This window comes from Trichosurus vulpecula, chromosome 3 (genome assembly GCF_011100635.1).
Source record: "Trichosurus vulpecula isolate mTriVul1 chromosome 3, mTriVul1.pri, whole genome shotgun sequence".
NCBI lineage: Eukaryota > Metazoa > Chordata > Mammalia > Diprotodontia > Phalangeridae > Trichosurus > Trichosurus vulpecula.
The window spans coordinates 206151197-206270681 of NC_050575.1; the positions used below are offsets into that span (position 1 = coordinate 206151197).

The 119485-nt window shown below is 41.8% G+C and overlaps 2 protein-coding genes and 1 pseudogene across 4 annotated transcripts; 1 reads left to right on the plus strand and 2 right to left on the minus strand.

The window, feature by feature from the left end:
- Positions 1–7570: 7570 nt before the first annotated feature.
- On the plus strand, positions 7571–47375 carry LMAN2L (lectin, mannose binding 2 like). 3 transcript variants are annotated; one of them, XM_036750534.1, is made up of 9 exons: positions 7589–7803; positions 12309–12427; positions 19689–19806; positions 21504–21586; positions 33475–33507; positions 34659–34820; positions 34942–35056; positions 43309–43428; positions 43846–47375. In XM_036750534.1, the coding sequence occupies exons 1-9, from the start codon at positions 7599–7601 to the stop codon at positions 43986–43988; spliced, it is 1098 nt and encodes a 365-aa protein (XP_036606429.1). In that variant the 5' UTR covers positions 7589–7598; the 3' UTR covers positions 43989–47375. The 3 variants fall into 3 exon arrangements, with proteins under 3 accessions (XP_036606428.1, XP_036606429.1, XP_036606430.1); XM_036750533.1 differs by lacking the exon at positions 33475–33507 and having other exon boundaries at positions 7571–7803; XM_036750535.1 differs by lacking the exons at positions 7589–7803; positions 12309–12427; positions 21504–21586; positions 33475–33507 and having other exon boundaries at positions 19735–19806.
- On the minus strand, positions 24782–25711 carry LOC118843119 (annotated as a pseudogene).
- Positions 46776–110994, minus strand: FER1L5 (fer-1 like family member 5). The gene is made up of 53 exons (XM_036750532.1): positions 110910–110994; positions 103728–103783; positions 101956–102047; positions 101506–101614; positions 99426–99480; positions 98069–98178; positions 94213–94341; positions 93042–93107; positions 91006–91056; positions 89466–89496; positions 88541–88656; positions 88209–88332; positions 87763–87857; positions 85971–86039; positions 84173–84216; positions 83627–83709; positions 83428–83522; positions 82898–83026; positions 80979–81156; positions 75730–75854; positions 74317–74417; positions 70618–70801; positions 69408–69563; positions 66248–66406; positions 64524–64687; positions 63681–63795; positions 63392–63494; positions 61360–61502; positions 60643–60816; positions 60096–60252; positions 59875–59952; positions 59318–59499; positions 58893–59054; positions 58411–58515; positions 56791–56937; positions 56455–56617; positions 55852–55874; positions 55039–55083; positions 54524–54625; positions 53367–53486; positions 52434–52595; positions 52024–52115; positions 51241–51411; positions 50823–50968; positions 50434–50573; positions 50018–50106; positions 49583–49678; positions 49156–49297; positions 48108–48207; positions 47831–48024; positions 47535–47644; positions 47085–47232; positions 46776–46922 (listed from the first exon to the last, which is right to left on the minus strand). Exons 1-53 carry the CDS (start codon positions 110992–110994, stop codon positions 46776–46778), a joined length of 6162 nt encoding a protein of 2053 aa, XP_036606427.1.
- Positions 110995–119485: the final 8491 nt, after the last annotated feature.

A 119485-nucleotide genomic window follows, 5' to 3' on the forward strand; every position in this document is an offset into this window, starting at 1 on the left:
TTAGATCATTTTACAGATGAGGAAACTGAGGCAAACAGAGTTAAGTGACTTGCCTAGGGTCACACAGCTACTAAGTATCTGAGGCCAAATTTGAACTCTCTATTCACTGAACTAATTGCCTCCCTACTGATTTGCAGTGTTTCCCTGTTTCCAAGGTGTAAATGCTTATACTGAAAATTGAACCATTACACAGCCAGGATGAGCTGACTCCAGTATACTACTGAGTCCAACTCTAGTTTTCCCTTAGGCTTAAGCAGAATGAACAGTTCTGTCTTTTTCTTAGAGAACTTTTTTTAGAAGGATTCTGATGTTTTGGGGCAGACTGGCTTCAAAACATTTATTCAACAATATACTTCTTAAATTTCTATATAGATGGTGTTTCTATATCATCTTTTCATCTTTTTGGCAGTCAGAATGATTCCGGAAGCTTGCTCACAAAGGGAGAACAGAATCTGTGAGACATCATGGGAAGTCAAACTGCCCCAATATTCTTTAATAGAAAGCAAGGACTAGGAAGTAAAACTGCGCAAAGCATACTCTTAAAATGAAAAAGAAGTCATGTGAGAACAGGGGAAATCACAAGATCTGTGCAGAGGCATACAGGTCTGGGGTCCAATTCTCCATTTACCCTTGAATTTCAGAACATTCCAGTGAGACCAAGCAGGGTATGGAGATCAGCAGTCATTGCAATAGTACTGAGACCTAGGGATTAGCATTGTTAGCTATCATGGCCTTAGATTCAATCTGCTAATAACCAGAACCAGAAAAGGAAGAGGAGCCAAGACAATAACCAGCATTCCCCTGAATTGGAGGCACCCAGATACCAGGCTAATCACAGATCAGTGCAGTGGGAGGCCAGGGTGGTTGGGAGTGGCAGTTATTGAAATTTTCTTAGGCTGAAATAGGAGGGAAGGCTCCTCTTTATGTGTTTTCTTCCTCCACTGGGATGTAAGGTCATTCAAGGCAAAGACTACTTTGCATGACTGTAAAGTATCCATACTGCTTAACACACTGGCTTATACATAGTAAAAATTTGTGTTCTCTCTCTCTCTCTCCCTTTCTCTCTCTTTTTCTCCCTCTCTCTCTCTTTCTGCCTGTGTCTTTGTTTTGCTCCCTGTCTCTCTTTCTGCCTCTCTGTCTGTCTCTCTCTTTTTTTCTTTCTCTCTCTCTGTCTCTATCTCCTCTTTCTTTCTCTGTCTCCTCTTTCTCTCTCCTTTCCCCCCACCTCGTTTTCTCTCTGTCTCTCTCAGCTGGTGGCAGAGTGGAAATGGTACCTGGCCTCAGTTACTTATTAGCTGTATGACCCTGCCAAATCATTTAACCTCTGTTTGCCTCAATTTCCTCAACTGTAAAATGGGGATAATAACATCATGTACCTTGCAGGGTTTTTGTGAAGATCAAATGAGATAATATTTGTAAAAAGGGCTTAGCACAGTGCCTGACACGTATTAAGTACTATATAAATAGTCATTTCTTTATCTTTCCTCTCTATCATCTATCTTATACCATGTTTCCACTGCTTTATCTTGTTTATAGCTCTTGACCCTGTGATAGCATTTTTATGATAACCTTTTCCTTTAATCTTTTCCATGACCTATGAGGTATGGGCAACAGTGAGTTAGAGCTGGTTTGAACTGACTCCGGAAAGCCAATTGTTAAATTTTTGGTGTAAGCATTTGCAGTTTGGAAATTGGCAAACTCTACAAATCAGGGATTGATTTGTTGTTTTATTGATTGTCTAGACTTAAGAAAATGATGGAGAAAATGCTAATAATGCAGATTAAACTTAAAAGTATATCCTGGGCACATTTCTTCACCCCACCCCCAGCCAATAATTAAACATTTACCAGCATACTCCTGAGTATAGATAGTTCTATCCTGTCTTATTGGCATTTCATAGATCTTGGTGGGCGAACAAGAGTATTTTAGGGACATGGTAGGAGGTAGATTACCCCATGTAAGAGTGAACACACTTTCCCCATTTTTGAGTTTATATGTTAAGCAAACAAAATAAAATTCTGTAGTCAAAGAAGGTTATATGGATGAGAAGGGATTATTGCCTGAGAAGAAGAGATTCCAGAGGCAGGGTTGTTGTGTTTGTCCTTCGTTCTCAGAGGACCACGACATCAGGAAAATGGACTTGTAGTTGACTTTGATTTGAGTGAGAGAGGGCTGTGCAAGGTCACCAACCTCACTTTCTCCTCCAGAGCCATCTGGGTCTGGTGGCCTGATATTCACCAGGATGACTGGAGGTGGTCCAGGATGCATTAGGAGACCTGGCCCTATCAGGCTAAGGTCTTTTCAGGTTCTCACTTTGATTGAGGTAACACCCATTAAGTGAATAGGCCTCTTTAAGAAGTTAATCTAGGGATGGCCCCTTTAATCAAAAACTCAAGAAAAAAAAAATCAAACTGGGACGGGAAGACCTGAGGGTTCCTGCCCAAAAGAGAAACAGTTACTATTTAGTATTTACATTCACTTTGTGTTAGGAGGGCAGGGACCCATTGTCCAATCTGTGAGCTCTAGAGTGAGTTGGGTTTAAGGCTTGGTTTTTGAGAAAGAAATCTAGCCAGTAAACCCAAAGTTAAGAATGGCCTTCCTTTGGGCAGAGCCATGAGGGGAGAGGGAGAGAGAAGGAAGAGGGGTGAGGGAGAGAGAAGGAAGAGGGGTGAGGGAGATGCTACTCACAGGTTGTATTTGTCCTTCCTTCTTGAAGAGGACCATGATATCAGGGAAATGATGACATGACTTGCAGTTGAGCAGTAGTACCCAAAATATGGTCTAAGTACCCCACTGAGGCCCCTGAGACCATTTCAGGGGGATCTATGAGGTCAAAACCATTTTTATAATAATAATGAGACATTCCAACTTCTAATACAGTAAATATTGATAGATATAACTCACATAAGTTCTTTGGGGGACCCTAAGAGTATATGTGGGTGATATTGAGAACAAAAAGTTTGAGAATTGCTCTCTTAAAGACTACAGATTTCTTTTAAATATTGCCTGCAATATTGCCTGTTATTCCTTAACTCAATAATGAAGTTAGCCAGAAGCACCCTGAGAAAGCAGAATAGGTTGTTGTAAGTGTTGGATATGTCTAGGGTTTGGTTAGAAACGAATTGAGGTGGCTATTGGTTCAAGGAGAGTTCCCCCTAGTGGACTACTCAGGTTACACTCCCTCACTGGATAATTACTACAGTGACACACTGCCTTTCTATAGTCTTAAGGAAGGTTTTTGGTTGCCTCAGCTGTAAACGGAGACAGGTGGACTAGATGATTTCAAAGAAGCCTGCTAATTCTAATATTCTGGGATTCTATGGTTACCCTTTGGCTCATCCCTGTGAAACCTCTGGTCTTCTAGAAATAAATGCTTGTCAAATTTACAGGACAGGATGCCCTCCAAAGCAAAAAGATATTAGAAGCTAGGAGGCACAGTAGATAGAATGCCAGGCCTGGGGTGAGGAAGATTCATCTTCCTGAGTTCAAACCTGGCCTCAGACACTTACTAGATGCGTGACCCTGGGCAAGTCACTTAACCATGTTAAACTGTCTCCTCATCTATAAGATGAGCTGAGGAAGGAAATTGCAAACCACTACAGTATCTTTGCCAAGAAATCCCCATATGGGGTCACAAAGAGTTGGACATGACTGAACAACAACATAGTACTTGTGGTGATGAAAGGAGGAAGATGCATGAGTTCATCAATCAAGATATGTTGAGAGAAAACCGAATTCAGAGTCAGAAAGAACCTCGGTAGCATTTTTTATTAAGCCATACCTGATGAAGAATACCCATAACAGCATATTTGGCAAGTGATCATTTAGCCTTTGCTTGAAAAACATGTAATGAGAGGGAACTCAATACTTCCAGAGACACTACATTCCATTTTGGGATTTTTGTTTGTTGTTTAGTCATTTTTCAGTGCCCAGGATCACACAGTAAATATCTGGGACCAAATTTAAACTCAGGGAGAGGAGTCTCTCTTCTCCAGACCTGGCATTTTATCCACTGTGCCACTTAGCTGCCCCCATTTTGGGATAGACTTAATTTTAAAAAAAGTTTTTTCCTGTCATTTAGCCTAAATTTTCCTCATTTCAACTTTTATTCATTATTTTTGGTTCCCTCCTTCTGGGCCAAATAGAGCAAGTTTGATCTCCTGAGGTCCAAGAGGGAGTGGGTGATTTGAGACTAGAGCTCTGGAGAGAGGTTAGCATTGGATATACAGATCTGGGAATCACTTGCATATGGATGACTATTGAACTCATAGGAGCTGTTGTGACCAATTAGCAAGGTCCTGATTGCCTGTCTTTGGATGCTCTCTACCTTTCTTAATATCTTTCCTAAACTCTGATGTCCAGAGTTGAATATAGTTGCTGACATAATCTGAACCAAGCAGAGTCCAGTGGGATCGTCACCATCCTTGTCTTGGGATCCCATAACTCTCTTAATATTTCCTAAGATTGCATTAGCTTTGACCGCCATACTATACCATTGACTCAGTGAGCTTATGGTTTACTAAAACCTCCAGATCTTGTTCAGACACACTGTTGTCTAACCATGACCCCCCTAAACCCATCTTGTACTTTGGAAGTCAATTTTTTAAACCTACTTATAACTCTTACATTTTATCCCTATTAAATTTTCTTTATTTCAATTTGACCCACTGTTTGATAAGATCTTTTTTGGATCCTTCTTGATATCCAGTGTGTTAGTTGTTACCCTAAGGTTTTTACCATCTGTAAATTTGATAAGTATGCCATTTTTTCTTTATCCAAGTAATTAATAATGATGTTTGACAGCAAATGTCCATCACTGATTGCCCTCCATGGGATACTCCTTCCAAACTATTACTGTACTATTCACTACTCTCTGAATCCAGCCATTCATCCAGTTCTGAATCTGTCAAACTGGACTTCTGTCAAATCTACAACACGCCATCTTTTCCCTTGGAATAGCATGAGATACTTCAATAAACATTTCAATAAAATCTAGGTCAACTATGTTTATAGCATTCTCCTGATCTAGTAACTTAGTCAAAAAAGAGAGTGAGATTAGTCTGTGTATCAGTAAGGCAAGATTCATGACCCGGAGGATGATCATGAACGTGCCTGTATGGCTCAGAATTGCAAAGTATGAAAAACTCTCTAGATGGAAGGCTGAGGAAGTATAACATTTATTTAGACACTAGAGGATCAAATCCCAAGACTAATAACTACAATTCAATATAGCAGTAATTATATTCCAAAACCAGTAAGCCCACCTCAATGTAACAACAAGGAAATTATAACACAGTATTATAGCAAGGAAGCAAGTCATCTGGTAACTTTCCTCCCTGCTGCGGCCTCCCTGTAAACACTCAAGAATCCTAACTGTCTCCCCTCAGTTCTCTGGTCTCTGAAGCTCTCTGGTTTCCACTCCACTCTTGGCTCCGAACTCTTTTTGCAGCAGCTCTGTCATCTTGGAGTTCTTACTTCTCCTCCTTGCGCTGGATTTTGAATTCTCGTTTCTGATTTCTGAATTCTCAGTTCTCAATGACTATCTTCTGCGTGTATATACTTTTTTTAGGGCCCCAGAGCTTCATACTCAATCAGCAAAAGGGTGTGGGCCTGAGGTTTAGTGCCTAGTAAGTAAAGGCCTGCCTACAAACAAACCTCTAATCAAGCTTCCCTTAATTTGCTCCACCTGAGTTCTATTGAATGGGTAGGAAAGGTCTTTAATCACTGACTGGCATCACAAAGATGTGGGCCTGCCTCTAATTAAGCCTCCCATTGCTGGCCCTACCAGAGGACTATTGAAATGCCGGGAAAAGATCTTTAATCATTGATTGGCATCACAGTCTGGCATGACCTTAGCCAAAATACTGAGAATTAATCATTTAGTCAATTAATAATTATTTATTAAGTGTCTACTCAATGGTAGGCATTGTACTAGGCACTAAGGATACAAAGACATAATCAAAACAGTCCTCTGTTTTGGAGGAGTACATTGTCTATTAGGGGAAGCAACAGCTATACATTTAAGTATGTAAATATATATGTATACATACACATATACAAATACACACACACACACACAGAGTAAATTCAAAGTAATTTGGAGGAAGAGGCATCAGCAGCTGAGAGAGATCAGGAAGGGCCTCATGTAGGAGGGGCAGTTAAGCTGAACTTTGAAGAAAGTTAGGAAAGCTAGGGATTCTAAGCAGTGAATACAAGAAAGGAATGCATTCTAGACATGGAAAATAACCTATGCAAAGAATGAAGACAAGAAATTGAATGTCATATGTAAGTGACAAAAAATAAGTCCATTTGACTGGAGCTTAGAGTACATGAACCAGTGTTATGTATAATAAGGTTGGAAAGATAGGTTGGGGCCATGTGGTGAAGGGCTTTTAATACCAAATAGAAGAATATGTATTTTATGCTATAGGCCACAGGAAGCTGCTGGTGCTTGAACAGAAAAGTGACAGTGACACGGTCAGCCCTGTAACATCACTTTGGCTCTTGGAGAGAGGCAGAAAGGACAATCAGGAGTCTGTTGAGATGGTCCAATCAAGACATAGTGAAGGTCTGAACTAGGGTGCAAAAGAGGTCTTATCTGTTCTGGGTGAAATCGTACTGGCTCTTTATAAACACTGCTTTCTTTTCTAGATGTTCACAAAAACATTTCTTTAATAATACAGTCTACAACTTTGTCAGGAATTGACATTAAATTCACTTAGTTTATAGTTTGAAGTGGAAGGAATTTTCTTAGCAGGAGTTCCCTGCAAGAATGAAATCACAGGCCTATTTATACACACAGGAACATACTTTATATGGTAGTGAACAGTATTAAAGTTAGTTTAAAAAAAATGGCTCATGATAAGCCAGTTTCTTGGCAGCTAGGTGGTGAAGTGGATAGAGTGCCAGGCATGGAGTCAGGAAGATGAGTCTTCCTGAGTTGAAATCTGGCCTCAGACACTTACTAACTGTTTGACCCTGGGCAAGTCACTTAACCTTGTTTGCCTCAGTTTCCTCACCTGTAAAATGAGCTGGAGAAGGAAATGGCAAAACACTCCAGTATCTTGGCCAAGAAAATCCCAAATGGGGTCTCAAAGAGTTGGACAAGACTGAAAAAGGGATAAACAGCAGAAAGCCAATCTCTTGTTCTAAATTTCCAGTTACAGGGCAAGGAAAGATTCTTTCTCACTCCAGCTCCCTCTCATCCCTCGCAAATGGGTTAAAAGAGGTTCTGAAGCATACTTTATATGGCCCTTCACATGGGCCTTTGAGATTTGATGGGGGGAGGTAGAGGGAGGGAAATAAACACTGCTATCTCTTTAACTGCAATGAATGACTATGGGTTTCAAATAAAAGACTTCATTCCCCAGAATACTTTGCGGGCCCAAGAAAATGCAAATTTAGCGCACTGTTAATACTACCACGCCCCTCCCTTGGGTTGGCCGGGCAACTGATGCCCAAGGTACCCAATCAGCGAGATGCTCACCTGTGCTGGCGGGGACACATTGACAACCAATAGCATGCGGGGCGGATGACCCTTCGGGCCAATGGACCGGGAGAGAGGGCGGGTGTTGGGCTAGGCGGTGGTGGCGAGGAAGATGGCGGTAGTTCCCGGAGTCTCGGGCTGGCGGTGGCGGTGGAGGTGGCTATGGCAGGGGCTGTGGGCTCGGCCTGCCCCGCCGGGCTTCAGCACTTTGCTCCTCCTCCTCCTGCTGGGATCCGGGCCGGGGCTGGGGCCGGCCGAGGCGGACCAGACCGATGAGTACCTGAAGCGGGAGCACTCGCTGTCCAAGCCGTACCAGGGTGAGGGACCCGGGGCCGCGCCGGGGGAGGCTCGGGCGGCGGGACGGGCCCGGAGGAAGAGGTCACTGAGCAAAGGTCCCTGGCCAGAGATCAGGGGAGCTCGGTGCAGGGGGTGGGCGGTTCTTCCCCGGTCCTAGCCAGGAGTGACCGCCCCGCAGCTGAGCAGAGGCGGCCGGGTCAGTTCAGCCTGGCCCAGGTTTCTCGAATGCCTACCATGGGTCAGGGGCCCTGGGTTCTGCGGGGGTCCGGAGCCAGAGCTGACAGGCAGAACCAGCTGCAGAGGCAAATAGAAGATGTCCAGGGAGTTATCTGCGACCTGGCATCCCCGGATGTGGAGTTGGAAGACTTCGATTCCAATCCCAGCTCTGCCACTTAAAACTCCCTTGGTGACCTTGGCCAAGGCACCGAACCCCTCGAGGCCTCATTTTTCCTCTTTAGGAGAAGGAGGCCGTTATACCAGATGACCTCTGGGGTCCACTTTAGCCCCAGACCTGTGAGCCCAAGGACTTGATTCATTTTTCAATGAGTGAATAAATAGGTTAGTTAGAAACTTTTCCCATTCAAAGGATCTGAGTGAGCAGTTCTTTCAAAGACGTCGGAGCTATAAACAACTATCTGAAAAAACATGCTCCAAATTGCCAGTAGAGAAATGCAAATTAAAATAACTCAGGTTCTACCTCGTACCCATTAAATCAATAAAGATGGCAGAAAAGGGAAAATGACTAATATTGGAGGAGCTGTGGGAAAACAGGTACATTAGTGCACTGTTGTTGGAGCAGTGGGTTGGTGTTGTCATTCTTGGAAAGCAATTTGGAACTGTGAGCAAAGTGTCACTAAATTATGCCCACCCTTTGACTAGGCTATACCTTTGTTAGGCCTATACTCCAAAGAGATCAAAGAAACAAAAAAAGGACCCATGCATACATAAGTATTTATAGCAACTCTTTTTGTAGTGGCATTGGGTTAGAAATTAAGGATACCCATCAATTGGAGAAAGGTTGAACAAATTATGGTATGGGATATAGTGGAATACTACTGTGCTGTAAGAAATGTTGAAAATGTATGGATTCAGAGAAATCTGGAAGGATGTATATGAAAGGATGAAGAGTGAAGTGAGAAGAACCAGAACAATATATACAATAACAATAATATTGTAGAGCCAAAAAGCATTGAAAGACTTAAGATCTCTGATTCATACAGTGACCAACGATGATTCTAAATCCATGTTGCCTCCTAACAGAGCAGTGATGAATTCAAGTACATTTTGGACATGGAAAATGTGGGAATTTTTTTTTTTCCTGACTGCATATTTATAACAAGGGTTTTGCATTTATTTTTATTTTTCCATTTAAAGGGTGGTGTGGGAAAGAGAGGAAAAAAAAACTTGGTTGATCAAAAAATAAAGTGAATACCTCCTCCCCCTACTTTCCCAGAGCATTTTGTCTGCCTCATTCCTTTGCTATCTTTGGTCATACTCATGTGTAGGGAGATAATGTGATTCTAGTGAAAAGAATAATCAAGTGTTAGAAGATATGGGTTTGGATCTTGGTTCTGCCTAGGTAACCTTTTCAATTATATAGCCTTTGTAGGCCTCAGTTTTCTCAATGGTAAATTGAGTGATTGGGCTAGGTGACCTTAAATTTCCTTTTAGCTCTTTATCAGTGGTCTCTTATCTTTTTCACTCTTCAGATTATAAAAAATGCTTCATGGGTAAGAACTATCTTTTTTCATTTTTGTATGCCCAGTATCTGGCAAAATTTTTTGCCCATAGGAAACAGTTAATAAATATTTTGTTTATTTTAACTTTATCTTTGTCTTATTCAATGACTATAGACTGTTCAGACCTTTAGCAGCTGGCTTTAACAGAAGAGTGTTGTATTTAGAGTAAGAGTATCTAAGTTCTTGTTTTTGACTTTTACTCTGTACCACCTTACTATTAATTCACTTTACCTCTAAAGTGAAAGGGTTGCTTTAGATCAGGGCTTTTTGAAATCTTTTTTTTTTTTTTTTTGGTATCTTGGACTTAGGACCATGTCTGGTGTGGCCTTATAGACCACTTCTCAGAATAATTTTTAAAAAAATTCATAATTGAAGGAAATGATACTATATTTAAAGGTTAGTGAAAAATATGTATATATGTATGGGTGTATATCTATATAACTGTAGATGTAGATATACACATACGTACACATACACACATATATAATTTTCTCATCCAAGTCACAGACCTTGGAATCTGGGTTAAGGACCCCTTCTAAGCTCCCTTATGGCTCTAATCTGTGATTCTATGTGATCATAATATTTATAAAGGGAACACTGTTGGTGACAAGGGAGGCCAGATGAGAATGTGTATATGGCTAAAAGAAGAAACCTGTCACTAACCACAAATGGCTAGAAAACATAGTGTAATAGAGAGAACTTGGACAAGTCACAGTTTCTCTGGACCTCAATTTCCTTATTTGTAAAACAAAGGGGTTGGATTAGATAGCTCCTGAGGTTCCTTCCAGTTCCAGAGCTATGATTCTATTATCACTACCTAAAAAACAAAAAAGTCCTTGATTATTATTAGGGGAGGGAGAGTTTCATTCATGTAGGAAACATTTTTTTACTTATGTACTAAGTGTAAGCCACACAGAGAGATATAAAAATGTGTGAAACTCAATCTCTAGCTTTAAAGAGTTTATAAATTAGGAGTTGGGGGTAAGGAGACTTAGATACATAAATCCTCATTGGAGGTCTTCAAGCAAAGACTAGATGACTACTTGTTAGATGTTTTGTGGTAGGATTCTTTTTTCAGGTGTGGATTGGACTAGATGGTCACAAGGATCCAACTCTGAAATTGTGCCAATTCATTTATTTTTCAAGCATTTTTTAAGCACGTTGTTTCTTGGCATAGCAGATAGAGATCTGGCCTCACAGTCATGAGGGCCAGGGTCCAAGTCTCACCTAAAAGTCTGTAAGTCTGGGCAAATCATTTAAGCTCTCAGTGCAACTTAGGCAAATCCCTAAACCTTAGTTGTAGCACAGTTGCCTACCTTTGTAGGGGGTAGGCATTTTCCCACCAGAAAATCCCCAAACCAATGAAAATCACAGGTTTAGTCCTATCACAGCAGTATCAGTGGATCCTGAAGTTTGGTCCATGGGCCCTTGGAGGTCCCTAGGGCCCTTTCAAAGGGTACAAAAGCTCAAAAGTATTTTCACAATAATACTAAGTTATTTATATAACCCATATAGCTGTAGATGTAGATATACATAATATATATGTGTGAATATATCATATATATGTTTGTGTGTATATATATATATATGTATGCACACACATATAAAATATAAACAAAAGCTCATTGGGGTTCTCAATAATTTTCAAAAGGGTAAAAGGAGTCCTGAGACCAAAAAGTTTGAGAACTGCTGTGTTAGGTGTTTTCTAAACAAAGATAAAAATGAAAAGCCATCCCTCAAGGAGGCTACGTTGTACTCAATGGATACAATATTTAGACATGTAAGTAAAGACAAAATAATCAGAAGAGGGTCTCTCCCAGACTCGATGGGAGCTGGAATGCCAAGTTTGGGAAACAGCAAGTAGTTCAGATTGACTAGAGCGTAGAGAGTGTGAAAGGGAATAATCATTTTCACACACACACACTCACTCTTTGTGCTACCCTTGGTAGCCTGACCTTCTGAGTCTGATCAGCCACAGTTGGACACGCTGTACCTTGACCCAAACATAGTGATGTCATTTTTGGTCCTTTAGAAGGACCAAAGGTCTGGAAGGAAGGACAACAACCAACCAAATGTATATACCTCTGTGTGTGTGTATGTATGTATTGTGTGTATACACAGCTGACAACTTGGAAAATATATGATCTGGTTCTAGAAGGACTGAGGCATAAGTTGTCTGCCTTCATTTACTATTGCATATCAATGTAATCGTATTAATGATAACTAACATTTATATGGTGCTTTAAGGTTAACCAAGCTTGTGACTTAGATCTCTTTTGATCTTCTTAATCCTGAGAGGTAGGTGCTATTATTATCCCCATTTTTCAGATGAGGTCTAGAGAGCTTCAGTGACTTGCCCAGGGTCACACAGCTATTGCGTCTGAGGCAGAATTTTCAATTTAGGTCTTCCGGACTCCAAAGTCCAACATCTCTATCCACTTTTCCACCTAGCTTCTTGGTTAGTGGGCACTTTTTTTTCGTCTTATGATACCCTAGTTTTTTCATATATAAAATAGGAAGAATGATCCTGACCTCTGATCAGTGAATGATGGGTAGATGGACGAATAAATGAATAAACTAATATCTCTAAAGTTCTTTGAAATCCACATCTGGAAAAGGCACCATGGTGCTGCACAGGAGAAAAGTTTTAAAATGTATCAGTGAGATGCAGAGGTAAGGTAGTGAGAAAATAACAGCTGCTTAAGACAGGAGGAGGCATGCAGTTGATGCAATAGAAAACAAAGCATTGTTGGTTTATGAGAATTCTTCTACTTTCCTCCCTATAGGTGTGGGTACTAGCAGTTCTTCACTGTGGACCCTGATGGGGAATGCCATGGTGATGACCCAGTATATCCGCCTTACCCCAGATATGCAGAGCAAACAGGGAGCCCTGTGGAACCGGGTGGTAAGAATCTTTCTCCCTACTCTGTTGGTGATCAGGTAGGCTATTCAGGAAGCTTGGAAGGTCATACTGGCTCAGCTCTATAGTCCATCCAGCCCAGTCTTTTATTTCTCACAATAGTTACAAATGGCCTTTTCTGAGAGAGGACGAGAGTTGATTTGTGTGACATACTACTTGTGTGGCTAGAGGAATGCTGTAAATATCCTTCGTTTTTCCCAAATAGTCCAGTATGGATACATCATTGGTGACATTATTTAAATCCTTCTCATTTACATTTTGAACTTGTAAAACCTGTTAGAGTAACAGGTTCGACATACTTATTACTTATTTGCTAAAGTAGTACACGGCCAAAAAAAGTAGTACATGGCTTCAATTTGTGTTCAAATTACTGTCTTTGGGTTTTTAGGGGTCTCCCTTCATTATACTGACTGAAAAGTATAATCTTGTTGTTTTTACTCTGGAACTTTTCTCATTTCATTTTGTCTTCCTTCAGAGGTGCATGCCATATTCCTTGTGTGGACCTGATTTCATGCAAGTGTAAGATGAGGCTATTTGTTTCTAATATCCTTTCAACTCCTTTAGGCCTGTTTTGCTTCTCTGCATCATTCTTAGTATCTCTTTAGACTTTCTCTTGGGCCCCTGTGAACCTGAGCTTGCTTTTTCATGTCTGTGTTATAAACACTAAGGATGATCCTCTGAGCCTGCTGATGATCCTCAGCAAAGTAGAACTGTCGCAACATCTCATTAATTTTATTTGGACCAATCTTGTGGAAAGTGACAGAGGAGTGAGAGAGCTCATTTATTCAAGAATTGTTCCATTAATTTAAATTTTGGTAATGTTGACTCTTTTTTTTTTTTCCATTCTCATTCTTAGATATAGCCAGTGACAATGTGATAAGTTTGGGAGTCAGGAGACCTGGGTTCTAGTTCCGGTTTTGTCACTGAATCACTGTGTGATCTTAGGCAAGTTACTTCTCTATGCTGCAATTTTCTCATCTGTCAGATTGAGTTAATGATACCTGTTTTAGTGTCACAGGGCTTGTTGTTAGGATAAAAAATATAATAGATGTCAAAGACTATGGAAAAATTATATTTGCTGTAGTAATATTAGGCATTGGTATTCATATGATCATCTGCTGGGGGTTTTATGGCTTGCCAAATGGCAAAATTTCAGTAGTCCTTTGACATGCTCTTAAAAATTCATCGATATACTTTGTTCTGGCACAATGTGTTCCCAACACATATCCAGACAACCACCCAGCAAAGTATATTCCCTCAAAATAGTTTATTAATTGTTAACAGACAGGATGTAGGTCATTATTTTTTTTTAAAGTTTTTATTGGTATTTTTGTCACATCCTTTAACTTTGACCATATGGCACTAATATTGTTCAGTTTGATGGACAGTCTGCCTGTTCTGATGATACAGTACATCAAAAATCGTTAACAAATGGTAACTCTCTATGGTTTTTGTTGCTGTTCACTTTGTTTTGATTTACCATGTATATTCTTTTGGCTCTACTTTCATCCTTCTTCACATACATTCTCCTATGTTTCTCTGAATTCTTCATCTTAATCCTTAAATTAATTTTAAGAAGGCTGGATGTTAGGATAGTAAAGTGGAAAAGGCATTGGATCAGTAATCAGGAGCGCTGGCTTCTAGTCCTGGTTCTTCCTCTAGGCAGGTGTGTGCCTCTGGGCAAGCCACTCTAAATACAAGGACCTCAACGTCCGTACCTATAAACTGTTAAAAAAAAAAAAAGCAAAACAAAAGACAAAACTTCAGCCCCCAAAAATCGACAACATGATTTGGGATATAGTCCTGGATAGCGATTTATATGAAAAAGACTTAGGGGTTTTCAGTTGACTGCAAGCCTGATATAATCAATATTATGATGTGACTACCCAAAAAAAATGCGATTTTAGATCACATTTCTAAAAATTACATGTCTAGAAGACCACATCAGGTATATTGTAATATTCTGTGTTGGGTACCACATTTTAGGAAGGATGTTGACAAATTGCAGCATGTCCAAAGGAAGGTGAACAAGGCGATGAGGGGACTCAAAACTATGCTGTATAAAGATTAGTTGAAGGTATTTACAGATGCTTTCTGCTTTGCTCCTGAGGAGAAAGAGACATAAGACCAGTGGGTAGAAGTTATAGAAGGTTGATGATAAGCAGGGTGGAGGCCTTCTATAAGAGATGGGATTCTGCAGGTACCAGACTTCCTTAGCCTGGGTTCAGACATCCTTTTTTTACAGTTTGACCCTTGACTGTATCTACTGCCATGTACTCTCTATTATACAAATCTGAAATGAAGATGAAAACTGATTTAGTATAAGAGGACAAACTGTGTTTTCAAATCTTCTGGGGTGAACCTGGTTGGTCTGTCTTAGCTGTTTCCCTCTAAAGTAAATTATTTTCATTCAGAACCTGGGTACTTAGGTCAAACTTCTCTTTGAATTTTTTCATGGAACATCAAGACAATCTGTGAGCCTTGGTGGGCTCTGAGAGAAAATAATTTTATCCCTACTTTAAGTGAACCTTACTTTTATTTATTTATTATAATACAATAATGATAAATATTTATTTAGTATAATATATTTTATTTATTTATTATGAGCACTTTTATTCTGCTGCCTACAGATAACTTTTGTGTTATGGTATACAATTAGGAATCAGAAGACTTTGATTAAACATTCATTTCCTTAATATCTGTAATCATATTTATATGTTATAGCTTCTTCACAGCCACATTTTTTTCTCCTAAATTTTTCAGCTCCTTATCTCCATTTATCCAGCAGAGACTTTTCCTGTAATAGCTGTTCAGTAGTATTCTCTTCTGATGCTCCTTGGGTAGGAGAAGTGGGGAGGGGATGTGTAATAGGCAGAGACATGCCTTTTGATGTCTACATTTACTTTTAGGAACTTTGATTTACTCCTCAGCTTGGCAAAGGACCAAGAGCTGGTTGGAGCTGTTTGTACCATCTGGTGATTATTCCTGAAACCATTTCATGAGAAAAGGTGTTCCCTGACTTGGCTTTTTTTGTTCTTTTATGATAAATGAATCTTTAGGTTTCCCAACTAAAGGTTGACAAAGGAAGATGTGGGTTCTTTAGAGCTTTTCAGTGGAGAGATTAAGGGAATCACTTTGGACTGAAAATGAATATTAAGAGGATCTCAGGGGGGTGGAGCCAAGATGGCAGCTGAAAAGCAGGGACTAGCGTGAGCTCCCCGCCAAGTCCCTCCAAAAACCTATAAAAAAATGGCTCTGAACCAATTCTAGAACTGCAGAACCCACCCACAAAACAGCAGAGGGAAGCAGGGCTCCAGCCCAGGACAGCCTGGATGGTCTGTGGGTGAGGTCTATCCTGCATGGAACTGGGAGCAGAGTGAAGAGAAGCGGAGCAGAGCCCAGCATGAGCGGTATGGACCAACCACACCAGGAGCTGGGAGAAGCGTGCCCTAGCACCCTGAATCAGTGAGCTGCAGCAGTTACCAGACTTCTCAACCCACAAACACCAAAGACAACAGAGAAGGTTAGTGGGAAAAGCTGCGGGAGTGGAAGGAGTTTGAGGTTCGGCTATCCCCCACCCCCACGCCCACCCCGGGCGGTGGAGGTTGGGCAGCTACAGAAGTACAGCTGCAGTTGCTTCCGGCCCCAGGTGCACCTGGTGGGAGGAATTAAGTGGTGGATCAGAGCAGGAGTGCACAGCCTGCTGAAGATCCAAGCCCAGTCTGGGTTGGGGGTTCTTGGGGAAGGAGCAGTGCTGGTGTGGCAGAGCTGGCGCATCCCCCCCAAACGTGGAACATAGAACTCTTTAGTCTACAAGCAATCATACCCCGCTGAAAAACTCAAGGGTCAAGTTAGTTGGTTGGGAATATGGCCAGGCAGCGAAAACGCACCCAGATTCAGTCTCAGACTCTGGTATCCTTCTTTGGTGACAAAGAAGACCAAAACATACAGCCGGAAGAAGTCAACAAAGTCATAGAGCCTACAACAAAAGCCTCCAAGAAAAACATGAACTGGTCTCAGGCCATGGAAGAGCTCAGAAAGGATTTGGAAAAGCAGGTTAGAGAAGTAGAGGAAAAATTGGGAAGAGAAACGAGAAGGATGCAAGAAAACTATGAAAAACAAGTCAATGACTTGCTAAAGGAGAGCCAAAAAAATGCTGAAAAATACACTGAAGAAAACAACACCTTAAAAAATAGAGTAACTCAAATGGCAAAAGAGCTCCAAAAAGCCAATGAGGAGAAGAATGCCTTGAAAGGCAGAATTAACCAAATGGAAAAGGAGGTCCAAAAGACCCCTGAAGAAAATACTACCTTAAAAATGAGATTGGAGCAAGTGGAAGCTAGTGACTTGATGAGAAATCAAGATATTATAAAACAGAACCAAAGGAATGAAAAAATGGAAGACAACATAAAATATCTCATTGGAAAAACCACTGACCTGGAAAATAGATCCAGGAGAGATAATTTAAAAATTGTTGGACTCCCTGAAAGCCATGATCAAAAAAAGAGCCTAGATATCATCTTTCAAGAAATTTTCAAGGAGAACTGCCCTGATATTCTAGAGCCACAGGGCAAAATAGAAATTGAGAGAATCCACCGATCGCCTCCTCAAATAGATCCCAAAAAGAAATCTAGGAATATTGTTGCCAAATTCCAGAGCTCCCAGATCAAGGAGAAAATATTGCAAGCAGCCAGAAAGAAACAATTTGAGTATTGTGGAAACATAATCAGAATAACCCAAGATCTAGCAGCTTCTACATTAAGAGATCAAAGGGCTTGGAATACGATATTCCGGAGGTCAATGGAGCTAGGATTAAAACCAAGAATCACCTACCCAGCAAAACTGAGTATCATGCTCCAAGGCAAAATATGGATTTTCAATAAAATAGAGGACTTTCAAGCTTTCTCAGTGAAAAGACCAGAGCTGAATAGAAAATTTGACTTTCAAACACAAGAATCAAGAGAAGCATGAAAAGGTAATCAAGAAAAAGAAATTGCAAGGGACTTACTAAAGTTGAACTGTTTTGTTTACATTTCTACATGGAAAGATGATGTGTATGATTCATGAGACCTCAGTATTAGGATAGCTGAAGGGAATATTCATATATATATGTTTATGTATATATATGTATATGTGAGTGTGTACGTATGTATATATGTATGTGTATGTATATATATATATATATATATATATAGAGAGAGAGAGAGAGAGAGAGAGAGAGGGCACAGGGTGAGGTGAAAAGGAAGGGAAGATATCTAAAAGAAATAAAATCAAATTAAGGGATGAGAGAGGAATATATTGAGAGAGGGAGATAGGGAGAGATAGAATGGGGTAAATTATCTCACATAAAAGTGGCAAGAAAAAGCAGTTCTGTAGGAAGGGAAGAGAAGTCAGGTGAGGGGGAATGAGTGAATCTTGCTCTCATCAGATTTAACCTGAGGAGGGAATACCATACATACTCAATTGGGTAACTTACCCCACAGGAAAAAAGGAGGAAGAAGAAGATGAAAAAAAAGGGGGGGGATGATAGAAGGGACGGAAGATGGGGATGGAAGTAATCAAAAATACTTTCGAAAGGGGACAGGGTCAAGGGAGAAAATTCAATAAAGGGGGATAGGCTAGGAAGGAGCAAAATATAGTGAGTCTTTCACAACATGAGTATTGTGGAAGGGTTATACATAATGATACGCATGTGGCCTATGTTGAATTGCTTGACTTCTTAGGGAGGGTGAGTGGGAAGGGAAGAGGGGAGAGAATTTGGAACTCAAAGTTTTAAAAACAGATGTTCAAAAACAAAAAAAATTTTTCCATGCAACTAGAAAATAAGATACACAGGCAATGGGGCATAGAAATTTATCTTGCCCTACACGAAAGAAAGGGAAAAGGGGATGGGAGGGGAGTGGGGTGACAGAAGGGAGGGCTGACTGGGGAACAGGCAACTGGAATATACGCCATCTTGGAGTGGGAGGGAGGGTAGAAATGGGGAGAAAATTTGTAATCCAAACTCTTGTGAAAATTAATGCTGAAAACTAAATATATTAAATAAAAAAAATTTAAAAAAAAGAGGATCTCAGGTATGGAGCCAGAATAGATCTAAGAAGCCATTTAGTCCAAACCCTTCATATTATAGATGAGGAAACAGGGTAAGAGAGATTTTAGTGACTTGACCCATAGTCACACAAACCTTGGATTTGAACATAGGCTCTCTGACTCCAAATCTAATGTTCTTTCTACTGTGCCATGCTGCATACTTATCTCATACTTGTCTCGTCTTGATGGTTGAGGGTGGGGGTGGTGAAAGCTGGATTTTCCTTTGACAGATGAGGAAGTTCAAGCCCCACAAGGCTGGATGACCTACATAGGGTCACATGGCATGGTGCAGAGGAAAGTATATGCTGAGCTAAGAGTCAGGAGACTTAGGTTTGAATCCTACCCTTGGCTCTTAACTCTGAATAAGTTGACTCTGAGTTAGTTTGGGTTGTGTTTCTAGGACAGGTCTAAGCCAACTGGACCAATAATTTATGGTAGTCTTGATTCATCCTGTTGATTCAGTCTTGATTCAGAAGGTTTTGCTTGTAACTAGGCAATATGTCCAGAAATGCTTTCCTGGGACATAGTTGTATAGGATCTTAAGTTTCGAGATGGAAAGGACCTTAGAGATCATTTAGCTCAACTTTCCTATTTGAGAGATGAGGGAACTGAAGGTCAGTGGAGATAGGTGGCTTGTCCTAAGTCCCATAGCTAATAACCTAGCAAAGCAGGATTTGAACTTAGATCTTTTTGACACCTAATCTGTTGCTGTTTCTACCCACCATACTGTAGTCAAGCTCAGCACCCCATTGCTTTCCTGGCTCCCAACTCCAACTTCCTGTTACTGCTGCTATTTGGGAGACAGCCAAGTGGAAGACACTTGAGGTAGAGGTAGTGGATGACAAGTATTGTTCTTTTCCTAGAACTACTTTGGTCCTTGAGTGAAGGGAGCATATAACATTTCTGTTTTATAAAGAACTTGAGAGAGCTTGCCTCTAATCAGTTGATTCTCTTCTCATATTAATGTTATACATATATAGGAAACAGGATTTCACTTAAATTTAGCAAGTCTTAGATCTCAAGTCCTAGTTTCTTTAGTTTCTAGTTGTTATTGTGTTAACTATTCGTTCATTTTCCCTGTGTGTAGGTTGCTGTTGGGGAACTGAGGGCCTGGCAGCTCATCCTTCTCTTGACTCATCCTTTTTCTTTTTTGTAGCCTTGCTATTTGAGAGACTGGGAACTGCAGGTACATTTCAAAATCCATGGACAAGGAAAGAAAAATCTCAATGGGGATGGCTTTGCAATCTGGTATACAAAGGATCGGATGCAGTCAGGTATCAGTACCTTTGTCTAGAGTCTCTTTGTGTGGGGTGTGGAAAGATTTGAACCTTTGCAGAAGATACAGAAGGTAGCTTTCTTTGTAGAATGTGAATTACTTTGGCATCTGTGTTTATGGCTAACAAGCCTCAACTTTAGAATGGGTCTAAAATCCTGGCTAAACAAATAGGTTTGGCTTAATCTCCAAATGGCTTTTTGTTCATTATTAATAGCCTCTAGGTTTTATATTTTCTACCACTTGGCATGTTCACTGCTGAAAGCACAGACAGAGCCCAACCCTAACAGTCACATACCCTGAAGAATCTTAACAGAACTAAGTCATAGGGGAGAATTAAAGATTTCTGCTTATGGAACTAGAGTCACTGTTGCTGCTGTCTCCAAGGAGATGGATCATTCTCCTTCATTTTACAGTTATTTATTCAGAGATGCCTGGACTTGTTTGCTAGACCTGGAGATCATTACTGTTTTTCCTGGACTTATTTGCTTATATTCAAGGTCTTTGAGAATTTTTTCTTCCTGAAATCTCCCCACCAGCCCCACCCTTTCAATCTCCACCCTCCCTCCCCCCCTTATTTTCTTCATTACTCACTTCCTGACTCCTTCCCCTCTGATTGTGTTTTCCTTGGGGCTGGATCTAAAATTGTTTCAGCCTCCTCCCACATTGACACACTGAGCAACTCATGATGGTTCACCAGCATAGGTCTCTGCCCCAGCTGACTTTTGGATGATCAGAACTGGTCCCAGATGGATACTTGGATACTGTGCTTTTTCCCTCTTGGTTAGCGGAGTACCACACAGTTCCTCACACACACCATGTCCTGTCCCAGTAACCTCTCCTACTCTTTCTGTTCCTTAGTTATCTATCTGGAACCATCAGTTCAGAGCCTGCTTTCACTGGCACCAGCTGTTCAGAGCTTTGCAGCACTGATGCTTCCAGGTTGCAGCCCCTAGCAGGCTTTTGCTCCTGAAGGGCTGTGGCCAAGATGGCTATCAAGGCCTGAGCAAATTTCTGCAGTCTGGAGCTAGGGTCTCTATGGCACTGGAAAGAGGAAGGGAGGGGAAATAAGATGCAAGGGTAAGTTTCTATGTAAGTCTGGGTCATTTCCTTGGATCTGCTCGTAAGGCCTCACTACTAGTAGAATGAGAAGCAGGGGCAGAATACTGAGTAAGCTCAGAGTCAGTGAGAATCTATTCTTAGGTTTTTGGAGAGTATTTTTTTCCTCTTTTTTGAATCTGGGTGTCCTGGACCATGGAAACAGCTGAAATTGCTTTATCTTTGGTGCATAATTTCTGTTTTGAATTGTTTTGAGAGGTTGCGGAGATCAGAGAAAATGTCTAGTCTAAACTCTTATTGCTCAGGTAACCCCTCTTCAAGGAGATGGAAGGCTTAACTTGGTCTAACCTCTAAGAATTACAAAGCTTTGTCCCACAATTTAGAACTTGGGAATTCACCTCCATATCTTGGGGGAATAGTCTTCCCTGAGTGTTTCTGAAGCAGAAATCTGTGCAGTTGGGCATCCTTGGCAGTGAGGGAAGCTGCTGTGGGGCTAATGAGTTTGGGATGGCACTCTCTCTTGCTCCCTGGCTTTCCCCTCCAAATAAGGCATGAAATTCACTTGAACTTTTCCTACTCAAGAGTGTTGGAATGTTCAAAACTTTGTTTTGATTGATCTTTGTATTTTCATTCTTTTAGGGCCTGTCTTTGGGAGCAAGGACAACTTTGTAGGACTGGGAGTATTTGTAGACACCTATCCCAATGAGGAAAAGCAGCAAGAGGTAAGAACAAGTGGCAAAACATACATTAACAGTAGTGATTTCACAATTCCTATTCCCTAGGAAAGTTGATTGACAAAGGTTTTGAAAGGTGATTGAATAGAAAGTAATTTTACATTATTTGCCTAGCCTGTTGGACTTTAGAAATTTTTGTGTGTGTGTAAAGGGGAAAGAATAGTGGTTATAGAAGGGGACTTTTTTTCTGGTATTAATGATCGTTCACATTTCATATGTGACCTGTTTTTCATAGTCCTCATTAACTATTGTTCATATTTCTCTAGCTAATTATTGTGCTTCATACTTGTCTGTGTTTGTGATTGTGAGTGCATGCATGCACACATATATAAACTAACATGGATGATCTTTTTTCCTCTGCTGCTATCCTTATCTTCATACCCTCAAAGCTGAGGAGCAACTACTATCTTCCATATGAAAGCTTACATAGGAAAATGGTCTCAGGGGCAGCTAGGTGGCGCAGTGAGTAGAGCACTGGCCCTGGAATCAGGAGGACCTGAGTTCAAATGCGGCCTCAAACACTTGACACATGTACTAGCTGTGTGACCTTGGGCAAGTCGGTTAACCCCAATTGCCCTGCCAAAAAAACAAAAAAAAAATGGTCTCAGAATCCCAGCAATTCTTTGCCTTAGAATATGATCGTGTGAGGAAACTGCTGTTCTTCAGGGTTCCTCAGATCTCTTTAAATAGGCAGCAGGAGTAGAATTGTTCATTTCTGCTCTGTGGGACTGACATTGGGGGCAAGAAAGATTATAGTGTAATTAGGTTTCTTTTACTCATAACATAAATAAGAAGATTGTGTGAGAAGGAAGACAGAGATGGGAATAAAGTAAAAGCTCATTGTAGAAGTTGGAAAGGGAGGCCTTAGTGGGTAAACTCATTCTGCTACATAGCAGTGGGACTATCTGATGTTTTTAAGTTGTAGCCTTTTTATGCTGCATTTCTGGGATCAGTGTGTCAAGTTATTTTATATGCCAAGGAGAGAGGGTTGTTAGTCTTGAAAAAGGATTCTAAGACGTAGGGGTTGAATTGAATTCAGTAAGTGTGATTTACTGATTATGTCCTGGGTGTTGGGGATACAAAGACAGAATGAAATAAGTCTGTGCTATAAGAAGCTTACATTCTACTGGGAGGAGATGACGTTTCATAAGTGTGTGTGTGTGTGTGTGTGTGTGTGTGTGTGTATGTATGTGTGTATGTGTACATACATGCAAATACACAATAATTTGAGAAGGGGAAGAACAGGAATAATTTGAGGAAAGGATTCCTTAGGAACTGTTCTGAGTTGAACCTTGAGGAAGAAGAGGATTCTAACAAGGTACAATGGGAAGGATGTGTGTTTTGGGCATGGGGGACAGCATGTACAAAGGTGCAGAGGTGGGAGGTGCAATTTGTAGCCCAGGGAGTAGTAAGAAGTAGGTCATTTTCACTAGAATGGGGTGTCCAGGGAGCAAGGTAAGTCTGAGGATGTTGCCCCAAGCCAAACTGCCATTTCTTTAAAGACAATGCTGAGTTCATGTGGAGTCACATCCCTATATATCTCATTCTTCTTAATGGTCAGTTATCAGGATTCTCCTTCTAATTAGTTGGTATTTCTGTAATTTTTTCATGGTCATCATCGATATTTTCAATATGAAACAGGCCAGGAGGCACAGTTGCTATTTCTTTTTTAGGCTTTTTTTTTTTTTTTGGCCTGAGAATTGTTTTGTAACTACTCTCGAGATCTTTTTCTCCATTTGGTTTTTACTTCTGTGGGGGCAGTTCTGTCCTTGAGATTTTGAGGCTGCTTTTTTTTAGACATATTGCTGATTTGGTAAAAGGTTCATAGTACTAGAGCTAGAAGGGACCTCAGATGTTATCTAGTCCAGCCCCCTTAGTTAACAGATGAAGGAACTTAGGGCCAGGGAGTTTAAGTGGCTTACCCAAGATCACACAAGTAATAATTACCAGAAAAGGTATTTTGAAGGCATACCCTTTGACTCTAGACCCTGCATTTTTTCCACTGTATGGTACTTCCCTATGTTGAATAGACAATTGCTATCTGAACTTAGATTTTATATTCATTTCTTAGGATACTGCTTATCAAACTGTTAAGGTAACTTGAATTGGTTATAAGGTATGAAGGCTTACCTCTCCCCCTCCAAAACAAAACAAAACAAAACAAAACCAAAAACAAACCCAGCAATCAAAAAAACCCTTTTGTGTTCTGTTCATGGCATGATGTACATACCTATAATCCACTGACACAAGCAAGAGATAGATGGGTACATATTGAACTTCTTGTGACCCTGACTTTGCCATACAGTAAAATGAGGCACAGAAGAGTGGTGGTAGGTGGGAAGTACCCCATCACTGACACAGCACAAGTCACTGACAGAGGTTCTTCTGTGAGAACACATGACTTCCCTTTCTTCCCTGTTTCTAGGAAATATGGTATAGTGGAGGCAGGAGAGATCTGGGTTTGAATTCTGCCTCAGACAATTATAATAGCTAACATTTTGTAGTGCTTACTATGTATTAGGCACTGTGCTAAGCACATTACAGCTAATATCTCAATTGATCCTCACAATAGGCCTGGAAGGTAGGTGGTATTATTATCCCCATTTTACAGATGAGGAAACTGAGGCAAATAGAGGTTAAATGACCTGCCCAAGATCACAGAGCTAAGAAATGTCTGAGGCTGTATTTGAAACTCAGGTCTTTCTGATTCCAGGCCTGGCACTCTATCCACTGCACTCTCTGGCTGCCTACCTGGGAGACCAGGGGCAGCTCTGAGGTCCCTTCCAGGACTAGATCTATGATTTTATGATTTTCACAAGTATGTCTGAGAGAAGCAGATTCCCACCTTCAAGATAAAATGGGGATAATACTAACTCCTCCCGGGGTTGTGAGGATCCAGTGAGATTATGTGTCTAAGTGATTTTGCAAACTTTAAAATGCTACTTTGTAAATATCAACTATTTCTGTTATGATTTTGGAGTTATAATGCAAAGAAGGTAATGATGATCAAAAACTCATATGAGAAAAATAGATGAGAGTTCAGTGCAGCACTACAGGGGTGCTTTGGGATGAGGATATGAATGGAATACGGGATCCCCAGTATAGGAATGTAGGTTAGGAATGTAGGCTCCCCAGTCATGGATCTCCTTTTGTTTGGCTGGGGATGAAGGATAGCTTTCCACTTTACTCCTTGGAGGCCATGTAGACCACGAGGTCTACCACACGCTTGCTATAACCATACTCATTGTTATATCAAGAAATGAGCTTGAAAGAATGGTTATTGAGGGCAATACCAGCACCAGTATCAAAGGTAGAAGAGTGGGTGTTGCTGTTAAAGTCACAGGATACAGTCTGGTCCTCTGTGTAGCCCAAGATGCCCTTCAAGGGTCCCTCTGATGCTTGTTTCACTACTTTTTTGATATCATCATATTTGGCAGGTTTTTCCAGGTGGCAGGTCAGATCCACAACAGATGCATTGGGAATAGGAACATGGAAGGCTATGCCTATGAGCTTCCCCTTCAGCTTAGGTATGACCTTGCCTACAGTCTTACAAGCACCAGTGGAAGCAGGGATGATGTTTTGGGTAGCACCATGCCCATCATGCCACAGTACCAGAGGGGCCATCTACTGTCTTCTGGGTAGCAGTAATGGCATGAACTGTAGTCATGAATCCTTCCACAATGCCAAAGTTGTCATGAATGACCTTGGCCATGGGGACCAAGCAGTTGGTAGTGCAGGAGGCATTACTGAGAATCTTAAGGGCATTACCATGTTTCTCATGGATCACTTCCATCACAAACATTGGGGCAGTAGCAGAAGGGGCAGAGATGATGACCCACTTGGCTCCACCCTTTAAGTGAATCCCAGGCTTTTCCATGGTGGTAAAGACTCCAGTGGACTCTGCAACACACTAGGCTCCAGCATCTCCCCATTCAATATTGTGGTATCCCGCTTCTAGAAGATGGTAACGGCTTTTCCATTGATTACCAGCTTCCCATTCTCAGCTTTGACAGTGCCCTTGAACTTGCCCTGGGTGGAATCATATTGAAGCATATAAACCATGTAGTTGAGGTCAGTGAAGGGGTCATTGATGGCCATGATGTCTGCTCCACCTGAGGTGAACGCATCCCTGGTCACCAGGTGCCCAATATGGCCAAATCTGTTGACTCTGACTTTCACTATCTAGTTTCAGGGATGCAACTGAAGCAGCAGAACCTGGCACTGAGCTTGGGAGGAAAGCCAAAAGCCAGAAGGGTATTATTTCTTAGCCACATAGGCCACATAGAAATTACCAGGGTCATAAAGAGCTGTGTAAATACTGATTACATACTTGTTCCAGTCTTCTTTATTTTTTAATCACAAAGCCCTCAGCTGATGGTCAGTAGTTTCTCACATGAAAATGGGAATTTACTTAAAGTTTCAGGGAATGCAAAAATATTGTTTCAGAGAGTGAATGTTGTAATTAGGATAAGAGACTTTGCTTGATGGAAAAGACAGAAGTATAGCTCTTATAGGATCTGACTTTATCTCTCTTCAAGAAACTGGGGATGGATGAAGTAATGAAAGAAAAGAAAGATAAATTTTTAAATGCTTACCATTTGCAACATTATGCTAAGCACTGAGCACCCAGGTAAAAAGGACAGGATAGCCTTTGGTCCCAAGGAATTTATACTCCAGCTGGGGGAGACAGTACATATAAAAGTCCACCTGCAGTGTAGATGGAAAGGTCTGGACTTTTTTTTTTAAATTTGATTTTGATTTGGAATTTAAACACCATATAAAATGGACATTTTTACACACGCAGAACAGAGTAAGAGGATTGTGCACAAAACTTATGTCCAGCTTTCTTTTTTTTTTAAGTATATAATAAGTTCAACCTGAAGCTCTCAAAGGTGTCTTGTCAGTGCTTCTTTCTGGTCTTTCTTCTATTTTCTTCTCTGCATTTTAAAAAATATTCCTTGATGATCCTCTTTTTTTTTTTTTTTTTTTGGCTACTATGTCCTTTTCCTCCTTAGTCTCAAAGAAGAGACTCCTTAACCTTCCCCCAATAGATGGACACCCTATGCTTTAGATTCCAGAGCTGCTATTCCAAATCTTATACATATATATCCTTTTATTCTTTCTTTAATTTCTGAGGCTATAGGCCTAGTAGTCATATTGCTGGGTCAAAAGGTATGTACAGATTCTAGTGATTTTTGTGTGTGTGCATATTTCTAAATTGGCTGATTTCCAGAATAGCTGGATTGAATCGTAGCTTGACTAAAAGTACCTGTTTTCTCACTGCCTCTTAGCATTTACCATTTTCCTTTATTGTCTTTTTTGTGGCACAGTGGATATAGTGTTAACCCTTATATTAGGAAGAGCTGAGTTCAAATCTAGCCTCAGTCATTTACTAGCTGTGTGACTTTGAGCAAGTCACTTAGCTGCTAACTGCCTCAGTTTCCTCATCTGTAAAATGGAGACAATAATGGGATCCAATTTCTAGGTTATTGTAAGGATAAAATGAAATACTATTTGTAAAGCACATTGCAAATTTTAAAGCACTATATAAAGTCTAGCTTTTATGTATTTATTTTAACCTACATGATGGATATCAGGTGAAACCTCAGAATTGCCTTAATACGTACCAATCACTGCTTATTAGTCATTTGCAGCATTTTTTCATATGGCTATTGATAGCTTAGATGTCTTCCTTTGAAGAAACACTTTTTCTTTTGAATGAAAGCGCCTGTTCATATTTGACAATTTATCTGTTGGGTAATGGCTATTCTTAAAATTACAATCATTTTCTTAAATATCTTAGATATAAGACCTTTATTAGAGAAATGTCTTCCAAATATTTCACCCCCAGTTAGTTACCTGTTTCCCTTTTAATTTTAGCTGCTTTTGCTTTCTTTGTATAAAAACTTTTTCTATAATCTAAATTACTCATTTTATCTTCTGTGATTCTCTCTTATCTCTTGTTTGGTCATGGACTCTTCCCATATCTATAAATCTGAAAGGTGGTTTTACTTCCTTGCTCCTCTTATATGTTTATGATTTCGCCCTTTACGTTTAAGTCATGTAGCCAGAATTTATGTATGGCTGGATCCTGGAATTTTATGATTTGAATGGAAATATCACAAATCTCGGCATTTTATGTTTTAGGAAATATTTCCACTCCTCAGTTTTTTTGATTTTGGGGATTATAACCTAAGCCCCGACATTGTATGATGTCTGTTGATTTATTGAGCATAATATTAGCTGATACTAGTATGCAAACTCATTCTGTATTTCTCTGAACATCAGTCCAAATGTATGGTAATTTTCAGCAATATAAGGAACCAACTTGCCTACAGTCTTTTTTTTTTTGCCCCCATGCCAACCCTGGCAGGTGTCAGACTTAACAGGTTGTACTATAGGTTGGTTGTAGGTTTGGAATCTATAAAAGACAGGCCATTCCAAGCCATGTGATGAGAAATTCATACAACTATTTACTCACTTCTGCCTACCCTGCTTCTGATCACTACATTCAAGATTAAGCCTGCTGAGATAATGTCCATTCATTCCCCTCATTCAGAAACTTATCTCCCCGCCCCCCACTGGACTATTGCAGTAGCCTCCTAATTGATCTCCTTGCCTCCAGTTTCTCCCTCTCTAATCCATCCTTCACACAACTTCTAAATTGATATTTCTAAAACATGGACTTGAGTATGTCACAAAAAAATCTTCAATAGCTTCCTATTCTAAAATAAAATATAAAACCTTCAGCCTGGTATTTAAAGCCCTATACAATATGGCTTCCACTACATTTATGATGTTATTTCATATTATTCCTCTTCAAGTATTTTCTTTTTAAGTTAAGTAGTATGCCTGTGAATGGTTTTATTAAGCTAATTTCTCTATAGATGACATTCCATCTCCTGCTTCTGAATTTTCACAAGTGGAATTTGTTCGGAATACCCATCTAGATTGTAGAAACTCCAGTTTCCTTACAAAGCACAGCCCAGGTGCATAAGCCCTGCTGCATAAGGCCTTTCTTTCTTTTTTTTTTTTTTAGTAATTTTTTTCCCAATTACATGTCAAGACAGTTTTTAGGATTTATTTTTTACAGGATTTTGAGTTCCAAATTTTTCTCCCTCCCTCCCCTCCTCTTTTCCTAAAATGGCAGGCAATTTGATATAGGTTATAAATGTGCAATTATGTAAAACATATTTCTATATTAGTCACATTTATGAAAGAAGAAACAAATCAAAGGGAAAAAAACATGAAAAAAAAATAAAGTAAGTGAAAAAAGTTTTCTTCGATCTGCATTCAGAGTCCATCACTTTTTTATCTGGATGTGGATAGTGTTTTCCATTGTGAGTCCTTTGTACTAGTCTTGGATCACTGTGTTGCTGAGAAGAGTTAAGTTGTTCATAGTTGATAACCATATGATCTTGCTGATACTGTATACAATGTTTTCCTAGTTCTGCTCATTTCACTTTATATCAGTTCATACAAGTCTTTCCAGGTTTTTCTGAAATCTGCCTGTTCATCATTTCTCATTGCACAGTAGTATTCCATTACATTCATATACCACAGCTTGTTCAGCCATTCCCCAATTGATGAGCATCCCTTAAATTTCTAATATTTTGTCAACATGACAAGGGCTGCTGGAAATATTTTTGCACATGTAGGTCCCTTTCCCCATAAAGCCTTTGTTGATCCTCAAGTAATTATCATTCCTTTCCTCTTGAAATTATTGTGTATCACCTTTTATAGACTTTATAGTTACCTACTTGTGTAAATCATATATTTTTCCTAATAGAATGTGTAAACTCTTTGAGAGACTGTTTGGTTTTTGTCTTTGTATCCCCTGAACTAGCACAATACCTTGCACATAGTAGGTACTTAATAAATAGTTGTGGAGTTGAATTGAGTCTTGCCAAACTTCATGGTCTTCTGTCTTCTGCAGTGTCAAACAGACAGATTGAAATCTAGCAATGCATACACATTAAGAAATTAAAAACATAAACCTCATAAAAACATGCCTCTAGAATGGGAGCAGACTTCTCTAGTGATACAGGCCCAGTGATTAAAGAGCATGGTATAGTGGAAAGAAATCTAGGTTTGGAGTCAGAAGACTTGACTTTGAATCCTGGCTTTATGATCTAATACTCCTTACTAGGTTGCTGGAAGGTACTACTGGGCCAGAGAGACAGGGTTATAGGCTTGCCCCCTGGTCCATGATCCCTACCTAGAATACTCTGTGTTTTGCAGGACCAGAGTGACCACAGCAGGCTTATCCCTAGTCCAGAGGTTCCAGCCTTCCTTCATTGGTGGAAGGCTTTGGGCCTTCTTGCCTGTATTCCTTCTCCAGTGATGGTCTGTGCCAACCTTGGCTAGAAAAAGGCACCATTATAATTGTAAAATTTGATTTCTCTATTACCATTCAGTCTGGTGGTTTTTTCTTAAATAAGTGTTTATTGATATCTTCTTTTCTTATATCATCATAGTTATCCCAAGTAGCCTCCTTTTCCCCCTCAGAGCCATCCCATGTAAGAAATAGTAATTTTCAGAAAGGGAAAAAAACCCAGCACAACTGATTGAAAACATCTGAAAATATGTGCAATATATAATGCCTGTCAACCTCCTACCTCCATGAAGGGTGTTTTTTCTTAATGATTGCTGAAGTATGTGGGTGAGAGAGATGAGCTGTATCGCTTTTCACTGTACCAGCTTCCTATTCTTTAGTTCTTACATATTTGAATCAATTTTCTATATATCTGAGATATCAAAACTTTAGCAGATATTTGTTGCAAAGATTTTTTTTCCCCCAGTTAACTGCTTCTCCTGTTTTCCCCACATTGACTTTATTTCCACAAAAGCTTTTTAATTTCAGGTAATCAAAGTTTCCCACTTTATCTTCTATGATCACCTTTATCCCTTGATTAGTTAAGGATTTCTCCCTTCCTTTCATTCTTCGCTACTTTTTTTTTTAAATGATGTGACCTTTTATATTTAGGTTATATATTTTGAGCATATAGTGGTATGGCAAAAATTGTTCAGTGTGAACCTAATTTTTGCCAAATTGCTTTTCAGTGTGTTGAATAGGGAGTACTTGCCCCAGTTATATCACTGTCCCTTGAGTTTACTCCTTTTAGCTTCATTTTTGGTACCTTAATTTTTTTCTAAATTAAAAAAATCTAAATTACAATAGTTTGGAATTAAAAAGTTTTGCTAAGCTTTAAAACCAGAATGCCTTTGTTAGCATCTTACAATCACCTACTCTGAGACATATCTATAAGAAAATTCCTTTATGAGTTTTTTCTTCTGTGCATACATCTCACATTCCATTTCTTTTTTTGAAACTTTATTTAGTATTTTATTTTTCCCCAGTTACAGGTAAAAACAATTTTTAACATTCATTTTTAAAACTTTGAGTTCCAAATTCTCTCCCTTCCTCCCTCCCCAACCTCCACCTTTCATTGAGAAGGCAAGCATTTTGTTATAGGTTATACATATGTAGTCATTACATTCCATTTCATAAGAATTCAGAGTCAAGGATTCCATCATAATGATTTTCTTTAGCAAATCTAATGCTTTTACTTTTTCAAAGTTATGGTCAAATGTAAATCATTCATTTTCAACCTTTACATTATAATAAAACTGAGAATGACTCTCATTTTCATGCTATTCGTGTCATATATCATAGGTACATTCGTTACCCGCTATTACCTAGGCTTGATAGGCTGTGTGGAATTCTTCTCTAAAAGATTCTTATTGTTGCATTATGAATAACCCACTGTTACCCATGTATAACAGTATTTGTAACCATAGAGCTAACTAGCTTTTACATGGATTATTTATATTACACCTATAAAAATGCACTGCCGATTTCAAGAAATGCTCTCAGCTTCTTCAGCATGCATGGGGTCTCATGGGGAAAAGCAGTGATGTTTCTATAGAAACTACCTAAATCAAAAAAGTCACCTTGCAAGCAAGGCTCCTAATAAGTCAAGCTTACTTGTTCTGGGAAACTTTAGACTGTCACCGTGTCCTAAATTAGGAATACTTTCAGTTCATACAGAAATTAAGTTCATATAAGAAATTAATAAGCATTTATTAAGTGCATATTCCATCTTGCTGTGCACTGAAATTCTTCTCTGACTTTTCCAATGACTAAAAATTTCTTTGTAGAAAAAGAAAAACTATCACAAGTGCCTGTATATGTGTCCATATTATATCTGTCTACTCACACACATATACACACACCCATTATTCTCAATCATATGTGCACAGACACATGAATATATACACATTTACCTATATGCATTCATGTGTGCCTATCAACAGACATGGTACTGTTGCATTTCAATTACATGATTCTCTTGATCCATTGACTCTTTATCATCAGTATCCCCTTTCAGACTTTTATCTTTTTTATCATTATCTCTGCTTAAAAGGCTCCTGCTTCCATAGGTATGATCTTATTGTTTTTATACTTCTGTATATGTACCAGTTGCTGTATCTCACTCTGAACTTTTTCTGAATGCCAATGTAGGGCACAGAGGTCCTTAAAGTTTGATTTAAGGAGTTTTTGGAGTGATGCGTCTCAGCAGGCTCTATGTATGTCAAAGTAGGCAGAAGAATCAGGTCTATAGATACTTATGTCATGTTTAAATAACCTGAGAAGATCTCTATTTTATAGTTTTTAAATACTCTACCACCCTTAATTGGGATTCCAATCTCCTTAGGCCTGATGTCTCTGCCCCTCAGATGGTCTTTTCAGGGCAAGTTGTCTGTCTGCACAGGTTAATTTACATATGTGGACCCTTACATACAGTTTGACTCTATATCTTATTAACAGACTTAAGATCAGGCTGGATGGAGCAACTAATCCAAACTGTATTATGTAGGGGTTCAGGTGTGTATTCCTTCTATCATACCTTTTGGCTGGTTTCAGTGAATTGAGTAGCGTTTGAAGTCTTAATACTAGCTACATGATTACAAGATTAAGATAAAGTAATGAGAATGTTAGAGTATACTGGACCCAACCATACAATCACAGAACCCACTTTCTAGAGCCAGAGATCAGCCTTGCCAGCAGTAAAGGTTAGTGGGATTTCCTGCCTATTGTCCTTGGACATGATAAGTAATGTTTGACTCGGAGCAATTGGAGACTCCCGGCTGGTATTGTACACTATGGGGGTGAGATAGTGATGAGATGCTCTAGCTTTAGGTAATCCAGTCCTGCCCTTGTCCAAATACTTCCAATTTTACTTCTAGTCTCATTGTTCCCACTGGAATAGGTCTGAGTTTTTAGTTCGGTATCTTCTGTATTGATAGTCACAAAATTGTGACAGTTTTTGTAAATTAAAGTTATGTAACTAATAGTTTTTTTAATCTGCTGTGCTGCCTTTATCAACTTGAACTTCATCCTTGTGCAAGTAGTGTAGGACAGAAAATCATAGGTATGTGCCCATTAGGAGTTCAATTGGGTAGCGCTTTGGGCTTAATTTCTTGATATCAGGGTTTTTTTTTAACTTTCATGAAATTTGTGTGTTCTAGACAAGGCCTGGAGTCCTACATTTGAAACAGTGGGGCAAAGAAAAGAATAAAGAACATTTCAGGGTCAGAAGAATTCAGCCTGGCTTTAGCCCCTTCCTTTAATGTAGAAGTCCTCCAATTTCAGTAAAGTCTTCAGACTTTCTGATCCTCTAAGATAGGAGAGAGAACTAGATTCTCTTGTACTCCCTGCATGTGTTGGTGAATCTCTTAGTCCTATGGCGGGGAGGTCTAAGGTTAGGGTACTCATCCTCTATAGCTTGGCCATGCTTCCTCAGTGGCCAGTTCTTTCTGACCCTGTCTCCTGTTGTGCCCTCTCTTTTGTAATAACTGCTGGACCCCTCCAGGCCCAGAAGAGGAGATATTCTCCAGGAGTCCAGGTACTCAATTCTTGACACACCATTCCCATCCCTCATTCCCATGTATGTCCCTTCAACATTGGTCTTGTATCGAATTTGTGTTAGTGTCCCAGGTACCACTAATTCTTGGCCTTGTTTTGAGGCACAAACCTGCATGTTGACTTTTGACATCAAGCTCCAGCTGGGATGCTTGCTTACCAGACAAAATGTAGCATGTTTTATGTTTCTGTAACCAACCATCTCATCATCCCTGCCTCTCTCCATCTCCAGACTTGCCTTGTTCTGGAGTGAGTATCCAACCATCTCTATTCAAAGAATTGCTAATGGAAATCGTTGTTGAATTAATTAGGTGTTAAGCTAATAGCATCTTCTCCACTTTTTTTGAGGTTAGGGAGTGTGGAATAGATGAGAACACACCTTATTTGTTAGGAACCTGGCAGTGTTTAACATTCTGTGGGGGAATCTTGTGGGTAGAAGAACAGAGGGTTTTCATTAATAGGATATTGTTAAACTGGGTAATAACTCAGCGACACTAGCACTAGTAGGACTATCTCTAAGTATGAACTTCTTTAGTATTCTCTAGTATTCAAGTTGGAAGGAATTATCTTAAATGAGAACAGTTTTCCATGAATAATTTATCAGTCAGCTGTCAGATATTTTTGAATACCTACCACTCTAGTAGATGTGATTGGAGATGCCGGGAGACATAAAGCACAATCCCTGCCCTTGAGGAGTGTAGAGTCAAATCAGGAAGACAAACCATACAAATAAAAAGACAAGACACAGCAGGTTAGCATTAAAAAGTACACAAAGCAATGTTGGCTGAAGTGGTTTTTCCAATGGAGGACTCTGGTAGAATTGAGGATTTGGAGCTTCTCTGTCATCAGTTCAAATCTGTCCCATTTTGGGGACAGGTTGAAGTTAGTGCCATGAAGTCGGGTGACCTTTCCCTCTCAGAGCAGGAGTTTGTACCTTGATTGGCTGCCTAAGCATGGGAATGGGGAAGTTGATTATGATGATACCCTCTCTTGTTTGCTTCGAGGTTGTATGGCTCCTGCTGCTTGTATCTCCATTTCCCATTACTCTGGGTGTTTACTTCACACATGTGCCTCTATGTATTCCTTAAGGATCTCTGCCAATGTGGTCTTCTCTTTCCCCCATTGTTTCTCCAGCGGGTGTTCCCATATGTCTCAGCCATGGTGAGCAATGGCTCCCTCAGCTATGACCATGAGCGGGATGGGAGGCCCACAGAATTGGGTGGCTGCACAGCCATGGTTCGAAATCTCAACCATGATACTTTCCTGGTGATTCGCTATGTCAAGAGGCGCCTGACGGTGAGTCCCCGTCCCTGACAGGTTGGCTTTGGAGAAAGTAAGTGTGGGCTATATCTCTTCTTTCTCTACGTTTTTTTTTTTTATGGCAGGGCCCTCAGTTCATCCCTTTGTCTTTTTCTAGATTATGTTGGATATTGATGGCAAACACGAATGGAGGGACTGCATTGATGTGCCTGGAGTCCGCCTACCTCGGGGCTACTTCTTTGGCACCTCTTCTGTCACTGGGGATCTCTCAGGTACATCACAGGCGTTCTTTTCTACCTAAATTTGGGTCATATATGCATACCTAGCCCTTGATGAGATTCTTTTTCTAAAAAATTTAATATTTTTTCCCCAGTTACATGTAAAAACAATTTTAACATTCTTTTTTCAGATTTTGAGTTCCAAATTCTCCCTCTCCCTTCCCTCCTCCCACATTGAGAAGGCAAGCAATTTGACATAGGTTATATATGTGTAGTCATGCAAAACACATTTCCCTTTAAGTCATGCTGTCAAAGAAAACACAGACCAAAAAAAAACCCACTAAGAAAAATAAAGTGAAGAAAAAATATCTTCAGTCTGCATTCAGATACTACCATTTCTGTCTCTGGAGATGGATACAACCTTTCTTTATAGAAAGGCCTTCAGAATTGTCTTGGATCATATTACTGAGAATAGCTAAGTTATTCACAGTACATCACTTGGTGAGATTTCTAAGAGGGTCCAAATTTGTGTATGATTTGGGAAGGCAAATACAGAAAGGTATCTTCCTCCTTCTTGCTTTCCTGTATCCAGAGGCCAGTTCAATTTTAGGTGACTCTGGTCCCTAAGGCCTGCAAGAGTGTTGTCCATTCTGGAGAGGCTAAGAAACTTGGCCTCGTTTGCATTATTCCTGGTAAAGGAATATTTGGTAGATCAGGTTGGTTGTGTAAAAGAGAATGGTCTTTCCATATTAAAATTTACCTCTCTGTCTATACTTTGAACCTATTCCTCCATAGTTCCTTTAGGCCTTCTCTCCTACAACTATCTCTTTAATATCTCCTTCCTCAAAGGTTTTCTTTCTTCTACCTTCAAATGTATTCAGGTCTCCTCAAAAAAAGACTTACTTGATCTTACTATCCATGCTAATTAATGTTCATTCTCTCCTTTCTCTCTTTCTTTGTACTGTTTGAATATGTCCACCCCTTCTATCTCTGCTTGCTGTCTATTCATTTTCATTGTGACTTCTGTAGTCTAGTCTGGATTTTGTTTCTGCCATTCTACTGACACTGCTGTCTTAAAGATGGATGATGACCTTTGTTCCAGTTTCAGTGCTTTTTTTCTCAGCCTATGCATCCTTCTTAACTACTCTACAGTGCTTCCAACTGTTGACCTGTTATTTTTCATAAAATTATCTTTCTCAGACTTTTATGTGTGTTCCTTTTTTGTAACTACATGAAGAATCTAATATTTGTATTCATTCAGTATAGACTTTTCCTAGAAATCTTCTCCTTTGGTTTATGTGGTATGAAACTTTCCTGGTTCTCCTGTTATTTCTGTGTTTTTCTCGTCCTCCTCCTCCTCCTCCTTCTCTTTCTCTTTCTTCTCCTTCTTCTCTTTTTCCTCCTCCTTCTTCATTTAGTCCATAGTTCCATGTTCTGTTTATTTTTTTATGTGCACATCTTCCTCTTCCTTCTTAGCTTCAAGAAGGTCCTGCTTTGATGCCTGTTATAGACATGAGAGTGATGCTGGGTTGTCAAAGGCTATGTCTGTGGAGCATAGGTTCTTTTTTTGTTTTTTAAAATTTTATTTTCAATTTCAGATTCTCTCCCTCTCCCACCCATTAAGAAGGAAAAAATATGATATTCATTATAAATATGAAGTCATTCAAAACATTTCCACATTAGCCATGTTTCCAGAAATAGAAATGAGGAAAAAAAATATCCTTCAATCTGCACTTAGATTGAATACATCGATTGAACCTCTCTCTGGAGGTGGACAGCATTTTTTATCATGAGTCCTTCAGAATTTTTGTGGATCATTATCTTGATCAGTAGTTAAGTCTTTCACAGTTGATCATCAATGCAATATTACTGTTACTGGAGCACATGTTTGGGAAAGTTCTGCCAACCCAGAAAGCCTTCAGGTATGATTTTGACAACAGACTGGGGGGGACTAGCCTGAGTAAATACAGTAAATACATTATATTGATCACGGCAGCCCATGGAACAAAGAAAAAATTTTAAATGGCCATCAGTCCTCTGTAGCTCTCATCCAGCAGTGATAACAATAGAGAAAAAAACAGAAGGGGACAGAGGATGGCAACAATAACATAATTTTTAAATGATCATATAAAAATTAACCATTCCTGCTTTAAATATGAAATCACTGGACAGTGATAAACAAATTGGTGTGTTACTGGAGGAACCAAACCATATTGTAATTGACATTTTCATTATAAGTGGAACCAGAAGACAAAAGGAATTCTCATCTAAATGGAAAGAAGGACAACAGATACTTTTTGAATACTAATGATAGCTAATGTTTATGTAGCATTTGCAATGTGCCAGGCACTGTGATAAGCACTTTACAATTATTCTCTCATTTGATCCCCACAACAACCCTGAGAGGTAGGTACTATTATTATCCCTGTTTTACGGATGAGGAAACTGAGGCAGGCAGAAGTTAAGTAACTTGCCCAAGGTCACACAGCTAATAAGTGTCTGAGGCTGAATTTGAACTTAGGTCTTCCTGACTCCAGGCCCCATCTCCTATCCACTGGGCCACCAGCTGCCTCTCTGAAGACACAAATAAAAAAGTTGGTTTCCTTGCATATTCTAAAGTGACAAGAAACATTTTTTCATGGAGACATTTGGTTATCTTGCCTTTCAATTCTATTGTTAAACATAAGCAAAAACGACCAATATGGAGATAACTAGTTTAACTTTTGATCCAAACAATGAAGAAGCAAAGAAGTTCTATGAGCTTGACAATATTCTTCAAAGTTCAACATACATTCTAATATTTGCTACCTTCATTGCAAGGTGGGTATAAGGGAGATTGTGAAAATTTTTTAAATGGTTCAGTGTTAAGAAATAAAAAAGCCTAGTCTAGCTAGTCAGAAACCCAGAGGAGCTAGTTTTTGTGAGTATTGAACAACATCCCCCCCCAAAGAAATTGCCTGTCTTAATATACAAGAAATCAGTGGTTACTAATGTGTCATTTCTAAATCATATCTCAGTGTACAGTCAGATGATCTACTAGTTGGAACAAAAGTCAAAGTTAATGCCAAATTGGAAGATACTGTGAAGGTGAGGAAAAAGACACTATATGTGTGATACAGTAGCTACAACCTGACCTATTCAAAATAGACTTGATGCTGAAAAAGAGGTTATCTTAATTATCATTTTCTACAGTATAGCTAACATAAAGCAATTACCATAAGAAGGATGCCCAAAAAGCCCAGAAATCACTTTTAACTAATAAACACATTTGGGGCAGCTAGGTGGCACAGTGAGTAGAGCATCAACCCTGGAATCAGGAGGACCTGAGTTCAAATCCAGCCTCAGACACTTGATACACATACTAGCTGTGTGACCTTGGGCAAATCACGTAACCCCAATTGCCCTGCTTTCCCCCCTCCGAAAAACAAACAAACAAACAAACTAATAAACACATTTGATCTCCTTGCCAAGTGGAGATGTGGCAGCCATAGTATCACTGGTTTAGTATTTAAACTCATAAAATGTTGTGTAATAGAGCAGAGGAAAATTGTAATATCATCACAAATCATTGAGATGAGCAAAGGAGAGAAAAGCAGATCTATAGAAAGCTTGGCATGTAGCCTATCTAAACCAAACCATGCCAGATGAAACTGGAAGGAAGACAAACAAATGAAAAATGGAACAGACCTGCTAGAATTTCTCTAACAAACTATTTTCTATCTTCAGTGATAATGGTTTCACCATATTTAGAGTCTACCACTTCAGTCCTCATATAATATGTGAAGAAATGGGAATGACACTAAAGAAGATAAAGATAGGAAGAACAGCTGGACCAGACCATGTAGAGTCAGAAAATAATCATTTTGGGTTGAGGCAATCCAGTTTTCAAAGTATCAGTTTTATAAGATACATGAAAGAAAATACTGAATGATTGGAAAAAATCACATATTGAAAAAATGATTTAGAAGATATCAATAACTCACAAACCAAATGCCTGATATCAGATTTACAGAACTGTTCATGAGAATGATCTACGTATGTATTGAGGGTGTCCTTGAAGAAAATATGAAAAGGCAACCAGAGGCTTTTGCAAACTGTTTTCTATAGTGGATCATGAGTTCACAGTTACACATTTGACTGAAAGGAATGGACGTCCCTCTGTAGATATTATTTGATAATTTTTCAAAAAGGCATCTTATTCTGTAAAGTAAAATGCAACCTTACAGACACTCCTCTAACAATGTGTGTCCCATGCATATAACATCATGCAAGCTTCTTTGATAGATGCAACCATTGAGACAACTTTGTTCTAACATCATCAAATAAAAAGGGACATGTACTTTTCTATTTTCTATTTTTTAAATTTAATATTTTTCTCCCAATTACCTATAAAACAATTTTTAACATTCATTTAAAAAAATTTTTAGTTCCAAATTTTCTGCCTCCTTCCCCTGCTCCCCCCTCCCCCCAATTGAGAAGGCAAGCAATTTGATATGTTGTGCATGTGCAGTCAGGACATGTATTTTTCAATGAGGTATTCACCATGATTGTAGAGCAGGGGCTCTTACAGTTTTTTTGCTATGGACCCCTTTTTTTTTTTTTTGGAGGAGGGAAGGCAGGGCAATTGGGGTTAAATGACTTGTCCAAGGTCTCACAGCTAGTAAGTATGTCAAGTGTCTGAGGCTGGATTTGAACTGAGGTCCTCCTGACTCCAGGGCCGGTGCTCTACTCACTGCGCCGCCTAGCTGCCCCCAGAAAGGTCTTTAAAGGCATAAAATAAAATGCATTAGAATTATAATGGAAGCCAATTATATTAAAATATAGTTATTAAAAAAATTTTTTTAAAGTAAAGTTCAAGTTCACAGACCCCCACTTAAGAACCCTTATTCTAGAGCAGTGGTTTCAAACTTAAATAGAAACAAATCTCTGTGGCTAGCATATTGACTTAGAAAACCACAAAGTAGCATTATCTATGTTGTACTGTATTTTTATTTATTTTGTTATATTTCTTAATAACATTTTAATCTAGTTCAACTGCACTGCCTCAGATTGACACCTCTCTTGTAGAGGATGTCTTTCACAGTGTCCCCACTCACATGTAAATTGTAGAAACCCCAATTTCCTTACAAAGCACAGCTCAGGTACTGCCTTCTGTATAAGGCCTTTCTTTTTCTTTTCTTTTTTTAGTAGTATTTTAAATCCCAGAAAACCATAGGGATTTCTTGCTGAGGTTCTTGGCCACTCAAAAGAGAATGACCTAACAATCCACATAGAAAAACTAAATGGATGGAAAATGCCTATTTTCTGGAATACGAGATATAATTGGATAGGTAGTCCATTGAGTTATTAGTATAAATATATCTTGGATAAGCACTGTAAATGGACAGTAAACACTTTTAGAATACCACACATTTTTAACACTTAGCTTTGATTTGTTCCTTGTTATGTTAGCTTCTTTTCCCCAACTTGATTATAAGCTCCTTGAGGATAGAATCTTAGAATTTTTGAGTTGGAAGGGACCTTAGCACCCAACCCATACATGAAAAGGAGTATCTCCTTTAACATACCTGACAAGTGGTCATGAAGCTTTTCCTTGATGATCTCTAATGAGAGAGATAACTACCTCCCAGGTAGTTCACTTTTGTATAGTTCTAATTGTTAGGAAGTTTTTCTTCATATTAAATCTATCTGCTTCTTTATCACTTCTATACATGGTTGCTCTCTGGGGCCAAGATGAACAAGTCTGATTTCTCTTCTCCACTTGGAGACAATTATCATGTCCTTCTTGAGTCTTCTCTTTTTTGACTAAACATCTTTCACCAGTTCTTTCACCAGATGCTCTTGACATGGACTCAAGGTCTTTCACTATTCTGATTGCCCTCCTCGGAATTCTCTCCTGCTTACTGGAATCCTTCTGGAGCATGGCAAAAGCCAGTAATCAGTTGAACGTTTGTCAAACACCTTTTGTTGCCTGGCATTGTGCTAGGCTGTGGAGGTTCAAAGATAAAAAGTAAAATAGTCCTTGCTCTTAAAGAGTTTATATTCTATTGAGGGAGAAAACGTGTATGTGTGTGTGTGTGTGTGTGTGCGCACGCACGTGTGCATGTATTCAGAATAAAAGTATTTAGAATAAAACCAACGTAGTGAGAGAGAGCAGGGGCAGCTAGTTAGAGCAGGAGGACCTGAGTTCAAATCTGTCCTCAGACACTAGTTGTGTGACCTTGGGCAAGTCACTTAACCCCAATTGCCCTGCCTTCCCCCCTCCAAAAAAAAAGAGAGAGCAATAGTAATTGGCAGGATGACTCTGACTCTTGAAGGAAGTGATGGATCCCATAAGGCAAAAGTGAGGAGGGAGAATATGCCAAGCCTGAGGCACAACTGATACAAAGGCAGGCGTTGGAATGCTTGGTGTGAGGAACAGGGAAGGCTAGTTTGACTGGACTATGGAGAACTAAAGTGGAAGAGTAATGCATTAGGAGGCTATAAAGATAAGTTAGGGCTAGGTTCTGAATGGTTTTAAAAGCCAGAGGAGTCTTATTCTACTTTAATGCTCAGTACATTATTGTTAAGTTTATGGCTAGCTGAGAGGCTTGGGTTGATGCTATCGAGTGCTGATTGTATTAGGCCTTAGTCCAGTCTCAGTCCAGTACTTTCTGGGCTGCTCCTCTGATAGTTTTTCAGACTATGTCTGCTGGCTACATTCATATGTTCTAGGAGTATTCTGGAACAGTAGACTCTCCTTGGATCTCTTATAGTTTAAACCTTTACTCATTGTTGGCATCTCATTGGCTATGGATGCTTAAACACAATAGTGTAGGAGGTCTAGTTTCTCAGTTCTGAAACCTTTAGTTTTGGCCCTAGGATGCTGTTAAGACACCTGTGTAGCTAGAGTTAATGTTGCAGCTTTACTCGTGGTTCTATTCTCTTGTAGTACATTGGTCTTTCAGCCTCCATACACTTTACTTGGCCCTGCTTGTATAGATTTACTACCAGATGCTGTTCCCAGTTGGTAGAAATATCAGAGTAGAAGTTTTCTGTTTATTTTATTTATCCTAGTGAGACTTGTCCTAAGTTTGACAGTGAGAGTGATCTTGTTGAATTGGTTTTTACCTTAATCCCTCAACACATCGCTACTTGGAGAAGCACCTCTCTCTTCCATTGATGCTTTATCATGCAGGGGGTTATTAGAAGCCACCAGAAAGGCTGAACTGTTGGCTTCTTACTCAGCTGTACCAGCTCTTGGTGTCAGAATTCTTTTAGGAGCATTTCCCTAGGTATTGTTTTTATTTTCAATTAATAAAATTTATTTTCTCTCCCTGCCCTTTTGGAAAAAAGAAAAAGAAAGCCATTGTAACAAATATACATAGTAACAGATTTTCATGTTGGTCATGTCTAAAACTGTGTGTTTCATCCTGCACCTTAAGTACAGCTCTATCATTGTTTCTCTGGAATTGTGGTTGGTTGTTGCATCATTGATCAGGGTTCTTAAGTCTCAAAGTTTGCCTTTGTGTTGTTGTTGTTGTTCTGTACACTTCTCTTCGCATCCGTTCATAGAATCTTGTTTCCCTTCTTACTTTTGCTGCAGTTTCCATTTTGTCTTCCTTGAGCCTTTCTGTGGCCTTGTTTATTCATGGATTATTTCCGTCCCCTAAAATTCAAAGAATAATTTCTTTTCCATCTAGGTCATATGGCCATTTGGAGGCTCTAGAGGTGTTGATACAGATATTATTTCTGCCAGACTGCTTTCTAGTTTTCCCAGTAGTTTTTGTCTAATAGTGAGTCCTTACCCAGTAGCTGGGGTCTTCAAGTTTATGGGACACTTGGTTGTGAGGTCTGTTTACTTCTTGTATGTTGTGGACCTAATCTGTTCCATTGATTGACCCCTCTAGTTTTTAACCAGTATCAAATAATTTTGATGATTAATGTGTTTAGTATTGTTTGACGTCTGGTAGCGTAGTTTTTTCATACTGTTTTGCAGTCTAGACTTTTAGCTCCAACAGGTCAAGGGGCTTTTATCCTCACTGATGCCTCTTCCAGCTATAGCAACAGTGGGAGTCCTCTCAGTTATTGATATGTCAGGAATTCCAGATTTTAATGGGATCCGTCCTACTACTATGGGGCCACAAGAAAGTTGCCTATAAGGGTCGTCTCACCAAAGGCAACATTACCTTTTAACCGTTATATTAAAGACTTAGCAGCAGGCCTCTTAAAGCATGACTTATTCTGGGAGTTAATTTTTTTGTGTGTGCCTTCTTTCTCTTATCTTCTTTGAAATGACCTGGATCCTCTTGTTCTTCCTTCACTAGATAACCATGATATCATCTCCCTGAAACTTTTTGAGCTGACGGTAGAGCGAACTCCAGAAGAGGAAAAGCTGCACCGAGATGTATTTCTGCCCTCAGTGGACAATATGAAGCTGCCTGAGGGTAAGGAAAGGAGGGAAATTGTCATGTTGTGGGAGAAGAGGGGTTAAAATACGTGGGGATCCGAAGATGGGAGAGCTCAAGTTCCTTCCCAACCCAGCAGCACCTGCAGGTTTTCAGCTTTTCTCCTTTCTGCATTTATTCCAAGGCTGGTTTCCTTCTAAGAAAACTGGAATACTTCATAAGTACTGTCTAGTTCATCTTTATGGTGCCACTCTAGGCAGTAAAGAGGGGCTGGGGTGGTTATTTTTGTTCCTAGGAGGGGAGATGGAGGTGCCTAGAAGAGGAGAACCTGGACCATGGATTCTCAGGACAAGCTCAGAGATGAGAGTAATAGCTCAGTGCCCTTACTGCTACTTGGCTGAGTTGTCCCCACTGTACTTTTTCTGACTGAGTTCTCTCTTGCTTGTGATTCCTCAGTGACACTCCCAATGGAGCCCTTAAGTGGCCTGGCCCTCTTCCTTATTGTCTTCTTCTCTCTGGTGGCTGCTGTGTTTGCTCTTGTCATCGGCATCATTGTCTACAACAAATGGCAGGACCAGAGTCGAAAGCGTTTCTACTGAGCTCTCGTGGCTGCCGCCACTGTGGCTACAACCCTTAGGCACTGGGTGAGAAGAAGCACTGGCCCCCAACATGCAGCCCAGAAGGAGGACTTCTCCCGTCTCAGACATCAGAGCCCTTGACTCTGTTTTGTAACTGGAGCTTCAAACCTAGGGACACTGCCTCTCATTCCCATAGGAATCTGTGGGAACATCTAACTCTGAGACAGGAACCCCATTCATAATGGGGACTGTGCTGCTGCGATGTGCCTTTCCTTGAGGTCCTACCAGCTGGGAGCCAAGAAGTGTGGGGAGTATGCACTCTTTGGGTTTTTTGGTGAAATCAAAATCACAGGTCAAAATTTTATAGCACAGGATACCTTGAAGGCCAAAGCAAAAGGGGAATTGTACTGCAGTTTCTACATCCCCAAAGCACTGAGATTTCTTCCTAGAAATCAGTAACTCCTTGGTACTTCCAGCCATTCATTCACTGATCTTTACTATGTCTCAGACTTTTTTGCAGTAAGATTTTCCTAGAAATAAATGACTCTTCCCTTGTCCCTCCCTGCTCCCCCCCCCCCCCCATGTCCCCTCTTTCCTTCCTCTGAAGTTCTTTTCCAGCTGGAAGCAGACTGCATTGCCCTATCTGTGTGGATGGCTGGAAGTCTGGAGCTGCAAGAAAGAACGGCTTTTCATTGACATTTCCCTAAGGATCAGGAGGTTGAGCATTTTGTTTCAGTGCAGCTTTACCTCAATCTTCCATCCCCTATTCTGTGATTATGGGTCTTTCTTGAGTTTACCTGTTGGTCTGTCAGTGAGCCTCCCAGCCATCTACCTGTAATACCTTGAGCATTTTTGCTGGGAAGTGGTCGTTGTGTAAATGATCTGCCTGGAATTCAAGATATTTTCCCCCTAAGAGTATAAAAGGGCCCAGCAGCTCCTATTAGTCTCTCCTGACACTTGCTCAAGGATTTGCCGGAGCTGCTAAGTTTCATGTTTTGGGTTTATGGCGATTGCTTGAATCTTGCCATCAGTGTCAGAAAGTATGAAGGCTTCCTCCCACAGCCCAGGCTAGGTTTCTCTTTATGGAAGATTATTTGGCCTCCTTATTGGGAGAAACAAAAGCTGCTCCTAGGAATGTTGAGCCCCCTCCATCTCTTCTTAGAGGAGGTTTAACTATTTTCAGGAGAAGTGTTCTCTGTAAACCTTTCTCTGCCATCTTGTCTGCTAGGGAGTCATCTGCCTCCTTGTCATTGACATGACCAATTTGGTTAGTAGCCCAAAGTCTAATCTAAAAAGGGACTGAAGGCTTCAAAGTGTTCTATATATGTCTATCACAAAGGAAATTCTCAAAATGACTAACAGGGGTAAAGGATGAGTTCATGCCTCAGTGCCTTTCCACTTGGGGGTGGGTCTTGGGAGAGGTTTGAGCCTGAGACTCTGAATGTGTCCCATATAGAAGTACTCTCAGGACAGGAAAGGGCCTGGAATTCATCTGCAAGTCCTGGCCCCTTTTTTGCTTGGAGTTGTTTTCTAGTAGCCCTGGTGGTAAATGAAGCCACCATCCTACAGCTTAGGAGCAGAAGCCTATTAATAAAACCTCAGGTGGGACTGAATCTGGAGTTTGGCTACATGTACTAGTCCTTTTCCAGCCTGAGAGTAGTTTGTTTATGCAGCTTTTTAAGCACTTTTGGTTTCAGCTCCCTCCTGCCCTGGTTTCTTCCAGGTTGGGCAGGCCTGCTATGAAGGGTTAGCCTTAGCTGGTTTGGAGGTTTCGCCTGTCAGTAACACATAGTATCTCTGTATGCCTGAACTGTCATCCTGTTGGGGTTACAGATGGTACTCTTGCAGTGGAAGTCTGTTTGCTCAAGGTACTGGTTCTCTCCTACAGCAGAAACCTTACCCTGCTCAAAGGTATGCCTACCCCATGGGGGTTAGAGTCCAAATTTTAGCCCAGAGTTTTAATTACACATAGCCTTTAAGAAGGTAGAGTTTAACTGGATGTCACTAGTTGGGAAACCAAGTGTCCAGTTTACCATTTTTTGTTACCTTTTAGCCTGATTGGAGATTAATGAGGGAGACACCCACGGCAAAGCATAGAAGTGGGTTGTTTTAAATTGGAACACTGTCTAAGGCAGAGAGATATTTGGCATAGGCCTTTGTATGTATATGTGTGCGCCAGGAATGGGCTTTCTGTAGGCTCAGCTCCTATTTTGGCTGGGGATTTAAGAAAGCAAAGTTCTTTGGGGTAAAAGTTTAATGGGGTAGCAATAGCAGCTCTAATGTACCTATTCTTAGTACTTAGGCCTTTTTTCTTTCCCACAAGCAGACTTGAACCCTTCAGACTCTGTCAAGAGTGAGAGTTACACACACAAAGAATGCCAGTTGCCACTCATCTTTTCTTGGCATTTGCTACTTTATCACTCCCCTTACCCTCGAACAACTTGAATTTATAATGAAACCCTCTGGCAGCAGACATTTTTATTTGGGTAGGAATTTCCTCTTTACTCTTCTCACAGCTCTGTCCTACCTAAGGGAATTTGTTTCTTGGCCAAAGTGGCCAATTATGGACCACTTGGGCTATTTACCCTCCATTTTTGAGTCTCTGCCCATAGATAGTGACATGGGGAAATTTTCGAATTTGATTTTCTTTTTAATAACCTAGAAACCTCAGGGCTTCACAATGATGAGAGCAATAAAGGTTTGATGATAGGAGGCATGTAGACAGTAAAGTCCCACAGGGGCGTAAATTGCCTTCATGGGACTGGGAGGTCAGAAAAAATGTCCAAGTAGTTGGTGGATTTTTTGTGGTTAACTTGTGTTTGTAGTCTGTGAGACTTGAGTAGAAGAGCCTCTGGGGGTGGTTGTTGGTGTCCTTCTGAGACTTTCCTTAAACTCTTCAGGTAGAGGTCCAGCTATCCGAAACTCAGGTTTGATCAACTTCATAGCTAAATAGCTCTGCAAAGAATGGGAGCAGAGTCAGATTAAAATGCCATGTAGACTCCTTCCCTCTGGAAGACAGTCACTAAGGGATTGTTCCTGTGGAGCCATTATAGATGGAAGACAAAGACCCTGTAATTTTGTTTCTCCCTCCCTGCCCCACTATTTCCCATCACTTACGGGAGTAGAATAGATGAAGATTAGCACCAAGAGCAACATGCTCATCATCACAAAGGTGAGTGTACATTTCCGGCGGTAGTGGTGCCAAAGGATGTAGCGCACACTGAGCCAAGGTGATAGGAACCACAGGAATGAGGTTTCTGGTCGTCTGTCTCCCCATTCAGGAAATACATAATAAGCCAGGGGTGGGGGTGAGGGAGAAAAGGGAAAAAGAAATTTCAGGTAGAAGAAACCTAGAGTAAAGAGGATTTTTTTAAAGTATAAAATAATTGTCTCTGTCCTTGGTGTTAACTGGCCCGTCTATTCTGTGTGATGAACAAAAAGCTCTCTCTTTCCCCACTAAGCCTGTCAGGACTCCCAGTAGTACTAGGTTCTTAGGCCATTAGTTTAAGATGAAGAGGAGAGGAAAGGTATTTGGGAGCTTTTGCCTTTTCTTTGTGTGATCCTTACACGGGTGCATGAAGTGTAGGGTATTGGTTGGGTTCAGAGCGGCCTTTACCAGCCGGTCTTTCTTCGGCCTCCTTCTTTGTCAGCACCTCCAGGGTCATCTTCACTTTGCCCTGGAAACAGTAGTGGTAGGGACTTAATGAGATCAGTTACCAGGAATCTGAGATCTCCTAAGACTCAGAGAGGGGGAAAGGAAAGAATTAGTCTCTTCTTGTTTGCAAACAAGATACTAAAAGTACAGCCCAATAGCCCTAATATCCCACCCAGTGTACTGAACAGAATATCTCTCTGCCTCCTACCGACAAACGCCATTTGCCATTATCCAGAACCTGACAAGGCCACCAGCCAGTGATAGTTTTCTGCCTGAAGAGGGAGACATGCTTGTGGAGGAACTTAAATGGCCACTTGGGCTTGTTTTCCATCATGCTGAGGGTGCATTCTTGGGACTTGCGGGCAGGGGTTGGCATTTCACACAGATCTAGCTCTAGAATTCCTGAGACCAGAGAGAAAGGCCATCAGAGAAAAAAAGTATCTTCTTTGCCCTTAGGGTTCCAAGGCCCTAACTCAGTCCCTTACCTAAAAAGTCATCAGAAAGGAACTTGTCGTTGTCCCAAACCTGGATTAGAAGTCGAGGTGGGATCTTCTCCACTGTGGGGTCCAAGCTCCAGATGAATTCCTACATGTAAATGAGAGTTGCTTCAGTCAGCAAGTATAGCATTTGCTATGTGCCAGGCACTGTGCAAGGTACTAGAAAGGCAAAAATGAAACACATTCTGTGCTTAAGGAACTTATATTCTTTTGGGGAAGACAACACAGACATACATATGTAAATAAGGAAAAGAGTGTGGTTAACAGTGTCAGATGTTGGAGAGAAGTCAAGAATAATAAGAGCTAAGAAAAAGTCATCAGACTTGGCAATTTACAAATCTAAGGTAACTTTGCAGAATGGTTTCAATGGAATAATGAAGTAAGAAGCCATATTTGCAAAGGAGGGTACTTTCATCTGACAATAAAAATAGTCAGAATATTTCTAGGAATTTGGCTTTGAAAGGGAAGAAGGATATAGGATAATAGCTTGAGGAGTTGGTAGGATTAAGTGAGGGTGTTTTGTTTTTTTTTTGAAGAGTGGAGGAGACCTGGGTGTGTTTGTAGGAAGCAGTGGTGGAGCCAGTAGATAGGGAAAATGAAGAAAGGTGAGCAAAGGAATGTTATCAGGGACAATGTGGGATGAGATGGGGAGGGATGGAATCAAGGTTACAATTCCTTGGCAAGGAGAAAAGCCATCTGTTCATCAGAGACTAGAGATAGTATAGTGAGCACATTGGGAAGAGGACGAGGATGTTAAGGGGGTTTGAGATGTGGAGTGGGAAAGAAGAAGGAACTCATGGCAGATGGTGCTTGTTCTCAGTCAAGAATGAGGTGAGGTCCTCTGCTGAGAGAGGGAGCAAGGGATGGTTTGGGCAGCTTGAAAAGAGAAGTTGCTTCTCAGCAACTTTCCTACATTCTGTACACGGACCTTGTCTTCAAGGAATGACTGGGGTTTGGGTGATGGAGATGTCCTGCCTGTCTGAATGCGTTGTCTGAACCCAGAAAGAGTTGCACTTTCTGCATCTTTATTCCTTACCTTCTTGCTTAGAACGCAGACCTCTTCTGTGGGCAGGTAGTTAAAAGTAAAGATGAACCTCCAATTGAAATTCCCAGACCCAGTAAGTGATCGATAGTGGATATCTGTCTTTTGCATGTCGTCCTCCATGTCATGCATCCATCTATAACCGAAATGCACCATCCTAGGTCCATATACACTCAACCCTTCCTCCTCTATGTACCCATTGGCCCCCTAAGTTGGTCCTGTGTAAAAAGGGTACCACTCAATGCTGGGTATGGATAAAAGGGCCAAGGTTTCATCTCTAGGATTGGAGGAACCTAGGTAGTATGGGAGAGACCAGGAAACTTCAGGAGAGAGGGGTCCAGCTTGGAGGGTCTAGGACATGTTTAGTCATGCTTAATTCTTGGTCCTCTTCCCATTTCCTCCCCACTCCTCATGCCCTCACCCTTTGATGTAGATATCACTCATCCTCTCTCCAGTTATAGTGACGTCTTGCAGGTCCACATTTCTTGTTTCCCAGATGATGCAGCGCAGTTCATACCTGTGATCACTGCATTCTGAGGCCAGGCTACTGAGCTGTGACCATGGGGAGGGGCTAGCTGTTTCTCTTAATGGCTCAAGATTAGAGCATGCAGAACCTATGATAGCCTGGCTTCAAGGTAGAATACTACTTTTTGAGTCTAGTGGTGTCAAGTCTAGTGGAGGATATCTCCACACATCACCAATAGTGGTGAGAAATTTTTGGGGTGGAGGGGTGACATTTAAATTCAGTGTCCAAAGGTGGGATCAGGGGCAGAGAAAATACCCCCAAATTGCTTGTGATATAGTATGTAATTGGCTATTCTGGCCAAGTGTGTGTAGAGGGAAAGGTAACTCTCACATTTTGGCCTCTCGAAGACTGATGTTGACTGCAGGTCCTGGAGGCCCAAGATGCAGGGGGAAGATGTCCACCCACAGCTGTACCTTCCCCTAGAACCAGAGATAGGATTGCTAGTTGGTATTCACCTTGTTCCTTTGGCCTGTCCGTGCCTTTTTAGAAGTCTTAGAGCCTTTGGAGTTGAGTTCCTAAAAAATGGTACTGTCAAGAAAGGCATCTCTGAAGTCCCATCTGATTATAGGTACATGAACACAAACACATTTGCTCATGTATGTGTGTACATGAATCAATGTTCTCCCCACACAGTAGAAATTTACTCAATAGAAGTGTCTGCCCTCCCCTGCTTGATGCCTGTATTTAATCCTTTCCTCTCCCATAAAATAGGCTGTGTACATTCAAGCTCCACCCTCAACACATACCTGGTCAATACCTGGCTGGGTGTTTGAGTACAGAGTTCGAGTCTCCACATGCTCAGGCACCTGTCCCTGAGCTTGCAAGAGGTACAGTGCCAGGCGCTCTTTTGGAGAACCTAAGTACTTAATAGGAGGAGTATGTTGTTCTGGGAAGTGTGGAACAAATAGATTACAATGATTAGGCTTGACACAGTCGGCCCTCCCTGTACAAGTCTAGAAACTATAGAAGTTATTCCCCCCAGGAAGGGGGGGCATTGGGAACCTTTCTTTGCCCTTGCAAGCTTAAGTTCCATTAATGATCCATTTTTCCAGGTTGTCTTTTTGGCTATCCCCATCTTGTGTGCTGGTGGCTTCAGGGGCTAGATAGGGTTGGGAATGAAAGTACTGTTCCTTACCAAAGTTATGTAGCTTGAAGATCCTCCCACTGAATGTGATACAATTCTCAGTACTGAAATCAGGTGGAGGCAGCCCCTTCCTGTGGGCATAGCGCTCCAGGAGATGACTTGGGGTTAGCTGGTCCCTCCACTGAAAGGGCCCTGACCTGGGGAGGTGAATGTTTTAGGGATCAGAAGTTAGAATAGGATTAGAACCTCACGGGGCTGTTTGGGAATGTGGTCCTGAAGGATTGGATGGTAACAGGTAGAGACATCCTAATAGGTCAGCCCAGCACAAGGTGCAGGGCTCCAGTGAATGGGACCCAGTAGAGATTGTGCCATGAAGTAACAGGAGTCACCCCCTGTGTCTCTGTTGTCTGGAGCTTGTCATTCCTCCCTTAACCTTCCCAGAATTCTGGGATCAAGCTCCCCCTCTCACAGGCAGTAGGACTTGGGAAGCCCACAACGAGCGCCAAAGCTGGACAAGAGCCGATTCTCCAGGTCGATGACTGTGGATCCAATCTTGTCATCAGGTAAAATTAAGTCAAAATCAAAAAGAGTGATTTCTAGGTCTTTCTCCAGAGGAATGGTGCAGTTCAGCTCAAACATCCTGGGGGTGGGGAGAGAGGGTGGAGAAGACTCAAGGTTATAGAATTCTAAGTCCCAGGATGGGAAAATATCTGTAGAAGTCATCTATTATGTATACCCTACTTCTAGAAAGGACTCCATCTCCACTATCCCAGCTAAACATGTGTCTGGGCTCCTAATAGAGTTTCCCCAGTATTCCTTGCCAGCATCTTGTCACTAACAGGATAGTCTGCACATCAGTCCTAAATCCCCCTCATCTTGCTGTCATCAGAGATGGAGAACATCCTTGATATAAAGGACATGACATCCCTTTAATCAGTGGCCATTGTACTTGTAGCCTATAAGGGCCCAAATAGTTTTTTTTTCATACTGACTTGGAGTGGCAGACTGTAATCTCTGAATCCTGGGAAAGGCTAGTTTTGGCAATAGGGAAGAGTAGAACTTGATTAGCCAATTTAGGGTTAGGGTTAGTGACAAATACTAAATTACTGCTGTGTGCAAGACATTGTAGGAGATAAAAAGACCAATCTGGGTTGGCCTTTGGTTGCAGGTTCCAGCCCTAAAAGGACTTAAAATGCCTCTCAGTATTATTAGAAGAGGATTGGATCATTTGGAGGAAGAGAGGAAAGCTTACATGCCAAAGATGGGATCCAGGGTGTTGGGCTTATAATGGTGCCGGCTACCTAGCACTGTCTTGCCCAGTTTCAGGATCACGTAAGGGTCACACTGGTGGTACAGAGGCAGAGGCATAAAAATGGAGTTGAGCTGATCAGCCCGGGTTAGGAGATCAAGGGGACACTGAAGAATAGGAGCTTATATCAGAAACAACCAGTGGGGAGGAGAGGAAAAGACTGGATTCAGCTCACCAGGAGTGGAGGACTGAAGGACCGTGGGGTCATTTGGAATCACGGGATCCCTAAAGGAAGGTGTGTAGGCTACAGGTAGACTGTAATGGGGGCTCCAATAGGAGAACTAGATCCCTGAGAGGATGGCAGTGAAGAAGGCAGAACCCCAGGAGACTCCGGGTGAGGTACTGGGTATTACCAAACCATTGTTGTCCTTAGGTTGCAGGTCGATGGCCCGTATTACATACACTCGGACAAGGCACTGCTGCGGGCCACTCTCTCTCTCAGGAAGATTCTGAAACTGGCGTGGAGGGCTGGGTTGTTTGGGATTCTCAGAAAGCGGATAGATCCGGAAAAGGCCCTGATGGGGGATAGGACATGGTGTGATAGCCTAGCAGATCCTCAGTGGAGAGATGCTGTCTGCTGTCTGAGCTTCATTGGCACCCAAAGAGCAGTGGTCTCTAGCCATATGGAAGATAACGAAGGGGCAGCTATGACAGAATGATTCTGGGAAGGTAATGGTAGATTGAGCCATGGCGATTAAGCAAGGACACATGGTGAGAGGTAATGGTTTGAGGGGACCAATGGAAGTTCTTGGATAATCACCAGTCTCAGATCCTATATATTCATTCCAGCTCCTATAGCCTTTTATTTTCTCTAGAAACTTGAATTTAGCATTGTAGGAAAGTGTGCAGGACTATAGTCATGGGATGGAACTGAGAATACAAGCGTCCTCATTGTAGGATTATAGATACAGAGCTGGAAGGGGACATCTAGCCCAACCATATTTTATAGAAGAATCTGAAGCCCAGAGAGGTCATGACAAGGTCACAGCTTAGGAGGCAAAGTTGGGATTTGAACCTGGGTCCTCTGACTCTATATCCAGTGCTCCGTACCCACTACCTGTCCAGATTAGGTCAGCCTGAATACCCATATGTCCCCATTCTTACCAACTACTCATCTATTCCTTCCCTCTGCCCACCCTGCTGTTTTCTTCAGAGAGGTTAAACTATCATCTTGTGGAGAAACGTAAATCACTTTCTGGGGTCAGGGAAACTATAAAATGGAGAAATAAAAGAATGGGGAAGGTTAAGTGAGGGTAGACACAAAATAGACTAATGTTCGACCTCACCTTGAATTCCCCCATGATGGGGCTATCTTCAGTCTTCTGCCCCTTGTAGAGGTTGAAAGTCTGGCAGAAGTCCTGCAGGCCTTGGAAGTCTGGTATAGCTTCCAGCTCACAGTCATATACCTGGTGTAGAGAGAGAGAGAGAGAGAGAGAGAGAGAGAGAGAGAGAGAGAGAGAGAGAGAGAGAGAGAGTGTGTGTGTGTGTGTGTTTGCGAGATTAAAGGTTGGAATAAGATTTAGAAGGCACAGTGGGAGGTGAGACACCCCTTCTAGGCAGGGGCCTGAACTCTATTCATTCTTCCTTCATTTCCCAAGGATGACATAGTTGCTAGTTCCCTCTGCTATCCCAGCTTGTCTTTAGCTATCAGCTTTCAGGGCTGTGTCTAGGAGATTCACATAAGCCCAGGGCAAATCACCCCATGTAGGACCCTCTCTAAACACTGAAGAATTCTCCTGTCCAATACTGACTTGGAAGGAGGCATGGGGAAACTGATCACTGATTCTAATTCTGTTTTAAAGCTTAGGGTCTTTTTACATGTTATGTGCCTGCCTCTGACCTCTTCTCCAATTGGATACCCTGAAGAAAGGTACAAAGCAGACTTGAGGGAAACTCCACCCCTCTGTTGGTTCTTTAGAGAAACTACTAGGACCTCTAAGATCCCTCCTAGCTCTGAATCTCCTTTGTGAGAGGAGCCAAAATTCCATGAGTAAGTATTGGTCCTAAAGTTAAATAACAAAGGAGGAGGGAATCATTTATAGGTAGATAGACAAGCTGTCAGAACTGACAGTGAGAGCTAACCCTAGTCTTGCACAATTATATCTTGTTCTGTTTATGATTCACTTGGAATCACCTGGTCTGTCTATCTGTCTTTCTATACACACACATATTTTGGAAAGCAAAAAGAATGTTGCATTGGGAAGTGATAGATTTTGGAGGCCCTGAATTTAAAACCTAATTCTACCACTTAAAGACCTGTGTGACCTTGGGGAAGTTCACACTCTCCCCACCCCATCCTTGGTTTCCTCATCTATAAAATGAGGGAATTAGACTCAGTGACCTCTAAGGTCCCTTCCAGCTCTAAATCTTTGATCCTAGGCTATGACCCATAATCACATGAAATAATGCTGGGACAAGACTCCCTACATGGAGTGAAGGTCACCTTTAGAGCATAGTAGTCTTTCTTGTGGTTCCACTTCTTAGGGCTCTCTCCTGATGCCCAGAACATCTTGCTCCACCAATCGACTTCATGCATATGCTCTTCCTACCAGAGCAAGGACATCTAAAGCTGGCATTGCTATCAGGGGCATCCAACACACCAACCTATGCCAGGATCAATCCTAGAAGCGCCCCCCCCCTTTTGGAAGGTTTTAATTATATTTTACATTTATTCGTTCTGAATAAATGAATGGAATACAGGAGAGTACAAGGACTCAGACAAACACCAGTCCTTTTATTGACTCCTAATTCGAATCTCCTGCCTGGCTCTTCATTGGCCAGATGCAACCCTGTGACTGCCTATGTCATGCCCTCCTCAAACAAGAGCTTCGCTCTCTTGATGAAGTAATTAGAACCGCTCAACACTTAGCTTCCTGGAATCAGCCTGTTCCCACCCTCGTGAGGTGGGTTCCCTGGTTAATTAGGAGTTCCTAAGGGCGGGGACTTCATCCATGTCACCTCACTGTGGCTAAACTTGGACCTTCTGTACTTGTAATCGAAGAACTGGAGAGAGAAAAAGGAAAGGAAAGGGGTGAGATAAAATGCCACCCCTTTGTAATAATTCACATTTATTTAGCCCTTTACATACATTCTTAGTTTCTCACCTATGAGGTGCTATTATCCCCATTTTATAGGTAAGGAAACAGGCCTGATCAGAGAGGTTAAATGACTTGCTCAGAGCTGGCCACCTACTAGGTATTTGAGGCAGAATTTGAATAAGTCTTCCTAACTCCCAACTTCAGTCCCCGGGACACCATACTATGCTGTCTCAAGAAATAGGGAAGGGACTGGTGGAGCAAAGGCTTGCCTCTCTGCACTTCTCCCTAAGGTTTTCCTCTCCTTCCTGCCTGGAAAGGCTTTGGCTTTTTAGCCATTGTGACCCCATGGGAATTGGGGGGTGGTAGTGACAATGAAGGCCCATTTTTCAATATTCATGAGGAAGGTGAAGCCTTGAAGGAGAATGGACTTATCTCAACTTGTCCAAAGGATTGTCTGGGATTAGGACCCGAGAGCTCTGATTTCTCATTAGACCATACCTCCCTCCCTCCCTCCCCATATGGAAGTAGTTAGATTAGGACCCAAGAGCTCTGATTTCTTATGAGACCATACCCCACCTCCCATATGAACGTGGGTAAACTTTATTGAATCTACACCACTCTACTTTTGGGAGGGAAAGTTTTGGGTGCCTGGGAAAAGAGGAACCAAGACCGCTTTCCTGATGGTTAGGGAGAAAGGTGAAATACTTAGTGGGGTAACGTGGCCTTCACTCACAGCTCTCTTCTTCTTGGGTATGGCTATGGAGCAGAAGTAGAATTGAGAATGTTGAGCTTGGGAATGAGAAGACTAACCAAATGGGGCCAACAAGATTGCTGTCTGCAAATAGAGGACTGTCAAATGGAAAAAGAGGATGGGACTTGTTCTGCTTGGCCCCAGAAGGCAGAAATAGAGCAGCGTAGGCTTGATGTCAGGATAAAAGCTTCCCAACGATTAGAACTGGTCAAAAGTAGGTTGGGCTGCTTGGGGAGATAGTGGGTTCCTCCTCACTAGAACTAGTTCTTTAAGCAAAGCTTGGGGGCCAGCTATCAGGTATGCTATAGAGAGAATCCTTTTCAGGTATGGAAGGATGTCTTCCAGCTCTGACATTCTTTGATTCTGGAGTGGGGATGACTTTATAATCCTAAGGATCCATTCTGGAATGGGAAGGAACTTTAAGGAGAGGTCAGGGCAGAGAAAAGGGCAGTGGGAAGAGGTAGAGGGGCATATATCCCAAAATAAGCCAATTTCTTTCAGAGAGGAGATTGAGGGATAGGGTAACAGGAGGGGGAATATGGGGTGGAGGGAAAGCAGATCAGAGAAAAGTAGAAAGTTTCATACCAGGAAGGCGTGGGGGTACATAGTCTTCAGCCCAGGGGTCACAGAAATATGGACGCAAGCAGTAGACAATGGCCTGGCCTACTACCATCTGGATGCCAAAGCTTTGCTGGTCTACCACCTTCAGCACCAGGGGTGGGGCATATGCTTCCTCCTGAGGCAGGAACTATGGACCCAGGCAGTAGATAAGGAGGATTGGTGCCCATTCCTAAGACTTTGATCATCCCTATGCTCATCTTCCTTCATGCCTCTGTCCTCAGTTCCATATCAGAGTTCTTCCCCTCTTCTCTCCCATTTCATAATAAGGACACCTTCCTTCCCCTCCCCTTACTTCCTTACCAGAGTGAGTAGGAGGGCAGCCTGGGGAAAGTTGGGGTTGGAGTGATAATCTTTGATCTGAGCTGTCTTCAGAGTTTCCCCACCACATTCCACCAGTAGCCAGGGAGAGTTTGCTTTTTGTATATTCCGTAGCCCCCAAGCCAGGATCTGCCAGGGGAAGAAGGGATAGGACAGAACTAAGAAAGGGGGTAGTGTTAGGAGACTAGAGTAAGGAAACAGATCCATGTTTTTATAGGAGGGTTGTCATGCTCTGGGAACTTTATATAACTTTATATAAACCAGAAGACGGAGCATAAATTGAGCTGGGGAAAAGTAGAGATTAAAACTTTACATCAAAGGGGTGTGTTTTAGTTCATGTGAGTGGGGAAGGGAAAGACAGACACAGATTAAGTCCTAAAACAAGGCTCGTGGAAATACTGCCAGAAGCGGCCCATTGAACACACACCTTATCTCCGCCTTCACAGCCTAGCTCAAGCCCTGCCACCTCCATGAAGCCTTCTGTGATGGCTCTACCTGCTCTGACCTAATAGCCCTAGTGTCTCTCCTATACATCTTCAAATCTGTTATCTCCATTTTTGTGTTATCATCTAACCATTTCACGGGCCTAAGTTCAGACTATTTCATGTGTTTAAATTTGGACTTTGCTCCTGGTTTGCAAGCTCCTTGGGGCAGAAGTATGTCATACACTTCACTCTTATCCTCCACAGTACCTAGCATAGAGCTGGGTACTGGTAGTGCTCAATAAATTCTTGATTAATAATTAGATTCTTCCACCTTCCTCCTCCTCAACCAGTAGGTGCTATTGTAAAATTCAGGTATACCAAAGTAACAATGCAAAAGGTCCTGGATTAGAAATGGTCCCTCTTCTAGGGGCCTTCCAGTCTATCAATCAGCAAACATTTATTAAGTGCCCACTGATGATAGACCACTTCCCCTGCTAACCCCCAAATACAACAGTTCCTGCCTTGGGGGAGCTTACATTCTGGAGGAGGAGATATTTTTATACAGAAATCTATTCAGAATAAATCTGTATTTTAAAAAGTAGGTGGTTGAGATTAGGAAAAGTTTTGTGTGTGGAAGGTGGTACTTAAGGTGAATCTTGAAGGAAGTGAGGGTTATGAAGTGGTGGTAAGAGAGTACATTCTAGGCATAGGTGGTGTCCAGTGCAAAGACCTAGAAACAGGAGGAACAGAAGGAAGGCTGGTTTGGTATGACCACAGATTTCAGGAAGATGAGTAATGTATAGTGATCCCACTGAAGACATTACTCTCTTCACTCTTGTCATGTGTCTAGGCACACAGGCTGGTGGGTTCTTGAAAGGTAGACCTTGTTGAACTTCTGACACTCAAGTGGAACCGAATGCCACCACATCCTGCAAGATAGCATTAGAATCTCCATTCCCTTCCCTTCTCCCCCATTTCAGCTCTTCTACTTCCTTTCAAACAGATGGAATCCAAGAAATGTGGAGACAAGGAATAAGGAAGGCCAAAAGGAGTGTTTGAAGAGAAGGAAAGTCCAAGCTCCCTCATCACTTCTGCCTGGGGTGAATCATGAGCCTTTTTCCTGGGTATCTACAGATATTTCAGGACCACCCATCCCCTACTCCCCCAGTCCTTTTACCTCAATAGCAGTTTTCTTCAAAGAGGGCTGGATGCTTTTGGGGAGGGTATAGTAGCCATTCTTCCAGGGAATACTCATGAGTAGAGATTTCTGGTTACTGACCATCTGAAAAGTGAAGGAGAGAGACCTGTAAGGCCTCTTTCCAGTTCTTTTGGTATGATTCTAGGATCCTGAGTGTAGGAAAACCATTAAGGACTCATTGGAGTTGAGACTAGTTTTCTCTCCAGCTCAAGGAGGGCCTATTTTGGTCCCTGGAAGCTCCTTTGAGGAGGCCCTACAGTTTCGAAGGCTGAGAACTTCACATGTGATTCTTTTCCATTCATGGGGTTGAGGAGACAACAAAAGTGACACCTAGTCCCCCCTTCTCACCCTCAGTGCCTCCAATACCCACCCAGTAGACTTGCCTTTTGTCTCCGCTATGGAAGGGATTGGGAAGTTGGAGGATGTGAGGCCCTTTACAACTGAATTGCCACTCTCAGTACCTCAGTCTCTAGGATAAGCTCAAAAGCAGCCAGAATCTCTCCTTCTTCCTCCCCTGGCTCTTTGCTGATGGAATGCCAGCTTAGCAGAGGTAGTGCTCGCTTTTGGAGATCTAGACAGACAACTGGTGAACACATGCTCCTCCCCCATAAGCTCCCCTTGCCCTGAAGTACAGGAAAATTGGACCATAAAAAGTTAACTGAGATGGGTAGGGATGACTCTTGGGATTCTATGGGTTAAGATATGTAACAAAGTAATGGGGAAGTCACAGGCCAACACTGAGGGCTCTGGTCTTTGGGATGGGGATCTGTGCAGCATGTGCCATCAGCACCACCTCACGTTGGGGCACAGGAATAGACCATGCCTGAGGCAAGAGTTGCAGGAAGAGTAATGGAGGCCCCCACTTAACTCATGGCTGCCCACATACATAGGAATTCAGCTGCCAGAGCTCTAGGCATACGAGGGGAGGGTTTTCTTCTAAATCTTGGGGTTTCTCATAGAGTAGAATGTGGTCAAAGACCAATGTCTGGTCCCACGTTGGGACCAGGGAAGTCTCTAGTGTCCGGGTGCTCTGGCCATAGTGCAGGAAGACCACCTGAATGGAAGAGTCTAGGCATAGGGGAGGAGGGATGGGAGGGAGAATAAAAAATAGAAAGAAGGGTGAGGGGTTCATCTAGTCCAGAGAGCACATGGTCATTTATCTAGTAGTTTGCCCTTCTGTCCATTTTTTAAGTGGTAATGTTGGGGAGTTAGGAAGCATCTGTAACCTCTATTAGTCCAATCCTCTGCCTTCCAGGAGCTCCGCTTGGTGGCCTTGGCCTCATAGAAAGTTTCCCTAACTGCTTTATGGAAGTGGTGGCTATTTCTTGGGCAAAGCCACCTCAGGGGCACAGCCCACAGTCAGATCTCCAGAGAATTCCACTGTCATAATAGCTCTGGGTTCATTAGAGAGGTGAGAGATCAATGGGAGAGGAAGGTGATTACCTGAGAAGGTTTGGATGTGATTAGACATCAGGTTTCTTGCTTGGTAGATGTAGCAGAAAAGCTGGTAGTACTGTGGTTCTGGAGGAGACACAGAGGAGCCACACATATATGTCCCCCTTTCCTAGACCTCCTTAACCCTCAACCACACATCTATTCCTCTATACTGTTTAGGAGCTAGACCTCTGGTGCCCTTGGGCATACCCCTCATCTAAGATGCTCACTGTAGATCATGCAGTAGATGAAAAGAGTGCTGAGTTGTTGAGGTGTCTCCATTAAAGCTTTTTTTGAAGTCATGAGATTCTTCTCTTTCTTTTTAACCTCTCCCTGTTGTTCTGTCTTCTGTTCCTTCTCCTTTAGTTTCTTCTCCGTCTCTATTTCCTGTCATCCAGGATGGCCTCTCACCAAAATATCTCAGGCTCTCCCTGGATCCCTACTTGCCCAGAGCCAGGTTCAAAACCAAGGCCCACTCTGGGGATCGTGGGAATGAAACACAATCTACTCTTCCCCAGGCTCAATCCAATGAAGTTGTGTTATGGAACAAGGGCCCTGCTTGAGAGTAGGGTAGGGTTTGGTGGTGGATCCCTGGACTCTTAGGAGCTGAGGTTGGCATTAGGTACCTTGGATCTTGGGCACCTTTGATGGTGGCCCGTTTCCCACCCTTAACCCCTTTGTACTTGGCAGGGTATGATTTGTGCTTTGCTTTGGGCTAGAACAACAGGAGAGAGGAAGAATGGAGTAAGGAGGAACATTGTTTCCATTATCTTTTACCAAGGATCTCTCCAGGAAGAAGATGGGAGAGATACTGACATCCTCAATGGGTACCATCTTACGGTGCCAGCAACGGCGGCGGAACATGCTGCCTGGCTGTGGATCTGGGTCAGATTTGGAGCCAAAAGAGCCATATTCCCAGCCTTCCTCTTCTCCAGATAGGACAGGTGACTGCTGTGAGCAGACACAGAAGAGACTCAGTGTGGAAGCTTTATGCAGGATGACTTGGTGGGCCTTAACACAGTAGTTCAGCGTTTTTCCTTTTCCATGATCCCTGGTGTTCCAACAAAGCCCAGAGGGCCTCATCTAGGAAAGATGGCCCAAAGCACAGAAAAGCTGCGGGGTTATAGGAATGTGGTTTGAGTGGTGATGAAAAGATATGAAGACAGAAGAGAAGAAAGGGCGTGAGGATACCAATACAATGAACAGAAGTGGTAGGTAAAATGTCTTACACAAAGTACTTTAAGGTTTGCAAAACGCTTTATATACATTACTTCAGATGATCTTTACAACAGTCCTGTGAAGAAGGTACCATTTTACAGATGAGGAAATGGGCTCAGAGAGATTCAGGGACTGGCTGAAGGTGACCGAGCTAGGAAGGGTTTGAAGCAGCATTTCAACCCAGACAGTTGGTGAAATGGAAGAATTTGGGGCGGGGGGTGGGATGAAGACCCTGTTGGCTCGATCTTTTTCCTCTGCCTACCAGGAGACTGCTACCTTCTGTTCATGTCTCTGCTCTCCAGGATTCTGGCATCTCTGTCTCACCCATCGGCGGCGGCGCCAGGAATGGTAGGTCTTCTCCACAGCAGTCCAAGCTTTGGGGATACCCGAGGGAGGAATCCCCACACCATACTCCCAGCCTGTAGGAAGCAGGACCTATCAGCCTTTTGACTGCCCAATTCTAGTAAGGCATAGAAAACATAAAGAAGGTTTAGGGGATGACAAGCAGTTTGGTTAAAGCACCAAGAAATAGGCCCTGGGAGGTGCAGCTGGAAAGAACCCAGTACTAGGAGTGAGGAGACGGGTTTAAGCCCCAGGTTTGCCACTAACAACCTATGTGATCTTAGAAAAGTAATTTCTCTTTCTTCTGGGCCTTTAGTTTACAAACCAAACACATGCAAAACTATAAGCATGTGTTGAGTGCCCACAATGTGCAAAGCAAGAGGAAGTATGGAATGGTGGATGGCTGGTATTAGAATGTGGAAGACCTTGGCTTCTGCCTATGAATATGTATAGTGGCTATTTGGCCAGACCCAAGTTACTAAAACTCTCTGCTTCTGGCAATTTTCCAACACCGTATGTAAAATGTCTAATTGGTAGGAATTTCCAAACTAGATGCTCCCTACGCTGATATAATCAAGGATTTGGAGTGTGTGTGTGTGTGTACCATGCATGTACATGTGGGAGGGCAGAAAGGCACTGGTTAGGTTCTGGGGATGCAAAGGCAAGATGAACATATGAAAATCAGTCCTTGCCCTCAAGGGGTTTATATTCTACTGGCGATGGAAGTTTTTGTACCTGAAAAATGGGAGAGCTGCAATAGATGAGCTCTAAATCTTCCTTCAGTTCTAACAGTCTATGAATCTATGAAAGGCTAATGGTGCTATGACTTTTTGCACTAGAGAAAAGGAGAAATAACTTAGTAACTGAAGTATTTGGAGGTATAGCAAGGAGAATACAAATTACTTTCATTCCCTCCTCATTTCTGCTTTTTGGGACTCCCAGCTGCCTTCAAAGATTAGTTTAGGTATTACACCCTAAAGGAGCCTTTCTGGATCTTTCCAGTGTTTTGGGCTCACCTCCCCCTGAAATTTCTTTGCATTTGCTTCTTTATGTATTCATTGTTCTCTCCCCATCCTCCACTTGCACACCTGAAGACAGAGACTCTCATTTTGTTGTCTTTTGTGTTTCTAGTGCCTAGCACAGTACCTGGCTCATGGAAGGCCTTTAATAAATATTTATTGAATCAAAACTGAGTGAAGCAAAGGAAATAAGTTTTAATTGTAGTAGGGGAGACTTGTTCTAAAGCTTGTTGGAACAGGAGAGAATGAAATAGAATAGACCAAGATAGAATAAAATAAAAAATAAGAGACTAGAATGGAATAATAGAGTAGAATAGAATATAGAATTTTTTTTTAAAAATTTATTTAGTACTTTATTTTCCCCCAGTTACATGTAAAAACAATTTTTAACATTCGTTTTTAAAACTTTGAGTTTCAAATTCTCTCCCTCCTTCCCCACTCCCACTCCTCATTGAGAAGGCAATTAGGTATAGGTTATATAGATATAGATATAGGTTATACATTGCATGTATAGTCATGCAAAACATTTCCATAATAGTCATGTTGTGAAAGAAAATGAAGATCAAAAAAAAAACTTCAAGAAAAATAAAGTAAAAAAAGTATGCTTCAGTCTATATGGAATATAGAATTTTAGCCCTGGAAAGGATCCTTACCCCTCCAGCCCACTCAGTTTATATCCCTAAGTCTCACAGATAGTTAGGGGCAAAGTTAGGATTTTAAACCAGGTCTCCTAACTCTCAGTCAACTAAATTCAAAGACTTTCTAGAAATATTTAAGAAAAATTCCAAACCCATGGCTCTTTCTACTGCACTACACTGTCTTCTAGACGGGGGTGGGATCGTGGAATGGATCATACTTTCTTCGTGGCTCACCATTTAAGTTTTAATAACAGTTTGGGAGCTGGGGCCCTTGAGTAGGCAGACATTCCCAAAGATAACAGGACCTGCCTTCATTATCCACTGCCCGGTTTAACTCCACATTCCAGTTTTCCTTGATGAACCAGCCTTCTGGGCACTTCATGTTTTCCCTAGCCTGCACAGGCTGTCCGAGCTGTAGAAGGGATGAATAGGGAAAGAGTGAACTGAGGGATTTAGGGGAGAGGCAATCCAAGATTCCACCCATCTCCAACACTCCTAGCTACCTTCCTCTAGTCCATCCACACTATAGTAATCCCTGATTTATATCTTCTGCATGTTGGTTATCGTATCTCTTTTTAAGGATACCACTCTTGCTCACCATGTCAGTGTTTGGGATGGCAGCTGGAGTCCAACTTCCCCAAATGTTCCGGGTCTGGTTTTCATACACTTCCTCCAGTATTTGGTTTTGGTTGATGTCTGTGTCTAGAAGGAATCTGGAGTGAAGAGGTTGACAAGATAGACCCCTGTATTCATGCCTGTCTCACCAGCCTGTTTGACCTCTCTCCTGTCGTCCTTTAGTCCCATACAGTGTCCTCACTGAATTTTCTCAGACATAGCAAAGGAGGAGTGACCCAGGGTGCTTTCTCCCCAAAGCCTCATGGTACTTCACCAGCCTATGCTGTGCAACATGTCCCTTGCCTAGCCCGGGGCTGCCACTTGGGGCCTGTTACCATTGGGCACTTCTCTGAGACTGACTTTTCCCTCCATTCCTTTGAAAACTGGGCAGAGGGATGGGCCTCCCTCTCCTGATGAGATTGTCCATAGTCACAATTTCCATGGCCCTCCCACTCCCCATTGGACTATCCTCTTTAGTGCCACCCTCATTCTACCCCTACTACTGGTTTTGCCCAGGTGAAAGAATTTCCAGTTACAGCTTTGTATCCTGACTAGACAAGGCCAGGTCTATCCCTAGCTTAATGGCAGGGTGGTTGTCTCATGGCCATCCTTTCCACCCCACTGCTAATTACATATTGGTATTTCTCTTCATCTTCCACTAGAGGTCTTCACCCATAGTGGGTGACAGAAGGCTCTGAATAAGAGGCTGGGCAGGATTGGGGGGCAGGATAAGGTCAGTAGTATATATCCATGGACATTGACTCAGCCCCTACCCACCCCATCTTCCTCCTATTGTCATCCCTGTCCTATCCTCTGCCAGATTCACCTTGTCTGGGGTTCCACAAACCAGCTTCCCTGCCAGCGCCATCCTTGGGGCACTTGGAAGTTCTCCTTGGGGAGAATCTGGTGTCCAGTGACATCAGAGAAGCTGGGATAGCTTTTCAATCCCTCTGGTCCCCACTTGCCCTGGTACATGGCTTGGTTCTCATACTGAGAGAATAAAGCACATACACAAATAAATATGAGATGAGATCACAGGATGATATCCTTAGAGCTGGAATGGATGGACCACAGAGGCCATCTAGTCCAACACCCTTCCCTGCCCCCCAGCCATTTCACACATGAGGAAACCAGGGCCCAGAAAGATAAAACACCTTGCTCAAAGGCAAACAGGCAACAAATAACAGAGCTATAGTGTTCAAATCCAGATCCTCTGATTTAAAATACAGTACCTTGGGGCAGCTAGGTGGCGCAGTGAGTAGAGCACCGGCCCTGGAGTCAGGAGGACCTGAGTTCAAATCCGGCCTCAGACACTTGCCACATGTACTAGCTGTGTGACCTTGGGCAAGCCACTTAACCCCAATTGCCCTGCCAAAAAGCAAAAAAAAATAAAATAAAATAAAATACAGTACCCTTACTGTTATGCCACACTAATACCATTATACTTTGCTTAACAACAACACCACTAGTAACTGGCATTGTCAGAACACTTTAAGGTTTATAAAGAGCTTTATATGTATTTGGGGGCTTTACCCACCCAATTTCCCTCCTGGCTGCAGAGTGAAGGCAGGCAGAAACCACAGCCTAGGTTAGGAGGGGCCCTAGATGAACCAAGAGTTTGAGACAGGGGACATATGCCAGATTGCAAGGTAACCAGGGTAGATGGTGGGACAGGGAAGGCAAAGAGTGTAAAAGGTCTTTTTCTCAAGGTTTATGGGGAAGAGAGAGATAGGCAAGCTCAAAGGGATGGTGAGGCCAAGGGAAGGATTCCTTTGAGTAGAGAGGAGTCCTGAGTATCAGGGGAGGTGACTCTATAAAGATATCATTTGAATCAAAGGGAATGAAGGATTTCATGAAAAGAGCGGGGAATGCTTTGTAGGTACAGCATGGGCAGGAGGCAAATGAGTGTGCTGGGCTGCTGAGGAGAGCAGAGGCTGGTAATGGTTGGAGTCAGAGAGGAGTGGGGTAAGGGCAGGGACCAGTTAGAATATACAGAGGCCTTGAAGTGTGCCATCAGGAGTCAACTGGGGAGGGTGACATTGGTATAGTAGATAGGGAGCCAGCCCTGGAGCTTCTAAGTCTCTAAGATTCTAAGTTGTAGAGCATTTCTGGAGAGATCCCTCTATATTTTCATGGGTCAAATCCATTCCCCTAAGAAAAAAAAATCTGTGTAGGAGGTAATTGGATAGGAGAGGCAGAAGAGAGGAAAGGTCTTCGCACCATACCTCTTCCATGTTTTGTCCCTTTGTCTGAGGGAGTTCCTTCCCTTGGCCTCAAGTACCTAGGGACCTCCTGCCTCATCCTATTCATGACTCCTCATTCTCTTAGGAAGGTACTTCCATCTAGGCTTTAGTTTCCTCATCTATAAAATGATCTCTAGGTTCCCCTCCAATTCAAAAATTCTGTGACTAAAAACCATTGCTTTCTTGAGCACCTCATTCTTCCAGGCTTCTCTCACATTCTTCTTTCTCCCTCTCCCCCCAACTTCTCCTCCTCCCCCTTTCCTAGCCCCATCACCCTATGGCTACTGCTCCCATCCAGGCTTCTTACTGTCTTTGAATAGAAGATGAAATCATGATAGCCGGTCTTTGCCAGGTTGCTGCTGTCCAAGACACTGCCTAGCCACATGCATACCCGGAGCTGGGCTGCCGTTATTCCCTTCTGCTTTTGGGCCTCCAGTAAGGTCTTGGATTCTTGTTCTTTGTAGTACTAAGCCGGAGATAAGATCCTTCTCATGAGAGGCAATGAAGCAAGGGTGTAACACCTAGAATGAGTCTAACTTTTTCCTCCCCTAAAGGCTTCTAAGCCTGGCCCACCCTTGTCCCAGGCCACTAGGACTTAGTGACGTTAACTTGAGGGCAGTTGAATGCAACAATGCCTTCGAAGTTCTCCCTAGAGTTTGGTCAATTGGCATAATTACTCTGCCCTGGACTTTGCACATGGTAGGGAACCAAGAGGCAGTGTGGAACCAGGCAAATGGGCAGTAAGGGAGGCAGCTGGTGGGGCAGAAGCAGGTGGTGATTCTGTCTGCCAGTGCTTGAAAAAACTCCAAACCCTGAGCAATGAATATACACAGAATCATCCTATAGCCAGCACTCCCCTTTACATTGGGGCTCATTGCCTAGAAACGGCCTTCTCTACAGGCACTGTTATCTTTTTGTGACTTCTTTCAACCCTAGGAAGTATGTGCCCCCTCCCCCCCCATCTTAATGTTCATTTTTACAAAAATAAATTTTTATTGACATCTTTTGTATTCCTTCTGTATCCCTTCTCCTTACCCTTCCCAGAAGGTGAGCCTATATAAGTTTGTTTTTAAAGAGGAAGAGAAAAAACCCCCCAGCAAAACCATCAATACATAATAGCTAGCATTTATGTAGCACTTTAAGATTTGTAGAGCAATTTGCAAGTATCATATTGTTTTATCCTTACAACATCCCTAGGAAGTAGGTGCTATTATTATTTCTGTTTTTACAGATGGGGAAACTGAGAAAGACAGTTTAAGAGACTTGACAAGAGCTAATACATGTCTGAGATTGGGTCTGAACCCAGGTCTTCCTGACTTTACGTCCAGAGCTCTGTCCACTCTGCCACCTAGCTGCCTCCTCCAAAAAAAAATACCTCTAAAAATATGGTGATAAGAGAATTGATGAACTCTTATTGAAGCATATGTTTTTCACTTTTTTTTCTGGCTTTTTTCCCCCCATTAACATGGCTAAGGTGGAAATATGTTTTCATGACTTCCTATGTATAATGAGTTTTGTATTTGTTGCCTTCTCCATGTGTGAGAGAACTGGTGGGGTGAGAGAGAGAATAAAATAAAAATTAAATTTTAGAAAAATTTTAAAAATTAAATAAAAATAAAAAATAAATTAAATAAAATTTTTAAAAATTAAATTGAAAATAAAAAATTTTTAAAGTGATATATAAAGTGTTTCAATAAAATAATTTTTTTTAAAAAAGTGACATATAGGTGTTTCAATGAGATAAAAATTAAAAACTCTGTGTGCGTGTGTGCGCGCATGTGTGTATGTATGTGTATGTGTGTGTGTATGGAGAGAGTTTCACATTAAATTTAAAAAATATATATAATATATATTATAATATATAATTATATAAATATATAATAATATATGATATATAATAATATATAAAATATACATACATGCATATATGGATGTGTGTACATATACACATACACACATATACATATATACAGACAGATATATATATAGTACTATATGGAGTGTTCCACATCCCACACCTTCACCTCCACAAAGGAAGGGGGGGATGTCTTCTCCTTTCTCCCCTTTGGGCCCAAGCTTGTTCTTTGTAATTTTGCAACATTATTAATATTTATTTCAGTCTGCTTTTGACTGCGTATAGAGGCAGTAGCATGTAAGGGATAGAGTGCTGCTGGACTTGGGAATTGGGAAGATGTGAGTTCAGATTCTCCCTTCTCATACCACCTACCTGGTACCATTGTTGTGAGCATCTTTGTGAGATCAGAAGACTGGCGTTGACCTAGAGCCGGGAGGGACCTCAGGACCATCTAGTCCAAACTTTTCATTTTATAGATGAGGAAACTGAGGTCCAGTGAGGTTACAGACTATCCACCATGGTCACTCAGATGGAGGCATTAGAGATTGGTTTTGAAACCAAGGTCCTCTGACTTCAGAGCCAGTTCACTCTGTCTACCAGAGCATGCTGCTTCCTCAAAGATAATGCATACAAAGTGCTTTGCAAACTTCATATGTGTGTGTGTGTGTGTGTGTGTGTGTGTATAAACTATAAATGTCAGTGCTTAGTAGGGTATGAGATAGCTTGGTGTGGGCAGAGTCCTGGATTTGGAGTTCAAATTCTACCTTTCCCACTTACTACCTGTGCAATCTTAGGCAAGTCATTTCCCCTTTCTGGGCCTCAGTTTCCTCATCTCTAAAATCAGAGAGTTGAACTTGATGACCTCCAAGGGCCTTCTTCTGATGCATATTAGCCATGTGACCCTGGATAAGTCACTTCTCTTTTTTAGGCCTCAGTTTCCCTAAGTGTAAAATGAGGGAGCAGGGCTTGATGACTCTAAGGGCCTTTCCAGCTCTAAATATTTAATCTTCGAATCCCTTGAAATTTATTGCATCATCTTGGACAAATCAATTAAACTCTACCCATCTCAAGCATCCCTAGAATTTATCTATTAAGAGAGTGACTTGTCTGATCTGTTGAAGGGTGTTCTCCATACAGAGGAAATCACAGATCCTTTGAGGGTATTCACCCATCTACTTAATAATCACAAGGAAAGGGGCTCACACAATGAGATTTGCTCTCCCCTCAACTCCCACACACCTCCAGGGGCCAGCTGGGCAGAGGGCTTCCAGCGGGGCTGTGAATCATAGTAATGAAGAGAAACAGTGGGTTGAGTGCTAGATCTGGAGTCAGGAAGACCTCAGTTCAAATCTGGCCTCAAATACTTCCTAGTTTCAAGACCCTGGGCGGTCACGTCACCTTAACTTTCTCACTTGTAAAATGGGGATAATAAACCTCCCAGGCTGTTGTTAGGATAAAATGAGATCATATTTGTAACGTGCTTTGCAAACCTTAAAGCATTATATAAATGCTAATTATTATTTATTATTATTATCATCATCCCATGGGCCCTACCATTCTCTATACTTCTTTACCCCAGGTCTCTGCGCAAAGAGGTCAAAGCCCTTCTCACCTGCATGAAGAGGGTCTGAGCCTTCCCACAGAACTTGCCACAGTAGAGGGCCCCAGCCTGGGAGAACAGGATGGTGTGGGCAGGTACCCGGGCATAAGCAACACGCTGCTCTTTGCACAGGAGCCAAATCACTACATCAGGGATGCTAGACTGAGGCTGATGTGGGAAAGTGATAAGGGGTGGGAGAGTAGAAATGGACAGAGAGGGATTGGGGAACACACGTAAGAGACTCAGAGGGTACTAGGCCTCTTACTCCCCATCGTTTTTACTTAGAGCCTTTTCCTCAGTGTGAGCTGACCTTTGTACCCCCATCACCTAGCACAGTTCCTGACATATAGTAAATACTACACTAGGCCTTTACCCCAAAAAAAATCTAAGAAAGGGGAAAGGGCTCTAAGTACATATACAAAAATATTTATAATGGCTCTTTTCAAGGTAGCCAAATATTGGAAACTAAGGGAGTGCCCTACTGGGCAATGGCTAAACAAAATTGAGGTAAATGAATGTAATGGGATATTATCGTGCAGGATGACATAATGAAATGGGCAATTTCAGAGGAAACTGGGAAGGATCTTTATAAGCTGAATCAGAGGATAGTGAGAACTAAGAGAATAACTCAATACCATGATAGCAACCTTAAAGAGAAAAACAACTTTGAAAGACTTCAGAACTATGATCCAATGCAGTGATGAACTACAAGTCTGCAAGAAGATGAAACACCTCAGTCACCTCCTAGTAGAGAGCTGATGAACTTGAAATATAGAGACAACCATACATTTTTGAACACGGCTAATATAGGAATCTGTTTTGCTGCACTGTGTTTTGAGGGGTTTTTCTTTTTAAAATTTGGTCAGTGTAGGGGGGAGTAAAGGGAGTAGCAGGTTAACATATTTTAAAAATGCTTTTTAATTGAAAAACAAAACCAATCAGTGGAAAGAGTATGAGTTCTGGAGTCAGAGGACCTGGCTTCAAATTTCAGTCCATCAGCTTACTCTCTGTGGACTTTGAGCACGTCATCTCCCTTCCCTGGATCTCAGTTTCCTCGTGTAAAATGTGAAATGGCTTGATGAATGAATGAATGTACCTCTTCTGAAAGACTCTTATATGAGACCCCATGAAAAAAGAAGGGGCCCACAGTGTTGAGGGGCCTAGCAGGTAACCTCTCCATCCCCCTCTAATGAATGAGAGAGGGCAACAGCAGATGCCCCACCTCTGGGAGCACAGTGTTGAGCCGATACAACCAGTTCTCAGCCTTGGGCAGCATTTCCTTGTGTTCATGCTCACTGTTCTTGGCCTCCTCTGCCAATTCCTGAAGGACTAGTTTTCGAAGTTTCCATAAATTCTGGTCCAAGATTGTGACAAAGGGTTGGTCTTTCACATCAGGCAAAGGCCACCTGGGGTAGGGACAGGAGTAGGAAGAAGCTAGTACTACCATCTATCACTTGACATCCACACCCATCCATTCTTTCTCTCTCTCCTCCATGCACCATGCCCTTTCTACAAAAGTTGGAAGTTTATCTAAAAGGTTATTTCTGGACCATAACATCTGACTTTCAAAACACTCTGAATCATAAATATATAGCTAGGAGGGACTTAAATTTTTTTTTTTTATCTCTAGGGTCTTTAAAAAAATTTTTTTCCAGGGGCAGCTAGATGGTGCAGTGAGTAGAGCATCTGCCCTAGAGTCAGGAGGACCTGAGTTCAAATGTGGCCTCTGACACTTGACACACTTACTAGTTGTGTGACTTTGGGCAAGTCACTTAACCCCAATTGCCCTGCCTTCCCCCCACCAAAATTTTTTTTTCCTCTAGTAAATTTATTATTTATTTTAAGTCTTTTCCCTTCCTTCATTCTCTTCCCTACACATTGAGAAGGAAAGCAATATGATATCAATTATACATATGACAGTATGCAAAACATATTTTGAAAGAGAGACTTTAGAGGCCATCCAGTTCAACCCATTCATTTAACAGTTAAGGAAAATGAGCCCAAGATAACACAGGCAAGAAGTGATACAGTCAGGATGTAAACCCAGGCTCTGTGAAGTCAGCTCCACCATGCTGCCTCCCACCTGCCCTGGGCCATACTCAAAGCTCCATTCTTTTGTCTGCTGAAGAGCCGGTCCTTTTCCTTAACAGAGCTAATTCTTCTACCCTTGCCATCTCCTCCTGCCTTCCCCAGTATACTGTTCCTTGTTATCATCTCTCTTCTGTCCCTAATCTTAAGTCTCTCTCTGTATTCACCGGTTCCTCTGCTGTGGTTTACAAATGTGCTTGTCTTCCCCCAATCCTTTTTAATAACCTCAATATCGCTGCTAGCTGCCATCCTATCTCTCTCTTCCCCTTCCAACTGAACTTCTTTAAAAAGACATCAACACTGGGTGCCTTCCTCCACTTTCTCTTCTCTTATTCTCCTCTACACCTAGTTTCTGTTTTCATTATTCAACTAAAACATGCTCTCTCCAAAGTTAACCAGTCATCTCTTAATTGTCACATCTGATGGCCTTTTCTCAGTCCTCGTCTCTCTTGCCATTTCCTAGCCTTGAACACGGTTGACCACTTCCTCCTGGGCACTCTCTCTTTTCTGGGTTTTTGTGACATTTCTCTCTCTTGGTTCTCCTCCTACCTAGCTGACTCTTTCTTCTCAGTTTCCTTTGCTGAGTCCATCACACACATGTACACACACATATGCACATGCACATGCATACACACAGACATGGACATGGATATGGACCCACAGACACATGGACACACACTCCTTCATTGATGTCACACTGTGTATGTCCACCAAGACTGTTTTGGTCCCTCTTGTTTCTCTATATTCTCTCATTTGTCGATCTTATCGATCAATCAATAAACATTTATTAAGTGCCTACTATGTGCCAGGCACTATGCTAAGCTCTGGGAATACAAAAAGAGGCAAAAGAGAGTCCCTGACCTTCAAGGAGTTTACAGTCTAATGAGGGAGACAACATGCAAACAGACATGTACAAATCAAGCTTTATACAGGATAAATAGCAAATAATTGGCAGAAGGAAGCCAGTAGAATTAAGGGGGGTTGGGAAAAACCTTCCTGTAGAAAATGGGATTTTGATTGGGACTTAAAGGAAGCCAGGGAGGTCAGTAAATGAAGTTGAGGGAGAACATTCCAAGTTTGAGGGACAGCCAGAGAAAATGCCTAGAGCTGAGAGATGGAGTGGCTTGTTTGTGGAATCAGTCAGGAGGCCACTGTGTCACTGTATCAAAGAGGTGTGTTGGAGATTAAAGTGTAAGAAGACTGGAAAGGCAGGAGAGGGTTAGGTCATAAAGGGCTTTGAATGCTAGAGTGTTTTGTATTTGCTCCCAGAGGCAAGCTTCCAAGGCTCAATTATCCTCTCTATGTAGCTAATTCTCAGTTCTATATATCTAGCCCTAGTCTCTCTCCAGAGCTCTAGTCCGAAATCACCAAATTCCTACTGGACATTTCAAACTGGATGATCCATAGACATCTCAAACTCCGCATGTCCGAAATAGAACACGTGACCTTTTCCCTGAAACCCACCCCAGTTCTGAACTTCCCTGTTACTGTCAAGGGTACTACCATTCTCAGTCACCCAGGATCGCAGCCTTGGTGTCATCATTAATTCCTCACTCTCACTGATCCCATACAACCAGGCAGTTGCCGGTTGTTGCTTTTACTACAAGGTTTCTTGGTTACATCCCTTTTTCACAAAGTCACCACCTTTATCTCTTGCTTTGACTATTATAATCATCTCCTATCCAGATAGGTACTCTATACCTCAAATTTCTTCCCCCCCAATCCATATATCACACAACTGCCAAAGGAATCTTTGTGGCGGACAGATCTGACTGCGCCACTCCCTTACTCAATAAACTCTAGCAGCTACTTGTGACCTCTAGGGTAAAATATAAACTCTGGTTTAGTATTTAAAAGTCATCACACCCAGTCCCACCCTTATCTTTCCAGTCTTCTTTCATATTACTCCCTTTCATACACTCTACAATCCATCCATACTGGCTGACATTTTGTTTCTCAGATACAACAGTTCTCTCCTGTCTCCATGCTTTTGCACTGTCTGTACCTCATTCCTGGTGATGCTTTAAGGTATGTATCTTATTCATGAAGATGTTGTCTCTCCCATTAGAATGAAGGTTTCATGGGAGTAGGCACTGTTTGTATCCCCAGGGTTTAATATATAATAAGGGTTTAATAAATATTTATTGAAATTCCAAAAGACTCATGATGGAAAATGCTATCCACATCCAGAGAAAGAACTACGGGATCTGAATGCAGATAGAAGCATACTGTTTTCTCTTTTTTTGGTTTTTTCTTTCTTGTGGTTTTCCCCTTTTGTTCGATTCTTTTTCACAACATAACTAATGTGGAAATATGTTTAATATGATTGTACATGTATAGCCTATATCAGATTGCATGCCATCTTGGGGATGGGGAAAAGGCAGGGGGGAAATTTGGAAGTCAAAATTTTGTAAACATGAATGCTGAAAACTAAAAATGAATGAATGAACGAACACAAATAAATAAATAAAATTTTTAAAAAAGAAAGAGGGGAGGGGAGGGAGGGAGAAAAATCTGGAACTCAAAATATAGTAAAAATGAATGCTAAAATTTGTCTTCACATACAATTGGGAAAAATAAAATACTATTAAAATAAATAAATAAATAAATACTTGTTGATTGATTGGCTTGGAGTCTGGCCTCCAGATTAACCTCAACTCAATCTGTCTCTTATATGTTCCTCTTGTCCCCAAACACACTACTACATTAGCTCCTAGCCTATTCATAGCCCGGTCCACCTCAACCCTCTAGATCTTCCCCCAAAGCCCCACACTTCCAGTTCATTCCCCACCCCCCACCTTCACCGTCCCCTTCCCCCACATTTCTCCCCTACTCGCAATCTTCCACCAGCTCCTTCAGCAGTTTCTTCCACCGTCTACGCAATGCTGGGTGCTTAGGGTTCCGGATTGACTTCAGGGCCTCCAGGTTGGATTTCTGCCCCAGAGAGAGAGAAACGGAGTCAAGCTGGTACGAGGCCCTTGCCAAGCTATAGAGCTAGCTTGTCCAAAACATTCTCAGCCAGGGTCAGGAAATCCTCAGATTCCTATGAATTCCAGTAGGAACCTCAAGACTCCAGGCTAGGGTCCTCACAGACCATATATCCCAAACCCAGGGGTAGGACCTCTCCCCTACACTGTTTTCTCAGTATAGGCAAATGTAGAACATACATTCTTTGAGGTCAGAGACTACCTCTTTTTATCTTTGTCTCAGAGCCCCTAGTGTAGTGTCTGACACATAGTAGGGGGAGCTGCTAGGTGGTGCAGTGGATAGAGCACCGGGCCAGAGTCAGGAAGACCTGAATTCAAATCCAGCCTCAGACACTAGCTGCAAGTCACTTAACTGTGTTTGCCTCAGTTCCTCATCTGTAAAATGGGCACACGCTGGAGAAGAAAATGGCAAACCATCCCAGTAATCTTTGCCAAGAAAGCCCATGGACAAAGTCCGTGGAGTCATGTAGAGTTGGACATGACTGAACAACAACAAGGTGCTGGACAGATGCTCATTGAATTAAATTGGGCAGCAGGAATTGCATCTAGGAGTGATAATAGCTAACATTTATATAGTACTTTAAAGTTTATACAGCACTTTGTATACAGCATCACGTTTGACCCTCACATTAACCTGTGAGATGGGTACCACAGGCATTCTTATCTCCATGTTACAGGTGAAAAAACTGAGGCTCAGTGGGGCTGATGAATGGCAAGGCCAGGATTTGAACCCAGGACTGTCATTTCTTATCCAGATCTATCCCTTTCCCCAAGCATTCTATAGCCCTTGCTGTTCCTCATATCTGATGTCCCATGCTCTTGCCCTGACTGTTCCCCGTGGCTGGAATACTCACCTCTGCACCTCCAACTCTTGGAATAATAATAATAATCATTTATTTCCCTCAAGAATAAGCTTGTGTCCACTTCTGCAGGATGACTTACCTGGTCTCTCCAGTTCCTCCCACCTTTCCTTTTAAGGTTTTCTAGTTTTTGCTTTGTCAATGTGCTATATAAACCTATACGCAGCCCTTAAAATGTCGTATAAAAATTGTCATTATTATCACTCTGTTCCTCAGCGAGTCAGCTAACAAACTGAGCTTGGAAGCTCCTTGCCAAGACATTTAGTTGCAAAGAGGAGGTTATTCTTCTGAGGGGGAGAGAGGCCAGTGATTGGTTTCCTTTGGTTGCACTCACCTATCATCTCTCTCACGGGCTTCCCTGCCTCCATCCTACACCATGTTCTCAGCCTAGGCACTCACCAGCCGGTCCCGCGTCACATGGAGGATGTTGAGGGAATTCATCCGGAAGCTGACATCCTCCCAGGTGGAGGTCAGAGTCACTACTGGCATGGAATTATGCCAGGGCAGGTAGTGGTAGGAAGTATCTGGAGAACAGATAAACAGAAATGGAATTCAGCATGTTCCCCCTCACTGATCCATCACAGAACTTGGGGACTATTTGATATTTACTAATTAAAGCAGCCCAATATATATGCATGTGTGTATACATACATATATATATATACATATATGTGTATATATATATATAGCATTTTGCAAGCCTTAAAGTGTTATGTAATTATTATGCTAATTATTAATAACGTTACTAATAGTAATAATAACAACATAAATAAAATGTAATTATATTTAATAATAATAATAATAAATGAGAGAGGCAATTTGGCCTAGTAGACAACAAGTCAGCCTTAGTGTCAGGAAGATTTGGGTTCAAGTCTTGCCTCTGACACATACCAACTAAGTGAACGTGGAGCAGGTTAGTTAGACTGAGTATCAGGAAACTCTCCAAGACTTATCTAATAGCTTCAAATTCAACAAATTCAACTCAAGGAATATTCATTTAAATTGTAGGCAGGTTGAGCTCTGTAGAGGACGGGAGAATACCCTAAGAAAATTATCGATCACTGTCATGGTTGACCACTTCAATACATTTTCAGTGTTAATAATAATAATAGCTGACGGTTATGCAGTACTCTCTATGCTCCAGGCACTGTGCTGAGTGCTTTACAATTATTATCTCATAGTAACTCTGCGAGGTAGGTGGTATAATTATCCCATTTTACAGATAAGGAAACTGAGGCAAATAATGGTTAAGTGACTTGACCAGGGTCACACAGCTAGTGTCTGAGGCTGGATTTGAACTCTGGCCTTCCTGACTCCAAGCTCAGCAGTCCATCTCCGGAACCACTTAGCTGGTGAGGTATGCTAGCTAGGCATTAACATCGGTGTGCTAGAATCTGTATAGGATAATACAAACTCTGGCAGAAATCTCAAGCTCAGGCAGCTAGGTGGTGCAGTGAGTAGAGCACCAGCCCTGGAGTCAGGAGTACCTGAGTTCAAATCCGACCTGCCTCAGACACACTTACTGGCTGTGCGACCTTGGGCAAGCCACTTAACCCCAATTGCCCTGCCTTGCCCCCTGCAAAAAAAAAGAAATCTCAAGCTCACCTGAAGAAGGCAGAAAGGGTGACTAAAGACAAGAAACTAAAGCATTGTAAAAGTCTAGAGAGAGAATGAGGCCAGTGGCGTTTGACCTTTCTAGTCTGGCTGATTTTTGAGGCCTATGGGTTCAGGCCAATTCCTGTGATTTCAGCTATAAGCTCTATATAAATATAAATAATATGTAACTATATAACTATACATAAGGCTATAGAACAACTATGACTATATAATTATGTAACTATATAACTATAACCATGTAACCATAACTGTCCATAACTAGATAACAAATATATAACTATAACTATATAACAACTATAACTATAATTATATAACTGTATATAACTCTATAACTATATTACAACTATAACTATTAACCACCTAACAACTGTAACTCTACAGCTCTATATGACTATAACAATATAACAACTAACTACACAAGTATAACCATATAATGACTATAACTATATAACTGTATATAACTATATTACAACTATAACTGTTAACTACCTAACAACTCTAACTCTATAGCTCTTCATAACTATAACCAACTATATAACTATAACAATATAACCACTCTAACTATATAACTATAACCATATAATGACTATAACTATATAATTATATAACTGTATATAACCATATCACAGCTATATACATACATACACACATACACATAAAACTCCCAAATCCATCATCTCCAGTCTAGAATTCTCTCGCATAGAAAGGGGTCTGAACTGGAGTCAGAGGGATTGAGTTCAAATCTTAACCCTGTGATTTGCAGCTGCATAGTGCAGTGGATCGAGTGCTGAGCCTGGTGACCGTCAGGAAGACCTGAGTTTAAATCTAGCCTCAGACACATAATATATTGTTTGTGTGACCCGTTTCCCTCGGTGCCCTCCATTGTAAAATGTGGATCTAGATAGCCCCTTCTTCCAAGGGTTGTTGTGAAGATCAGATGAGATAATATTTGTAAAGTGCTTGACACATAACAGATGCTATATAAATGCTAACTCTTATTAATTATTATTATTAGCCATGTGCTTGGGCAAATTATTTCATCTCCCTGGGCCTCAGTTTCCTCATCTATAAAATGGGGGAGTTGGAGTACCTCTAAAGTACCTTCTAGTCCTAAATTATGGTTCAGTGGAAAGAACACTGACTCTGGAGCCTGAGGATGGCAGAGGGGCCGGGGGCGGGGGGTGTGTGTCAAATTCTGCTTCTCTCACTCCCCATGTGACTTTGGGTAAGTCAGTAACTCATTTTGGGCCCCAGCTTCGTCATATGTAAAATGGGGCGGCTGGACTGGACCACCACTAGTATCCCTTAGAGCTCTATATCCATAAGCCTATAGCCTGTATGTCCTCTGCTCTGAGGACAGTCTCACGGCCCCCTCAGGCTCAGCGCGTCCAAAATCATTTATCTTTTCCCTCAGATCTGCTCCTCCTTGTGACTTTGCTATTTTCATTAATGGTGTGACCACCCACTCATCCATGTTCAAGTCCTTCTCCTTCTCCATCGTCCACACGCCATTCTGTGGGTGCGGCCCAAGGCTCTGCCCTTTCCTTACTACTCTCTCCAGCGGGTAACCTCACTCGCTTCCCAGGGTTTAATTAGCATACTTGTGCAGATTATTCCCAGACCTAGATGTCCAGGCCCTAATTTCTCCTGAGCTCCAGTCCTGTGTCACCAACAGTCTATTAGACGTTTCAAACTGGATGTTCCATAGGCATTTCAAACTCAACATGTCCAAAACCGAACACTTTTCCCCCAGGAAACCCACCCCTCTTCCAAGCTTCTGTCAGCTTTATTGAGGACGTGTCCATCCTTCCAATCTCCCAGGTTTACAACCTTGGCATTATTCTTGACTCTTCACCCTCCCTCACTGCACATATCTACCTCCTCATCTCTTGAATTCAACCCTCTTTACTCGTGTGGCATCCCCGATTCCTAGCTCACTAGGCTTTCACTACGCCATCACCCTTGGACTACTTCAATAACCTCAGATTTTGTCTTTCTGCCTCCAATCTTTCCTCAGGCAGCAGCTAGGTGGTACAATGGATCGAGTATTAGGGCCTATAGTCAGGAAGACCTGAGTTCGAATCCAGCCTCAGGTACTTATTGGCTGTGTGGCCCTGGGCAAGCCGTTTGATCTCTATTTGCCTCAGCTTCCTCAACTATAAAATGGGGATGTAGCACAGTAGCACAGGCTTGTTAGGAGGATCAAATATGATAATATTTATATAGTGCTTAGCGTAGTGCCTAGCACATAGTAGGTACTATATAGAGGTTATTCTTTCCCTTCCCATTCCAATAGATCAAAGCCATCAAAGTAATTTTCCTAAGGTCTGATCATGTCACTCTCCTACTCACTATACTCCAGTGACTTTCTATTGCTTTTCAGATTAAATAGAAATATAATATATAATAAAATAAAATATAAATATATAATAATAATAAAATATAAATATAAAATAAGAGAAAATATAAACTCCTCTATTTAGCAGTTAAAGCCCTACCTTTGCCGTCTTATTATACATTACTCCCCTTCCTACATTCTATAGTCCTGCCTAACTGTTCCCCACACATGACATGTTATGTCCTGCCTCCATGCATTTGCACTGGCTGTCCCATACACCTGGAATGCCCTCTCTCTCACTTCTGCATCTTAAAATCCCTTGTGTCCTTCAAGACCCAGCTCAAGGGTGGGGAACTGTGGTCTCCAGGCCAAATGTGGCCTTCTAGGTCCTTGGGTGTGGCCTTTTGACTGAGTCCAAGTCTTACAGAACAAATCCTTTTATTAAGGGGATTTGTTCTGTGAAGTTTGAATTCAGTCAAAAGGCCACACTTGAGGACCTAGAGGGCCATTTGTGGCCTCGAGGCTGCAGGTTCCCTGCCCCTGACCCAGCTGAAACACTATTTCTTCATGAAACTTTTCTTGATCCCCTCCCCTACTACTGCTGTCCTTTTAAAAGTTTCTTTTTCTTTTATTTTTTCCTTCTATTTATTTTGTATATCCTATATATACTTATGTACATATTGTTCCTTGCCCACTCCATAGAATGTGAGCTCCTCAAGGGAAGAGAATTTTTTTTTTTGTTTTTTGCTTTTGTATCCCCAGGGCCTAGCACAGTGCCTGGCACGTTGTTGTTGTTTCAGACATGTCCAGCTCTTTGTGACCCCATTGGGGTTTTCTTGGCAAAAGATACTGAAGTGTTTTGACATTTCCTTCTCCAGCTCATTATACAGATGAGGAAACTGAGGCAAACAAAGTTAAGCGACTTGCCCAGGATCACACAGCTAGTAAGTGTCTGAGGCCAGATTTGAACTCAGAAGATGAGTCTTCCTGACTCCAGGCACTGCCTGTCTGGAACTTTGCAGGTGCTTAGTAAATACTTATTGTTAGTTAATTTTTATCTTTGGCCTTTTCCTCTCCCTTATTTTTCGTATCCAATGGAACATGTCCTGAACATTCTACCACCAAAATGTCTCTCACAACTCTTTTCTCATCTCTGTTATCACTGTCATTACTAATCAGTCCCTTTCCTTGCTTTCACAAGTCCAAAGATGAAGAGAGGCTGGTCCATGAGTCACAGTCCCCTCCAACAGTCTAAGATGTCAGGACAAAACTCCTGAGGGAAGTGGTCTAAGAAGGATGCTAGGAGACATCTGCCCAAAGACCAATAGATATTCATCTCCAGTGTTCTGGTCTCCTTGATAATTCTTGGAGAAGGCATGGCCAAGATAGCACTACATTTATTTTTAAAAGGTAACAATAAATATTGGAGAATTCATGAGTGCAAAAGGGACGAGACACACGGGGTCTTTTAGCTCCAGTGTTGGAGGGGAAGGGTGGTGACACATTTAGAACTCAGAGTGGAAGGAATGGATGCAGGGGGTGCACAGGAAATAGATGGGAACAAATGGGAATGAAAAGAGGTACAGTAGGGAGGAGGAGATAGGAGGAACTTTGGAAGCATTTCCAAGGTGCCAAGTGGAACATTTAGGAAAGGAGTCAAAGGAACAGGAGGGAGTGGGACTTGGTGACTTACCATCAAATACTGCTTGGCTGTACTGGCTGGTGGAGGCCAGAGGCCTGTAATTCAGGTCTATTTTGTTACCATAGTGGCCCATGGTGACCTCGAAGTGAACCTGGTCCTTAAAGGCAGGCATCATGGTAGAGGAGAGGAAGATGACACACAGTCCATACTTTTGTCGGTGCAGTTCACTCTGGTTAATGAAACACATACCCCCCACACATGCCCCAAATCAGACAAACAAGGGAATGGACAGGGCTATAAGGGGAAGGAAAGCAGAGAGGCAAAGATGAGATGCCTATGGAGTAACTGGGGTGTGGTTGGTCTCCCAAGTGAGACATCCTGGTCTCTCTTTAGGGCAGCCTAAAACACTATTTTTGTCATGTTTTTCCCTTCCTCAAAATCCTACAATGGCTCCCTGTTGCTAAATGGATTAAACACCGATTCTTTTGTCTTTCATTCAATTTCATATTCACCTCTCATCTAAACGATCAAAATAGCATTCCAACCGGTCTCCTTGTCTCCAGTCTCTCCCTTCTTGAATCCTTATTCCTCCACACAGCTGCCGCCCCATGCTCAAAAAGCTCCTGTGATTTACTCTTGATTTAGAATCAAATACAAACTCATCTCCTGGGCAGTTAAAACACTCTACTAGGCCCAAATCTACCTCATCAGACTTATTATACATCATATACTCTTCATATACTCTATGGTCTTAACCAAACTAGGTATATATTTGCTGTTTTGTGAGATGACTTTCAGGCTCCTTGTGTTGGTAAGCAAAATGGGCTCTTAGCACTTAGTTCAACCAAGTGCCCTTGAAGAGTTTGGCTTTTTTTCCTTTGAGTAATTCAGTGTATTTCATTGAGCCTTACTAGGTGCTAAGCCCCAGGCCCAAACACCTATTAGGTGTAAAACCTATGTGGGTGTGGATTGGTAACCAAGGTGGGGCTAACTAAGGGAGGGCCTAGTTTACACATGAGTTTGAGTGACAGGTTTGGGACATCAGAGGCTCTTAGACTACATGGGTCATGTGGGTGAGTCGCATGTGTGACTCACCCTTGACCCTGAAAAAGATATAAAATCAGGGGTTGGCTTTCTCATCTTTGGAGCTCTTTCCCACAGCAGTGGTGACCTGAGTGACTCTGGGCCAGCCCACGTTATGAGCTCCCGGGATGAACCTAGATGTTGGTAACTATGAATCTGTATTTGGTCTGTCTGTCGATGTTTGTAATTTGTTTAGGGCTCTCACTCTTGGTGGCGTTTGGAGACTCCAGGCAGCTGTAGCTAAGAGCCCTCCAGCTTGTAACCTCGATGCTGAGACTTTGTTGTACTCTGGTAACTATGTATTGGGATTTGAATCAGACAAGGTCTGTCTGTCCATGTTTGTACTTTGTTTGTATTTTGCTCTGAAGTTCAGGGTGGTGGTTTTTCCCCTGAACTAAGTGAATGATATTTGTATGCTGAATTAAAGTAAGCTTGTCAACCCCTTAACATTGCTTTCCTTACTAAAGCAGATCAAAAGAACCTGTGCTTTTGCAGTGTGTTGGCAGCTTTCTGGGTGCTGGTTTTTGGTGGATCTTACACCCCCACAGAAGCTGCTAGCCGGATTGTGAAAACACTCCTTCATTTATACAGCTGTTCCCATAACTGAAATGCACTCCTTTGTATCTCTGGCTCTTAGAATCCCTAGTATCAAAAGGGAATGATTCAAAGCTCACCTCAAGGGCCAACTTCTACAAGAGGCTTTTCCCAGGGGTGGAGGAGGGGGGCAAGGAACTAGCAACTGGGGAGATCTGGAAATTTCTCCTGTAGAAGGTGGTGCTTTATCTGAATTTTAAGGGAGGCTAGGGATTCTAAGAGGTAAAGGTCTGAAGCAGAAGAACATCTTAGTTGTGGAGAGCAGCCAGTACAAAGCAGGAGACAAGAGTTACCTCTATGAAGGCCGAAGTAGTCCTAGGGAGATTAATGTTTGTTTTCGTATCTTGTATTCCAGAGACTAATTCCATTAAGACTCTACCTCGATAAGTTAAATCTTCCTCCACTGAGTCCAGATGGGAGAACTAGGACAGAAAGAGGGCAAGAGAGAGAAGTGATGTGTGAAGAGAATGTAGAAGACTATGAAAAACAGAACAAGAAACAAAAACTCCCTTGGTATGAACTCAGTGTCCCAATTATTTCTTACCCAGGGCTGATTTAAGAAATGCACAGTGTAATTGATTCCCCACCCCCAGAAGGGAATTCTGGACCTGGTCTTGGTCACAGGACCAGGCCTTCATTTGTCCCTCCATCTACCATTACAGGAGGGGATAGGGCTCTGGCAGATAACCAAGCTTCTAATGCTGGGATGGTGGCAATGGAGATATACTGGGACATTTCTGCAGCTCCCAGTGTTTTTTACTGATGGTCTGCATGATGGTTACTCCCCTCTCCTAGTTCTCTGAAGTCGAAATGAAGGACTCACAGGCTCTTCATCAGGGAAGCTCTGGGATAATGCTTTTTCTCCCCCATGAAGAATAAGGTAGCTAGGGCCAAAGCAGGGCAGGAAACCGGAGGCTGCTCCTGAGAACAAAGGGAGAGGAGGAGCCATTGGATTGGATGGGAGGTGGGGGAGAGAATGACTCCCAGGAAGCTAGGAAAGTAGAGGGGTCTACCCTGATTACCTTTAGTGAGAGCTCCCGCTGAAGAGAGATGTGTGATGTTCAGACTGGCTGTCCCAATCACCTCATTGTGTCCTTTTTTGTCCCTGGAAATGAACATAGCTTCAGCTGAGCTCTGACAGACTCTCCTCTCTCCACCTCTATTACTTCATCCTGAATGAACTTCAGTAACTATTGGGTACCAGACACTGTGCTAGGTGCTAGGGATAAAAAGACAAAAATCTGCCCTCGAGGAGTTTACATTCTATTGGGGACTGGGGTGAGAAGCAACGTATATACAGATGAGTAAATTTCAAAAAATACACAAAATAAACCCAAGGTCACTTTTTTGGGGGCTGGGTGTGGGGAGTACTACCAACTGAAAGAATCAAGATCACTCTCACATGGGAGGTGGCATGTAAACTGAGACCCAAAGGAAACAAACCTCTAAGAGGCAGAGATGAAGGTATAAAGTATTTCAGATATGGGCAAAAGCGCCAAGGTGAGACATGGAATGTTGTGTACTGGGAACAGCAAGTAGGCCATTTTGGCTGTACTACAGGTACTTACCAGTCAAGAACCCTCAGCTTGATATGGTTGGTCATGCAGGGCAGCTGCAACGGGAAGGTTGGAAGAGTGGTAGGTAAGGTGCTCAGATTTCCGGGATTCCTAATTCCCTAGGGTGCCTTGGTGAATTAACCAATACTAAGGACAATGCATTTAGTTCAAATTAATTAGATTCAAACATTAAGCACCTACTGTGTGCAGAGTACTGTACTAGGCACTGAGGGAGATACAGTTTAGATAACATGGTCCTTGCCCTCATGAAGTTTTGTGCCATGGACTGCCTTGGGAGGCAGTGAGTTCCTCTTCTTTCTGAGGTCTTCAAAAGCTGGAGGGCCAGTTGGGTATGTGAGAGAGAGAATTCTTTATCAGATATGTGTCCAATTAAATGACTGCTGAGGTCCCTTCCAGTCCTGTAATTTTGTGGTCCTAGGACATAGGCTAGGCTTTACAAAGACCCAATGGTTCAACTACTGATGTTGCTTATGGTGTTCAAAGCATCAGCATCAATTTGTAATTTGGGTGCCTCCTTACCTCTTGTACTCTTGGTTTCATTTCCTCATGCTTACATTGTGCCACTGACTTCCCCTCTGCCTATAAACATTCATAGGTCTTTCCATTCTAAAAATAACTTTTCCCAAACTTGCTAGCTTCTTAAGATATTATATCTCTTCCTCTAGAAGGGATAATCTAATTGTTATCTCTACTTCTTCACTAAACCCTTGCTCAACTCCATGTAGTCTGGCTTTCATACCCTTGAAATACCCCTTTCCAAGATCACCAATAACCTTATCACCAAATCCAATGGCCTTTTCTCAGTCTTCACTCTGAGATACTCTCTACTGGAATTTCATGGTTCTCTTCTTATCTAAGAATTCTTTCTCTGTTGCAGTCATTGCCTTGTTTTCTTTTTCCCATCCTCTCCATGATATTGAGCTAAATGAGGCCAAGGGGCTCTGACTTAGCTAAACTTTGTAGCTAGCACAGCAGTCTGTACACAGTAGAGGCTTAATAAATTGTTGACTAAATTTCAATTGGATTGAAGTAAGCACATAAGGCCTCTGAGCCCCCAAAATATGTTACAAAGATCACACAAGAGCCTTTCAGGCCCTTTCTTAGCACCATTTGTTCTTACTCTAGAGACACTCTAACAAGTGTGATTTTCTAGCTTTCCAGTCCACAGCAGATGGGAATTAGAATGAGGCTGATGAAATGTAGAATTAAAAACGTTTACAAGAGCAAGAAGTGATAGCTGACAGGGAAGAACACTGAGAAATTCTAAAGAGTAAACTCAAGAGCTCTCAAATTGAAGCATCATGGGGTCAACTGAGTCTAGGGCCTAGCAGCCTGCCACATTTACTTGTGTGACCATGACTACTGATAGTCATAAGGTTGGCCTCGAGTGACCAAGAAAAGGCAAACTTATGTTGAGATCGTTTTGTTTTAAGAAGTCAGAGGAGTATTTAAAATGTCTTAAGGACTTCCAACAAAAATGGTTTTAAGAAGAGAAAGTTTAAAGGGATGAGTTTTAGTTATCTGCCAAAAGACCAGCATAATTCCTTCTTGAGAGTGAGGTCTCACTCTCCCATTCTTTCTTTCAGTCAGAGCCCCCCTGCTCCACAACCTCTGCTTTTATTGCCCCCTTTTCTCCCTCTGATGCCCATGTGAAGGAAGAGCCAGCTGCTAAGTATCTCTTCTGGTTCCGGGTGTGCATGTGTACACGTGCGAGCACACACACGTGTGGTGGTGGGGGTGGGTGTTGTGTGGAGGGGAGAGAGAGAGGGAGAGGAGTAAGATGCTTTACCTGAACAGAGAAGATCAGAGCCTGGTCCCACCTGGGCTTCTCTGTATGGAGCTTCGGGCTAGTTTTGAGCTGGGGGGTATTCAATAATAGAGTTAGTTGTTGCAGCATTTCATCCTCCTGCTATGGGTTACTTATCAGTCCTTACTTCCCCTCCCAACCTGCCACTGACTAGTTCAAGGAACCTTCCTTTTCTAGACCTCTTAATGTATTTGTCTTTAAGTCAGGCTAGGGTCAAGTATCCCTATTAGGATCCTAGATTATCCCCCAATGGGCAGCTAGGTGGTGAGGAAGATGGAGTGCTGGGCCTGGAGCCAGGAAGACTCATCCTCCTGAGTTCAAATCTGGCTTCAGACACTTACTAGCTGTGTGACCCTGAGCAAGTCACTTAACCCTATTTGCCTCAGTTTCTTTGTCTGTACAATGATCTGGAGAAGGAAATGGCAAACCACTCCAGTATCTTTGCCAAGAATACCCCAAATAGGGTCACAAAGAGTTTGGAACGACTGAGCAACAATCCAGTCCAGAGAGGTTAAGTGACTTGCCTGAGGTCACACAGGTCTTAAGCAGGATGGGAATTCAGGTCTCATGACTCCAAATCCAGAGCTCTTTTCACTGTATCATGTCACTTCTTAATAGGTATGGGTAAAGTAGTCCTGGCTACTCTCCTGTATTTTTCACTATTACTAACAAGGCTGAAGGAAAGCCAGTGTGGCAAAGACCCATGAGTTGATAATGGTGATGATTGGGTAGGGGTAGTCTGTGTAAAGATAATGAGCCTTGGGAGTTTATATATAGTCTAGGCTCCTCAGTTCCACATCTGGAGTGTACAGTTGATAGGATTCTGAACCTAACCAGAGGGTTAGAAGTTTAAATTCTAGGTCCCTAGGCCAAGCAGAACCTCTACCCTTTGCTAATTATTCATTTCAATTAATTAATAAATAATAAATACTTAGTAAATACTAAGCATTGGGCTGGGTGCTGGGGAGAAAAAAACAAAATGAAAAGCATTCTTAAGATCATAAATCTAGAGCTGGAAGAGACCTCAGAGATCATCTAGTCCAACCCCCTCACTTTAGAGTCAAGAAGACTGACGCACAGGGAGATTAAATGACACACCCAAAGTCACACAAGTGAGCAGAGGAATACAGTCCTGAATCAAACTTCTCTAAAAGAGAGTGGTTTTTATCTTTCCTTGAGACTCCCCTTCTCCTGCCATGTCCAGGGGTATCCTGACAAATGTTTAACAACTAGCTCTCAGGGAGAAAAAAAGTGCCAGCGCATGTTTAAATTTCATCTGAATTATCAACATTTATCAATCACTTTCTTAATTCTAGACAATTAACAAAGCAATATATCAATCCCTGATTTGTAGAGTTTGCTGATTTCCAAGGTATAAATGCTCACACCAAAAATTTAACAACCAGCTCTGGTACATTCCTGGAATGTAACTCAATGAAAATGGGCCCATAGTTTCAAAGAGCATATAACTAGAGTTAGGAAAATTGAGTGGGTAAATAAAAAAGCATTTAAAATAAATGAATTTTAAATAAGCATTTTAAAAAAAACAACACACAAACATAGTACTCAAAGGGGCCTTGGATACTATCTAGTCTAACTCTCCCATTTTATAGATGAGGAAACTGAGCCCCAGTGATTTTCTGAAGGTCACAAAGCTGTTAAGGAAAAGATATATGAAAAACCTGGGTCTTCTGACTCCTTATCTACTGCTTTTTCTGCTGTACCACACTATTCTCAGATGCCACCTCCCCCTTGGAGACTATTCCTCACTTACTATTTTCCCAGCTATCTCCAACTCCAACATTGGATTCATCGAGCTCTTTTTCTCCCTGACGGTGTGGGAATAGAACCTGGAGGCCACAGTAGTTTCTGGGGAACAGGAAATGGGGTAGTAAGAAAACTTCTATGTTACTCAACACAATACGTTAGGATTTTCCAAGCAGGTACTATCCTCCCTGGGGATACCCCTTCCCCCAAAATCAGATGAACAGGGAAAACAACAGGGAAGGAGAAAAGTGTTGGGATGCTCCCTGGCCTAGAAGAGGGGAGCCCATCTGAAAAAGACACAGCAGAATCTAAACAAAGTGATTCATGGGAAAGTTCTCCCTTGACCTTTCCTTATTCTAAGGGTCAATGACAAAGTCATAGTTGCGATATAGGACTATGGTAATAAGATGAAGTTGTGTTGGGAATCAAGTATTTAGGGGCCCCTGGCTTTACTGAGGTGCAGGTCTTCAGCGTAGTAGATAAAGAACCAAAAAGTAGCTAATTGGATTGGGACTGTGGCTGACATGAAGAGATCCTTCTCTATTTCACCAGTCTCATGCAGATGTCCATGATCCACCTGGAAAAATCATTGAACAGATGGAGACAAGGGCCTCATCAGAGGCCTGGGTTGAGGCCAGGTGACATTGCTCTCTAACTTCCCACTCATGGAGCTCCAGGACCCTAATGCCATTCGCCTGTGTGGAGGAGGGCTGAATGAGTCAGACCAAGGACCTACAGGTGCCATGTCAAAAGTAGCCATGACCAATTTGGGTGCACAGCCTCACCGGGGCTTGGTCTCCAACGCCGAGGACAGAGATGGTAATCTTCAGGTAACCTCTGATCCCCAAGTTGGGTTTATTGGAATGACAGAGGCCTAGCCACTTCCTCATGAGGGTGTGCCCTGTGTGGGGAGAGAGAAACATGCTCCTTGTGACCAGTTTGAGGGCTCTCTCCTTTCTCCCTGGCAGCTAGTATGAGTGTATTAGTGTAGGTCTAATTTTGTTCTTTCTAATTAAGTGACAGTATTAGCCTCTTCCTAAAACTTGGAGGAAAAGAGGAAGCCATTAATGGGGGTCCACTCAGGCAAGAGTGCTCCCTAAGATGGCCCCTCAAAGGAAGGCCTGTAAGAAATGGAAACATTACATTAGTTCCCTGCACTGAAGGTCATCTGTAGCGATTACTGACCTAGGCAGAATCCAAACCCAAGATGAAATGACCAAAAAATTCTTCAACCCTTAAATACAATCCTATCTTCAGCTGCAAAGTTACAATGTCAGTAGAACTCAACTCCTACCACCTAATTCCAATTGAAACTTGACCCCCAAATCTCACCCTAAACCCTGACCCAGACCAGACATATTTGTATAGTTCATGATTTTTATCTAAGGTGGGGACCCTTTTTGGAGAAAACATGCTTAAAATGTTATATAGAACCTCCTATATTCTTCCTAGTCTAAGGGATGAGCTAAACATGTGTGAATTATGTATATATTTATGTACGTATATATTGTCTTTCTTCTCCATTGTAATCTAAACTCCTTGAGGGCAGGGACTGTTTCTTCTATGCCTTTGTAAAGCTAGCCCTTACCATAGTGTCTGGCACATAGTAGATGCTTAATAAATGCCTGCTGGCTAACCGATTGATTTCTAGGTGTCTTGACTCCTAGACTCACTCAGAACAACAGTAAATATGTGGCAGTCATCACCTACCTGGAGAGTAGTAGATGATCCCAACATCTATCTAAATAGACAAAAGGAAGAAACAAATTAGGGATTCCAGTCTCCAGGTAGAGCCCTAAACTGGATAAGCCGGGTTGTTTCCCCCACTACCACCGCAGAGAGAACCTATTCATCATGGAGGCTCAGGTATGTAGGGCAAAGGTGGTGGAAGAAGGTTGTCAAGGTAGACTGTTGCAAAGGGATTCTGGATTAGAATTCACTTCCTTCTCAGATAAAGACTTTATTAGGACACTAACTTAACCAGGTGGGCCAGAGCCATTATCTTTCTGGCTTAGGATTCTCTCTCTGGTAGAGACACAGAGAGATGTGTGTTAGGAAGCCAGAGTTTGTATTCCTTTACATGGACCCCAAAGGTTAGAGAAGGCATCCCCAAATATCCTAAATTTCCCTTAGTCACTCTGGTTTGATGATTCCGTTGCTCATGTCAACCCTGGAATGTTCTATATTTGGGTGCTTGGGATTTTGGCCTAACTTTGCGCTGCTTGGAGCAAGAAGATGGCCTTGCCTGGTTTTTCAGTAGACTGTGGCTTTTGCAAGACAGTTTGATTTCAACCTTTGTTGCTTGTTATGGGTTTGTTACCTGCCAGTCTATCTCTTAATCTCTTAATAAATTAATCCTTACCATCTTTTAGGGTTAATGGATTTTCTAAGCTTACTGTATAGAAGAAACTGCCCTTTCGTTATGCCAAATTTTCTTCTGATCTTCAATGGACATACTCTGGTTTTACTAGTCTTGATTTGAAATCCATGGTAAACATTCCCTCACTGTATGGATTTCCATCCTGTTCTACCCCTAGCCTTCCTCTTCTTTGACTGAAGATTCCTAATCTCTTAATCTCTTTCGTCTGTTCTTATACCACAGCATCATGTCCCCTCTTCATCAATTCACTGGATCATTTGCTTTAATTAGCACTTTCTCTAGTTCAAGTGTATCTTTTTCTAAGGTATAACCATTAAAGAACTAGATATCTCCTTCTAGGCTTGGAAGGACTCTGATGTTAGTTGGTTAGGGATGTTGAACAGGGTCAGGAAGGCTGCCTGAAATCATCGTAATTAATGGCCCCTGAACTGGGCTTGCCAGGAAAGTTCAGGAACATGAGCTCTTTGAGGGCAGGTACAGTTTGGTTTTTTGTCTTTGTATTCCCATTGCCTAAAAGTGCCTAATATAGTGATTAATAAATACATGTCAAATGAATGAATGGATGCAGAGGGATTATAGGACAGGTATAGAATTCAGATACCAGAGCCTTGGGCCAGATTATCATAGCTTTCTCCAATTTCTCCTTCACCCCCTAGAGAAGAGGTCATTAACCTGGGGGAGGGGAATCTATGAATTTGAAAAAAAAATATTTTGCTAACTGTATTTCAATAAAATTGATTTCTTTCACAAGCTTTTAAACTTTTATGTATTTAAAAACATTATCCCTAGAAGGAATCCACAGGCATCCCCAGACTGCCACAGGTTAAGAAGGTTAAGAACTTGTGATCTTACAGCTCAGTTGCCACTCACCTGGCACCTCCCAATCTCTGAATTGGCTCTCTTTGCTTGGGAGTCCACCACCTGTGGAACAAGTTTCCAGAAAGATTCAAATTCTTTGTAAATTCTCTTGCCCTCAAGGAGGGCATGGGGTGTGGGAGATATGGTGAACAGGGCAAAGACTCCTCAGTTCTATCTTTAACTTTAGCCTTGGGTCTCTGGAGGATTTGGGTTGGGTCCCTTCCTTTTGTAGTCAGAGGAAGGGAGCATTAGCTATGGAGCATAGAGGTCTAAGGGCAAGATAGTTCTGGGGAGAGAAGAGGTAGAGAAAAGAGTGAAGCATTCTGAGAAGTTATGTTCTAAACTCCACACCTAAGCAGTTTAGAACACAGGAAACTCATGGTCTTGTTTTGTTTTATACCTGTCAGAGACAGAGCTGAGGCAAGGATTCACCTCCTTTTTGTAAAAGGGCAGGGATGGGGTGGAGTGGGGATGGGGTGGAGAAGCCCCAGAGTAGGCTCCTGATTCTAGTCACACAGCCAGTAAATAACAATCAGAAATGGAGTTCTATAGTGCCTTTTCTTCTAGTCCAGGTCTCTCCCCAGTGGACCTCTATTGTATGTGGAGGAGGGAAGGGTCTGAGGGTAGGGGTAGGCATTCACTTTTCATAGACAACAGGAAACATCCTTTCTTCTTCTCTCTCTGCAATCCCAATTTCAAGACTGACTGGAGACCCCTCCAACACGCCTCTGAGAGTCTTCTCTGACTATCCCTTCCTCCCTCCACAATGATCTTTCCCTTCTTTGAATTCCTGTGGTACTTGGAATTTGTATCCCACAATCTGGTTGTTGTCCTTCGTTCTCGAAGAAGACCAAAATGACATCACTATGCTAGAGTAAAGTTTCAAGGTGTCTGACTGTGGCTGATCAGACCAATACAAGCTGAGTGGTCCTGTGCCAGTGTCTCCCATGTCACACAATCAATTCCAAAGTTCTTAAGAGAAACCTTGAGATTTCCTCATATCGCTACTTCTGACCACCATGTGAATGCTGCCCTGTGTGAGTTCTGCATAAAACAGTCTTTTTGGCAAGTGTATGTTTTGCATTCGAACAACATGGCCAGCCCACAATCTATCTCTTCATCATATCGTCCTATATTAATATCTAGGGAGGCACAGAGGCATAGTGAATAGAGAGCTGGCCTCAGAGTCAGGAATTATTTGATCAATCGATAGAACAATAAGCATTTATTAAGCATCTATTTTGTGCCAGGCACCATATCTAAGCAGTGGAACTTTGGAAGCCCTGGGTTCAAGTACCGACTCTGACACATACAGCCCAGATAACCATGGGCAGGTCATATAACCTCTTATAATCTCAAAGAGCCCTCAAAGACCCCAAGTTGCAGGACAGTTGTTTGCTGATATGCTTTGGTAGAGGGACCCCAAGTTGTAGGACAGTTGTTTGCTGATATGCTTTGGTAGAGGGACTTTTGTCACTGGAAGTTGCCTTACTCCTAGAGAACAAGCTCTATGATTTCTACCTAGCATAGGCAGACCTCCTGTATCTACCTAGCTAGACATGTAGGAGATGTTCAATCAATACTTGTCATTTCTTTTTGGACTCCTCTAATGCCTAGTATAGACCTAGGTATTTATCACATTTGGGAGAGGCATGCCCAGACCACTAGGATTCACTGGTGTAGGGAAGTCCCATCAATGAAACTCCTTCCTCTAATGAAGATCAGCATCTATTCTGCAACTTATAGTCAGAGGGTTGCCTGGGCCAGTGAGAGGTCAAGCGACTTCCCCTGGGTCACACAGCCAGTATTTGTCAAGAGGTGACAAGTCTCCCTGACTCCAGGACCAATGCTCTATCCATTGTGTTACCTAGCTGCTTGATGAAATCAGAGACAGTCTTGTACAAACTGGCCCTGAGGGGGACCCCCGGAAAAGTAAAGGGGAGGGAGGATAGCTTGCTCAGGAATGAGGTATGATGGGAAATATTTTTCCAAACCATCAAAGAGGGTCATGATGCAGGAGGTTAAGGGAAACTAGCTGACTTCCTTACCTGGATTGAGATGATTTCTTCAAAGAGGTCTGAGGGATACCGATGTTGGAAATTATGAAAGAATTTCTGCAACATAAAGAGATGTTATTGTATGTTGGAGAAGGGGGGGTGATGGGGAGGGGGAGAGGAGGCGGGTGAGAGGCAGTGGTTAATTCTAAAATTCATAGAATCATGGATCAGATATAGGGCTGAACCCAAACCCTTCATCTTATAGTTGAGGAAACTGAGACCCAGGGAGTTTAAGCTTCTTGCTCAAGATCATATAAGTAGTAAGTGTCAGAGGTAGGATTTGAAGTTCTCGTTTTCTTTTAAAAAAATGTTTCTGGTGAGTTTTCAATTTGCATTGGTATATGTAGCTGTTCAAATGTATGAACAAATAAGGTTATCACCTTCCAAAATGCGGTGACATATCACCCTGTTGCTTTCTCTAAGGAGGCGGTGACCTGCATCAGAATCCCCAAACTCGGAAAAACGTGCCTATCCTCCCCACCTGATCCCTGGCTAGGAGCATCTAGTGACAGCAGCCTCCACTTCAGCCAATAACCCAGTCTCATGACCCATCACTTTATGCTAAGGGCCTGGGACTTCTGTTGTTGTTGAGCTGTTTCAGTCATATCTGACCCTTTGTGACCCCCAAATGGTTTTCTTGGCAAAGATTTTGGAGCAGTTTTGCCATTTCCTTCTCCGGCTCATTTTACATATGAGGTAACTGAAGCAAACAGGGTTAAGTGATGTGTCCAGGGTCACATAGCTAAGTAAGCGTCTGCAGCCTGATTTGAACTCTGGTCTTCCTGACTTCAGGCCTGGCATCCTATTTAGCTTCCCAACAACAACAAAGTTCACAGGATGGGATGGAATAGAACGGAAGGGACCTGAGGGAGCATCTAGTCAGATCCCCTCACTTTACAGACAAGGAAGCTGAGTTTCTTAGAAACTTCACAAGGCAGAGGATGCCAGTGGCCATTGCCTCCCCGAGAGCCCATGGCTGATTCTCATGGTCTTTGTCCCCCAGCTCAAGCTCAGCCCGTGAAAACACCCCAGTGTGGGATGGAGCTTTTATCCATTGCTGGCTGTAGCTATTTCCAGACAAAGAAAATTCTGGTAACTGAGGCTGGTTATTTCCCATCTTCCCTGTCCTTCCCTTCCCCACTCCTCTTGCTTCAAGGCCAACCTCATTGAAGAAGGGGTTATTCCCCTTCTTGATTCGAGTCCGATACTCATGATTTCCAATTAATATCTTCACCACGGGCTCAATGTTGTTTCCGTGGAGCTGGCGGGCTTCAAATATCCTCAACTGAACCTGAGAGGAAGCAGAGAAATTGTAACAGGCCAGGTCCTACCACCCTTGTCAAACAGGGCCCCAGGGAATCATCCCTTAGTCAGCCCCCTCATTAAGTCATTAAGGTGTACCTCCTGTAAAAAGCAGAACAGAACCAAAGAGAAGCCTCAGAGAACAAAAAAGGAGAGGAAACGCTTGTGGATCTGGGCACAGGCTGAAATTGCAACAGCTTTAAAGTCTTCGGGATTTCTTTGCCCCCAGCCTGGTTCAGACCCTTGTCATGGGATCGTAGACTCAAGGCACGGAAGGGGTTCTTGCGGGTGACTGAGTCCCATGCTGACTTATTCCCTTACTTTACCCCAGAAGAAGTAAATGAGGACCAGAGAAGTGACCAAGACAGTAAGTGACCATTTCCCCCCATGTGACCAGATTCTCAGGCACAGCTTTCATTTTGTCCTTCTCCTCATCATTCAGTGGCTCTCTATTGTCTAAAGTCTACATTGTTCATCTCCTGACATTCAGTCTGTCCTCTAACCTTCCTTTTTGGCCTAATTTCCTATTATTTCCTTCTATGGACCATCTACAAAATCTCCTTTATTTTCATTGAACGCTTGGTGTGTGAAAGGACGTGTATTCTGTTTCCTCCATTAGATTGTTAAGTCCTAAAGAATAGGGAGACAACAGAACCTGTAGAGTGTAGGGATCTATCTGTGTGACCTTGGGCAAGTCACTTTACCTCTGGGCCCTAGGCCTCACTGCAAAACAAGGGTGCTGGGCTAGATGACCCCTAAGATCAACCTGGCCAATCAACAAGCCCTTATGTGACCTGCCCCGTGCTAAATGCCGGTGACACAAAGAAAGTAAAAATTAGTCCCTGCCCTCAAGGCGCTTATATTCTGAGATCCCTTCAACCTCCAAAATTATGATATTATAATTTGCCTCTTGGTATTCTCAACAGTGCCTAGCGCTCTGCTGGGTACTCTATCTGCTGTCTCCTTGTTTTTGTACATGCCGTTCCCCATGTCTGGAAGGCCTTCCTTCTTCTTCTAGAATTGGTCGTTGTCGTTTAGTTACTTTTCAGTCATGTCCGACTCTTTGTGGCCCCATTTGGGGTTTTCTTGGCAAAGACACTGGAGTGGTTTGCTATTTCCTTCTCCAGCTCATTTGATAGATGAGGAAACTGAGGCAAACAGGGTGAAGTGACTTACCCAGAGTCATACAGCTAGTAAGTATCCGAGACCAGATTTGAACTTGGGAAGATCAGTCTTCCTAACTCCAAGACCAGTGCTCTATCCACCACATCACCTAGCTGCCCATATATTCAGATATTCATATTTGTTTTCTTTGTAGAATATAAGCTCCTTGAGGGCAGGGATTATTTCATTTTTGTCTTTGTGATTTCAGAGCCTAGCTTGAAGTCAGGAGGACCTGAGTTAAAATTCGACATTGGACACTTCCTAGCTGTTGTGACTCTGGGCAAGTGCTTTAAAACCCTGATTGTCTAGAAAAAAACAAACAAACAAACAAAAAACAACCCAAAACCAAAAAACAAAGAAAGGCAAACTTAAGGAGCTGACAATCTAATGGGGAGACAACATGTAAACAATTGTATACAAACTATATACAGGATAAATTGGGGATAATCAACAGAAGGAAGGTACTAGCATTAAGGGAGATCAGGAAAGGTTTCTTATGGAAGGTGAGCCTTTAGATGAAACTTGAAGGAAACCAGGAAGTGGAGGTGAGGAGGGAGAACACTCCAGGCATGGAGGCCAGCCAATGAAAATGCTCCACCAGAATCAGAGGATGGAGAGTCTAATGCCAGGAACAGTAAGGAGGACAGTGTCACTGGCTTGCATCACAGTGGGGAGAAAGTAAGGTGTAGCAAGGCTGGGAAGATAGGAAAGACCCAGGTTATGGAAGGTTTTAAAAATCAGAGTGTTATATTTGCTCCTGGAGGTACCTGGAGTTAATTGCATAAGGGATGAGGAGGAGGCAGTAACATGGTCAGACTATGCTTTAGGAAGATCACTTTACAGATGAGTGGAGGATGGAGGGAGGGGATACTTGAAGCAGGGAGACCCACCAGCAGGCTATTGCATTGTTCTAGGAGGGAGGTTGTGGTTCATCCTTTGTTCTCGAAGACCATCAGGGAGATGATGACATGACTTGCAATTTACTTTGGTTTGAGGGAGGGAGGACTGTGCAAGGTCACCAGCCTCACTTTCTCCTCAGGGGCCATCTGGGTCCAATGGCCAGATATAAATCGGGATGATTGGAGACAGCCTAGGATGCAGTGGGGACCTTGGCTCTTTTAAGATAAGGTCTTTTCAGGTTCTCACTTTGAGTGAGGCAGCTCCAATTCAGTGAATAGGCCTGTTTAAGAAGTGAGTCAATGGATGGCTCCTTTAATAAAAAAAAAAAATTAAACTGGGAGGGGAAGACCCTTGGAGTTGCTGGCCAAAAGAGAAACAATTACTATTTACATTCATTCTGAGCCAGGAGGGCCCAAAAAATAACCATCATGTGGTGCTTGGGCAGGGACCTCTTGTTGTCCAATCCATGAGATCTAGAGTGAACTGGGTTTAAGGCTTGGTCTTTGAGAAAGAAATCTAGACAGTAAACCCCAAGTTAACTGGGTCACTTTTAGCCATCAAAATTGACCTTCCTTTGGGCAGAACATCCTCAGGTAAGGGGAAGAGTAGGGAGGGGAGGAGGAGGGAAGAGAGAAGAGGAAAGGAGAGGAGGGCCTGCACTAGGGTGGTCCTAGTGTCAGAAAAGAGGAAATATACAAAAGATGTTGTGAAGGTAGAATCAACAGGACTTAGTAATTAGTTGGATATGCGGGGTGAGATTGGTTCCCATTTCTAGAGTCTTTAAGCAGAGACTCTAGGGCCACTTGCCAGGTAGGTTACAGTGGGGATTCCTTTTGTGTAGGGGTTGTACTAAGCAGTTACTGAGGTCCTTTCAGACTCTCCAATTCCGTGATTCAAGTACTACCTTCAACAATGCAGCCTTTATTGTTCTGCTTAGCTGACTGTGCCTCCCCCTCCCTATTTCCACATGCCTTGTATATATTTAGATGTTTGTTTCCCCTGTAGAATGAAAAGGCCTTGAAGGGCAGGGATTATTTCATTTTTGTTTTTGTAATCTCAGAGCCTATTGTTTGTCCTTTGGGAAGGGGACTCTAACTCCAGGAAGGTGATGCCATGATTTGCAAGTCAATTGGATTTAAGTGAGGGAGGGCTGTGCAAAGTCACCAGCTTCACTCTCTCTCCTGGATCTTTCTGGGTCCAAATAGATCAGGATGACTGGAGATGGCCAGGAGACAATGAGAGACCTTGGCCTTTTTAAACTAAGGTCTTTCCTATGAATATTTGATTGATTGATTTTCCGCAAAGCTATAGCTTCCCATCTTTAGTTACAGCCAACTGCTGAGCAAAATTTCTTGGCATATTTCTGGGCCCTCTGGAATCTAGACACAGCTCAAAGAGGGAACAAATTTGCAATGGGGCTTCATGGCAAGCAATCTGAGGAGGAGCTCAGATTAGAACCTGGGAGCTCCCTCTGCCAGCTGTTCTGGTCCTTGAGCATGTTCCCATTCAGCATTCTCTGCAGAGGCAACCTTCTGTAAGTATGGGCTTGGAGCCTGTCCATCACCACCCACAGAGTGTCAGCAAAGGCTCATTAGGAAAAGCTGGGATTGCTTCAACTTGAGCCCTGGGAGAAATAGCTGGGGCCTCCTTACCTGGAAGTCCTGTGGCTTGGAGGTCAGAGGCATTCTCACGTTGTGGCCAGCCACCATGATTTCATGCCTTCCACCCTCCTTACAACTGATGCCGAGCTTTTCCCAAGTTGCTGGGGAAACACAGACCTTTGAAGGTGGTTTGGGGCAGGGAGGAGGGGCTTCTTTCTGTCAGTCCCTCCATCAAGAGCACCAACCACTAATGGGAAAGACGAGGGATGACCATACCCGGTTCTCTACCTATCTCTAATTTCCTTCTCCCTTTAACATCTCTGTACAATCTTTTCATCCAACTGTCGGAATTCTACCTTCTCCCCTTGTGACCACTTTCTGGGCTCTGGAATTGTATTAAAGGTGAACCTCATAAAGGCTAGCAGTTGAAAAGTTATGAGGCTTTTTCTTCCCCTTTCTTATTCTGTCTCCACCTGAGCTTGGCGTCAGAGAATCTGAGTTTGAACTCTAGTTCCTGCTACTTACAAACTGTGTGACCTTGGGTAAGAATTTCCTTCTCTTGGCCTCTGTTTAGTTATTTGGAAAATGAAGGTCTTAGATGACCTCTAACACTCCTTCTAGCTCTATCATTCTATTCTCCTCATTGAAAAGACAACTAAGAGAATCAATATGCTGTAAGCAAGCATGTCTGCATGCAGGTGAGTTTGCCTCTTTTGAATATTTCTATGTGTCTTATACACACACACACACACACACACACACACACACACACACACACGCAAAATGATTATCCAAGGTGGGAGAATATCTGGAAATGATCCTTAGGCCTTTGAGATGATAACCTAGTGCTACATTCTGGTGGTTTTTTTTTTTTTTGCAGGGGGTGAAGGCAGGGCAATTGGGGTTAGGTGACTTGCCCAAGGTCACACAGCCAGTAAGTGTGTCAAGTGTCTGAGGCCATGTTTGAACTCAGGTCCTCCTGACTCCAGGGCTGGTGCTCTACTCACTGTGCCACCTAGCTGCCCCTATATTCTGTTTTGTAGATGAAGACTCTGAGGCCCCAAGAAGAAGAGACATTTTCACAAGGGCAGAGATCTCATAAATGACAGAACCCAGAGCTCCTGACACATAACCCAGAGGCCCTTTTCACTATTCCCATATCCCCAGGAATTGACTTTCTTGTGCCTTGCTCTGTGATTTAGATGTTTTTTAGTTCCCTGGAGAATGGAACATTAATAGCAGGTAAGGGACAAGCAGAAGACATTTAGTCTCTGAGACAGAACCCTTTAATCTGAAGCATGCTGTCAGCACCCAATGCTTATGGACTGAGTTGGGGCAGAAGTGCATCTTCTTGGGGTTGAGGAGGCATGGCTTAGGGGGATGGTCATGGGCCAGTGTGATGGCTCACCTGACTTATGGTGGGCCTCTTGTGGAAAGTAGGTTATTTGTAAGGTGATGGTACTCTGCAAAAAAAAAGCAAACAGAACTATAGGTAAGATGTAAAGCTTCTGATACCAATTCAGCAGGTCTAAACTTGATACTGCCCCAAGTGAGCTCACTTCTGAACTCTCCTGGGTGGGGCTGGTGGTGATCTAGCTGTGACATATGACATTAGGGGGTGCAGTTGTGAGGTCTGATGGAGTGAGTGGTTGTGAAGGAATCAGGAGATAAGGTGAGGGATCTAGATGATAGTGGTGGTAGGAGTGGGTAAGGAGGAAAGGGAATATATCTGGAGCAAAGTCCCAACTACTATTTTTGGTGCCTGGGGCCAGCAGAATGGAGTGCGCCCTTAGGAAACTTTGTAATTCGTGATGTCAAGAGCATATATGAAAACCAGAACTGTTTATACAATAACTACATTAAAATGAAAAACAACTTTGAAAGACTTGAGAACTCTGATCAGTGCAGCAACCACCTATGATTCCATAGCCTGAGGATGAAGCATACTTCCCACCTTCTGAGAGAGAGGTGATGGAATCAAGATGCAGAATAAGACATATATTTTCAGACACAGCCAATGAGGGAATTTGTTTTACTGGTTTATACATATTTGTTTCAAGGCATTGGCTCTTTTTCTTTTCCAATGGTGGGTGGGTGAGGCAGGAGAGAGATAGGGTCATAAAGAAAAGAAAAGGACAAGAAAGAAAAGATGGTCACTGGAGCATCTTTTAAAATAAATGTAGAGAGGAGAACAGAACAGAAGGAAGTCCAGAAAGAAGCTCTGACAAACAGGGCAACTTTGAAAGCTACACATTGAAACGCTTAAAAAAATGTACATAATAAAGACCTGCAGTTTCATGCACAACAATTTACTTATATTCTACTACTATATGTAGAAATGCTCATTTTAGTTATTTTTTATGTTCAGAATAAAAATAGAATAATATAAGAAGTAATTGAATTTAGCTGAATGGGAGGCACTTGCTTATCACTCTCCTCTTATCACTAGTCAGTTTTTTTAAGGCAAGATTGCTAGAGCTGTGAATGTCACATCTCGTGGCACTAAGATTCTGGCAACTATGTCAGATTTTTATCATGGGATTATAGGATTACAGATCTAGAACTGGAAGCTCAGAAGCCATCAAGGCCAATGCACCAACTTTACAGATGTGGAAACTGCGACAGGGTCACATAGCTGTGGTGGGATCTGAACTCAGGTATCAGTAACCCAAGTCCAGGGCACTATGCATGATACTATGCTACCAGTTTCTAACTGCCATAGTAGCTACACTTATCAGTTACTATCGTAGTAACTAGCAGCAGTTCTTAGATGGGGGTGTTTTTATAATAACCACCACCTGGTAACTTCCTATCTTAATTACTTAAAAAAATATTTTGTTGATTTTTTTTGTTCTTAGATCCCCTCCACTTCTAAATATCTGCCTCTCCTACCCAGATAGCCAACCCTTGTAAATGAAAAATAAAGAAAGCATTTTAGTGAAACCAACAACACATTAGTTGTTTTTGACCCCTGCCTCTGTGAAGAAGGGAGGTGCTAATTATTTTCACTAAATAGATGCTATGCTCAGTTGTTTCCAAAGCTAGGGCACAAGTGTTAAATTTTTGTGCCTTCTAAATTTTCCATGCTCAGGTTACCCCATCCTCATCACAGCATCGATCTTGGATAGAGAATATGAAGCAATTGCTGGATTTGAGTGCCAAGAGACATTTGCTATTCATGGCTTTGACAGCGTGGCAATATCCTGCCTTAAGAAGACTGGGTTTACTTCACCAGAGAGGAGAGTGATATGCCAATACCTCCATTTGAGATCTGGGTTAGACTTTCATTTCTCAACAGCTCTTAGATGGGAAAAGAACTTTCCTTCTGGAGGCATTCAGCCTCAGGTAGTTAGCGGGCAACCTTATCATTCCCTGAAATAGGCAATTCTCTACTTTCTCTTCCTCTACTCCATGCACATACACACTACATCTAATTCCTTCTCCTCACCCAAAGCAACTCCATTCTAAGTCCTCCTTCCCTTACTCACTTTTGTGGGATGCACAGTCCGGCTGACCAGGGGCAGCTCAGTTAGAACCAGGGGCTCATGTGGGTTTTCTGCCAATGGCCTGAGGAATACAGTGCTAATACCAAAAGTCCTGGGGATGAGGAGAGACAGATATGGTTAGGAAATGCCTACCTTTCACTGGAAAGAGATGGAGGAAGAGCCCCAGAGATCATGTTACCATTAAGGCTGAGCTATGAGCTATATTCTAGAATTTAGGTAGGGGATGTCCAGCTGATGGGAATTCCAGGAAACCCACCAGAATATGAAGGACCTACCCACTAACCCCCCATACCCCCTACATTCTGGGATTCCTTAAGGCCCTTGTTCTAGTGACATATATAGTCCTAGTGACATTTGTACAAGTCTTGAGTCAGGGTGGGGATGTCCATCTGCTGTTGCCAATTAGGGCCTATCTTTTGTTGATTCTCCCACCTTTCACTTTTTCTATGGCTCATGTCTCGGAGGATGACTTGAAGGAAGGCATCATTTTCCAGATGGTATGGTCCTACATGCCACACTAGGGTCTGTGGGGGAGCAGGAAGGTGGTTAATGATTTCCAGATATGCTTTATATGCCACCCAGTTGTCGACTCTTGACATGTTGTCATCTGCCCTGATGCTGAAACTTCTAGGTTACTAGACTTACAAGGAAAATTGCCTGAGTTACATGACAACCCCCACCCCCAGCCCCAGCTAACATCCCACCTTCTACAAGAAGCTTTTCCCAATCTTTCTCAATCATTGTAATTAACCCTCTGAGATTATTTCCAGTTTGTCCTATAGATCTTGTTTGTCCATAGTTTATGTTGTCTTCCTCATTAGACTGTGACTGTCTTTTGCCTTTCTTTGTATTGCCAGTTCTTAGTGCAGTGCCTGGTACATAGTAGGCTCTTAATAAATGCTTATGGACTCAAAAAAGGAATTTAATCTACTTAGCTTAGGAACTTGGATGGGTGGGGGGCACCTTAAACTGTTCTGATTAGTGAGTAAGCATATATTCAGGTAGCATACTATATATCTAGCCACCCCTAGACCATGCTCCACGTCCTAACCAAACTATCCAGCATAACTATGTTCTTGCCATCCTCCCTTCTCTCTTTCCCCCACCCTATAACTATTTCACTCTTGCTTTGGAAACTATAATCAAATCAATACCACCATTGATTCTGTAAGGGGAATGTCAGTCACCTAACCTGTGGCTCCATTCACCATCCCTGTAACTTTCTAGACCAGAAAACCCACCTCTGAATCCTACTCCTCTATAAGTATTATCTCTGTTAAGATGTAAGTGACTGGGACTGTCTCCCTTTTGTATCTATTACCAGCACTCTCAGCACGGTGCTTGGTACTGAGTAAATGCTTAATAAAAGCATTCATTCATTCAGCCTCCCCCCAAACCTCTGAGGAACTTGAATAATGAGAAGGAGTCTGACCAGCCATTTTTTTGAGAGGGGTGGGAGGTAGGTAGGAAGCTAAAACAAACTCTCTTGTCTTTCCAAATTGGGATGGTATTGCTGTGCCAAAGGTAGGGAGGTGGTTCTGTACATTTTTTTCTCATCTTTGTGCTCCTAGGTTTGGAGGATCCTCCATGGGCAGCCCCTGTGGCTAGTCCAAGGTATGCCAGTGGTCTTGCAGGAAGGGCAGAAACAGAAATAAGCGAGATGCCTGCAAAGGCAGCCTTGCCCTTGCTTTCGGTTTGTAAGAAGTATCTGGGCCACACATTTAGACTGGTCTCTGGGCCATACCCACATTCTAGGGCCAGAGACAAAGAGGTTCCAAGTGGAAAGTTTATGCAGGTGAAGACCCTGCATATGGCAAACATGGTTACTGCAGGTCTTTGGGGCATTATTGATTCTGCTGTAGCAATTGGGAGGACTGGTGGTAAGCAAATGATTGGACTCATGATATTCCTACCCTAATCTGGTCTCATGTTGTGATAGCCCAAGGTGATTGTGAAGCAGAGCTAAGTAGCCTGCTCCTAAAGATGGTACAAGGATGATAGTAGCATCTGTATCTGTTGAATGACTAGGTAGAACCCTATTATTAGGCTAAGATCTACTGGTCTTTGGGCAAAGAGAATTGACCTCTCCCTCCCCCATATACACACTTCTCCCAGGATCTCCAAGAATATCCACCCTTCCCCCACCCTTGGCTCTCCAGACCCGTGGAACTGGAACTCTTTCCTGCCCTTTGGTGATTAAGCACCTCATTCCAGGTGGGATTATTGTCTTCTTCTATAACTCGAGTTCTCTTCTTGACATCTGAAAAGAGAGACCAAATAAAGGAAAATTGATGGTTGATTCATCTTTATGCCTGATAAAGGCTTAAAAACCTCCACTTCAGGTTTATTATGACAGGCATAGCCTGACACATGTTCTTTGCCTCCTTTGAGAGTCTTAGCTTTTCCCACTTGCTCTTCTTCCTCCTCTCATACCCCTGCTCCACACCTTGATCTGTAGCAGGGAAGTGGTATTAAAGATTTCCTGGCTTTGATGTGAGTCATCACAGATAGAGTGCCCTGGCTGCTTGTGAAATGATCTGTCAATTAATAAATAAACATTTACCACATGCCTTCTATGAGTACACTACTGTAGGACCAAATGGTGAAGAACTGAACAAAACACACACACACACACACACACACAAAGACTCTAGAAAAACATGGAAAGAATTGTGCTGATACAGAGCAAAGTAGGCTGAACAGGAGAACAATATACACAATAACTAGAATAATATTAATGAAAACAATGCTTAAAAAGCAACTGAATTCTGGTGAATTATAATAACCAATCTTAGTCTCCCTTGACTTGGTAGAGAAGTGGGAGACTATGAGTGTGGGCTGCTGTGCATGTGGTTAGATACAGCCCCTGTGTCCATTTGGATGAACTGTTCTTCTTTGTTATAAGGGGAAGGGTTCGGGGAGGCAGCATAGCTCAGTGGCTAAAGTGCAAAAACTTGAAAGATCTAGGGTTCAAATCCTGTCTCTGATACATCTAAGCTGTGTGACCTTGGGCAAGTCACACACTAAGTCTCAGTTTCTTCATCTGTAAAATGTGAATACTAAAACTGGAGTACCTATCTCCCAGAGTCTCTGTGAGGCTGAAAAGAAACAGTAGATGTACAAAAAGAAAGAGGTAAGAGTAAGTAAATGTTTTTTTTTTGAAAGAGAGGGTTCAATGGTTATGGGGAGATACACACACACATATGACTTTGGTATAAAAATAAAAGGCACCAATAAAATTTTAAAAAACCTAAACAAAACTAGCAAATGACAAAGTGTACAACAATCCATGACCTCAAGGAACTTAGATCTAGTTAATAAAATAAGGCATATAAACATGTTACTCTTTCTACCAGGTTGCACATCAGTGTCCACCAACCTTTTCCAAAGATGTTGGAGTGGGTATATGTGTGTATGTGTATCTGCATTGTGTAGAATGGTGATTTCCAAACATTTTTCATCATGTACCCCCATCAGTAAAAAATCTGAATACCCCAATACATACATATTTATTTATAAATTATACACATGTATAACTGCATTATTATATATTATTAAAAATTCACAAAAGATGAAATAAATAGTATCTTAAAATAATTGTTTTATTTAATTTTATTTATGAATGACACAAAACCTTTTTTCTCACCAAAATTATTAATAACAACACCGGTGTCACTGACATTGCCACAGTGTTATAGAGCTCCTACTCTACCCTGAGTAGCATCAAATGAGATAATTTTTGTAAAGCACTTAGCACAGTACCTGGCACATATAGGTAGTATACTATTTAAATGCTCATTATATATTATTATATACTTTATCTATCTATCTAGCTATTTTTCTATATGCTTATTTTTTCCCTTCCCTTTCTCTTTCTTGAGGATAGCATGCATACTGTGAATATGGGACCATAAGACATTCATACTGAGGTTACCAGTGTCAATCTGTACATTAAATATTAGTAAGATTCAGTTTCTTTCTATTTTTCTTCCAGAAATTTTAACATTTTCTTTCTGTACACCCAACTGGTCATCTTACTCCCTACTGAACGTACCCTACTGGTATAGCATAGTAATGGGAGATACTCAGAAAAAGAGATTAAAAAAAATGTGTACGCAGAGTAGAAGAGGAGAGACTTCAACCCCTGAACTTCTTCATTTCCCTGTTTTACAGAATTGAGATGGTTTAGGGAGATAGGAGGCCCATCTACCTACTTCTTCATTTTCTTTTCCTTTCATCCCAAACAACTCCATTAAGAGAATTTCTCTAGAGTCCTCCTACATAACACACATCCCAAAGGTCATAGCATTGGAAAGAGGAAGGTTCATGTGAGTAGCTAGAAAATATATGTGTGTACATGTAACATATGTCCGTATGTGAGACAGACAAGAGAGGAGAGGGCACTTTAAGGTTTTCAAAGCACTTTACATATGTTGTCTGATTTGATTCTTAAAACAACCTTGTGAAGTAGGTGATATTATTAATATTCTTCCCATTTTACAGAAGAGAAAACGGAGGCTGAGGTTAAGTGCTTTGCCCAAGGTCACACCACTAGTAAGCATCTGAAGCAGGATTTGAATGCAGGTTTTCCTGACTCCAAGTCCATCACTCTTTCCACTAAACTTTGCTATCTGGGGATACAAAGATCCTAAGAAAATAAAAGATGGTTTTAAGGAGAGAACACTAACAGCTGAAGCAATCAGTAAAAGTAGGAGGTAATGCCTGAGCCAAGTCTTGAAGTAATCTGCAGAATATAAGAAGGGACACGAGAAAAGAATTCATTCCACAGATGGTGGACAGTCTTAGCAAAGGCACATAGGTGGGAGATGAACTGCTGAATTCAGGGAACAGCAAGTAAGCCAATTTGGCTGGAACACAGAGTACGTGAGGAAGAGAAATAAGAAATCTGGAAATATGAATAAGAGTCAGATTATGGAATATTTTAAATGTCATCTAAGGAGGTTGTTTTTTATCCTAGAGACAATAGAGAACCCTGAAGCTTTGATGAGAGGAATGATATATATATTCAGACTTACGATTAAGGATATTTGTTTGGAGGCAGTATGACAGATGGATTGGAAAGAGGAGAGATTGGAAACAAGGAGATTAATTAGAAGATTATTACGTAGCTAGACAGATTATGGTACATGAACATAGTGGAACGTTACTGTTCTCTAAGAAACAACAAATTGATGAACACGAAGCATGGGAAGACATGTATGAACTGATGTAAAACGAAGCAATCAGAGACAGGAAAACAATATACATAATAACTACAATAATATACACAATAGCAACAACAACGAAAATTGAAACTGAATGTTATAAATGTTGCCAGTCTCTCCTCTTTTCAATCTGTCCGCCATACCGCTGCCAAAAAGTATTCCTAAATCCCAAGTCTGAGTATACCACTACCCTGATCAAAGCTTCAGTGCTTCCGCCCTGTCTCCGGGATAAAACACAAACTCCTCAGCGCTTAGGGTTTAAAACTTTCCAAAATCTTACTCCCATCCACCTCTCTGTGCTTGGCCCCAAAGAAGAGAAATGAGAAATCACCTGCCCCTCCCAACTCCTTGGCAGAGGTGAGGGTCAACATGTACATAGCACTGCCTGTAATATCAGACTTCTTCAATGTGTTAATTGGTTTTGCTGATTTTTTCTCTTCTTTATTCTTTGTTCTTAGCATGACTCTTTGGGAAGACTGAGGGAGTGATACAAGAGTAACTGTAGGTGATATAAAAACAAACGATATGAATTTTAAAAAAATGTGAGGAAGACTTACCATAGGTAACATCATAACAGAGGTGGTGAGGGCTTAACCCAGGATAGTAGTTGTGTGAGTAGACCAAAGGGGATGGATACAATAAAAGTTTGGGAGATAGAATTGGTAAAACTTGGCAACTGATTGGCTATAAGGAATGAGGGAGACAGAAAAGCCCAGGATGATTATAGGAGCTAGAACTTAGGTAGCTGGGACTGGGAGGGTGGTGGTTGGCCTTAAAAAAAAAAAGGAAAATTTGGAGGTCAGTGGATTTAGGGGAAAATGACAAATCCTTGGGCTATAGTTGCAAAAGCAAGATAGTTCCTGCCCTCAAGGACCTTACATTCTAAAGGGGGACCTAACACACATAGGGGAGTGAGGGCCATCAAGGGACACTGTGGTCCAGAAAGTTAAAGTGATGACGAGTGGGGGCATAGAGGAGTATATATCTACATACCACTCAGAAACAATGTCATACTAGACATAATTAAGGTTCATGGTAAAGAGGCCTATTCACTGAATTGGAGTTGCCTCACTCAAAGTGAGAACCTGAAAAGACCTTAGCCTAAAAGGGCCAGGGTCTCCCAATGCATCCTGGGCCATCTCTAGTCATCCTGGTGAATATCAAGCCACTGGACCCAGGTGGCTCTGGAGGAGAAAGCGAGGCTGGTGACCTTGCACAGCCCTCTCTCACTCAAATCAAAGTCAACTGCAAGTCATGTCATCATTTCCCTGATGTCATGGTCCTCTTCCAGAACGATAGACAAATACCACCACCAAACTGAAAAGATGAAGTGGGGGAGGGGATAGGGAATGAGCTAGGCTGTAGTCTAATCAGTAAAGCTGTTGATGACATGGCTGTAGAGTGAAGTGAAGCATGCCTTGGACTTTCCTGAAATAGTATTGCGGGAAAGACAGAAATTCCTCTAGGAAATGGTTTCCCATGAGGCAGTTGGTGAAAAGATTGTAGAGGAAGTATCTGCAAAGGAGATTAATGGAACAATAGGGCAGTCCATTGACAAGCCTTTTCCAGAGGCAAGGTGAATTTTGATTTTATTGCAGTTCTTAGAACAAGAGGTGCAAATGAAATGGAGCAAGTACATGCACAGCAGGTGGGCAGAAAATGGCAAACGTAAAGATGAGGATGCATGGTCCCAGGGCATTCAGAGCTGAGTTCCTTAGCCCCTCCCAAGTCCAGTTTCTGAAGGTCTGGTTTGGAGGATGGAACAGCAGGGTAAAAAATGATTAGGATGAAGATAAAGACTCCTGGTTATGCAGGTTTCTGAATTGGGAGTCTTAGCTGCCCTCTAAGCATAGGCCCTGGAAGTCTAGTTTAGAAGTGAGAAGATAATGTCTGCTCTGGACATGTTTGTTGGATTTGAAAGGCTGGAGGGGCTCCCAAGTGGTATCTAGTAGGCAACTGAAGATGCAAGCCTAGACTTCAGAAGAGAGGTGAAGGGTGCATATACACACAGAGATATAATTTATATTATAATCATATAATTAAACCAATAGGAGATAGACATCACTGTGATAGGACCAATATCTATCAGAGTTAACGCCTTACTCATGTTAAACATGGATTAGGCTGGTTTTTCCCTAAAAGGTGGTATAGCAGAATGAAGAGAGGAGTGGGTCCCCCTTGTATAGCAAGCACTACATATGGCAGGGCTTGTCACTGTGTGGCTCAAAGGGAGGCAGAAGAGACATTTGTAACCTCTTCTCCCCCACCCTTCTCCAAGGGAGACTTGGGCAGCTAGGTGGTGCAGTGAATGGATCACTGGGCTTGGAATCAAGAAGACTCATCTTCAGGAGTTCAAATCTCGCCTTAGACACTTACTAGCTATGTTATCCTAGGCAAGTCACTTAACTCTGCCTCAGTTTCCTCAACTGTTAAATGAAACAGAGAAGAAAATGGCAAACTGCTCCAAGAATCTTTGCCAAGAAAAGCCCAAATGAAGTCACAAAGAGTTGGACGAGACCGAACCCAGAATCAGCAACAAAAGAGGAGTCTTCCTGACTCTAGGTGGGTGCTCTATCCACTTTGCCACTTAAATGCCCTATTGTTGATTACAAAAACACATTTCACTGAGTGAGTAGAATGTAGATTTAAAGAGATCTTTTAACAAGGTATCTATCATGCATCTGTGAAGATAGTAGGAGATTCCTTGACAGATATAACTCCACAAAGAACATTGTTTAATGAAGCTCTATCAATATTTTTTCTTTTTTTTGTAATTATATTTTTTCTTTTTTTCTTTTTAATTTACAACACACAGTTCTACATAATTTTGAGTTCCAGATCCCTCCCTGCCTTCCTCCCCAAGACAGCATGGAATCCCATGTAACTTCCACGTATAACTTCACATTGAATTAATTTACACACTAATTGTGGAGAAGAATTATGACCAATGGAATGAATCATGAGAAAGAAGAAACAGAACAAAAAAAAAAAACAACCCAAAAACAAAAACAAAAGAGAGAAAAAAAAGGGGGGGGGAAGGCTAGCATGAAGTGTGCCTCAATTTGCATTCATACTTCAGTCCTTTCTCACATTGTGTTGCTGAGAAGAGCAAAGTCTGTCAGGGTTGGTCCTCACAGAATCCATATATCTGTGGTTGTGTATAATGTTCTCCTGGCTCTGCTCCGCTCACTCAGCATTATGTTGTGTAGGTTTTTCCAGGTTGTTATGAAGTCTGTATCATCCCCATTTCTTATAGCACAATATTCCATTACCTTCATATACCACAGCTTGTTCAGCCATTCCCCAATTGATGGGCATCCCTTTGATTTCCAATTCTTAGCTACCACAAAAAGAGCTGCTATAAATGTTTTTGTACATGTGGGTCCTTTTCCCACTTGTGTGATCTCTTTGGGATACAACCCTAGAAATGGTATTGCTGGGTCAAAGGGTATGAACATTTTTATAGCCCTTTGGGCATGGTTCCAAATTGCTCTCCAAAATGGCTGGATCAGTTCACAACTCCACCAGCAACGTAACAATGTTCCAATTTTCCCACATCTTCTCCAGCATTTATCATTTTCCTGTTTTGTTATTTTAGCCAATCTGACAGGAGAGATGTGGTACCTCAGAGTTGTTTTGATTTACATTTCTCTAATCAGTAGTGATTTCAAGCTTTTTTTCATGTGCCTATAGATATCTTTAATTTCTTCTTCTGAAAACTGCCTGTTCATATCCTTTGACCATTTCTCAACTGGGGAATGACTTGTATTGCTATATATTTGGCTTAGTTCCCTGTATATTTTAGAAATGAGGCCTTTTTCAGAGACACTAGTTGTAAAGATTTTCTCCCAATTTTCTGCTTCTCTCCTAATCTTTGTTGCATTGGAAGCTCTATCAATATTAAGGGAAACATAAAATAATTATTCTGAGAAGGGGTCCAGAGGATTCCCCAAACTGTTAAATGGCTCCATGACACAGAAAAGTTTAAGAACACCTCTCCTCCCTCCTCACCTCCTGGCCTGCCACAGTAAGCTCTTTGAGGATAGGGACTGTTTGGTCTTTGTATTCAAAGGCCAGGCCCTTAAATGTTTGTTGGATTGGACTGGATTGTAGGAAACCAATAGGTAGCTGTTGAGTCTTTTCTAGAATCCTGGCTCTTACCTCTGAAGTATACCGTCACAGAAAAACTAGGTGGGGGAGTCTGAGGGGGCTGGACTTTGGCAGACTGCACAATGAGCTGCAGCATTTTTCTCTGACTTCTATAGAGCCACAGGTCACTTGTTTGCACCCTTCCAGTCCCAAGTCTTGAGTCCTCTTGGGTTGTGCTGTTGCTAGGCAACAGAGTGACATCATAAAGGTAGGAGAATCTTAGTTCTGGAGTCACTTAGGAAGCAGTTCTTTTTTCTTTCCTTTTTTTTTTTTTCTTTTTTGGAGGCGGGAAGGTAGGGTAATTGGGGTTAAGTGACTTGCCCAAGATCACTTGGCTAGTAAAGGTGTCAAGTGTCTGAGCCTGGATTTGAACTCAGGTCCTCCTGACTCTAGGGCCCCAGTGCTCTACTCACTGCACCACCTAGTTGCCCCTAGGAAGCAGTTCTAAGGGAAGGGAGAAGGAGGTAACTGAGTCAGGATGATGGGAAATCCTTTTTAAAATAATGGTAGTCTTTTTGTAGAAATAATGTAGTGAGTATACTTCCAGAGCCAGGCTGGTTGCTTCTGCTCTTCTGAGTTCTAGGACATCCTGAGAAGTCTGGGGGTGTCTCTTTTTTGTCACAATCTTAAGTCCCCACTGGCTGTGTTCCTTCCACTGTTAGGTGCCAGTGACTAGCATTCCAATTTCATTTAACTGATTAACATCAGTTAGCTTTTACAAAGTTGTAACAAGAACAAAAGTACAAACACTGTCCCTTAGCATTTCTGGAATACATTGTTAGAGCTGTCCCTACATTGGTTCTATCAAATTCATGTTCAGATGCACTATAAATGCTAGATGAATCCTTGTCTCAGCCACCTCTGCACTGGATCCTGTTAAACCTGAAAATTTGGTTGAAGGAAACAACAGAGCTAGATGATAGAAAAATCCATTTTGTTTATTATTTTCCCTTAAAGCATAGCGGAGCTAGCTTACTTGTACGTACAAGGAGTCAGAGTATAAACTCTGGCTGCCTGAACAAAGCAATGAGAAAACTTATATACGTTATTTTAGCAGAGCTAGCAAGCCTGCATTACCTCATTTTTTATGACCCTCATGTATGTTTAACCATGATACAAGAAGAGGATTTTCCTTAATGGAATAGAGTTGTAAAGGATGTTGACAAAAGTCAGTTGAAACTACAGCCCAGCGTCTCTATGTCTCATTACATTCCATAACATAGTATATACCTGTAGAATATTAAGCAAGGTAATCTCTCTTGGGGTTAGGGTAATGTCCTTAATGATCTGGCCTTGTTGACAGAGGTAAGGGTATTGCCTGAGCAAACTTTTAGAGAGAACAAAGAAGCCCAGGTCCTAGATCTTCATCCAGTTACTCATTAATGGAGGCTCTGGGTCTGGTAGAAATTAGAAATGATATAAAATAGTATAATATTTTCCACAATCCCAAAAGTCACTCCTTGCTTCTCTGGGCATTGATTCTGAACTGGCTGCAAACCAGGCACTCTGGAATGCTAGTCATGGGGGCACCCTCTTGATATTTTGAAACTCACAACATCAGGGGATCTAGCCCCTTCACCTAGAATGAAAAAAAAAAAAAGCAAACTGTAAGGTAGGTAAGGAATCCAGGCCTGTCTTCACAAGGCCACATGGGCACCTTAATGGGGAGGGCCCAAGTCCCCTCCCTTACAGCATTATCTCTCCAGAAGTTACCAGTGGAATCCAAAAGATGCACCAAGAACACAGTCAAAGAGAAGGTGACCATAGAAACTAGGTTGATTGATCAATAGAAAAGTCGTCAAATGATATGAACAGATATTTCTCAAAAGAATTGCAAATTATTAATAACCAAAAGAATGTTCCAAGTTATTGGTCATAAGAGGTAGACAAATCAAACCAACCCTCATACCAGTAAATTGACAAAAATGACAAGAGATGGTAATAGTGTTGGTAGGGTTGTGGGCAGAGAAGCATTGTTGATGGAATTGTGAATCAATACAATTTTGGAAAGCAATTTGGAATCAGGCAGATAAAGTGACTAAAATGTCTACACCCTTTGACCCGGAGATTCCAGTAGCAAGATTATACCCCAAGGAAATTATTGATAAGAAGAAAGTCACCAAATATTTTTAGCTGAACTTTTTATGGTACTTCCATAAAAGCTGTTTTCTATTGTGTTGCTATTCCAAAAAACCAGAAACAAAATAGAGGCTCTCATTGACTGGGAAATGACTAAAGTTGCAGTACATGAATGTAGTAAAATATTATTGTGCTGTAAAAAATTATGAATATAATGAATACAGAGAACCATAGAAGGATCTACAGGATCCTATGCAGAGTGAAGTAAGCAGAGCCAAGAAAATAGGATACATACTGACTACAATGACAGAAATAGAAAGAACTGCAAAAGGACCAAATGGGAATGTTACAAAATTACAAAGAACAGACATGGCTCCAAAAAGCCCCCACCCCCACTCCTTTGAAGAGGTGGGAAATCCACAGGTATATAATGTGGCAAACATTTTCAAACTTTTTCAATGTATTCTTCAGTTTTGCTGATTTCTTTTCATCTTTTTTTTTTTCTTTAGAAATAGTATTTGTTATATGAGATGACTGGGGGCAAGGAAGTAAGATACTAGAAGAAATTTTTGTGATGTAAAAACAAAAGATACCATCAAAAATTATTTTTAAAATAAAGAAAAAAATGAATGTTGCAAAATTACAAAGAACAAGCATGACCCCAAAGAAAAGAGATGAGAGGACACTTGCGCTCCACTCTTTTGCAGAGGTAGCAGGCTCATAAGTGTGGAATATTGCATACATTTTCAGACTTTTTACAGATATATTGATTGGTTTTGCAGGTTTGGGGGGTAGTTATCATAGAGGGAGCAAGGAGAGAAAAGCTGGGAGGAATTTTGGTGATGTAAAAACAAAAGTTAATACAAATTTATTTTTGTAACCTGGGCATGTGTGTGCATGCTGGCATCAGTTCTTTTAACATGGAGATGCTTTCGAGACAGCCTTTTTGCCTAACATGGAGCCCCCTTCACCCCCTGTGACATGGGTGAGGGTAACTTCCTTTGATTGGCTGCCTGAATCTTTAAAACTGATGAGACAAGTCATTCACCATTTCTTTCCAGCCTCTTATCTGTTTCAAAATGCCAGCTGACCCACAGCTAGAACTCTATGAACTGAACCAGTGAGGGGGGAAGGACTTTCCTTTTCCTGCTCCCATAATTTTACCTCAGCTCCGAGAAAAGGATCTGGTGGTATTTGTTTTCTGAGTTGTTTTTCCTCCTAGGTTTCAGGAGGTGGTCCCCATAGGATTTGGGAGTTTGAGCCAAGGCAAAGCTGGAGTCAGAATTTCAGGAGAGATAGTAGAGCCAGACAGCTGGGCATGAAAGTCCTGAGAAGCTAAGGTGGCTACGACTCAAATCTGAGGAGAGTTCAAGGGGATGACCATCTTTGTGTGTGGCTGAGACAAGGTGGGAGAGTAGGTCAGGGGAAGTGAGTGGTTAGGGTGTTTGAGGGAGAGTCAATATGTATATATTTTTATTTTATTTTATTTTATTTTTAAATTTCTTTATTTATTTTTAGTTTACCACATATGGTTCTACATAGTTTTGAGTTCCAGATTTTCTCCCCTCCCTCCCCCCTCCCGAGTCAATATGTATATTAAGAATCAGTCTAGTATGAAGACAGGATTTGGGAAGAAGAGAAAAACTGTGAGCCATATACTTCAATAAGGAAAGAAAGGGAGGGACCTGGGAGTCTGTAGACAACAGTTAACAGGATTTTAATTAGGTGATAGATGCATGAACTTTAAAGGAAGAGAAGCTACTCAGTCGTGGAGGTAGGGAGAGAACCTGTAAGTGGTGAGCGAAATAATTATTAATAAGCAATGATTTGGGGAGATCCAGAGTTTTCCCCCTTTTTCTAAAGTCCTCATTTCAAGACTCAGCAGAACAGGATGGATGACAGCAGATAAGATTAATATTTTTCTCAATCTTGCTTAGATCCTACTCAACCTTACTAGGAATTTAATCTAATGTGGGGAAAGCCCACAGTGCTCTACCCAGTTTGGGTGGGGATAAATTCATTGATTAGATTGCCCGAGGCTAGGCAATTTAGAAGTAAATGAGCTAAAATGAAATACCCTAGCCCTTCATTAGAATAGGTTCACTTCTACTGTAATATTCATTCTCTCTCATTAACTGTTAACCAATCAGAATTGATTGCCACACCTAGGAACACCCACTCTTCCTGGGGCACGTAAACTGTGAGCCCACCTCCTATGATTGTTCTTTGGCATGATAGTGTCACTGACCCTTTTTATTAATAAATTAATTACCCAGAAATTGTATCTCTTGAACTTTTCAAACATCTTAGTGCAATGGGTCAACTCTCTGACCTCAACCAGTGAGCTGAGAAAAATGAGTGAAGGTGCAGCCAGTACTAGAAAAGGTGACCAGGGATGCTGTGTTATGGGTGGAGGGGAGTTAGCTTTCAGTAATAGCTAGTAAATGGAAGGAGTAGGAGAGGAAAAGATTAAGGATAAAGGGATGGTTATTGTCTATGGAATAGGCATTCCAGAGGGCTCAGTGGAAGGGATAGATGGTTTGGATAAAACTTCCAAGTGGGAATGAGGGGGATGGGAATGAGGAATCAGGTGTGTGGAGGGGTGGGAAATGGGTTTAGAAGATGCCCCACAGGGGTTCAGAATCACTGTGGGAGATAGTGCCATGGTCAAATGAGAGGCTCTGCTTCACTATTCTTCCTCCCTCTGAAGGATGGAGATTAGGTAAGAAAAAGGAGATGGAGGATGAACTTGTTTTTGTTTAGTTAGTTTTCAGTCGTGTCCAACTCTTCATGACCCCTTTTGGGGTTTTCTTGACAAAGATACTGGAATGGTTTGCCATTTCCTCCTCCAACTCATTTTACAGACAAGGAAGCTAGGGGCAAACAGGGTTAAGTGACTTGCCCAGGGTCACACAGTAATTATCTGAGACTAAATTCGAACTCAGGAAAAGGAGTCTCCCTGACTCCACGTCCAGCACTCTATCCACTGTGCCACCCAGCTGCCTTTGGGTGAACTTGTATAGCAAGAGAAATGTCCTATTTCCTATCAAAATTACGTTGTATTTATTTATTTGTGGATATGTTGTATTTTCCCAGTGGAACTTCAACTCCTTGGGAATAGGAATTTATCTTTGCATCCTGAGTCTAGCACCACTCGTGCTCAGCCCCCTTTGCTGGTTAACTATCCATCAGTGCCAAACAAGCCCCTTGACTGAGTTTACCCCCAAACATTCTATCCTCAAAAATTTAACAAGATGTTTTGAGACATCTTTTCTTCTTTCTCTAGAATGAGAATATGAACTTCCTTATTTCTGTATTCTCAATCTTAACATATCCCAAACAGAAGTCATTGGATCTTTCTCCCCAAACCTAACCCTCTTCTGAAGTTCCCTATTACTGTTGAAGAAGGATGTTAACCATATTCCTAGTCAACTCAGGTTTGAAATCTTGGTGTCACAAGATTGGTCCCACAATCCCTTACTCCACAGATCCAACCTGAAATTATGTCAATGTTACGTCCACAACATCTCTCCCATCCATTCCATTATCCTTACTTACAAGGTCACCCACCCTACTTCAGGCCCTTATAACCTCTCACTTATACTATTTCAATAGTGTCCTAATTGATCTCCCAGCTTCCAGTGTCTTGTTTCTAATCCACCCTCCATTTAGTTGCCAAAGAGATATTCTTAAAGCACAAGTCTATTTATGTCATTCTCCCACTTAAAAAGTTTTGATGGCTTCTTATTTCTTTTACAATAACATTAGGATACTGCTCTGATTTAAAGGGGCAGCTTGGTGGAAAAATGGATAGAGCACTGGGCCTGGAGTCAGGAAGAAAAGTTCAAATCTGGCCTCAGACACTTAATAGCTGTGTGACCTTGGGCAAGTCACTTAACTGAGGCAAATAACCTCAGTTTCCTCATCTGTAAAATGAGTTGGAGAAGGAAATGGCAAACCACTCCAGTATCTTTGCCAAGAAAACCCCAAATGGGATCACAAAGAGCTGGACAAGGCTCAACAACAACTGATTTTAAAGTATTTGATCTCACTGAATGGAAAACCTCATTTGTACTTAATCGCATTCCAAGGAAACAAAGTACTGCATTGAAATGTTTTTGCTTTTTAATCAAGGGCCTAATCAGTTTCTAAAGGGAGAGGCCTGATCAGCTCTGGGAGATACCCAAATTCTTCCAAATTGATGACTTCCTTTGATTAATCCAATTAAGAACAGACCATTGACCAGACTGAACGGTTTTAGGAAAAGATTCTACCGGATGTCCTAACATTTGAAATTGTTCTGTTAGGCAAATAAAAAACCCTAACCTAAACTTATTTTAAAATTCAATAAAACATTTATTTAAAGCTCAATACGGGCCTCACACTGAGCTAAGTGCTGAGAATGCAAACATAAGCAAAAAGAAAGCCAGAAAAAACAAAAAGATAGACTTTGTACTCTTTTAAAAATCTTTCTATAAAATTTTGTCTTTGTTTCTTAACATTATAAATGGAAATGATTTGTTGCAGAGAGAATTCCAAAAAATAAGGATGAAGGTCTGTCCTTTGGTTTCCTCGGAGCAACCATCCTTGGATAAACAATTAATAAACTTGTCTCTGACAGATTGTAAGCCAAAGGCGTAGAGTATTAAATTTTTCTCCCAGCTTATTATCTATTTCTGGGATCAACTATAAACTCCTTTATTTGTTCTTTAAAGCTCTTCACAATCTGGTTCTAACCTACTTTTCCAACTCTGTTATACATAGGTCCACTCCTCTCACTCTATTGTGGAGACAAACAGGCTTTCCTATTTTTTCTTACGTACTTGAGATTCTAATCCATGGCCTCTCTGGTGTCTCTGCCTTTGCCATGCACATGTTTCGAATACACTCTATCTTTGCCTCTTAGAATCCCTATCTTCCTTCAAAATTTAGCTCAAATACTTCAATGTGAAGCCTTTCCTGATTCCCCCAGTTCCAAACACATTACTTTCTATTTATTCTGTATATATTTCCAATCCACCAATAGTCAATAAACAGTTATTAACCACCTACCATGTGCTATGTACTGTGCTAAGTGTTGGGGATATAAATACAAAAAAGATCAGTTCCTACCCTAAAGGAGCTTACAATCTAATGGAGGAAGACAATATGTAAAAGGAAGCTGAACAGGGTGGTGATGGGGAACAACATGGGAGGGGGCATGTATGGTGGAGAAATTAGGCAGAGAAGTCTGTACTTCTAATATCAATTAAGTTGGGACTTTCTTTTTTTAACTGTTTTAGAATGATAGATTAATTAAGTGTCTTTGATTGAGCCTTACTAGGTACAAAGTCCCAGGCCCAAACCCCTACCTACTAGGTGCTAAGCTTATGTGGGCGTGAAGCCCTCAGGGTCCTAAGGGGAGTTGCTAAAACCAGAGCCAATAATAGTAGGAGCCTGAGTTCTGGTCCCTCAGATGACTTTTGATGAGGGCTAAAGAGTGTATAAAAAGAGAGAACAGAGCTATTTGCTTGAGGCTTTCACTCCTGGAGGCTTGGGAGTCCGGCAGCTGCTTTAAGAGCCTCCCTGTTGAACTCAGGTTTCTTGGTAACTATGAATTGTATTTGGTCTGTTTATAAATGTATGTTTGTAATTTGTTCGTATTTGCTCTGAATTTCAGGGTGCTGGCTTTTTCCCCTGAACTAAGTGAATGGTATTTGTATGTTGGATTGAAATAAGATTGTTAAACACCTTAATGCTACTTTCCTTAGTAAAGCAGATCAAAAGAACCTGTATTGGTAGCTTTCTGTGTGCTGGCTGTTGGTAGGCCTTACACCCTTACAGCAGTTGCTAGCGAATTGTTGCAGTAAAGTCCCAAAGTAGTGTAGCCAAGTGTCAATCAACAAACATTCAAGCATTTATTAAGCCCTCCCTAAGTGCCAGGACTTGCACTAAGTGCCAGTAAAAGTGAACATTGATTTTAATTCGAATTTTAAGACTTAGTCAAACTGGCATAGGTTGAGTCCTTACTTCAATAGCTGTAATTTGGGTTTATTAAACACTAGTCTACTAGGTTCATTTAGAACAACAGTTCTTAACCTGGGGTCCACAGACACCTAAGAGAACAAATTGATAGATTTCAGGGTCCCCATGAGCCTGGATGGGAAAAAACTACACCTTTAGTTCAATATAAATGATTTCCTTTGTAATCCTATGTATTTTATTTTATATATTTAAAAACATTCTAGGAAGGGGTCCATTGGCTTTACTAGACCTCCACGATATAAAAGAACCCCTGATTTAGAAGATCACATTCAAAGGAGAGAGAATGCATATACATATATGAGCATATGCCAGATACACACAAAGTAGACAGGAGGCAACTTTAGGTGGGAAGGTACTTGTAGCTGGGAGGTCTAGGAAATGTCTGCTGTAGAAAAAAGGTGGCATTTCATTGTATTCTTGGAGGAAACCAGGGACTCCTGGGAATTATTAGGGAAACGGGATAGTCCAAAAGACCAAGGAGGATG

Bases quoted from the DNA above. Each gene is read 5' to 3' on its own strand.
- FER1L5 (XM_036750532.1), bottom strand. From the start codon at position 110,994: ATGCTGCAGCTCATTGTGCAGTCTGCCAAAGTCCAGCCCCCTCAGACT. The intron at 58,516-58,892 runs GTACTGAGAGTG...TTCACTTTTCAG, and splicing joins AGCTTATCCTAGAGACTGAG to ATGGTCAGTAACCAGAAATC. The intron at 56,938-58,410 runs GTAAAAGGACTG...TTCCCCTGGCAG, and splicing joins TGAAGAAAACTGCTATTGAG to ATCCTGGCTTGGGGGCTACG.
- LMAN2L (XM_036750534.1), top strand. From the start codon at position 7,599: ATGGCGGTAGTTCCCGGAGTCTCGGGCTGGCGGTGGCGGTGGAGGTGG. The intron at 7,804-12,308 runs GTGAGGGACCCG...TCCTCCCTATAG, and splicing joins GCTGTCCAAGCCGTACCAGG to GTGTGGGTACTAGCAGTTCT. The intron at 33,508-34,658 runs GTACTCAATTCT...TTGTTTCTCCAG, and splicing joins GATATTCTCCAGGAGTCCAG to CGGGTGTTCCCATATGTCTC.